The sequence below is a fragment of the Oryza sativa genome, chromosome 3 (genome assembly GCF_034140825.1).
Source record: "Oryza sativa Japonica Group chromosome 3, ASM3414082v1".
Classification (NCBI taxonomy): Eukaryota; Viridiplantae; Streptophyta; class Magnoliopsida; order Poales; family Poaceae; genus Oryza; species Oryza sativa.
In genome coordinates this window covers 3,338,159-3,460,604 of record NC_089037.1, presented here as the reverse complement: position 1 = coordinate 3,460,604, position 122,446 = coordinate 3,338,159, and the positions used below count along the sequence as shown (strand labels likewise).

Sequence of the window (122,446 nt, the reverse complement as noted above, 5' to 3'; positions counted from 1 at the left end):
TCGATTTGATCGAATGAACATATGAATTTCACAGACGATATCGATCGATCAAAGTCGCCGTCACTTTCTCGGAAAGTTATTATAAACGACCTAGGTTTCAGGTAGGTTGGCCAATGCAGCGGCCGGGCCGGCAACGGCAGTCAGAGAGCAACACCTGAAGTTTGCTAAGAGCAAGGGTAATAATATAGCCAGCTGCTTACTTATAGCCTATCTATCAGCTCACTCATATAGTGGTTAACTCTTCACTGTAAACATATGGTCCACCTGTCTGTCTCACAGATTTTCTTGGTTCCTGTGCCTAAGCCGGCTGTAAACTTATAGTCCGCTTCTCATCTCTCTCCTCTCCTCTCTCATCCACCTCAGTATTCAGCCTTCTTATAGCTCTCTATTATACTTGCTCTAACTCTAGCTCACAATTCATGCATATACAACAACTAGATCAGAGGCGGATCAAGAGCATGAGTACAATGGGGACTCGAGCATTCACTACTCACAATAACACCATGGAATTCTTCATGAAGTTTTCACTACAAATTTTGTATATACATATGAAAGAAAGCTATAGATTTATCTTAGTTTATTCAGACCTTTACTGTTTTTTTTTTGGAGCCAGTCCAGTCGGTCCGATCGATCATATCGATTGGCGGCTGACTAAGTGACTAGCTAGCTCGTTGAATACGACGCCCTCTTGCTCATCTGTCGATTGAAACCGTCTCGATCAGCCAAAACGTGTAGTTGATTACATGCAAGCCGTGAAGTACGCCGGTCGGTTGGTCCGACAACGTACATGAGCTGACGCAGAAAAGGAGGTCAAACAACGATCGAGTTGATTATCGTGAATTCGTGATGATATTTGAACTACTCCTTCATGGGAATGTAGTAGGCAAGTGAACAACGTACTGTATCTCAAAATCCCTTGAAATGGCACGAGCTACTACTACAGTTCTTGTCAATGTCAAACGTAGGAAATTGAATTAAACGAGACCGCGGCCCGCTCGCACGCTAGCTCAAAAAATTGAAACCGCGTTTTTCTTTTTGTTCCGCGAGGCGATCGAGACTGACAAATCAAAAGCTTAATAGTAGTATTATAATTAGTTGGTTGTTTTACATGGCGCCGAAGAATAGATCCGGTCACTTTTGTTGCACATACCTTTTTACTTTCAACGTACGTATGTATACACAGCCACCAAACTCTATATATATAACCAACCCAATCCTGTCTCTCTTCCAACAACCTTACTACTAGCTTCAATTCTTCAGCCATTTTAATTCACGTAGGCAGCAGCCAGCTTGAATTCTTGTCTGCCATCTCTGAAACAAATCTAGTTAGTACAGTATTGTAGTAACTGCATCTGAATTATATTCATGGCGTCGTCGTCGGCAATGGTGAGGGTGGTGTTGGTGTCCGTGCTGCTGATGCAGTGCTGCAACGCGATCATGGCGGCGAGGCTGCTGGAAGGTGATCTGGGCAGCTGGCTGCAGGGTCAGGGCGGCGTCGCCGGCGAGCTCATCTTGCAGGTGCTCAAGGGAGGGTCGCCGCCGGGAGGCAATGGTTGTCACCAAGGTCCCGGAGGCGGCTCCGGAGGCAACTGCTACCAACCGTAACTAGCCTCGCCGGCCGGCCAACGCGCATCTGTCGCATCCATGGGTGGATCGCGGCCGGTTTTGCTCGATCGCTAGCTGCAGCTGGCGTGCGAGCCGTTAACATGTAGTAGTGATGAAGATTGGAGATCTGCGTAGAGATTGATCAACTGTTCATTTGGTTGAATTCCTTTAATTCTTTTTTTTTCTTCTATGAGAGCTTCATCCATGCAAAAATGCTGGAAAGCCTCGCAAAGCTAGCTGCTGTTCATCCATGTAGAAATGAGTAGTTTAATTAGTCAATTTAGGATTGATTTGGAATAATTAAGGTGATCCTGACATCTAGGTCCTGAAAGTATGTAATTAGTCATGTTTAATGCTTGATACTTGTATAGGTCATGAAGTCACAATGAAACAAGAGATGCTATACTTTGAGAAACGTCCACGGCCGGGTTTTCCAGCTAGCTTCACAAGATGGTGGGCTAGCTAACCTGGATTTAAAGCCTCATCTCTTTTATTTATCTGATATTAGATTATTCTCTAATATTCGTGTTTTTTTAAACAAGAGATGCTACTCCTTTGTATTTTATCTTTCCTGTTGGTCTCCAACACACTACTACTCCACATGCATACACCCAGGCAGATTTACTGCCACTATCAATATAATTACCAATGTATGCATTTATGCCATATTACAGATGAACAGATTTAATTTGCAATCAAAAGTAATATTTATATCCAAAACTCATAAGCATTATCTTAAAAATTTCTTCGAACATTTCCTGATATGATGGAAATCATTGAGGATAATATCAATATCAATCTCATCTAATAATTTCTTTTTATTAAAAACATTTATCAATTTCTCGAAAGTTATAAATTAACGACCTATAGGCGCTTCATGTAGGTTGGCGGTTGGCCAAACGCACTGCAATGGGGAAGGGGGGGGGGTGCTGACAAACCCTGATAACGTGTGAACCGGGACTAAAGATGATCATCTTTAGTCCCGGTTGGTGTTACCAATCGGCACTAATAATTAAATAGTGATGTTGCTCTTATAAATTTGGATTTAAAAATTATTTTTAGTCCCGGTTTTTAATAATGGTTTCTCCAGTAGTGAGCAGACAGACCGGCAACGGCAGGCATGAACTAACCTGAAGTACAGTTCTAGCTAACTCTAGCTCACAATATAATTCAAGTATATGTAGCAGCTAGCCAGCTAACTCTATATCGATTGGATGATCAGTGATGAGATTGTGTGCGTAATTATTTAACTTCGTCGTATACAACAGCTAGCTAGATCAGTCAGTCCAGTTCGGCTGACTATAGCTCTCGTTGAATACCCCCCTCTCTTGCTCATCGATCGATTGAAATCGTCTCGATCAGCCAAAACGTGTAGTTAGTTACTCCCTCCGTTTCGAAATGTTTGACGCCGTTGACTTTTTAGCACATGTTTGACCGTTTGTCTTATTCAAAAAATTTAAGTAATTATTAATTATTTTCTTATCATTTGATTCATTGTTAAATATATTTTTATGTAGGCATATAATTTTATATATTTCACAAAAGTAAGTTTTTGAATAGGATGAACGGTCAAATATGTGCTAAAAAGTCAACGGTGTTAAATATTTTGAAACGGAGGGAGTACATGCAAGTCGGGAAGTACGGGTCGAACGTACGCCGGTCGGTTGGTCCGACAACGAACGGGAGCTGACGCAGGCAAGGAGGTTAAACAATCGAGTTCATGATGATACTATTTTAACTAACTACTCCTTCATGAGAATGTAGTTAGCAAACGAACAACGTACTGTAACCTGGCTTTGTTGGTTGATCGTATCTCAAAATCCCTTGAAATGGCCATACGTACAGTACTTGTAGTCAATGTCAAACGTAGGAAATTGAATTAAACGAGACCGCGGCCCGCTCGCACGCTAGCTCAAAAAAACCGCGTTTTTCTTTTTGTTCCGCGAGGCGAAACTGACAAATCAAAAGCTTAATAATAGTAGTATTAGTTCGTTGTTTTACATGGCGCCGAAGAAATGAAGAATAGACCCGGTCACTTTTGTTGCACACCGCCTTTTTACCACCAAACTCTATATATAACCAACCCCCGTCCTGTCTCTCTTCCAACAAACCTAGCTAGCTAAGCTTCAATATTAATTTCTTCATCCATTTTCACGTACGTAGGCAGCCAGCTTGAATTCTTGTCTGCCATCTCTGAAACAAATCTAGTTAGTAACTTAGTACAGTAGTAACTGCAGCTGAATTCGATCATGGCGTCGTCGTCGGCGATGGTGAGGGTGGTGGTGGTGGCCGTGCTGCTGATGCAATGCTGCAACGCGATCATGGCGGCGAGGCTGCTGGAAGGTGACTTGTTTGGCAGCAGCTGGCTGCAGGGCCTGCAGGGCGGCGTCGCCACCGGCGAGCTCATCTTGCAGGTCCTTGACAAGGGCACGTCGGATTCGGAAGGCAATGGTTGTCACCAAGGTCCCGGAGGCGGCTCCGGAGCCAGCTGCCACCAACCGTAACTAGCCGCGCCGGCGCGCCGCCGGCCGGCCAACGCGCATCGTCCCGTCCATGGGTGGATCGCGGCCGGTTTTGCTCGATCGCTAGCTGCAGCTGCCGTGCGAGCTGTTAACATGTAGACATGAAGATTGGAGATCTTCATAGACATTGATCAACTGTTCATTATTGGTTAAATTTATTCTTTTTCTTCTTCTTCTTTTATCTGTGAGAGAGCTTCATCCATGCAAAAATGCTGGAAAGCCTCGCAAAGCTAGCTGTTCATCCATGTAGAAATGGAGTAGTTTAGTCAGTTTAGGATTGATTTGGAATAATTAAGGTGATCCTGACAGCTACTAGCTAGCTACCTCTAGGTCCTAAAAATCTGTAATTAGTCATGTTGGATGCTTGATATATACTTGTACGTACGTATAGATCGATCATGGAGTCACAATGAAACAAGATGCTACTCCTATATATTTTACCTTTCCTGTTGATTCTTAATACAACAGCGCAATTCCCTTTTATGCATGGTTTACTCCTTGATTCTCACTCCTTCAACACACAATTTTCTCTTTTTTTAAATCAGAAGAAAAACAACGCACTATTATGTACTCCACTGCATACACGTACACCCACGCAGATTTACTGCCACTATCAATATCTTCTTATAAAAGAGTGTTTACTAAGGTCACGAATTTATTTTTTGCAAATACCCTCATCGTGCCACCTTACCTACCCATTTGTATTTTATTAATTATTCCTTAAAATTTTTAATATCAAGAAACAAACAAATCTTAATGTATAGCCGCATGTAAAATTAAATAAGACGAATATTCCCCGTAACAAAAAGATAGGCAGTACATATTTCGTAAGAAATATATTTTTATGTATTTTAGATAATATTATAATATATTTTCTTTTAGTATGCAGTAAAGTATGGATATTCAACTAGTTTATATGAAAAGTATACTCACGCATGTTTATATCAAAACTAATGTATTATCAATACCGATCGTAACACCAACCGAGATTAAAGATCATAAAGTCCCGTTGAAGTTTTTAACTGGGACTACAAATGATCTTTAGTCCCGGTTCTTATTTGAAACGGAACTAACGTGATTTTTGCATGACCCGGTAAAGATCACTTCTCCAGTAGGGCTAGCTAACTCTCTAATATCGATTGGATGATCAGTGATGAGATTGCGTGCGTAATTAATTAACTTCGTCGTATACAAAGCTAGCTAGATCAGTCAGTCCAGTCGGTCCGATCGATCATAACAATCGGCGGCTGACTATAGCTCGTTGAATACGACCCTCTCTTGCTCATCGATCCATTGAAATCGTCTCGATCAGCCAAAACGTGTAGTTAGTTAATTAAGTACATATTTACATGCAAGCCGGGAAGTACGGGTCGAACGTACGGGAGCTGACGCAGGCAAGGAGGTCAAACAATCGAGTTCATGATGATACTATTTTAAACTACTTGATGAGAATGTAGTTAGCTAACGAACAGCGTACTGTACGTACGAATTGAACCTGGCTTTAATTAATTTGTTGGTTGATCGTATCTCAAAATCCCTTGAAATGGCACTACTACAGTAGTATACTTGTCAATGTCAAACGTAGGAAATTGAATTAAACGAGACCGCGGCCCGCTCGCACGCTATCGCTAAAAAAAAAACCGCGTTTTTCTTTTTGTTCCGCGCGCGAGGCGAGACTGACAAATCAAAAGCTTAATAATAGTAGTATTAGTTGGTTGTTTTACATGGCACCGAAGAATAGACCCGGTCACTTTTGTTGCACACCCTTTTTACTTTCAAACGTATGTACACAGTCACCAAACTCTCCATATATAACCAGCCCATCCTGTCTCTCTTCCAACAATCCTAGCTTAGCTTCAATTCTTCAGCCACTTCAATTCAAGGAGGCAGCCAGCTCTTGAATAATTCTTGTCTGCCATCTCTGAAACAAATCTAGTTAGTACAGTATTATAGTAACTGCAGCTGAATTCGATCATGGCTTCGTCGTCGGCGGCGATGGTGAGGGTGGTGCTGGTGGCCGTGCTGCTGATGCAGTGCTGCAATGCGATCATGGCGGCGAGGCTGCTGGAAGGCGACTTGGGCAGCTGGTTGCAGGGCCAGGGCGGCGTCGCCGGCGAGCTCATCTTGCAGGTGCTCAAGGGAGGGTCGCCACCGGTAGGCAATGATTGCCACCAAGGTCCCGGAGGCGGCTCCGGAGCCACCTGCTACCCGCCGTAACTAGCCTCGCCGGCCACCGGCGCACCGGCGCGCCGCCGGCCGGCCGGCCAACGCGCATCCATGGGTGGATCGCGGCCGGTTTTGCTTGTTCGCGTGCGAGCCGTTAACATGTAGACATGGAGATTTGGAGAGCCGAGTAGAGATCCACTGTTCATTTTGGTTCAATTCCTTTATTCTTTTTTTTTTCTTCCCTGATGTGTGAGTGCTTCGTCTGTCCATGCAAAAATGCTGGAGCCTCTCAAAGGTAGCTGTTCATCCATGTAGAAATGGAGTAGTTTAGTCGATTTAGGCGCATTGATTTGGAATAATTAAGGGTGATCCTGACATCTACTAGGAGTCTAGGTGAAAGTCTGTGTAATTAGTCATGTTGAATGCTTGATAATTGTATATAAGAATCATGGAGTCACAATGAAACAAGAGATACACTCCTATATATTTTACCTTTCCTGTTGGTTTCCTTTAATACAACAGCAGATTTCGCTTTTATGCATGGTTTACTCCGTTGATTCTCACTTAAACACACAATTTTCTCTTTTTATAATCACAAGAAAAACACACACACTACTACTCCACATGCACACACCCCTACACAAATTTACTGCCACCATCAATATCTTCTTCTAGCAGAGTGTTTACTAAGATCACGAATTTATTTTTTGCAAAAACCCACATTGTGCCACCTTACCTGAAAAACTTTTTTACAAACATTAATTGGTGGTGTATTAGCAAACGATATATATATCGGTTTACGATGCATTGCCACTCGAAATTTACTCCTTAAACCTTTTAATATTAAAAAAACAAATCTTAATGTACAGCCACATATAAGGTGAATATTGGCCTATAACTAAAAGATAGATAACATATTTCATAAGAAATATATATTTTTTATTTTAAATAATATTATAATATATTTTCTTTTTTATATGTAGTAAATTACAAGTATTCAACTAGTTTATATGAAAAGTACACTTGCGTGCGCGTGAACGTAGGCATAAAAAATTAGAAACTTGGTGAATGGAGCCATACACTCGCATCACAAGTCCATCACGTACGACATCCGAGATGCTTTACAAAACTACAAATAGTATGACTAAACTATTGAAAAGCTACAGATAAATTTATTGAGCTTATCACGAAACTATAGATTTAAGACATACTATCCCAAAATTACATATTTAGCACTAAATCTATCATAAAACTATAGTTTTGCGATACTCTATTCTAAATCTATGTAATTTCGTCATAAATTTTGTATTAATAAATTTATAATTCAGTTATTAAGAATGTATCTTTACTGTTGATCAAAATATATTGTTTTGTGAAATTTACTCATTTTTTATCATAAAATGTTGGATGAACTTAAATAATTTCAATATAATATAATCGTTTTGATATTATCATTCTATTGCTATTGTGCCATTCTATAATTCTCACCCCAAAAATTTATATATATGTGGATTATTAATTGTACGGTGTGATATATTAATCAAAACTAGTTGACGTGGTAGGCGACATACCCGTCGACAGCGAGGCGCCTATGATAACTTCGTCAATCTCCAGGATTTGCCGTCCCAATCTTTGAAGATGCTCATAGGGGTAGAATTTGCATGCGTGCGTTTATAGGGGTGAGTGTGCATGTGTTGTAAGTGTCTGCGTTGTACTGTGTAATTATAATAGAAAATATTAATCAAAACTAGTTAACCTATTAGTTTATCCGTGTGCATCTAACATGCAAATATCACGCAGCCAGCAAGCTGGCCGTCTAGTCTTTATGTTAACGTAATGGCTTGACGTTGGACTTGATCAACAATATCAAAAAGGTCAGCATATACGAGCCGTGGCCACAGAATGCATTATATAATTTGAATTGTTTCAGTACGGTACATTATATAAATGAATTAATTAATTATTAGAAATTTGATGAATTAATTTGAAAAAAAATAAGAAATTCCAACGAAGAATTTTTTTGATAAAATTGTATTATTTCAGGAGTTTCGGAACCATACTTTCAACAATCCATAATCCATAAGCTATAAACAACGCACCCTTAATTCACAGCAGATTATCCCGCACATAAGTACTCGATCCTACTGTAAAACCATACCGTAAAACTTCTTCACATTAAAAGAATTGGGTAACGATACAGTACCGTTGCCCAATCATCGTTAGCCAATTATCTCTCAATCATCGTTAGCCAATTCTTTTATTTCACTTTTAGATGACGTAGTAACAACCAATGTCGTGCTTAAATGTATGTGATTTTGGATTTTTTTTTTCAGTTGAAACTTTTCTAGAGGGAGTTAAGGGGTTTCTCCCATCACTTATGTCTCTATTTTTTTATCAGAACTCAATAGTTGTGTGTCTAATGGCTGTGGCCGGAGATGTAAACAATTTTTATTATCTAAAATAATGAATAAACATAATGAGAAAAAGATCAATGTATAAAATTAAAGATTGTACATCGATCTTTTTGCGAGTCATATGTCTATTTCACCCGTTGCCCCGTAGGCTTGTTAATTAATTTGGCTGGTCAGGCATTTTGACTCTCCAGCCGAGCCAAAATGTTCAGACCAGGAAAGAATTGACTTCAGACGTACATGCTTTGAATAAAATAAAATAAACTTTGATTTGAAAGATTCAATATGCAGTCTTTGGAATTAGACCGACTATTCACATACTCCTACTACGTACTCTGTACTTACGTTGAGGAATCTAAATTCAGACAAAAACAGTGACCGGCCAGTATGTAAGTACTACTACACTATTTGTTCATTTTTCATCTAGTGATGATTGAGAGATGTGTCAAACAAATGACCGTGATCAAGAGAAGTACTTGCAGTCAGGTGAAAATTTAATGGACCTAATCCAAGTCATTACAAATCCTAGCTAGCTAGGCACACAAAGCAACCTTATGCTTGGAAATTGAAGCAGTACATGATAGTTGATGGTGGCAGAGTCTTGGCATGCCTACTAATCCTTTCGGTAAAATTTGACGGCTGCAGGCAGCAGACCATTGAAGCACAACTGGGATGAAAACGGTACGGAAACGAAGTGAAACCATCTTTATCGTTTTCGTTTTCATATTTTTTTCGGAATCAGAATCGAAAACCCCGGATACGAAAACGGAATCAAATATTATCGAAACCGAAAACGAAGCAAAAATGAATCGGCGCGAATACGGTGACTAAAATTTATCGAAATAAAAAACCCCTCAAACTGATAAATCCAATTCTCAAGTCTCAACGGTCAACAATTCATCATAAAACATAATCATATAAGTTTAATTGTTAAGTCTCAAACAGTACATCACAAAACACAATCTATGAAATAAATTATCTATATTTAAGAGAGTAATGTTGTTGATAAATCCTAATGCAGAAAAAAAATTCTTATGCAACTTCATATTTGCATAACAAATATTTTTTTAAAAAAAATAAAAGCCAAACACCATGGTATTCACTATTCAGTACTTAAAAAAAGAATCCAGGGTATTTCAGTCACAAAATTTTCGGAAATTCCGAGGAAATTTCTGGAAAGTTTCCGACCGATTCCGAGTTCCGACAGAAACTGCCCTTATCATTTTCGATTCATTTTCCGAGAAAATATTTCCAAATTAATTTCCGTTTCTGAAAAAAAAACCAACCGTCAGATTCCGTTTTCGAAAATAGGTCTGGAATCCGGAAAGTTTCCGTACTATTTTCACCCCTGCAACTGAGTGAACTGACTACTGTACTAAGGTTTGTAAATTGTGATACTGCATCCGTTCCAAAATTGTGTATACAGTAGTACCTTTTGGATATTTATGCTATACACTATACAGTTTCTAATACACGCACCTGATCATTAATCCCTACATTTTGATTATTTACTATGTACTAGTATATCGCTTGGTTAAAAAAAAATAGAGAAATAATTTTCAAGTGTTCTGATCAAGTCAAAGTAAAATTAGCTTGGTTCGTTCGCATGAAATTGTAAAGTATGGCTGCAGTCGAGACTCGCGAGAGTACGAATGCATGACTACCGTGTAGAAGCAGTAGCACAGGCTTGAGTAGTCACAGGTTTTTGGTGTTTGTTGGTGATCGATGCACTCTACACGTACGACGAGTCACTGCCGCTGCGTGAATTGAAATTTTGAATCGCGGTGGCCTATCGAGCAGGGCACGACTGCTTCTACCTCTACTTGTGCTCCCTATAGTTCCTCACCGGCAAGAACGGAACGAGAGACAAAACGAAACGACTTCAAAAGTTCAAACCAAACTCTGCCAATTCTGAGGCGACATACGTGCGGAGAAGATGGGCATCAAGCACCGCAGCTTCACCGGAATTAGCCGGGATGATTGCAAAGCGACGTGTTTCGGCTACGTTCTTGGAACAAACGGGTGCTCGTGTGTTGATTAATTTGGTTCGAGGAGTAGCAGATCGCAAGTACGCACGGCACGGCACGACCACTACTCCTGCTCGCTCTGTCCCATTAAGAAAAATACTTTTTTTTTAGTTTTTACTCCCTCCTCCGTCCTAAAATAAAATAAATGCAGTTTTGCACTATTCACGTACAACGTTTGACCGTTCGTCCTATTTAATTTTTTTTTCTATGATTAGTATTTTTATTGCTATTAGATGATAAAATATGAATAGTACTTTATGTGTGACTAAATATTTTTAATTTTTTCACAAAAATTTCAAATAAGACGGGCGGTCAAACGTTGGGCACGAATATCTATGGTTGCACTTATTTTGGGACAGATGTAGTATATAATGTTTTGACACTGTCTTATTTGAAAATTTTTATGATTAGTATTTTTATTATTATTAAATGATAAAACATGAAAATGTTTGATTTATCTTCTTCAATTTTTCCATATTTTTTAAAATAAGGTGGTCAGTCAAACGGTGCAATGCATATAAACGTTTCTTTGTGGGATGGAAGAGTATAGTGCAACGAATGGCCAAGGGACCTGAAAACCGAAACGATCAAGGTCGCAGGGTTGAAACTTGAAAGGAGAGGCTGAAATTTGGAGTACACCTGGCAGATCCACCACGGCGTATTTGTTTCAGCGGTCCATTCAGACGTCCAACACCAACAGCACGTTGGCCGCTTACCAGGACTCCAGGAGATTTTGCAGATGTCAACACTTTGTTACAGCATGATTAGAATTCTATGGAATCCCATGTTCTTGATGCAGGTTAGCAGGCTTTTACGTTAAGCAGCACAGAAATACTAGTAACATGATCTTTATGTCACTTTGGAAGATGCATTTGAGACAAAAGAAAAAAAAAGAAGAAAATATCAAGTCAGGTTATCAAATTTAAAAAGATTGACGGTGGCATATAAAACCTGTTATTGACACCTGTGCTGTAGGTGTTCGACCAGAAGAAGAACACGACTGGAAAATAGCAATTCAAACTATAGTACTAATCAAGACTGAAGATTAAAAACTTGACCTATTCATATGTCTGTTTAGAAATTGAGGTGGAAGGTCTGACACTGGCAGTTTCCAAAGGACATTTTCAGCAGCGCAATGACAATTTATTTACAAAGGCAAACATTCCTAACCTTAATCAGCTAAAATCCTTCAGCCTTCTCTTCAGAACATCCATGGACCTCTTGCGAGCATCCTGCTTGTTGCGGTTTGAAAGGCTTCCAAACAACCCATCTGCAAAATCCTTGTACTTGTCACAAACGATGGCAACCTTCTTGTAGTCTAATGACCCATAGTTCCTCCCCCTTATCACTGGATTCATGAAATTCTCTGGCTGGCTGCTAAGGAGGAGATTGACTAGCTGCCTTATTTCAACCAAACAATCGGCGAATGTTGTTTCCTTACCCAAATCCACCAAACCGGTCCTATAAAATTTCTCTTCCGCGAATGCCTCCAGTAATTTCAAGTCAATGTCAAGGCCCATAACTGCATTGACAGTGAACCTTTTCACGCCTTCGTTAAGAAGTGTTGTCATGATAGAGTCCGAGATGTGGCTCATTGCACCAGAAACCATCTTGTATAGAGCTTCTAGCGGTAAAATCTCCTGCGCTGTTGATACTAGCGTTTCAAGATAGATAAGGACCTCATTCATATATTCATTTGGATTATCTGGGGCTTCCTCCACTATCCAGTTGACATCGTCCAAGAGCACCATAAATTCATCAATCTTGAAATTGGCCAAATTTATCAAAGAGTTATATGCTGCATTCTGGGAGGCTTTTAAGACAGCTTTTGCAGTCAAACCGGAATGAGATCTCTGCGCAATACGCTTTGGAATGCCACACAGTTGAGCAGAATACAAGAGGAACATATCGCAGGATTGCTCAAGAACAGAAATATTTCCTGCAAGTTGCATCATCTGTGACATGGCTAACGAGCGAGCATAAACCATGTTCAGAAGACTATCATTTAACACCTCAATCAATAGCCTGTCTAGGTAACCCTTCACAATTTCATAGATGTTTGTGCGAGCACTGTAAGAAAAATAGCTGACAGAATCCCCAATGAAGGACCGGACGATACGACAAATATCTGGAACACCAGAGGAAAATGGAGCCACATATGGAAACTCCGGGACTACATCATCAGGTTCAAAATGGAATGCCGTGACATTCATGTTATACTCATATTCCTTCTTTATAATCATCTGCTCATATGAGTCATTAGCAAGGATATCATCTATCTGCTTTCGACTCTCAATAAGAAGCAACTGGTGGTATTTGTCTTTGTATTTCGCAATGACTTGAATCAATTGTGCGATTTGATAGCCATACTTACTAACAGTTGTGCCTAACAAAGTGACATAATCTTTAACGAGGAGGAGGTGGCTGGCTATACTCATGCGAGCAAATTGATCCTCCAGTATAGATGTGATCTTAGCAATAGCAGTCTCCCATGTTGATTCAACTTGGCTTTCAGACAACAAACCATCAGCACTTCGAAGTACACGTTGTTCTACAATGAAAAATCCAGCTACCTGAGCAAGTAAGGGTTGATGGGACTCAAGGAAGGGTTGAGAGGTGGAGATTTGCATGTCCAAGTTGAGCTGCATTAGCCTATTCTTGTAGTAATAATCTCGAAACTTCTCCCCAATACCAAGGCATATGTGCATGTGATGTGCCCGGTACACTGGCGTGAGATCAAAATTTAGTGTTGATTCCTCATCTGTATTCTCCACATCCAAGGTGTACACATGCTCATCAGATCTAGCATCACTATGTGCTTCAGCCTCTCTCTTCCGGGCACGCATTTCCTCATCTTTTTGTCGAGCCATAGAGGCCTGACTTATTGAGACCTGTCCAATCTGCTTAGCCATCCTTCTGATATGAACAAGCCAATCATTAAACTCACTGCAAACTTTCTTCTCAATGTGCATCTTTATCAATGGTATATGTTTTGCAACTACCTTCTTCAGAAGTTTCAAAGGAATATTTTTCAAGTAGCCCTTCTCGATCGTGTCGAGAGTCTTAAGCGCAGGATGAAACTTAGCTTCTGCAATATAACCATTGCATGCCATGCATAAACTGATGACTTTCACACATATCTTCAACGTTGTTATGGCTTCTCCTATGTTTTTCTTAATCGAATATAACTCAAAAAGCTCATCAAGATTCAACAATGTGGCACTAGAAACCTTTTGCAGGTGTATGTTCTCACCAGTTAGCATGCCCTTTAGCTCATCAGCATCAACCAACACACCACGTAGTTCATCGACGGCCAGGATGAAATCCTCGTAATGAAGTCTACAAAGCTCTTCGATCTCAACTTCCTTTTTCTTTACAATACTCCTGAGGTTTTGCATGAGAGCTTCAGGTTTACCAGAATCAAATCCATGCCGAATGATAGGGCCCAAATCTTCACCATTTGAGATAAATAAAGCAAGGCCAAGACCAAGACCTCCATCTCCACTTTCTATTACACTCCTCTTCTTTGGCTGAGCAGTCATGATTCAACTGTAAAATGAAAGCAACATAGGTAATAAAGTTCAGTAGAGGTTGGAAATTAAAGGTCATATGATAAGTACTATCAATTATAATGTGTAGCATGTTCAGACAAAATAAAGCAACGGTCAGGCCAGCAGAAGAGCCTATTTGTTACTTCCTTCTTTTAACAACATTGTCATGCTTTTTTTTTTAAGGTTAACATTGTCATGCTCATCACGCAGACAGATCATGTTGAGTTCAGCATTACTTTGAACTAAACAAGCATGAAGATCACTATACAGTCACTAAACTAGTATGGAGGTCGTCCTACAGATGGTGATATTCTTGTCATATGAAATCCTAAATATGAGTACATAATATGTACAGTCCACATTACAGAAATAGATACGGATCAGCACTAATTTCGTGCATCCTCCCTTCCTTGGCATTTGGCAGTAAGGAGCTTGGCACCTTAACATTGCCCCAGGAAATTTTGGAAAGATCTCCATCATGGCGCTGCAACTAATTGGCAACGAAAATGGATGCAACAGGAGAATTTCATAGAGAAACGCAAGAATTGAATTTAAAAAATCACTTCCCAAAAGTATGGAAGAGAGGACATTGTACAAACAGAATATACAGGGAGATGAATAGAGAATCTGGAGAGGGGTGGGACTAAAACTAAACTCAATGTGATTATGCATGGCTAATTTAAACCATTATTGCTATTACTGTAACATGACAGCATGTAAATCATTGTCACTATCATCAATGGTCAATCCCCATACCAATTAAGAAAATACCATACACTCAACACCACCAATCAATTGAAATGACACCGCATATCAAAGTAACCATGAAGTATCATCTTCGAAATTGAACGTAACTTGATTTATTCAGATTATATAGGTTCGAATTAACAAGAGAAGACAGGAGGGATTACAAATTACCTGCTTGTGACACGGGAATCGTGCAGAGGTTCTCAACGAGCAAGCGATCAAACCCAAACAGAAAAGAACAGAGAGAAAAGAGTGGTGTGGGGAATATCAAACGACGATGAAAGAAAGAATCACAGGGCAATAGAAAGAGATCCTTGTTATCACCCAAGGCGCAGAGGGAAGCAAAACCAATGCAAGAACAGAGAGCTATCCTATGAAATTGGCTGTGGCTCTCTCTCTCTCTCTCTCTCGCTCTGCATGCATGAAATGGAATACAAAAATAGTGAGTTAGCCGTGCCTCTCTCCGCGGCAGATCTTGACTCCTTAATAGCAGGAACTAAGGGTGAGTTTGAGAGATAGGGGATTGAGAAGATTGGGAAGATACGCAAAATGAGATAAGCCATTAGCGCATATATTTTACTATAGAAAATTTTTAAAAAAACGCATCGTTTAGTAGTTTGGGGAGTGTGCGCGGAAAACGTGTTTTCTCACCCTATCTCACACAAACGAACACAGCCTAAATAACGTTGTCAGATGCAGTTTTTTTTTTTTTTTTGACTAACCTGTGATGTCGCCACCTATCTAGCTGATGACGCGGATCTCAAAAAACCGCCATCCCCATCCGTTCCACCATCCATGGGTGAGGGTGAGGTCGCCGCTGCTCACCGGACTACCCTGGGGCTCGCGCCCACTCGCCGGGGCGCCGCTCCTCTGCGGTCGCAGGCGTGAGGACCCAAACCATGGCGCCGCTGCTCCTCGCTCGCCCGCGGCACATCGCGCTCGCTGGACCAAAACACGCCACCTGCCGCCGCCGCCGCCCGCGGCCGGCGCTTCCTCAGATCTCCGAGCGCACCGGATGCCGCCGCCGCTCCCCCGAGCGCTCCGGCTCGTCGTCTGCTGGTAAACTCGGCGTCGGCGTGCCTCTCTAGGATTTACCGCAGTTGAGCGTTAGATTAAATCTCAGCCACAAATCCAAGTTGGGACGGCTGTGATTCTCCGGATATTTCTTTGCATAAGGCGTGGCGTAGGAAGGGTAATTTTATCATCCTACTCCGATTCCTAGTAGTCTCCTAGTGCAAGTTAAATCGAGAAACTGTAAGAACCCAACGGCCCATATTAATGCCCACCGATCCCTCTGTCTCGATCCCACCTCCTTCGTCTCCGCCGCCTTTTACTTGCTCGTCGCGTCTCTCTCAACGTTCATCTGCTCGAGGTGCATACATGTGATTTGCTTTGCTCCTTTTTCTTTTATTGCCCCTGATTCTGATTCTCATATGAAGACTTGTCGATCTAAGCTCATATTTTTTAGATAATAAAAATAATTTACATCTCCGATCTCTGCTATAAGACACACAACCAATAAATTTTAGTACTTGAAAATAAAGCCGTAAAGTGATGGGATAAAACCCCCAGCTCCCTTTAAACAAGTTTAACTAAAAACATCCCAAAATCATAGACTACTAGTAGATTCTAGCACGTCATACAGTAGGTACTACCTCATCCAAAATAGAATAAAAACCCCTTGGCTACCGATTCTAAAAATATAGCACCACTACACAATACTAGGATGATTTAAGTTCATGTAGGTGCATACATGCTATTGGGAATGGATTTGGCTATAAGTTGTAGGCGTGGGATTGTGGTGGATTGGTTCTTTTTCCGCAATTAGTTTTGTCGGGTATTATGCTTTTCCGATTTAAGGTAGAGGTAGGATTGGAGATGGATTAATCCTTATTTTACCGCTCATCGTATGCTTTTTCCGGTTTAAGTTGGACCATGAAAGAGGAATTGAATCTTTTTGTGACTTGGTTTCGAATTTCAGGGTGGTTGGAGCATTATGTTGGGGTGGAAGGGAAACTACTTCCCCAACGAAAAGCGGCGACACCTTTATCTTGTACTTGATGACTGGTCACGGGGATACAGCATTCGCAAGATCGATTTGTCGGTTGGCAATGACGGTGATGGGGAGCACAGCATGCCACCGGCCATATTCAGTTTCGAGGCACCCCGTGCTGGTCCCAAGTACTTTGCTGGTGCCTTTGACTCCAAGATTTTGGCAATGCAGCCCGTGGATCCCCAGTTCAGCTTCAATCCCATGGCTGGTATCCCTATCTATGACGTTCGCATGCGGAGCCTGGTGGTTGGCCCTCGGCAAAGGCCGGATCCAGTTGACCCCATCTACATCCCTGTTGGTGGAAGGCTCTTTGCTCTCTCTGTCGGTTCATTTCAGCTGCTCTACCCGCCGCCAGATGACGAGTCTGATGATCAAGAGGAGGAGGAGGACTTTGTATGGGGGTGGCACGCTCTTCCTAATCCTCCATTCCAGCATGAGCATGTCACCTCCTACGCTGTGCACAGGGATGGGCGAACTATCTTTGTCAGCATTGGCGGTGAGTCCTCTGCCACCTTTAGCTTTGACACAGCGGAGTCTGTGAGGAATGGTTGTATGTGGAAGAACCATGGCCAGTGGCAGCTGCCGTTCTCCGGTCGTGCTTACTTCATCGCTGAGTTGGACGCCTGGGTTGGGCTCAGCAGAAAACCTGGCACCACCACCAGTTGGCGCATATGCTCAATGGATGTGATATCTGACGATTGCGAGAATGGCCAGGCGGTGAAATACACCAGGGAGGAACTAGCTACTACTGTGTCTGATCATGAGTTGGTCACGGGTGTCACCCTCGTTAGCATGGGTGGTGGAAGCAAATTCTGCGTCGTGGAGTGCTGCCTGGATCACTCAGTCTCGGTGCCGTTTATTCAATTGGTGACATTTTCTATGATGTATGGTAAGAATGGAGAACTTACGACTGGCAATAGCCGCCAATTTCGAGAGTACAAAAACATTCCTCAAGGAGTTAGTAGTGAAATGCTTGAGAATCCTGTGGCATTCTGGATGTAGAGACCTTGATAATGTTTTATACTGGTACCCTAGCGTGTCTGGAACTCTGAATCCATGCTACTTTATAAGAGCAAGTTTAATAGTGTAGCCAAATACTAGCTCCAAATCATTTATAGTCAATTTAATAGCCAATAGTTACGTATAAACATATACTACACTATTGATATCTGGTCTCACCTGTCATACACACATTGCGTCTTGCAGTTCGTGCTGCAGATGGCTATAAATATGTAGCCCGTTGCTCTTCTCTCTATTCTTTTATCTTCTCGATATATGTTTATAGCTAAGTTATAATCAGCTATTGTACTTGCTCTAAATCTGAGGAAATTTAACTATTTGCCACTCTTGTGACATGGCAATTAACGATTTGCCACACCGTGTTTATGACATGTGGGCCCTCATGTGTCTATGACATGTAGGTCTAGTGGCAAATCGTTAAGCACCACTCGTAAGAGTGGCAAATAGTTAAAAGCCCCCTAAATCTGCATCTCTATCTCTACTTTATTTAGTTAAAAAATGAAACATGTTTGCATCATCCGCCACCGTATGCTTGAGTCATTTGATTTTGCTTCGTGTTCACCTTGCGCGTCCACAACCTCCATCCGATTCTTATCAATCAAAAAGAAAACAGGCATAATCGCACCCCTAATCGCACCATCGAGTAGAGAGGGGACGGCACAAGCTGGTGGACTCGCACCCCTAATCGCCAGTAACTTCCAGCAAACGGGCATATCATCATACAGACAGAAAATAACTCAAAAAGAAATATGCATCTTTTGCTGCAAAATTTCAACATATTAGGAAATGCTAGCACAGATATGATGTAAAATTCAGATTAGGCTGAGTTGTACTACCAAAATAATATTTCTTTTTTTTCTTACAAAATTTCCAGGCTGTGGTACTCACATGGTGCAGCACTTATTTCAACCAAGAGAAGGAAAACAGCAGCTAATAGTGTATCACCGTGTTCAAGCTACAATAGATGCAAAAAGGGGATCAGAGAATGCCAGTCAGCGCTATGATACAAGTTTGCTGGCTTCCTGTCATGGGTTTCCTTTCCGTGGATACCGCTACAAAAAAAAATTGTCCGCCCAGTGTAAATCAGCTGCTCGGAAGTAGAGAAGTCCCTCTGAGAATGCCTGCAACATAAGCTAGATAAGAGATTATGATGACGCTGAACCAATGCACATTCCGTGGATGCTTACAATGAAAGATATCTGAATACAGATTTGAACTTATGTGATTCTGCCTAACAAAGCAAATAAATATAGGTCCGAAATATCCTCCCACATTAACAACAAAATATTCAGTATTCAAACAAGTAGATAGAATTCCAGCAAAAAGAGGGGGAGAGAGGGGATAGAAGCCATTCAATTAGTCAAAGATGTCACTTGACTGAATTTTGCTACATCTTGGCATGTGAAACAACCATAAATCAACACTACATTTGAACTATACTGGGCAGTGGGAACAAGATATTATTGTGAAGTAAACAAGTTATGGACAATACTATCATTGCTCCACGATCAAATGTGCATTGCAAAGACCAAGAGCAAGTGCCAGTGTAAATGGACTGTACTTACCTCCTATCTGTACTAGTTCTGAGTAACAACCTTATCTTTAGATTCTACCTGGAATGCAGAAGGGATAACATGTAAGCACAATATAAACAAATAGCTACAGGCAATTCTAGTTGAAAATGGATAGTTTTAAGAAAATACTATCATTGTTTAAAGGGTATTATCCTGCACCTCATCTGTTGTGCTTCTCCGAACTTTTCTAGTTGCATTTCTCATTGTGACAAATTCCTCTGCAGATGTTGGGTGAATGCCAATAGTGGCATCAAAATCTTGCTTTGTCAGCCCAGCTTTAACAGCAATTGCAACTCCCTGTCAAAATGTAGTAAATTCATCAGCAGTATGTCAGGAATAAAGCTGAAATGGAGAGTAAGAATATAAAACAATGCAGACCTGAATTATCTCAGGTGCGTCTTCACCACACATGTGTACTCCTACAACTTTGTTTGTTGTAGCACACACAATGAGTTTCATGAAAATGCGATCAGGTAATCCAGAGAGAGTTGCCCTAAGTGGCCTGAAGTTTGCTGTATAGATATCAACATCTCCATACTCCTCAATAGCCTGCACAAAATACAAATTTAATTGACTTTCTTTTGTGCATCACTTTATATAGATGCGCGTCGTATGCTATACCTGCTCTTCAGTAAGACCAACTTGTCCGATGGGTGGTTGGGAGAAAACGGCAGATGGTACAGCTCTGTCAAATTTGTGCAATTCACAATCAAGGAGCATCCAATGGAACAACAATAACCAAAACCAAATAAAATTTAACTGATAAACAGTGAAATACTGAAATGAATCAATAATTTCAGTACAAAGTCAGTCATGGCCTCCTAGGAGCTTCAAGGACTACTAGAACACATCACAAAAACAAGAACATCACGACAAATGATCAATAACAAGATAATTCTAGATAAGCAAGAAATCATCCAAACTAATCTGTATTAGCATATCAAACATGGAAGTGGAAGAATGGGGTATTTACTCCTCAAAATGTTCCACTAGAGATTACTGCAAGCATAAAAATACACAGGAATACTAGCATGTTTAAACAAGGAAATAGAGGTTATATCTGCAATCAAGCTATTCAAGCCCATCTCCTGCAAATTATACATTAGGATGTGACCAAGTAACAAAGTTCTCTAATGAAATGCAACAGAGATACCCGTTCACTGTCAAAAATATGCAGCTCAAGTGTACACTGTACAGCAACAACAAACATTCCCTCAAACATGCGATGTAACTGAGGTATTCTTGATAGGGATATCCTACATACCTGTAATCTGGTTTGGTAGGTTCATCACCAAACACTGTTTTTGCAAATGCACCACCTTCCATAAGTGCAACTGGTGTCAGGTTGACCCTATCAGTAACATCTCCCACTGCCCAAATTGAATCAACTGAGGTTCGAGAATACTCATCAACCTAGCAAACATAAATACAGTGCAGAAGCTCAACATGTTAAAGAGTCGCAAAGCTGAGAAACTCGAAGTCAAGTATCACTTGATTGATTGCTTAACCTACCATTATTGCTCCGTTCTTGTCCAATTTCACCCCAACCTCCTCTAGTCCAAGGTTCTACAAGTTAAAGAACAACATCAGCAACAAAGGATGGATGCATCAACAAATGGAGATGCAAGATCTAACAAAGTGAAAACAAAAGGCGCATATGGTGCAGACCTTTGTGTTTGGTTTACGACCTGTTGCGAACATAACATGTGAGAACCCACCAATAGTTTCTTTGTTTGTCTTCAGAGATAGCAAACCATCATTTGATTTGGTTATAGCTTGAGGACTCTGTTCAGTATGAAATGTGATGCCCCTTAGAGACATCTGTTCAGCGATGAAATCTCTGACCTGCAAATCCACAACCGACAAAAATAACTCCAGTGAACAGATCACTTCATCTACTGTGAATATGATTTTGTTGTTCCCAATATTTGCTCACCTCTTCATCAAACCCTCTTAAAACTTTCTTCTGCCGAATAAACACATGTACCTCACTTTTTAAGCCATTGAAAATTCCAGCAAACTCCAGAGCAATATATCCACCTCCCACTATTGCAATTTTCTCAGGTTTTGAAGGTAGATCCAGTGCAGCATCAGAATCTATAACATGCTCTATTCCTGGGATATTTGGCATCGATGGTCGCCCACCAACAGCTATAAGTATGTTCCTAGCAGTGTAGAGCTTTCCATCTACACTTACAGTATGTGGATCAACTATCTGTACTAAGTAAACAAAGTTACATCAACAGCTGCACCTTACCATAGTATTTGTTTAGGGAAACAGTCTATTCAAAGTTTAACTTGATTTACGAACATCACCCAACCTTTCCACGGCCTTCAATTAGAGTAACTCCTGAGTTGTTTAAAATATTCTTGTAAATGCCAACAAGGCGCTGCAGCTCTGTATTTTTGTTGGCAATCAGAGTGTTCCAGTCATGCTTTGGATCAGTTTCATACACCCACCCAAAGCCATGAGACTCTTCAAACTCATGAGAGTACTTGGATCCATACACTAATAATTTCTTTGGAACACACCCACGAAGCACACATCTGTGACAAAAACAAATAACAGTTCTTATGCATATGCATATCCTTCTAGGCACTGGTATTACAGCAAGGTGGTAGCTATTAAAAGCATGCCCATCTTTTAGGCTTCATATGCTGGTATGTTATGCCAAACTGCTTACATATTATTGGAAATCTATTGTCTAATATTGTACAGGGTCATTAAAACGCATGGGTTTAGCTCTGGTATTCATAATGATTCAAATTGTAAATCCCAGTAAATACTGAAATAAGCCACATTATGCCGGTATAGCAGCGCAAATCGTGCATTGGAGTCATTGCGTTGTATACATTCAAACAATTTCTTCAATAATACTGAATAAGAAACCATATAAAACCTTGAAACTTGGTGAGAGCGGTAAAGGCAACAAATGGTGCAAATGTAAATTACTTAAAAGTACTAATAATAACAAACAAGTGCATATCACTGGAAACACACATTCCCCACCAGATTTGTGCCTCTAACCCCTAAAATGAGCAAACACCACTGAGATAACAGCCCGTGAGGATGTTCTCACTCAAAAGTACCCCGTTCAAATGCAGTATATGATAGTGAGTAACAATGTACCCAACCACAAAAATTCTCTAGAATGTAGTAACAAAAATGAGTTAGCGAAGCCATTCCTATCACAAAAACATCACAGAACAAAACATCAGCAAAGATGGAACCCGCGACAAAATTGGAAATGATTCCTGGCTAGTCATTCACAAATCACAAGGAAGCGCTCCAATTACGGTGCATGCAAAAAAGTAAAGCCAAAAGCCAACGATGCTAAGTTGCTAACCTTCCTACGAATCAAGGGGAAAATGTGATGAACTAATAGACTAGTCTATATAGTAGCAAGAGAAGCGTCCACTTACGTGCCGCCGACTCCACCGAGGTCGTCCGAGGCGACGGTGGCGAAGGGCATCTCGCAGACGGCGGCGCGGGCGCCGTAGAGCGTGGAGGCGAAGCGCGAGGCCCGGACCCCGCCGCTCCCGGCGCCGATGGTGAAGAGGTCGTAGTCGTACTCCCCCTCGGAGGACGCGCCGTTGGGCGCCGCGGACGCCGAGACGTGGCGGCGCGCGTGGGGGAGGAGGGGAGGTCGCGGGAGCGGGAGCCTCGGGAGGGCAGCGAGGGAGGGGAGGTGGTGGAGGAAGCGGCGGCGGTGGAGGCGGAGGCGGAGGGGGATGGTGCGGGTTAGGGTTTGGAGGGTGGAGGAGCAGGAGAAGGGGAGGGTCGCGGTCGTCGCCATGCCTCTCTCGCGCGGTGCCGCCGCTTTGCTTCCGACTTCCGACAGTGTGGGGCGGAGAGAGGAGAAGCGAAGGCGATGATGTGTGGAGAGTGGAGACGATGAGCTTGTTTGATTCCTTTTTCCGATCGAAGGCGTATTTGCCACTTTACGTATTCGAAGAGTGGAGCTGTAAAGCCTGTATGACTGAAGGCGTCATTCCGGACGATGGTGAATAGTTTGAGGCTTTGGGCCTGTTTGCGGAGGTTCTGCTGCTGGAAATTCTCCTATTAGCTGCTACTGCTAGAAGCTTCCTAAACAGTAAAGATTTTCACTTATAAGCTGTTACTGCTAGAAGCTTCCCAAACAGTAAGGATTTTCACTCAGATTCTGAGAAGCTGTAGATGTAGAATCTAGAAAATAAACTAGAAGCTTCTCACAAACTGTTTCTCAGAATCTTAACCTCCTCTAAATAGGGTCTTTGAGCACTTGTTTGAATATGGAGATTTTAGGAACACTGTTGGTTTGCCTTAATTATTTGATTGGAAGCAAGCCGCCATGTTTCAGTCATCTCTCCTTTTAAAATCCTGCAAATTCCTATGGAGTATCTAAACAGCTCATTTTCTCAATTACTGATCCCAAATAACCATTTTTTTACCCGCAAGAAAAAACTTTTTTTCCATTACACAGCAGACGCACACCTTAAACTTGCTATTTTTTTTTTATTGAAAGCATGTTTACATGTATGTAATATCTATAGAAACCAAGGTTAAATATTTTAATGGTTGGAGTCATACACCATCCATCATACACCACTGGTGCTTTCCCCAAAGGACCTTACTGATCCCAAATGACCCATTGTGGAGTCAGATTGGCAAAGGCTACACCATACTGAAATCTCTGAAACATCCTCTTTCTGTTTACAAAGATAACACAGCGAAACTGTGCAGATTCTCTGTCCCTCCACCTCCAATCAAGTCCTCTTCAACAGATGCGTGACAATCCACAATTTCGCACAACATTGGTACTATCTTGTTTCGTGAAGGAGCAAAGGACCCGCTTAACAGCCAACAGAACGTAACAACAGCAAAAGTTAGAAAACCACCATCCACTTTCATAGTATCATCAAGAAACGATGTACCAACAGAAGGCCAGCAAAACATACGCCGTCACAGCCAGCACCGCGAAGAACGCGGTGTCCGATATCGGCGTCTGCGTCTTCTTCCTGCTGGCCCTCGCCTCCTTGTACAGGACTACGTCCACCATCATCCGGCTGAGGTAGTTCTCCGACGACGGATCGACGTCCTGCTTGCACCGCCTTCTCAGGGAGAGCTCAGGCTGGGCAGGGGTGAACTGGACGTCGAAGATACTCCTCTTACGCAGCAATTCCGTGTCATGGTGATCCGAATTCAGAGCGTCCATGAAGGCAGCGTAGTTGGCCACATGGGACGTGGTGCCCTGGTAGCATTTCTCGAACGCGATCAGGTTCTGCAGCAGCTGGATGCTGGCATCGCTGACCTCCAGCTGAGGGATCCGCACCTTGCCATGGCTGAAGACGATGTCAAGGAAGGTGAAGGGCTCCTGGAAATGGCTCAACGGCCACCAATACCATTGCTGCCTCCTGGTGATGCGAACCCCATCGGTGTCAAGCTTCTTGGCAGGATCAATGCCGGTTCTTGGTGGCTTTGGTGGTGTCTTCATCAGATCACTGTGTAGCTTTGGATTTGGAAGGAGTGACCGGTAGAGCAGCTGCAGAAGGCAGCGCACGTCCTGGCAGCGGATTGGGCGTGTTGATGTGCACATTCCAGCTGGCAGGTACTTGTTGAACATGTTCCTCGCGCATGCCGTCAGGTCAACAGCTTTGTCATGCTCCGTCTTCAGAATGTCAAACAGGATCCTGACAGCGACGAAAGGTATTTGGTTCTCTAGCAGGAGCATGTCGATGGCGACCAGGCTCCATTCCCAGGGTCTCTCCCACTGGAGTGTCTCGTACTCATGATCGAGAAGCCCAGCATCCAGCTTTGTCCAGTATTCATGCTCCGCACCTTTGTTCGGGTCATGCCTCAGCAAGAAATGCAGAATGAAGCAGCCGTCAAACAGCAGCATCATGCCGATTCCCTCCTCTGTCATATCAACTGGTTTTGCGTATAGCTGCTGGAAAGACTTTGTTTTGATTGTCTTTGACAGTCTAAGCAGGAAGGCCTGAACCAAAGGTTCAAGGCTGTGGTTGCTACGCTCCAGCAATCTGTTGACACACCAGTGCTTATGTTGTTCCATTCGCCTGAAGCTTGGTGAATTTCTCCCTGAATGGAAGTAGGGACCGATGCAGACAGCCTTAGGATGGTAAGCCTCTGGGTCGCGCAACCGAGTTTCTTCAGGGATACGGGTGATACCATTTTCATATGAAGAACACAGCGGTACTTCACAGCTCCGGGGAGTTGTTAAGCCTGAAGTTTCATCGGTATCCCCATTTGCACTCGCTGTCATCTTCCTCATCCTTGTGTTCTGCCCTGCATGCATGAATGTACAGATGCAAGTAATTACAGGTGAGAAATAAGGAAAAACCGAAGACAACAAAGAACTCACCTCTTGGTTGCTCTGGAGAAGACATCTCATGAAGCCAAATCAGAAGATTTCCCGTAGTTGATGGTGCACGAAGAAACAATCTGAAGAAAACTTTTAGTAGTGATGGAGAAGAATGTCTCCTACAAACAACAAGAAGGTTGCCTCCCACTTGATCAAATCAAACTCAAAAGAATAGTTATATATGGTTTTATTCAATAGTCAAAAGGCAACATCAAAGAACTTTCCTTTCCATTTCTTTATGCAAGATTGCTACATCAGACAAGTTGACTATGTGAATCAACTATGTTTACAATAAACAGAAAAGATTCTGCAGTTTAGCTGCAGATAAATAAAAGAAAAGCTCAAAAGGTTCTACAGCTATTAAGGCATATATGATATTTTACTAAATGGCCTTTATGACTTTTTTTTTATTTCCCTTTGAACCCAGGGGAAAGAATGATTAACATCTAACGTGATACAAGACCTCATCATAATAGATGAAGCTACTGAAATTTCAGCAGAACATCAAGCTGGAAATTTTATGTGGAAGTGTCTCCACCCCTTACAACTGGCTGTTCACCTTCAAACTCAGATATCACAATGAGTTGATCTGTCATTTCAAAAGAAAGTAGCTCCAACTTGTTCGTAGGATTTATATACTGCATGGCATACAAAATATAAATTAGTTGGTGGTTATTAACAACACTTGATTCATGGACTGCTATTCACAACGCCAAAAGAACCTCATGTCAATACAAATCAGGTCCATAAAGCTAGATGGCAAAGTTAAGAAGGACCTGATCTTAACAAGGTCTTATGTACTTCGAAAATATCACACCCTTATAAGGCTACAGAATAACATAGAGAATCTTAACCTGCTTCTTGCCCTTGACATAGCCAACCGCAACTTCACGACGCAAAATCGCCCTTTCAGTGAGCTCTGAAAATGATATCTTCTCCCCTTCTTTCATGTAGAATCCTATTTCCTAGAAAATGTGCAGCAAAAAAGTTCCTTGAACTATCACAAAAATACAAGAATTGGTCAGAAACACCGATTGTGCTCATATTACCTTGATGTAGATCTCATCTCCTTCAGCGTTCAGAATATCCTTCCATACTTCATTCAACTCACTACTTCCCGCAACTACATCACATTTTCTTTTATCATGCGATAGATTTCAGAGAAAATAAAATAACCAAGATTGATTAAAAAAAAAACTAACCCTGTGCTGTTACAAGGCTCATAACTTCCTCTGCTCCAATAAATGAGAGGGATGGTTTTATTCTAGACATCTGCAAAAAATGAAAGGCTAAAAGATTTGCTTCCAAATTAAAGTAATTTGATGAATTTAGTAATAGCCAACAAGCGAATTCTCACTTGCTTTCCCAGTCCCGTGTCTACAATTTCTGATACAAGATGCTCAACCTGTAGGAACACATTCAGATAAAATACAAAATTCAATTATATTTTATTATTTATAAGAAAACTATTGAACGAGATGACTAGTTGAACCACATCATATTCAAGAAGAAAACAAAATAGCATTGAACCATTCATATTTTATTGAACCATTAGTAATGCAAAACAACAGGATAATGATTTTATGGATTTTAGACAAAGTGTATCACAGTATTCCAAAAGGAAATGTGTTGCATGCTGATGAGAGAATGGAGGTTCACTTAGTGTGTTTCAAGCACTATAAATAATGGGAACTTGAGAAGAACTGACCTTAATGTCATGTTTCTGGCAAATGTTTTCAGCAAGGAGAAGAGTATACGCTAACTGTTTATCAACCTGTGCAGTATCTGCAGAATCCATTAGCAGGTGAACTTCAATTTTATATATAACAGGGAAATAGCATGGTTCTGTTACTGGCATGTAACCCATACCTCCACCTAGCCAGTCTTTGTCAGATATTACGACAACTGAAAACGGAACATTTTGGTCATGCTTCCTGGATTTCTTAAATTTAATTATTGCTTCCTTTAGAGTATCATAGTTCATAGGACATCCCACCTGCATTAATGCTATCGCATAAAAATTAGCGAATAACAATAGTAGAGTTATTTTTCTGCCTGTGCAAGCATATTATCAGTGGACATCAGAGGTTACTATTCACATAGAGGGTTTAAGAGACCTGATGGTTAACTTTAATATTTTTCAGTTGTTTCTGCATGAGGGGGTTGACAATACTGCTCCGCTCTTTAATAGGGGTTTCTGACAATATTTCCTGCACATCAAAGTTAACTTATTAGACATGAACATACGTATGGATGTGGCAATGTAGTCATAAACTCCTCATTTTCTACTGCAGCTAATATTTTTATCGTTCCTATTATCCCTACACATACCAATACACTGCCAGGTCCAAGGTAATTATCATATTCCCGAATCATATCAGTAACTTTTGGCCGCCAACCAACAATAAGCACGTGCTCTCTTGGTCCTAGCGTGTAATCATTGCTCTGCATACAGTCAACCACTTATGAACCCAGTAATCTGACGGAGAGGGGATGGATTTCCATTGGTACATCATTACACTAGCATTTACCTTGGAGAGCGTTTTTGAGGGGCGCTTTCTGATGCTATTTAGCCGTGTTTCATTCACCTCAAGAGCCATACTAGACGATCTTTGTCCCTCTGTTGACTCTGAGTAATGACTTGAATTTTGTGCTCCATTTGGAGAATTTGAGAATGTAGACTGTGCTCTTCTCCTCCAGGAAACAGGAGCAATAAGTAGTAGCTGTGAATTAAAGGAATCAAGAATGTATGACATCATCAGCTACAAAACTCAATTGTCAAGTACTATGTTCTCCTGATTGATGATATAACTGGAAATCACAACCGCATTATCTCTTGTAGGGAATGCAGGTAATTCCAGTGGACCTTTTAGAAGAAAAATGCCTACTAGTAAAATATTCAGAAACTAACAGATACTTAAACTTATGCTAACTTTAGTAATTAACAAGATAAGAACCTAATCAGTATCTATTTAACAGAACAATGGAATAAGCTCACTTTGGTAATGGCTTAGGACGGTGGTTAGAAGGGCTTTAAGACTTCAATGAAAAGATAATTCTTCTGGAATAATATGTTGAGAAATGTTTTCTACTAGTTGTCCTAACATGAAAAGGAAAACAACAACAAAAGAAAGAAAAACTTACTTTGTCTTTCTCTGTCAGCACTTCATCCTCACATGGGTGAAAGTGCATCATTCCAGATCGGAAAATACCACAAACAACTGCCTGGTCATGAACACAAAGCAGAGAAATCACGAAAATGAAGTCATACAGATCTGCAGAGTTTAGACATCCACTTATTTGAAGTAATATTACATCTGGGATCCTACGCCTCACATCCACATACTTCATGCCTACTACTTCCCGAAAGCTGAAAAGGTTGAAGACGTTTTCTGCATGATAAGAACAACATAAGTCACAACCAGATAATGGATCCTATCATTGAGAGCACAAAATAATTCAGGTACTCACGAACCAATTCAATAAAAGGCAAAAGCATGTAAAAAGCAGAAAACAATAATGACAAAATCATAAAACCATTTCAATATGAGACATTTTTTCTGATAGATTAGATGTAAGTGCAACCATTGACATCAGAATTGCAGAATCACACACTAAACTATGGTAAACTATAAGATGGATGCTAGTTCCTGAAGTTCAGAAGAAAGAGAAACAATATGTTTATGTGTGGCTAGAGATGACCCAAGCTAGCCACAAAAGTGATTTTAGAAAAAGGAAAAAATGGCCAGAAATATTGCAAATGGTACAGTACCTAGGAGGCTCAAAACAATTATTTAGTTCATAACCAAAAGTTGGATTGATATATATGATTGGTTCTGAATCAGTCCACAGTTGTACTAATTATGTGCTGAAGTGTAGAACTACAGTTCAATGAACAAAGGAGGCACACCAGGGAGGCACAACTGGTTTTGTGAAACAAACCAGAACGGCAAACGGGTTTATTTGTGTATTCCAAAATTTGACCATGTGAAAACAAAGTTGGTAGTCCTTAAAGATAACTGCAAATCTGCAACCTTCTACATAAAATGTATCAACAAAAATATATCAGTAAGATTAGAACAATACTGTGATAATTAAGCAAGTGCCTGTAGATTTTAATAAGACCCTTTTGCCTAGAACACTGCACAAACAGCTTAGAAGCAGCCATCTCCACCGGCTGCACATTTAAGCCTGTGATTGATTTCAGAAGATCGCATGTGGTTGAGTTAGAAGCCTACAATGATATAAAATGAATACATAAAGGCACAATTTTTTATATTTATATTGATTGCATGAATTTAGGAGGTTGTATATACCTCAACAATGGTAGGAATAGATGCAATTTGTGGAAGAGATTGCAGAGCCAGCAGGGAAAGAAATGCATCTGTATCCACTTCATATCTGGTCAGGTTCAAAAAGATGAGTTCTCAAAAAGGTGGTTTTAAGTACTCAAATTTCAACAGGACTTGTTTTGCAAAAGATCTGCTTGTGTGGAAAAAAAGAAGTCTTTACATATGGCATTTATATTCAACAAATGGCAGACAAGAGATATGTTCAGAGCATCCACTGCTTTCCCTTAGAAAGTTTGTCTTGGTAATCAATTCTGATAAAGTGACTGCCCATTTCAAGTTATCATTCCAAACCTCCAATAAAAAAGGTTGAAGTATCCCATAAGGCCATGATCCCATCCAGTACTAGCACAAATGGAATGTAAGTAACATTGATGAATTGGATAACCTGCTGATTTTAGCTATCTCTACAATCTTAATGCGACATCACAGAGGTTTGTTATGAAACAGAACATGCCCTTCTCTGAAATGATTTCCAGTAAAGAAAATGCAATTTACTCTGTGCTAACCAGAGCAAATTGAAAAGTTTGTGCTGTATGCATACCGTTCATTCTTTGCAGGCAGGATGATTATAGATTTTGCCTTATTTGCTGCTGCTCTCTCAAATGATTTTGTCAAGCTAAGGCTACAGCTGAAATGTAAAAAATTGGAGCTCAATGAGTTTTGATATGTCAAAGAAAGTGTGTCAAGCGTAAATGGATGGAAGCAAATGATCGTGACCCTTTACCTCTTGGTGAAGACGTCAATATGGTTTAAATCTTTGGCAAAGCTATCTCCAAGTTTCTCGATTTGCTTTCTGGGAAGATCAGATAGAAGAAGAATTCTCTGCTTCCTTGACATTGTTCAAAAGAAAGTAATCAGCTGCATTAGAGAATAATATAGATAGGCAAAACCAGAATATTAATTATGTTATCCTTCAATTACCTTGCAGTAGCAGTTCCTAACCTAATTGATGATTCATGGAACTTGTTCAATTGATTCAATATGGATGGCAGATGACTATTGACTCCACAGATGATGATATGATCATCCTCAATGACTTGCTGCTGTGCTCCTTCTCTTACCTTATGCATCTGGATCTGTACACGATAAGGTGGTTATTTACCAGAGGCATGCACTGAATTTAATGTTCTTCACCTCGATTTTGTATATTTTCAAAAAGGTAACTTACTCTAAACTGCTCTGTCGTTGCGCTTAACAAACGAGAATAAAACAATATGCCCCAGATAGCAAGAAAGAACCCAAGCACACGCTCAATGCGCGTCTTTTGCTGTTAAAAGAAAGATCATATTAACATAGATTACATAAAAGGAAAAACATTTATATAAATGGTTATGCTAATTTAATAAGGTTACGCAAACCTAATTTGAGCATATATCTTCAATTGGCAACAGTCACTAGTCTCTACTTACTCTTAGGTGAGTAGATGATGAAATTAGACATGCCCAAGCTTCCCAAAAACATTCCTCTAAACTTTGTTGGTTCTTCCTGAAAAATAAACCAAGATATTTCATCATACTTTTATGCTTGTCCAATTATTACAGAGAGGTTTTTTTAAAACAAGCATACAAATAAAAGGAGCAATGCTAGAGAACGGAGAAGATTAAATTAGAAAAATGCAAACTCTTTAAATAAAAATAACAGACCTGAACTTATGAAACAAGAATCCCCCAACAACAACTAGTGAAAAGCACGTAATCATCAAAGTAATGATAGACCTGCCAAGATAAGTCAGTATAAATTATGAAATTGATTTACCATGAGCTAAAAATATATTATGTGTAAATTAGGAATAGACAAACTTTTCAGGATGTGCAAAAAGTGAAAGTCCAGTAATGCAGTAATCTGCCAAAAGAAGCATGAAAAATACCAAACATATATGTCTAACTGCTCAACTTACAAGGCAATGTTCCGTTCAAGCTGTGAATTGAATAGGTAGTACAAGCGTGAAATGCTCCATCGGATATCAGGCAATTGTGGAAAACTAACATCTAGCTTCAGAGGAACAGGTTTTTTCATAGGATCTGATATGCATGCCAATGGTAAACTTGTAATGTTGTGTGACATCCAAGGGAGAAATTTTGTCATCAACTGCATCTGGCCAATAACAATTTTGTGTAGAACACAGAATGTGATGCTTACAACAGTAACCACGTTGAAGTTTCCCTGAAAAATTATGATTATGAAACATTAAGCAAGACAAAGGTGTTTTTGTATATCATCCGTTGTGAACTGCAGCTGAAGGGAATACTGAATACATATGGAATATATTTCAATTGAAATCGTTGCTTCAAAAGGCACAAATCAACTGCATTATTTCTAATTATCGATTATTCTCATAACGAGGAGTTAGATGAACACGTCATTTAGCAGTCTCTAATCCATATTCCAACAAAGGAAGCATGGACCAATCTAAACCTGGTTGGTCCAGAAAGCAGTAGCTCACAACTGTTATTCGTCAATCATAAGGGCGGGATTTGGTTATTGGGGTCTGATTATGCATTTATGTGTATAATAAAATCATTCTTGTGGCACTGCCAGTGCAGAACCACTTAATTAGATGCTCTGTCAAACAACCCGACTTCACCACCATTGACCTATAAAGCATGTATTCTAAAAAACACATGCCACCTTAATCTACCAATCAAATTTTTGCATTGCCATCATAAAATTCACATGCTGGCCCTGGTGTCTATCATCATCACATCACAATTCAAAAAGAAAAAGAAAATGAATGATGTACCGGAAAAAAAAAATCACCTCAGCAGGAAAGCTTGGGTTATTTCCGGATGTGGAAGTGGTTGGTTGTTCTAGATTACCATTAGTCACCTTCTCATTCATCCCCATTGCTGAGTCGAACACTCTTACTAGTCCTGGCCAACGCAAGCATAGAAATAAAGGCATGCGTAAAAATTAAATTGATAAAATCAGAACATGGTTCGGTCACCAATTTCGTTTAAATAAAGAGAGAAAACGTTAGAAATCCAAATAGCAGACAGGAAACGCGTGCTGCATTTGCCGCCCACGAACCTCGCTTGCTTGGGAGATGGCCCGCGGAGCGGACTCCGACTCCGATTCCACCACCGCGATAAACGCGAACCTGCCCGGGGAACGCATGAAACCTAGGAGGAAAAAGAAAAAAAATCAGAGACGCGGATTCAGATCAGCAGAAGATCAAAAAAACCCTTGTACACATGTAGTAACAGTGTGTACCTGAGGGCCAGTGGCAGCGCGGGGCGGAGGCACCGCCGGGCGGCGGGCGCCCGCGGCGGCGACGAGACGGCGGCGGCGTCGAGCTGCGATCTCATCCCTCCCTCCTCCACCTCTCTCGCTGCTCCACCGGCGGCGAGGTGCTCGCGCGGCGCGGGCGGAAGGACCGAAGCAGTTGAGCGAGAGTGGCAAGCGAAGCGAAGGCGTTTTGACTTGACGAAAAAAGCAGTGGAGTCTCGAAGCAGTGTGGGGGAGGGATGAGGGGGCCAGCGCTGAACACACAAATATTTTTTGTGTGTGATCAGTGGATCAAGCGGATTGGGTTCTCTTTTTTTTTTCTGTGCAAATATTTTTTTTCGTCTTCAGAGTTCATACTGTACAGAAATTCAGCGAAAATGAAAATGAAAAGGATAAGAAGGACGACGACATGTGTAGCCTTGCCTGCATTGCTAAAAAAAAAAAAAAACAAGTACAGTACCAACAAGTTCTAAAATGACAAAAACACATGCCAGCACGTGCCCTTTCCTTCTATTTCTCTATAGACCTGTTTTGTTGGCTGCTACGGTTCGTCAAATTTTAAAGATACTTTTTCTAATCATAAATATTTAATTCAAGAACAAGATTTATCAAACTTCTGCAGTTTGCCCTTGCTAAAAAAAAGATTTAACAAACTTCTAAAAGTTTGACTAAACTACTACTATCTCCATCTTAAAATATAATAAATTTAACTATGTGTTTATTATATTTTGAGATAAAGTAAGTGCTGGAGTATACTCCAACTCAGAGGAGGTGACTGCTAGAAAGGTCAAAAAGGATATATACAAAGACACCTCACATCTGTAGTTCGACACACATAATTTTGTCTGACAATTACTAGAACTGCAGACAAAATCCAATTGTATGAACAGCCTTGTGGAATCTAACAGTGGTAGTAAGATCGCACCAAGCATTCGATCCAACCAATATTGGCACCGAGACCGTACAGAAGGCATCAAAAGCTGGCAGCATAACCAAGTACTAATACATGAACTCGATACAGTAACGAACCATGGAAGGAAACACATCAAAATATAAGCAGTGTGTAAGAAGAGATTAGTAGACGGCTATGCAGTACTTCTACTTGGATTTTCAACGGAGCTTCATCCATAGGTTAATGGAGAAGCAGGTCACCCGGATGAGTTCATCGGTGTCAGTGGAGAAAACGGTTGCAGGAGTTGTTGTTGGGCACGTGCAGACGAAGAACCCCTCTTACAAGGGGCTGTTTCTTTGGGGCTTGGACTTCATGTTATGCTGGCCAAGCCCGAGAGGAGAGCAGAATGTACAAAAGATTGGGAATCTGGGATCGTTGCAGCAAGACATTCTTCCATGATCTTGAGTTGCCTTTGCCCAACATCGACAGCCTTGGTTCCGTTCTCCATTGATTTCTCCTGCAAGGTAGTAACAACCAATGTCTTAAGTCTTAACACAGTCACAGAGGTAGGAGTATTGGTTAGAAGGCTACAGTAGTGCTCACTACAGAAACATAATAACTCAGCTCCATGATTAGTATGGATAAATAAGGGAGCATGATTCACATGCAAGGATAAAAAAATAACATCTGCTGAGGTTTGGAGGACTCATGCTGATAGTCAAAGGTACCATGTTGAGTTGGACTAATGGATCATCTAGTGCAAGGACAACATTTAGGCATAAGGAGATCTCCATTTTTTACTTGAACATAAGGAGATTTCTTGCAGATAGTACAAACAAGCTCTCCTTACCCCCCAAAAAAGGATCATAAATACCCAAAAGAAAAACTAATAAGCTGAATGGACTAACTACATGAGCAGAGAGAAGCATACTACATGCAAAGCTTTTATGCAACTCTTGCAGATTCACATTCATAATTTCATCATTGAACCTGTAATGGTGTCATAGTATACTTCAGAAGAGGGGTTTTGTTGCGGGGATATAATTCAGAGGCTTAACATTCATAAATGAAGTAGGGCCTATCATATGCATTTGTCATGATCAGTTGACCACCATCAGCAGAGTTCTTAATGGTTCCGCACCCATCATCAAATAATCCCTAAATAAACTTTGCCACTGAATGGATGTTGACATAATGATGCAGTATGTCAATTGGGTAATGTTATTTACATTCACATCATTATAAATTATGTTAGTAATCAGATTCTTACAAGCTTAAAATGCCGACCCTAAAACAAAGAAAGATCACTACAGGAAAATGTGGCCCCTTCATACACTATGTTCAGGCTAGTTAATTAGGTCCATCTCACAGAGAACCTCAATCCCTATTGACTCAACTTACAAAACCCTGAATTTGCCTACAATCTTTATCTCTATGACAAATTAAGTTGTTGAAGACATTAAATTATATAAAAGTTTTCAATGCTAAGTTCTTACGAGGCTTGCAACATTTATTCCTGAATGATTCCTACTGCATTTTAGATTTTTAGTTCACTAATCAACTAATACTCCACAGCCAGGAAAATCCAACTGCTCTTCCATGAAGTTCCAATATCAGGTAAATCTGTGGATGATCGAACCCACCTATAAAATCATCTCAAACCTTATCAACTAATAAAGCAGCAATCAATTCGTCTTCCAGATTGGACCATCCTAAACACTCCCAATGCCAACAACACAACCTGCTCATATCATAAGAGGATGGCACAAACAGATACTAAAATGCTGGATAACATCTTCGTATGAGAACAGTAGCCACCATACCAAACCAAACTGCACAAATCGCATTCCGCATCGCAAGCAAACGGAACCCCCCCCCCCAAACTACAACAACAACAACGCGTGCCTCCCCTCCCAGAACTCCTCTCAATCAATCGGCGGCCAAACCAAAACCATCGCAAAGGAGAGCAACATACCTCGGAGCCGGAGAGGCGGGCGTCACGCGCTCAGATCTCGAAAGTGAGGGGGCGCAGCAGCGGCAGCATTCGATCGGGGACAGCGACGCCGCCTCCGCATCCGCCCCGACGCGAGCCAAGGGCAAGGCGAGATGAACACGAAACCCCAGCAGCAGAAGCGAAGCGACGGTATTAATAAAAACGAGCACAGTAGTACAAATCCCCCTCCCGGATTTCCCGCGCGAACGCGGCGCGGGTGCTTTTACCCTTCTACCCCTCCCCACGGAGAGGATAGCGACGGGCCGGGATGGGGCGGGGTAGATGGGTAAATTCAACCGCCGTCTCGCCGGCGAGGCGACCTCCCCCGCGCTTTTTACCGATGTGCCCCTCGTCGTCGCCATGGAGTATCCGGGGCAGAAGGGTAAATTCCGATTCATCGGCGGCCGCCGCGGAGCGGAGAGGAGAGGTCTTGTCGTCAGGCAGCGGCAGCGGCAGCGGCGGGAGGGGACGGGGTGATTTGAGGTGAGCGAGACGGTGAGCTGGGGTGGCGGTGAGGAGAAGCAAACGGGCTCAGGCTGCGTTCTTTCTTCTTGTCAACAGTGATTACGGAAAACGGAGCGATCCATTAGCACATGATTAATTAAGTATCTGCTATTCTTTTTAAAAAAAATGGACTAATATGATTTTTTTAAGTAACTTTCGTATAGAAACTTTTTACAGAAAAATGCACCGTTTAGTAGTTTGAAAAGCGTGCTAACGGAAAACGATGACGACTAGCCTGAAAAGAACGCAGCCTCAGCTTGACGTGGGAGATGGCAGAGCTAGCTGCAGAGCTTTCAGTAGCCAGCTGAGGTGAACCAGACCAGCAATGATGCGTATCATCCATTGATCACAGGTATCACACCCATCTCATCTTTGAGCACACCATATGTCAGCAGCATCTCCTAGCCCGGAGTATAATCCTGCGGTAGTAGTAGCATTTTCAAGTCAATAATCAGTTACTCCTCTGTCAAAGAAAAAAAAGCAATTTAAGTCAATAATAATCAGTTCCTAATTATGGGATGTATCTAAACAAGGTGGATGTCCAAATACATCTTTTTTTAGACGGAGAAAGTGAAGTGGTACGATCAAAAATAAATGGCAAGTATTGTACAATCTGTTTCAAAGTTGTACTACAAAATGTCAAACAAGATGTTTCACTGTAACGAAAAACTGAGATGCGGCAATGTCAAACAGGTGTTCCATGGTTGCCTGGTTTGGATGTTCAAAATATTTACTCCAAAGACAACAGAAGCAACTTTAGCATTTCTTTTGTTTTTCTTCTACGTATTTCCCTTTTGCCTTAGTAATAAAAAAGAGATAGAGCGTGTACAGAGATTCACACATCGTATCGTATTTAGAACAGGTATAATAGCAGGCTATAAGCCAGCTGCAAACATATTTTAAGTAGATAAATAAGGAGAGAGAATAGCAGCGGGCTACAGATTTATAGCCAGCTGTAGCACGAACTCCAAGACGCAATGTGTGTGTGTGACAGGTGGAACCATGTATTAATAGTGTAGTATGTAACTATTGTATGGATGAGCTATTAGATTGGTTATAGATGAATTGGAGCTACTAGTTGGCTATACTATTAAGGGCCCCTTTGATTCGCAGGATAGGAAAAACACAGGAATAGGAAAAACGCAAGAATTGAAGTAGTAGATTTCTCAAATCCTACAGGAATCAGCAAACACAGGAAAGACAATAGGAGTCCTTTGATAGTGCTATGGGAAAAACAAAGGAAAGTTAACAAAGAGGTCACACCTCTTGCTATTTTTCCTATAAAATGTGAAGCATAGGAATACAATCCTATGGAAAGTTTCATTCCTTTCCAATGAATCAAACAGACATGTAGGAAAGAATCCATAGGGATTTAAATCCTACGAAAATCCTTTGCCAATCCTATGAATCAAGGGGCCCTAAACTTGCTCTTATCCTTCAAATACGTAGCAAGTTGGCAACAGGCGGCAACATCATGAATTGCAGACGTCCACTCAAAGCAGCACCAGGACCCTCAATCCATTTTATCCAATGTCACACTGAGGGCCCCTTTGAATCATAGGAATGAAAAAACGGAGGAATAGAAAAAACATAAGATTCTGACAGGAATGTAAGTGTAAAACAGAGGATTACAAAACACAGGAAAAACATAGAAATGACCGTTTGATTGGATCACAGGAAAAACATAGGAATTTGAGGAGAGATAAAGACTCAAAGGATTTCTTCCATGAGGTTCTACCTCTTGTTAAAATTCCTCCAAAACTTGTATGGGAAGAGGCATTCCATAGGAATTTCATAGGATTCCATAAGGTTCATTCATTTGATTCAAAGGGCTTTGTAGGAAAAATTCCTATAGGAATGAAATCCTCTAAAATTCATATGAATTTCCTTTGAATCAAATGGGGCCTGAAAATGTAACTCCCCATCAATGGCACAGCGTCCCAGTGCACTATGCAGTGATGATATGTGATGACCTCAAAATGGCTTGCTATCTGTTTGCTGAAACTGATTCTACTTCGGAGCGATGTATTATTGCTGAAATATACTGTACATCATACATGTGCAATATATACTACCCTCTATGACTTGGTAAATAGTACTGGCATGCCCAACATAAAATGTTGCTGGTAAGTACTTCGTAGTGTACTATATTACTCCCTCCGTCCCACGATATAAGGGATTTTGAGTTTTTGATTGTAACGTTTAACCACTCGTCTTATTCAAATTTTTTTTGCAAATATAAAAAACGTAAAGTTGTGCTTAAAGTACTGTAGATAATAAAGTAAGTCACAAATAAAATAAATAATAATTTCAAAAAATTTTGAATAAGACGAGTGGTCAATCGTTACAAGCAAAAACTCAAAATCCCTTATATTATGGGACGGAGGGAGTAGGATGTAAATAATCCAAGTTTACTGGAAACCACATATGCCAAAGAATTTAAAATTGTTTGTTGTGTGGTAAGAGTAAGACAAGTGGAGATGAAAATGAACAGAGTCCGTCCTGCTAGCTTGCTTCAAAATTGCACACCTGAGAACTCAAAGCACGCCTAAGTTAGAATGTCTTCTCTAATAAAACCATTGAAACACATGTTTGTCCAAAAACTAGAATGCAGATGCACTTTGCAATCGAATTGATCAGTTTTCATGTTCTTTCGGTTGCAAATCTAACATATACTGACAGCATTCAGTTAAAGCATGGCAGAACTAAAGAATAATACTATCTTGTTTAGGACTAAACCACAGTACTCAATCTCTGTGGATATCTATGTGGCAGAGTTAATGAACTATTGAGTACTGTGGATATCTATTAGTACTAGGTTGAACACCTCAAGAAGCTAAATAGAATAATAACATTTACAAGCAATATGAAGTATGAATAGAAAAACTATTATGGGCATCATATTAACAAAACGCAAAAGAGACCTGCCATTACAGGAAAAAAAATATTTCCAGGTTAGTAATACAGTTAGAAATGAAATACGCTGTGTTGGAGATTGTCAAAATTACTGAATCTTTGCTGTATTTAGATAATCTATAGATGTTCCAGTTAATAACATTAAACCCTGATGTTGGAAAAGTGTGAACCCATGTATTGTGGTACATACAGATTGGGGAATATACAACAAAACTGACCTGCATCCCTGCGGTAATCTAGCCTGATCCATTGGAAATTTCACCACATTCTTAGAGCACCAGTCAAACAGTGGTCATGGGGTTTTCTTTTGAAGATAACACGGTGCTTTCCATCAACTGTTTAGTAGATGGATCATCACCGTGTTGTGTCAACATCGAAGATGTTAAACCAGTTAGACTCGAAATATTTATGAAGTTACATGCTTTCTTGTATTTCTTTTGCCACTCTTGGAATTGCCAATGTCAAAAATATGCGTCCTCAGAGCTGAATTATCACTAATACGTCGAGAAGAACTACCACCTGATCTTACCGCCATGCATAGCATCCTGTACCAGTGGCGCAAGCAATCATGAATTCTATTTTTTCTGAGCAATTCTAACCTTCTAATATCATTATTTGAAACTCCTCGTTTCACTAAAATAATCTTTAGTGCCTTGAATGTTGCATCATTTGGTGGTGTGTTCGATGCCAACATCTTCTGAAATATTTTAAGGGCATCTTCCATTCTTCCACCAGACACATACATTTGTATCACAGAGTTGTAGCTTAATGCCTGAGTTAGAAATCCTGAAGCTTGCATTTTCTTAGAAATCCTGTGGGCTTCATCAAAGCGAGCAATTTTCTTGTACAAGCACACCATCATTGCATGTGAAAATTCATTTGCCTTTCCTGTAACCTTCAAATTCTCAAAAATCTCACGTGCTTCCTTCACCATACAATGGTCACTATAGAGGTCAATCATGCAGTTTGACGCATAAAGGTTGGTGTCTGCATTTAATGATTTGAGAAGCTTGTACGTTTTCTGTGCCTCTGCAAGATACACTACCTTTGTGTAGAGCTTTATCAAAGAATTATATATTGTAGCACTCTCACATAAACCAGCCTTTTTCAACAAACCAAAATATGCTTCAGCTTTCTGGACATCTCCAACTTCAGCATATGCATCAATTAAGATAGAGTAAACATAAGTATCAGCTTGGATCCCTGAAGTGATCATTTCTCTAAACAGGCAGTCGACCATGTGTAAATTGCCATTCTTAGCAAAGCAACTGATTACCACAGAATAAGGAACACAATCAATCAGCAATTTTGCTGCCTGCATCTTTCTCAAATAGTAAAGAGCTTTCTCTGGCAATTTAGCGGTTGACATTAGATGAATCAGAGAACTGTAAGTCAAGTAATCAGGCAAAATGCCATACCTCTCCATGCCATCAGCAATCTCACAAGCCTCGTCAAGCTTCTCTACTAAACCATATGCTTTGATCATAACATTACAAACACAAGTGCTTAGCATCTTCCTTTTTATGCAGCACATAAAAGCCTTCTCTGCAAGGAGTATATGCCCTCTCTCCCCAAATGCATCAATATTTGCAGAAAAGCACTCAGAGTTTAACTGATAATTGAACTTCTCAAACCAACACCACGCTTGCTCAAGCATCCCAGCATCGACATACATCCTCGTCACAGCTGATTGTGTGTATTCATCAATCACCATGTTCCTCTCATACATTTCTTTAAGAAGAGCTTGTGCTTCAGTGACCATGCCCTTGATAGAGTATCCATACAAGAGAGTGCGGCAGCTCACAACATCTGGAAGCAGATTTTCAGCTTTCATCTTCCTGAAATAGTACTCCGCAACATCAATATCATTGATTTCTCTGTATAGCGAGATCAGAATATTATACGTCCTAGTGTCCGGAAGGCACTGAAACTCCTCCATCGTTCTCATCAGAGAAGCTACTTGCTCCATTCTACGGTGTTTACCCCAAACATGAATCATTGTGTTAAATGTAACAACATTTGGTGAAACACCTTCTCTTAACATCTGATTGAATGTATCTGATACTTTCTCAAGTTGCCCAGCCTTTCCATAAGTATCGATCAAGGTGTTGTAAGTATACAAACTATAGCAAGGATGCCCTTTCATCTTTACATCTGACTCCAAGGACCATCTCTTGAAGAAAAGCTCGGCTTTCTCATACTCCCCAGCCTTCTTGTGTACCTGAAGCACAATACTCATAGTAATCTCATCAGGCAGCAACCCACGCTTGATCATGTCGCCAAGCCAAAGCAATGCCATCCTCTCTCTGCCCCCTTTGCAGTGCACATCAATAAGCGTGCCATACGTCGAATTATCCGGCGCAACACCACCGGAATGCATCTCATGCCATAGCCTAGCAACAAGGTCCCATCTCCTCGCCCTCCCAACCGCGCAGAGAACAACATTGTAGTGTATCACATTGACCTCATGGCGCCTCCTCCTGCGAAACCAGTTGAAAATTTCAACCGCTCTCCTCCAATCCTTCTGCTCCTTGAGAATGATTGTCCTCTCCCGGTTGCTCATCGTGTCCCTCCATGGCCGGAGCGCCTCCCCGATATCCTCATTACGCTCAAGCGCCTCCAGCATCGCCGGAATCGACCCGCCATACTTCACCCACCTCCCACTCTTCTTCCTTTCAGCAGCCTGCGTATGAACCGTACATGGAACCACCAAATTGGGGGAAGTCTCGACGTTTCTCGCCGGCGCAGACACTGCGCTGCTCTGGAACGAGAGGTTGCTATCCCTCCAGCGAGCTCCCGGCGCCGCAGCCGCGAGACTCGACGGCGGATTCAGCGGCGGCGCGGTGGCATGGAGGAAGCAATCGCACGGGCTCATCATCTCCCCACCCCCAGCCTTTATCCGCGCCAAGAAAACCACAAATGCACCTCGGCCTCAGCTTCCACGGCTACTCTGGATTACGAGAACCAAATAAGCAAACCAATTCGAGCCAGACCAACCATGGAGAGAATGGAAGAGGAGGCGGAGATGGCACGGCAATTTGGGAGGGAAAAGGCGAAGTACTAGTCGCTTACCCCGGCTCAATCCGGAGAACGACACAGCTCGGAGGCGGAGGAGGAGGCCGACGCTGCTCCTGGTTTGCTACAGGTTGATAGCAGAAAGTGAGGTCGTCGCGGCGGAGGCGGCGGCCGGCGCTCCGGAACCACCGCAGCGGCAGTGGCTGCGTGGGAGCAATGGAGATGGGAGGATAGGACAGGACAGCGTTGGTGGAATCCGTTGCACCGGCTAAAGGGGCTAGTACTCCATTTAGGCCCATTTAGGACAGGTGTCACGGACTCGTGGGCCTTGTCCAGTAGGGAATCTGGGCTAGTAAAGCCCAGTTATATTTTGGGCCCATTTAAGGTCTACGAATATATGCCACTCGTGGTTTCTCTAAAAAGAAGAGAAGTATAGGACCAAGAGTGTTAAGAATTACGTATTCTACCGATCAACGCATAATCAAAGAAACACAAAGTTGTGGAACACTGAAAAAATATACTTTATTTTTTTCTGGATTAGAGTACAAAAAGAGTCGGTGGTGTCTGGGAGGGTTCCGCCTCGTCTTGGAACTTCATGGTCCTATTAACAGGCGGATGAGATTAATAGCTTACACTATAAACTTGCTTACGCCATAAGGTTGATTCTCCTGCAAGCTTGCTTATGTTGCAAGCGTCCTTCTACGATAAGCTATTTTTTTTAAGATATAAGCTTTCTTCCGGCGTAAACTTTCTTCTATAATAGGTATTGCACTCGTGTAGGGGTGATTTTTCGTTTTCGAAGTAGAAAACCCCTGGTCACTAGTTTACGCGGAAAACCGACAAAAACCAATAACTTTTGATCAATACCGTATGGAAACCGGCTAATACAAGTCGGCTTCCACAAACTGAGTATCATCGGTTTTACGAAACCGATCATTTTTCGCAAAAACCAAACAATTTTATGAACCCTGCTCATCTCTTAATTCGTACAACAACAAAAAAGATTCATAACAAAGAGAAAATACTCAAGTTATTGTCGTATATACTCAACCTTTCACACATTTAACACACACGATTGATTAATCAGTATACCTAGACAAAATGCCGCACAAGGAATTATCAGTCCTTCCCTGACACGATACGATGTCCTCATGTCCATGAAACAACACGCGACAGTATTTTTCAGTCCATCCATGACTCGTGACGATTTACACGCAAGTACACATAATTAAGTATGTAGCTTATTCCGGTCGTACGTGCGACGCCGCGTCGTGTCGGTCGCCGTCGCCGCCATTGGCGCCGTCGTCGTCGTCGACGATGGGCACCACCTTGGGCACGTGCACCGGCAGCGCGTCGATGTCCTGCGCCCACGCGCCGGCGTCCCGGCCGGCGCCGCCGTCGACCGTCCTGAGCGCCTTCCAGACGGCGCTGTTGCACTTGAATCCGGAGCCGAACGCGATCTGCCACACCCGGTCGCCGCGCCTGATCCTCCCTTTCGCCTCGCAGTAGGACAGCTCGTACCACAGCGAGCTGCTCGACGTGTTCCCGAACCTGTAGAGCGTCATCCGCGACGGCTCCATGTGCCACGCGCTCAGCTTCAGGCTCCGCTCCAGCTCGTCCAGCACGCCGCGGCCCCCCGCGTGGATGCAGAAGTGGTCGAGCGCCGCGGTGAAGTCCGGGAGGTAGGGCTTGACGCCGGCGGCGTGGCCGAACACGCGGCGGAGCACCACCGTGGCGAGGAACCGGAGCTGCTCCGACAGCGGGAGCACGAGGGGGCCCAGCGTCGTGATGTTGGTGCGCAGCGCGTCGCCGGCGACGGACATGAGCTCCTTGGACAGCGACACGCCGACGTTGCCGGCGCCGTCCTCCTCCTGCGTCACGCACGCGTAGCTCCGGTCGCTGGCGCCGCCGCGGTGGGTGCGCACCGTGTGCATCAGCTGGTACTTGGCGCGCCGCCGCTCGGCGCGCCGGTTGGACAGGAGCACCGCCGCGCCGCCCATCCGGAACAGCGTGTTGGTCACCAGCATCGGCCGGTAGTTGCCCATGTACGCGTTCAGCGTGATGTTCTCCGTGCTCACCACCAACGCGTACGTCTCAGCGTGCACCTGCATGTACACAAACACAAGTCCTGGTTTAGTTCCAAAAAAAATTTTTCTTAAAAACATTATATCGAATTTTTGGAAACATCATGAAGCATTAAATATATATTAAAAAATTAATTACGCAGTTAGGAGGAAATCGCGAGATGAAACTTTTGAGCCTAATTAATCCGCCATTAGCTAGCATATGTGGGTTACATTCGTCTCACGATTTAAATTAGTTTTTTTTCATTCGTGTTCGAAAACCACTTCTAACACCCGGTTAAACATCCTATGTGACATCTAAAAATTTTCATTTTACGTAACTAAACAGATCTAAGTGAAAAACCAGTTGCATGCAGTGATCAGGAAGTGCTGATTTTTTTCTGAAATGGAGTTAAACCATGAAGTGACTAGTGCATGGTAGGTGCAGGTGTTCATTGTTGCCATGTCCTGCGACGGCCTGAGATTTTTCACGTTTCGGTGCTAGCTGTATGTACAGTGCTACCGATCTCGGAGTACTTGGTGGCAGCAGGTAAGGTTGGCAGTAACTGCCACCCAACCACAGTAATTAACTCTCTGGGCTATAGCTGGCCAGTGTTCTGAATCTGAACACAGGAGCGTTCAGATCAGGATCTGTCTTTGGGTGTTGGAAACAGGACAGTGTTACAGTGGTCACATGGAGCAGCCTGAATAATGGGTGGTATGGGAGTATGGGACACAGCCTGAATCGATCTGGGCGTTCTTTCGAATTTCTTCGTAGCACACAGTTTTGATCAAAATATTGGAGATGTGTGTCTACTGCCGCAGAAGCTGTAGTTACGACGATTCTTTATTGTGTTTAGATCCAAAGTTTACATATAAACTTTTAACTTTTTTCATCACATCAACCTGTCATTCACACACAAACTTTTAATCACATCGTTCCAATTTTCAACCAAACTTTCAACTTTACCGTAAACTGAACACAGCTTATATAGTCCATCCGTCTTTAAAAAAAACCCCTCAACTAAGTACCGAGAGGCGTGACATATCACATCCCAATACTCGGTTGAGTTTTTTTACGTAGAAGCTATAGTTACGACGATTCTTTACTATATATTTTCTCTGTCTAAGAAAACTCAATCTAGTACTGGAAAATACTAGGGTGAGTTTTTTTTACGGAGAAAGTAGTGTTAATACTTAAATTGGTAAGTGCCTCCCTATAGATCATTATCATGTTTATAAGGTATCGTATAGTAGTATTAGCTTATAGATATGTAGTACAGGAGTACTGTGGTAGGAATAGTATGGTGGTACGTCTCGGGTGGTCAAATTAATTAAATTCTCATTACGCCCTTCAATTACAAATGGCACCGTCTTGTCAATCTAGCAGTAGTTTGTCTCAGATCCAGCAGCCCATATTCCCGCGCATGCATGGGACCGACCAATTGTATTATGGAATTTAGTCACTATCTATTTCTATCAGCTCTACTGTTTCAGATTAATTGGACTATTCATGTTTCATGGCTTATTGTCCTTTTGAGGAGTAGTACTATCTAAAATGGACTTAACAATGTCCAACTGGACAGTCATGAACTGACCATGTCCTGCTATGTTTACTATAGGTTATTAATGCACACAACAGCCTTAGCAGCCAAAGAAAAACTTATAATCTTGTTAATTAATCAGTATATGGTTATATATATATATATATATGTGGGATACCCATATGGGACTCCATGGTGCCCGGGCTCCAAGGTATAAAACACACAAATTCTCTCAAATTTTTAAAAAATTTTAAATTGTGAGTATATACCTAGGTATATGAATTTGATTCATACATATACCTAACAACAAAACAACTCAAACTTAACTTTATTTCACAATTCATTATTACATACCTAACGAATTATATGTTTGAATGTTATATACCTAGAACCAAAATCTAACAAAAAAAAGTTCAAACTCAGTTCAAACTTGTTTGAACTTGTTAGTAAAGAAGTTAATGTTCATATCTAAACATTTAAAAAAAAATTCATACTCATTCAAATTGGGTATATACTTAATTTGAATCTTGGAGCCCATACTCCATGTAGCACCAATTAATTTACATATATATATATATATGTGTGTGTGTATATATATATATATATGTGTGTGTGTGTGTGTAAGTATACTCTTTTAGCTGTTCTTAATGTAAATAAAAAATGATTTGGTAGAAAACCATACTACTACTACTACTACTATCAATAGATTCATTAATTGTAAAGATTAATAAAGCTATATGCCTTAAAAATTAAATCTAGCCAACAGGGTTGACTCCAGATATACTTAAATATGTTGACCAGAAAAACAAAACAAGGAATCTTTATTACGCACAGACTGGGACGTGTAATATAATCCTATATCCTTGCCTACTCATTGACACAGTTCATATACTGTCAGGATTGCATTACTGGTGTATAATTGCACCCTGCTAGTTATAATTCGTCTATTAGTTCCTGCATGCATGTCCAACGTTGATATGTCATTTCTTTGTTACTATTACGTTCGTGTTTAATTAGCTCATGCACGAACGTTGTACATTTTGCATGGGAGAAGATGTTACAACGGTTGGTTGCGTGCTGATCTGCATGCATGCATGGTGAGTAGTATTAATTTGTACCTGAAGGAGGTGCTTGGCGAGATCAATGGCGATGATGCCGGCGCTGCAGCCCATGCCGCTGAGGTTGTGGGTGACGACGTCGTGGCGGAGGCGGTAGCGGTTCACGACGAGCGAGGTGAAGGACGGCGTGGGGCTGAAGAGGCTGGAGTTGACGATGACGACGCCGACGTCGGCCGGCGGCACGCCGGTCTTGGCGAGCAGCTCGTCGACGGCGCCGAAGACGACGGCCTCCGACTCCTCCCTCGCCGTGCGGAGGCACATGTCGACGGGGAGCGCGAACAGCGACGCCGGGAAGTGGGTCGCCTCGCCGAGCCCCGACCGCTCCATCATCCGCCGCTGGAACGCCATGCTCTCGCCGGTGAAGTCCCCCGCGAGCCCGAACCGGCGGATGGACTCGGCGCGCGTCGCCTCGTGCGACGCCGCCGGCTTGTACCCGGCGAGGTCCACCAGGTACACCGGCCGCGGCCGCGACATGGCGTACGCGTACGCCGCCGCCGCGCAGCACCACGCCACCGCCACCAGCGCCCGCGCGTTCTCCCGCGCCAGCGCGTCCAGCGTCGTCGTGGCGGCGCCGCCGGCGCGCGCCGCGGCGAGCAGCAGCGTGACGGCGAGGATGCGCGGCAGGTGGCGGCCGACGAGGCGGTGGTACAGCGTCCGAGCGTGGTTCCGCGCCGCCTGCGTCACCGTCCTCAACAACTCCCTGCTGTCCATTGTCTCACTCTACCGAGTTCGATCGGGATCGAACAGATTGCGATTAATTTGCGAGACTAGTACGTGTGTGCGCGGTCGAGCTAGCTGCGGTGGCAATGGCGGTGTGTGAGGTTCGAGGGTTGAAGCGCATGGCGGGGATTTATACGAGAGGGGAAGGAGGGGGGGGGGGGGGGGGGGAGTAATAATGGCGGGAAGCTGTGGTTGAGGAGGTAGCGGTTAATTAAGTTGCGGCGCCATGTGGCATGTGCTTTGCCCGTGTACAAGTACATATGCGTCCAAGTAGGAAGAAAAACGAGGCGCCGGTATATGATCTCCCGACCGTGTCACGTAGTCATGTGTAGGCGCAGCCGGGTCATGGACACATGGGTATCGTACTACGTGAATATGGGTCATGGAGTTAACCACGATGTAGCCTCGCGTACGTACTACGCGGGAGATCATGGGACACACTATTACATGTGTGAATAATATAGTTGCTAGTTTGCTACACCTTGCCTAAGGCGAGGTGATTAAATTCTTAGCCATAATTTATCAAGCCTAAGGAAATTTTGCAATAATTTTTTTAGTCATTGACACGTAGGACCCAATTAGTTGGAAAAGATAATATTGCGATAATTGTGGCTACAACCAAACACCTATTAAATTTGTCAGGATGTGGTAAACTGTGTTAAAGTGTGGCTTGCAATCAAACGCATCCTAACAGTACTGACCGGCCGAAGGAAAGCATCTAGCAATACATAGTATCATGATGTTGCTACTTACTCACATGTACTCCCACCGTTTCAAAAAGAAAACTAATCTAGCATTGGAGGTGATATTTTTTTATTAAAATGAATCTGGACAGCTGTTAACAGTGAAATTTGGTAAGCCCGAAGTAGTCATCGGCTTAGAGTCAGCATCGGCTTCGAAGTCCTAAGATTAGCCGATGAGAGTTGTCAAGTCGTCAGTTGTCGGATTCTTGCTATATTCGGTTAAGGAAATTGATCTACTAAAGGGAGCTTATCCAGATGAGACCGAGTTCAAAGAGGATGCGGCATGGCAAGTTATCTATTAATTAGGAATAGTTTGTTAGTTTCCTTTTATCTTTAGGAAAGTGTGTTTAGTGTCCTATAAGAACTTTATCTTTTCCTTTTATCTTTAGGAAAGTTTCTTTCTTATCCGATAAGGACTTGTATCAACCCGTGGGTATAAATATGTACACCCGGGGTCTATGTAATCTATCTTCACGATCAATACAATTCGGCGCATCGCCACCTTTTACCTTTTCTACTTTATTTTATCGTCCGGCGGGACTTGGCACCTGACGCGGGGCTGCATCAGTGTTCGATCTCCGGCTAAGGGGTAAGTCCAATGTTCCGCCGGCCCAGGCAATTGTATCGTTTACGTCGGCGTCGTTCAAGGCTGCATCAGTACATTCGACCTCTTGAATTGCTCTGGTTTGGATGATATATTTGCCTACCTATTTATCATATGTCTATGTTAATCTAGTCTTAGCATATCAATTTAGCTCTATCGACTATCTCTCGCTTTAGGGTTTCTGCCGGTATCAGCTAAATCGCCTTTCTAGATTAGATTAGCCTAGGCATCTACCACCCTGAAAATCAGTCATCGGCTTGATTGTCTAGATATTATGTTTCTTTTCATACTTAGTGCTGCATCAGTTAAGTTTGATCTACTAAGTCGTGCTTAGAACCATAATCTCTAGCCTGCTTATTGATTGCCAATAAGGGTTTCATCGGGGTTTCAGCCGGTGAGTTATCTGGACGTTGCATCGGCTCATGAGGATTGCATATACATATAAGTTGGATTTAGCCAATGACAACAAAGGTTTCATTGTTTAATCTAATCTTGTGGATTTCATGACACCGGACCTCCAGCCGATGTGTGCTTTAACCTTCGGATCGATGCTTATTTATCATATCATTGCTAGCTAATTGGTTTATATTGGATTATATTGTTATTTTATTACATCATCATCAGCCAATTGCCTTTATATCATTATCTACATTGGACATATAGCCGATTGCTTAAACCCTATCGCTATCGGTTGGTATCGGCATCGGCTATTATCGGCTATCGGCTGAAACTACTCCATCGGCTTGTCATCCGATCGGCTATTTTGATCTACTATTTGCATATCTTGTCAGTTGCAGGATCAAACTGACTGGCACGCCCGAATCTCATCAAGATTTGGACCTGCACAGGAGCTAAGCAGATCTCCCAGGCCGGTGTGTTCGATTTTTTCGTCAACAACAGCTCTAACACTAGGTTGTTTTTTATGGAAATGTGGAAGTACATGCCTTTGTATATAGATATTTGTACATGTCTAAAAAAAAATCACCAACGATTTGAGGGGTTTATTTTTTAGTGTTTTGTGTTGATAGGATTATTGTTCACCAGTTTTAATTGAACTGTTGCGCACCTGTCAAGATTTGCAGGATTTAATATGGTAGCTGTAAGTGAAAACGTATACTACGTCACACTCGTAGAACAGCTAGCAGATTATTGTAGCTTCACCGGAAAACCGGTCATATGCTCAACAGTTTTTGGCGTCCAAACACAAGACCGCTATGCATGGCCCCCCCGGTTTCACAATGTTCATATGGATGTTCGATTCTTTAGGCACATGCCAGCCATACGCATGCAGATGAATAGGTGATCAACAGTTGTGAAACTTGCAGTGGTGGTGCTCGGCAAAGTTCACCATTAAAGTTCACCATTAGCAGGGGTCGTCGACGCCGAAACCGCGGCGACCATCAGCGAAGCTAGGGCCCCCATTGCCGAAGCTTGGACCGCACACAGTATCTTGCTCAGGCTGATGGGACGATAATGGAATCAAATTTCTCCGGTGCAGGGTCACATGAATCCTCTTCCCCAGGCCTTCAATGCGCTACTTGCGATCTCCGCGTTTTTTTCCATCCAGGCCCCGCCCCGCCGTCACGCTCCTACTCCCTCCGTACTACCAAAATTTCATTTCATTTGGATACAACGTTTAGGGCCGGGTTTAGTTTCAAACTTATAACTTTTCCATCGCATCAAAATTTTCCTACAACACAAATTTTCAACTTTTCCGTCACATCGTTCTAATTTCAACCAAACTTTTAATTTTGATGTGAATTAAACACAAACGTTTCAAATTTTTTCTTCAAACTTTCAACTTTTTCATCACATAAAAACTTTCCTACACACAAACTTTCCAACTTTTCCATCACATCATTCCAATTTCAACCAAACTTTCAATTTTGATATGAACTAAACACACCCTAACTCTTTGTTTTATCAAAAAATTTTCTACGATTAGTATCTTTTATTAGATCATAAAATACAAATAATACTTTATACGTGACTAATTTTCTCATAAATTTTTTAAATAGGGAGTATATATATCATCGGATAATACCAACAGCTAGGTACGGTACAACATCTTGAATGGCCACTACTACAGAGATTGCTATTGCGCATGTACGCGCTGGCGAGCCAACTCGCGCGCGTTTTGGACGCGCAGGCCCACTGCCCATGCACACGCCCGTCATCCTTCACGTAATTAGCCTCATAATTAGCGTGTGATTAACGACGTGATTAGTGCATGTTTGAGTACATCTATAATTTAAAACTTTCTAACTCAATTTTTAAACATTCGCCTTTAAATTTGAAACTCCCAATTCATATTTAAAAACTTTCAACTCAAATTTTTAAACCTTTTAAGTCAACTTTTGAAAACTTTCAACCCAGATTTGAAAACTTTCGACTCAAGATTTGTTCAAGTTTGAATTTTGAGTTAAAACTTTTAATTCAGATTGTAAAACTTTTAAGTTAAGATTTGAAAGCTTTCAAATCAAAATTGAAAACACGTGAGATAGATTTAAAAAAATCGAAAAGAAAAACGCGCTAAGCCGCTGAGGGGAGGGAGACGTACGCCAAATTTGAAAAAAGGAAAAAAGGAAAACGCGCGCACGGCTCTATTACTAGCGCGTATGCGCGAATTAACAACCCCTACTACTACTCGGTTAGGCCCTGGACGAAGGGCTAAAAACTGATATGGTCTGTAGTTTATTCAGGGTGATTAGCTCGACAAGTCGATCGATCTCTTCTGTGTTTTGGTGTCCTTCTCTGTTCTCTTAATTGGTTACGTCGACTACTCGTCGAGACTGAACAGAAATGTTTCAAGCTGTTCTTGTAGATATAGCCATTGGTATACAGGAACTGACATGATCGTTTCAGCAGATAACTAGATCGACAATGTATCTGAGAGTGACAATTAAACAACGTTCGATGCAATGGATATATAAGAAGTTTAGCAAATCAAAATCCCACAACTATAGCTAGATACGTACAGGTGCCCATATGCTGAACTTAATTTTCTGGGCCATCACGTACATGCAGACTTCCATAATTCCAAAGTGATAATACAACTCTCATCACACACACACGTACGATAGAAAACCTACACAAAACTGCATGCCATCCTTTTCAGAACCCATTCGGCCGGCGCGCCTACACAGAATTCTACAACCAATTCAAAATGGCAAGAATGCATCTTCCCGTACGTAACGTCGCTACTCACTACGCGAAACCGGCCATCCCATGCTCGATCGAGCGCGCGACGCGGGACGCGGGACGGCAAATGCACGCACGAAAACATAAATGCAACCGGCATCCGCGCGCGCGCCATCCACCACCGCCAATCAGGGCGGAATTTCGCGTCGTCGCGCGCGCATCGATCCGCCATGGTCAGCTAGCTCGTTCTCGATCCCCATGTTCCCCTCTTCGATCGATCTTCGCGGCCCGAGACACAGTAAATGCGGCCGCCGGCGGTCGGCGCCACCGCAAGAGAGATAAGAGCCTCGCACGTACGTTGCATGGTCGAACGATATCGATCGATCAGATCCATGGATAGATGATATAGGTCTCAATTTTCATCCGGGCTAGCTCTACAGTAGCCTAGCACTTTGTAGCTAGAGAGGCGTACAGTGTCCTAGTGCTAGTGTGCTACAGTATGTACCAGCGTTGTGCGTTGTGCCATTGATATGCTCCACGTTGAGTGTTTCGTGCGTCAAAGCGCATGCATATGCAGGTAGATTTGCAGCGCGTGCACGGGTCCGTGACGACTTCGTGTTCGTGGCAATGGAGAACGCAGCATGTGGCGCGCGCGCTCACTGCTCACACTGTCACACACCGACCGTGTGGCGGTGCCATGGGCAACGACCCGGCGGCCGGTACGTGTTGCCATGCATTCTCGTGAGTCCTGAGTCGTCGTGACACCAGATAAACGCGCTGCACATTAATTTATCGATCTCGCGCCGTCGCGCGCCGCTGCTACTAGAGGCTGCCATACAATAACGCAGGCACTGACTTGGATCCCGAAGATTACGACGATAAATTAAACCGATGTGTTTGGACCTTTTCTTGAGAGATTCAGTAGGTCCAAATTTTAGCTAATGCAGTACTATATAGTACTTCAACTTGTTCGAAAATACTGTGTATTGATAAGTCTTACTTCATCCGAAACCTAATCCCCGAAACTTGAATTATGGTTGTTCCTCCCTAACTCACATAGCGCCTACTAGCCGCTATGAGTTCTTAGCCTCATCGTCATCCTCTCTCTATGTGCATGTCTACGTTATATTATAGTAGTCGTCATGGTTACACTGTAACACACCCTCTCTATTTAAAGGGTTATCCGGTTATGGTGTCTGACTTTAACTTTACTCTCCATCACCAATTATAACCTCAAGTTCAACAGTATCAAATAAGACTATATTCAACAGTACAGGCATATACATACACATGCCACTGATTTCTTATTTGCAAGTGTTGCATTTATTGACCGGTTGCCATTGCATATGCGTGTGTCGACTATATATTGGACACCGATAGTTCGCCCTGCTAGAAAATAGTGGGAAAAAATCATTTAGCCTTTTACAGTCAGGCGTTTAGTACTGACCACACATGCATGTATAGAGAAAGTGAAGGTAACCAATTAATGCATGGTTTAGTTCCCAACTTTTTCTTCAAACTTTCAACTTTTTCATCACATCAAAACTTTCCCATACACAAACTTCCAACTTTTTCGTCACATCATTCAACTTCAATCAAATTTCCAATTTTGACGTGAACTTAAGGCTGTGTTTAGTTCACACTGAAATTTGGAAGTTTGGTTGAAATTGGTACGATGTGATAGAAAAGTTATGTGTGTATAAAATATTTGATGTGATGGAAAGTTGGAAGTTTGAAAAAAAAACTTTGGAAATAAATAGGGCCTAAACACACCCTTAGATGCTAGAATTTTCAGCAAATCGATCTGGTCTCTTGAGAGTGAGAGTTCCGTGTGGTACGGTGCAATCAGATTACTGCTTGTCTTGGTACGGAGCGATAGTATTTAATTTGGCTGCATCGGTGCTGCAATTAATCAAACCGATGATTGATCAGTTTGGATGTTCTACATAAACAAGTAGAGATCTCAATAAGATTCAGATGTTCTACATGAATAAGGTAATGTCAATTCAGATGAATTAATATATGGTAGACAGGCAAATCGGCGCCTGCAGGATCTTCAGATATCAGTACTTGGCAGCGCTGACAGTTTTTTGACGGTGTTTTTGGAGTTAGGCTTTAATAATTTTTTAGATAATGAATCACAGTGTCCTATATACGAGATCAGCAGATAGCCGACCAGAATACACGCATGATGCAAAGTTAGTTAGTAATTGTAAGGATTGCTGGAAATGTCTGTCGAGACATAATAATGTTTAAGTTTGAGTTCTGTTATTACTAGGGGCACGTGTACACTATCACCTTAACTTTGAAAAGGTAGTGCTAGCTATGTGGTTTGTAATTTGAACATTATGCAGATTTATGCCAATAGTTTAAATCTGATTTTTTTCTTAATTTTACATGTTAGTTTTGTTCCAAGGAAATCGCATTTGTCCCTCAACAGGCTGCAGTAGAGTGACTGCAGAATTAATGATATAGATGATACTGCTACTATTGGTTCAGGAATCACCGTACAACATAAGAATATCGCATATTCCCATATTACAGAAAATTAATTTAATATTCTGATTTTGACATATGCCTGACACTCGCTACTAAAGATTCGGCGGCCAAAATTATTATTTTTGCATGAGGACGGGTTGCCCGCTTGCACCCAAAGCTTTGCAAAAATCCGATTTTAACATACGGGTGCTTAAGCTAACCGCATGAAAAAAATAACCACGAAAAAAAATCCCAACAAGAAAAAACCCAAGCACCGAAACCCCCCCACCTACCCGCTCCTTCGGCGGCGGCGGTCCCACACCCGTCGGCCGTTTGAGGCTGAGCCTGTCGCCGCCGCTGTTCCGGCTCCTTCGTCGACGGCAGTCCCACGCCCAGCCAACCGTCTGAGACTGAGCCACCGCTGCTGAGGTCATCGCAACCATCGTCGCCACTCCCGTCATCACCCGCCCGCCGCTGAGGTTGCCGCAGCCACCTCCATACCTCCCGCCATCACCCGCTCTAGATCTGCCTTGTCATAGCAAGATCCGCGCACATGGGGGCGGACTGTAGCGCCCGTTCCGTCGTGGCGCCTAGCGGGAAAACTATCTCTTAAAAATCCTAATTGCGAAATCTGTTTCTTTGCTTGTTGTCTAGTGTCCGTGCCATCTCAGATCTCAAATCCCCGATCTATCGTCGAGTTCATCCCGAATCCAAATCCTTCCCAAATCAAATCCCTCCGCAAAAGTCTATTTCGCCTCCCTCGGGTTCGATGGGCCGAATCCCTCTCGGCCCATCTCCCCCTCCCTCCCCGGCTCTCTCTCTCTCTCTCTCTCTCTCTCTCTCTCTCTCTCCCTCTCCCCCGCTCTGCCCGTGTGCTGCGCACGCGTGCACGTGAGCCGCGCCGAGCCGAGCGCCCTCCGCCCTCGCTGCCGTTTCCCTCCGACGCCGCCCAAATCGCCGCGCCGCCCGTTGCTTCCCGCGCGCGCGCGCCATGGTGGCCGACCGGCCAGTCGCCGCCGCCGTCAGCGCCTGCCCGCGCCTGCCGCCCGTGTCGTCGCTCCGCTCCAAACCGCCCGGCCGTCATCGCCGTCGTCATGACCCGGCCCCCGCCACTCCACGCGCTAGCCTCCAAGGGACGGAGGCAGAGCTCCTCCTCCCTCTGCCGCGTCGCCCCCGCTCCCTCCTCCTTTTCCCCAAAGAGGCAAGGGGCAAGCTCCCTTTCTCCCTTCCTTTTTCCTTTTCCCCTCCCCGCCGGCGTCATCCGTCTCTGTCGCCGTTTTGGCCGCGAGCGCCGAGCGCCAGCTCGCGCCTTGACCGCCCAAGGTCGGTTTCCAAATCGACATCGTCGTCCTATAAACCAAGGCGCCCTCCCATCAATTCCTCCTCCCGTTTCGCTCGCCGCCACCGCGCCTTTGCCGCCCCTCTGTCTCGCCTCCGCCGTCCATCGCCAAGCACCGGGAGAGCCGGTGCGTTCGTGGACGCGGAAGGGGACTCCGGGAGCTCGTCTTCCTCCTCTTCCCCGGCCCGAAGCCGGAGTGATCACTCCCGTGCCGTCGGCCCATCGTCACTGCGCCCCGTCCGCACGGTAGCGCATCTCCCCGTTCTCCCTCCTCAATCCATCTCCTCCCCTTAGTTTTCGGTAGTAGCATGTGTAGCCTCCCCGTAGCTAGCCGGCGCCGCCCCGACCATTGCCGCCGCTCGTTGTGTGCTCGCCGCCGTCGCCGCCCGTGCTCCATAGCACCCGCTCGTAGCCGGCCTCGCTCGGCGTAGCTCCGCCCAATCCGACGCTAGCAACGGATTCCCGTAGCCACGTAGATGCTCTCACCGTCGGGAATCGGCCCCTCGTGACCTCATCGCCGTTTCCCCCTTTTCTCTCCGCCGGTTGCCGCCGCCGCAATCCGCCGCCGTCGAGCTCCCTCCGGCGAATCCGAGCCGTTGGCTCGTCTCCCCTCGTCCCGTGCAACCCCCCGGCGTGCTCGCTTTCGCCTGTATCGCCGTGGTTCGCTCCGCCAATCGCCACCGCCGTCCGCCGTCCGTTCCGGCCGACATCGTCGTCTACCTCCCGCCGGCCCGCGTGGCTGCCACGTAGGCGCCACGTTGGCGCCACCTCGGCCGCGACCGGATCGGCTGACCCGGCCAGCCGCTCCCTCCGTTTCCCCCCCGTGTGCATGGTCCGCGGTGAGCCGTGAGGCTGCGCGTGGGCCCGCCGCACCGCGTCCTCCGCGAACCGCGCGCATGCGCCACGCCTCCCTCCCCAAACCCTAGCATGCCCGCGTGCACCTCGCTCACGGTGAGCCGAGTCGCCGACAAGCGGGTCCCACCCGGGACCACGCGGGATGGACCCGGCCCACCGGCTCTCTCTCTCCCCTCCCCGCCCGCGCGCGCGCCTTGGGCCGCCTTCTTGGGCCGGCCGGCCCATTAAGCTCGGCCGAGCCGCCCCATCCTCTCGGGCCGCGCCCTAGCCGCCCGAGGGAAGTCTAATTTCCCTCCCTCCTTCTTTTCTTTTCTTTTCTTTTTCAAAAAGGATTTAAATAAATCCTTTTCCTTTAGACCAAAAATCCAATAATCTTAGAAATTCAATATCTTCCCAACCGTAAGTCCGTTTGACTCCATTCAACTTCCAAAATTCCTCAGATCTCGAGATCTACCTAATGGCACACTTAGAGGTCAGTAATAGGGCTTTATTTTCGCCGTTTGCTGAGTTGTCCTGTTTCGCGTGTAGTTTCGGAGCTCGAAGACCCGCAGTGCGAGGATTTCGAGGATCAAGCTCAAGATCTCGAGCGAGGCAAGCCACCTTTGAACATCTTGAGCCTATATTTGAACTTAATTATGTTGCTTAAAAAATATTATGCATTGATAGGATCGCACTTAATCTGCTTGTCCCGTCTGCAAGGCAGATTGGCAGACCTACCTAATTTGTTGCATTTGACCCTTCCATTGTAATTGTTATACCATGTTCCCTTGTACCCACCTAGTTGCGCCTCGGTAATCGTGCTCTCTGCACGGGTATCGACGGTCGCCTTCAGACTTAAAATCTGAGAAACATCTTGGGTAAAACTTGGGTTTTACAAAAGACTTGGAAAACCCGACACCTGGGTCGGTGCTTGCGAACTAAATGAATTTCCAAAACCACGGACCGGGGAACGTACCGGGTGTACGGTTTCCCGCTCTTGCACTTAAGGACCGTTTCCTTGGAATTTCATCCGAACATAAGACAAGTATGACCACATGGGTGGAATGGGACACCCCTGGCTGAGTAACTAGCTTATCGGGGGAGCCATGATGCTAAGAGACATGTGGATTCGCCGGGGTGGTGTCGGGGAGGACCCCTGGGCTTCCTGGCACAGTATGGTCTGGGACCTAATCTGGTGTTGGTCTGGGACCCCTCTCGTTGGCATATGGTGAACCTGTGTCGGCTTTCGAAATGCCTTGACATAAAAGCCTTAAGGTCTCTAGACGTGGCCGTTCTGCACGGGCTGGATGATCCAGGTTAGTAATGTCGTGTGGGTAAAGTGTATCCCCTCTGCAGAGGTTATTAAAACTGTTCGAACAGCCGTGCCCACGGTCATGGGCGGATGTGAGGTGATTCCTAGCGTAGTTTTGTTTGACTACTGCCTTGTGAAATTTGCTGTTGTGGAATGGGTTTGATGTTTGGAAAATCTGCGGCTGATGGGATCAGCCAGGTCCGGGTGGCCGTTTGAAAGCTGTTGGCCGGGTGCCAATCTTTATCAATTCAAAAGACTGAAACATTGCACATACTCCGACCGGACGAGACGCACTGTCTCATCCGTGTCGTTTGAGAAGCACTCACTTAGTTGTTTCAGAAAAGAGTTCAAATAAAATCAATTGCAAAAACAACAGCCTTTCTTTGAAGCCTGCATTAAACACTTATTTCCCATGGCTTGCTGAGTACTCCTGTACTCACCCTTGCTCTATATAAATAACCCCCCCCAATTGCTGAAGAAGATGAAGCGGATCCCGCTGACGAGGAGTTCTTCCAGGAGCAAGCCGGCTACGATGAGTTTTAGGGTTTCGGCCTAGTCCCCAAGTCGCGCCTGTGATGTTTGGTCCAAGTCTTGGCTTCCGCTTCCCTTTTGTAATGCAGTTGTGAGCTCGGGATCTGTCCGCAGCCCAACATGACTGTACTCCTACTCTATAATAAAGAGACCTCTGTTGCTGTGATATTCTGTCTTCCTGGGATACCAGCACTGATTCCTGGGACTGGTATCGATTAACAAGTTAATTTGGAGCGTCACGGGCTAGTCCCGGTCGGGACTAGTTCGAGGCGTGACACGGACCAACGGCCGGATCCACACGGGAGGGAAAGAGGACGCCAGATTCGACGGCGCCGCGCCTCTCGCTTGGCGGTGGTGGTGGAGGAGGAGCCTCGCGCTCGCCGCGACCACACCTCCCACCCGATTGTGGAGGAGGAGAAGTGAGGCCAAGCCCGTTTGAGGCCAAGCCCCCAACCGCTCGCTAGGGCGGCGGATCCGGCCCTCTCGGGACGGCGTCGCCGAATCCGCCGTCACTACAGCCGCTCCCTAGGGCGACGGATCCGACCCTCTCGAGGGTGTTGTCACCAGATCCGCCGCCCTCACCATCCACCGTTGCCGCAACCGCTCCCTAGGGTGGCGGATCCTACCCTCTCAAGGCCGGATCCGCCTCCCAACCACTCAGAGGAGAGGAAGAAAGAGAGAGAAAAGGAGAGGATATGAAGAAAGAGAAGAAAAACATTCTATTGAGGAGATGGAATATTTTTATATGTGGCCCCTTAAGAAGCTCGTTTGCGAAAATAGATTTTTATATGCGGAGCCATTCGCGAAAATAGAGATTGATTTTTACAGACGTGACCAATCACGGTATGTCTACAACCTATAGGGGATGGATTTACTGCAGAAAAATCATTTATATAGTAGTGACTGTTGGCATACTCTAATGATGGCATCCTGGCTTTGAACTAATTAAATTAGGCAGATCTTGATGTAACACAGGTTTCCTGCAAAGGACATAAAATGTTTTTCTTTTCAGACATATAAGGTTTTAACTGGCTCGATCTTGTACAAGTTGAGGGTGACCATGCCATACTACATGCCCAATCCAGAATGCAAATCATATTGGACGATCTACTATAAAATTAATCCACAGGGATTTCACGTGGAATTACACAACATAATTATGAAATTCCAAAGTCCAAAACGGCTGCTATGATAGTACATATGCTATGCATGCGCCTGAAAGTCTGAAACTGATTTAACAAAAGCTCCTTACTTTGGGGAAAATAACAGGAGTTGTCGGTGCAATGAATTCATCGTTTAACCGAGACCCCAAGGATTAATTAGTTCCCACTTATGGCAGATTATATTAGATCTGCACTAGTTCTCCATTCATTCAGTTAGACGTGCATTTTAAGTCAGAATTAGGTTACAACATAAATAGCCATTGTTCAAGGAACATGGACCTTTTTTTCGCATCATCGTACAGTGAACAGTGGTCCAGGATTAAATGGGAAACAAGGATAGAAAAATTCAGAGATAACCGCAGCGGCCTAACATAAGTAAAACTAGTTAATGAGTGGATTAATTTTCGAGCTCAATTTTGAACAAGCGAGACTATTCCCTGCAATTGCAAACCTCGTTGTCCCTTCCGATCTCGTCTCATTCATGCATGGAGATCAGGTAGTGCACTGTTCGAGCTCATGGTCCAGTGGCCATATCCTGAAATGTGTCGATGCTCTGCGGTCCACTCGACCATGCATTCCATTATATTTCTTCATTATCTGCTCATCAGCTTGTAGCCCTTGCAACCCTCACGATACCTCTACCTAGCTACTGATGGCACGATCGAGAGATATGTGAACCATTCAGATCTAGTACTAGCTAGCTTAATTTGATGCATGTAGTTACTCAATTTTCTGAAACTTAATCCTGCAAGTTCGGATGAGTACTTTAATTTGTGTACGTATGCTGATCCGATCCTGTCAACAACCTTTGACGTAATTATATATATGGGGCTCCATCTCTGACGAAACTTTGCACCAATGAAAAATCATACGAAATGGCTACATATCAACCGACCGATCGACGTGGTTGGCGACATTCGCCCGGGGTCCGGCCCGTCCGACCAAGTGTGCAGACATGCGGTTTTACGCGCGCTGTTCATCTGCATAAGGACTGGAACGCCACCGCAATCGTCCGGTGTCCGGGCGTCGACCCAGCGCTGCAGCCAGCCACTGTAGCGGCATGCAGCATCCACATCCACATGCACAATAATCGCGCTTGCCACCGTTTTTCTTCGGTGTAGATGACGACTGATCTGATCAGCATTTGCAGATTTGCCGGGGTGTGGCATTATATCGCGAGCTAGCATATGAGTTGTCCATTGCGTTAGCTCATTACAACATTACGTACGTACCCTCCCTCTCTAATTCGATCCTCAGAAGACGATGGGAGAAATCGATCGAGCAACTCTGCGAGAAATGACGATCGAGTAGCACTTAGTTAATGCATCAACAGTTTTGGATTGGTTTGCACACAGCACACAGTACGCGGCAGGATCTTGCTTAATTTTGTTATTGCAAGTTGCCCTATGTATCGGGACTGTCTAATAGGATAGGCAGCCGACTGAAATTATTCGCTGTTTCAACCAATTTCTTGACTATATATGATCCTGCAGCACAGCAAGTTGCACGGGCATGCAAAGCTAGCACATCATCTCCCATGCATACGATTTCTTTGACTATAAAAAGACGCGAATATTGTCTAGCCCATCATCTTATAGAGCTAGCCGAAAGACCCTTGGGGTTTCTCGATTTCTTGACTATTCATCGATTATTTTGCATTTTCTTCCTTCACCTGACATAAACGGTCTGCTAATTATAACTCTTTTTTTCTAAATATTGACGTGTAATTCTTTTGTGTGTTGGTGAAAATTTGACTATTGGTCGATTTACGTTCCGGCGATCGATGGATCGAGAGCCGGTGACCAGCTAGGTCGTTGCACATGCGTTTCACCCTTCGACACGCATCGATCGATCGATCGACAGCAGAATCAGCAAGTGCATGCTTCGATCGGTGCATTTATGCGGGTCCTCAACTCGTCGCCAGCGTTGTCGATCGTCGAGCCAAGTTGCACCGGTGTGCTTTGGTCACTCCATCGCCCGTGCAGTACGTAGTCGCTATCTGCTACTGCATTACGTACGTTGGACGGCGACTACGACGTACGGTAGTGCTCTTCGACGCTGCAAGGACGAAACAACTGCTGAAACAAACTCCACGGCGCCGGCCGGATAAGTCTATGCACGGGAACAAAACAACTAATCGCTGAATCAAACTCAATCCGGCCACCGCTGTTTCTAGGGTGGCACGGCACGGCTTTGGCCGAAACGAACAACACAAAACGTGTGCGATGACCCGATCATCGATGAGAGAGTCCAAGATGGAATCGTCGCTGATAAACGACGTCGAAAGCAGCAGCGGACTAGAACTAGAAGTAGGCCCAAACTCTGCAGCCGCTTGTTGCCTTCCAGCCCAGGAGAAACCGCGCCGCCCTCCTACTAGCCCAAGTTCCCGACGCGAGCACCTCGCGTTGCCGTCTCCGCATCCCACGCTGCGGGCCGCGTGACGCGTGAGCGCGCGTGCGCACGGCCCGCACCGCACGTACGCAGGCCGGCCGAATCGGTTAAGGCTTTTGAGGAAACGTGGGCTAGGCTAATGTGTTGCGTTAATAATAAGTCTATTTTATCTCCCTTATCTCTTTCTTTTAATCAAAAATCTCCTCCCTCAACCGAAAAACCGTATATAATGCCTCCTTAAATTCGAAAAGCTATGCACACTAAGGCTGTATTTAGTTCACGTCAAAATTAGAAGTTTGGTTAAAATTGGAATGATGTGATGGAAAAGTTTGAAGTTTATGTGTGTAGAAAAATTTTGATGAAATGGAAAAGTTGAAAGTTTGAAAAAAAAAACTTTAGATCTAAACACGGTGTAACTCATTCGGTGGTTTGGAAAGTAGTTTCACTGAGCACGTCAACTTAGTGAGTCAACCCATGTAGAGGAAACCGCAGTCAACTTGCTACATTAACAAAAGCTGCTTTTAAAACCACAGAAGTAGTCGGTTTGCACTGCTTTTCAAAATGGACAAGGCGTTATACTCTGTTTCGTGGTTAAGGGAGGCGATTCGATCATTAGCAGTAGTGGAGGAAGAAGAAATAGACTTACTGAGCTGCATTATAGCCAGCTTCGGTCCAAGGAATCAACCGCGCGGGGTTTTGCATAGACCGAATATGGGCTGTCTGGCCCATCACAACGACGGCCTTCAGCTAGATTGGCGTTTCTACTTTCCAGAGACGTAGATCGAGGCTGAGGTATTTAGACAAGTTGTTTACGACGCAACCGAACAAAACAAAACACATGAAGTGACACCCTGGTGAACGTAGATCCAAATGTGTGTTACGGAGAATGAAGATAGTAGATCCAAAATTAAGCGGGAATTAAGGGAAAGCGACCCAGGCAGACTTTTTGTTTGTTCCTCTGCAGACATCATCCTGTGCAGGACCACCTGAGATTAGATGATATGAGATTCGCCCTACCATCTGGTTACTTTCAGTCTACTTAACCTCGCTCGGCTCGACGCGGCTCGATTATTACACATTTAGACCTATTCTGATCTACTTGTACTAGTATTAGTCATTAACGCATGCAATGCGTCCTAATTAACCCCTAGATCTGTTGTCCTTTCTGCCCTGTCATCTGCTCTAATTACATTCCAACCACAAACATACTAGAGCCTCTGATGTTTAATAGAGTGATTAACTAGCTAGGATTAGCCCGTCAATGTCAGTTACTGCTGGTAAATTTAGCTCGTCGGAGGACATCAGGGTAATAAACTACTCCCTCCGTCCCAAATAAGTGCAGTTTTACACTATTCACGTTTAACGTTTGACCGTTCGTCTTATTTGAATTTTTTTTATGATTAGTATTTTTATTGCTATTAGATGATAAAACATGAATAATACTTTATGTGTGACTACATATTTTCAAATTTTTCATATTTTTTTTTAAATAAGACGAACGGTCAAACGTTGGGCACGGATATCCACGGTGCACTTATTTTGGGACTGAGGTAGCAACGAGCTAGAGTGCTAGCTAATCCATGCATGTGTGCTGATGATGTAACAAGTTCAAGTCTCGAGGCAAATCGATCGTCGAGCGTTTTCTGGTGTGTGTATGTCCTACGCAAGCTGAATACTGTATTGCATTCTGTTTTGATCGTCCATGGATTTTAAAAACCGATCAACTTGGTTGATTCTTGGTTGGAGAACAATTAATTAAAGTACACCACTAGTCCTAAACAATCAACGAGCTCACGACCGAGTGATTCCTGCTTATCTACTAATCACCAAAGCGCACACAACATTTTTGGCGTTGTTTACTGCCAATAGGCACACATGGTTTTCTTAATTCATTTGCCTATTTTGTGGAGCTTACAACCATGTGTACATACATGTACTACTTCGGTTTATTGAACTAGGAATCAAGCATTCATTATAGCTGGTATTATGTGCAAAACTCACTCCACTGTTTTCTGTCCCATGTGAGTCGCTGGATCCGAGAAGTTATTCTCTCTGTTCCGATCCCAAATCCATTCCCGTTTATATGCTTCCAAATCCAAAAAAGTCTCAGAGCCCAATGTCAATTTTCATGCACACTGCAATACAAAATGGGGAGCACGTTAAATTTCTCATCCCAATGTACTGTATGCTAGATCTGAACATGTAAGTATTTACTGAATGTTGAGAGATGCTGGGGTGTTTGTGATACTGACACATACATCTTAATTTGATCATTGCGAGCTAATCTTCGACTTAACTGAGATGCTGTTTGCGAGACAATGTCGACACCATAGTACTGTTATACTGCATTTTCAGCTGAAAATTTGCAGGACCCACAACGAAAGGTACTGCCAGATTGATACACGGCCCGGTGCACCAATAAATTGCTACTGACTTTGCCCATGTAGACAGGATACTTGTAGGGGTATACTTCTCCATTAGACAAAAGTGGTCCTGTATGCACCAACAGTCTCATTTAGTATTGATCTTGGACTGATTCAGACACTGTCTGTATGTATTTGTATATGCGGTGGTCATCACAATGATATACAGAACTCCAGAGTGTAGCTTTGAAATCCTAGCAAATTTTCTGCTCCTGAAAGCTAAAAACGCATTTTTTTTACTACTCCATAATGCAAGTTTGCTGAAATATTACTATACTTCGCCAACCAGTTCCAAGTTCGCAGAAATGTGGCAACTGAAGAAATCATCCACACTATGCAAGAACACTGGAACATGCATGTACAGGTAACAGGCCTGTTCTTTTTTAAGGCACTGTTATCATCTCGAGAGCTGAGATGAATAGTGAGGCGTAAATAGTTGGATTAAGCACCATCACGGGTTGTCTCCGTTTCATACACAGGATACAACATCACTTGATCAAAAGTTGGCAGGTCCCTATCCAGAGAGAGCAGGACAAGTGAAGAATACAAAAATCTGCAAAATGGATCCAACAATGACATTAGATGTATTATTTTATACTACTAGGAGAGCAAAGTAAAAGTAGGGGTATAGTCCTTTTAAAAATTTCAGCAATTACAGAATTTAGTATACCTGGTTCAGAGAATAGGCTCTTCTTTTCTGTTCAACTGTCAGGAATAATGGAAGCATCTGATCTTCTACGGCAGCTACACTAGTAGTATTACGTACTGTTGGTCTGTAGTTGTATTCTCTCTTAGCAGTATTGGTGTAGTATGCCTGAACTATGAAGGGTATCTGTTGATCAGGACTGATCTTCATGCAGGAGATAATTGAATTGCATATCTGAAACAGGATTTTTATTGCTCCACATCTTGTTTTCTTTTCTTTTTCCAATTGCATGTATTGGCATTGAAACGCGCGTTTCACCATTGTGGGCACTGTATAACAGGGAGATGAAACTACATGACTGACTGAATCTGCAGTAATCTAACGCAAGCAGCTTCATGGCGGTAGTACTTCAATTTCCCCGCGAAAGCATGCAAGAGCAAAGAACGCCCCAGTACGAAACAATTGATGGCAATCACTCCCCTGCCCGCGCCTTGGAGGCATTGCCTCGGAGCAGCCCCGGATACGACTCACGATTTCACGAACAGCACGTACAACTTCATGAGTGAATTATTGTTGCTGAGCATTTCATCATTTTGAAACGGCCTCGCTCACCTCATCAGTCGCAGTCGCAGGCGCCATCTACACGTACGTACGGAGACTTGGCTTTTGCTACGGCGTACTCGGTAGAGTACGAAGTACTAGTAGTATTCAACTCCTGCAAGGTGTAGCAGTACAAGACTACCAGTATTATTTTAGTAATAAATCGCGTCATCACTGCCACGTTACGGCGTTATACGTACGAAGGAGTAGTAGAGTACTCCCTCCGTCCTATAATAATAGGTTTTAGATGGATATAATATAATATTATAGTACAATAAATCGTCTGTCCAGTTTCATTATGTCATATCCATCCAAAATCTCTTATATTATAAAACGGAGGGAGTAGTAAGTACTGGTGCTAGTGTAAAGTCGGAGTAGCGCGATGACGAGGTGACTCTTGATTAAGGGTGTGTTTAGTTCACGTCAAAATTAAAAGTTTGATTGAAATTGGAATGATGCGATAAAAAAGTTGAAAATTTGTGTGTATGAAAGTTTTAATACGATGGAAAAGTTGAAAGTTTAAAGAAAAAATTGGTAACTAAAGCAGGCGTAAATCGCATGAGAAGTGCAAGCAGCCGTACTACGTACTAGTACACTCCTACTACCACCCGGAGTTGTGTGCAACAGTGCAGCTATAGGCTGCCGTGTATTTATGCGTAGCTGACGCAGCCGGGTGGTGTGGTGTGAGAGAAGACGGGAGAGCTGCGAAAGGGGGAGCACGCATTTACGCGCCGCGGTTGCGTTTGCGCCCCTTGCAAGGGCCGCAAGCGTCACGCAGTCATTGCAGCCAAGCATGCATGTACCATTGTCCACTGCGCCCCCCAATCGATCGATGAATTATGTGGTGTGATGCACGGAAGAAGAAGGGGGGGGGGGGGGGAGAAAGAGTGGTGATGATCGGTTTGGTGCCATGTAGGTTTTCTGCCATAGGGTGGTAAATAAGCGTCAGAGACCTAACGAGGTTTCTCGGTGAAGTGAGACCGGCCATTTTCTGCGAGATAAGATCAAGAAGAGTTCGTACTGGTACCGATACAAAGGAGGGTCCCCTTCATGACTCATCAAGTGTGACACCAAACAGATCATTTTTACACAGAGGGGAGAGCGAAATGGCTGTCTCTTTTTTCCCGGTCAGAAACAAAAGAGGGAGGTGTGAGAGAGAAGAAAGGAAAGGAAAGGTGCGTGTCTGTGTGCGAGTGTGAGAGAGAAAGGCACGGGGAGGCAGTTCGTTCCCCTTCCCCCTGCCTGCTTTTGCATGCAGCGGAGTACAATCATTGTGTGATGCGCAGCGGGGGCACAGCCGGAGCACGCAATAAAGCTACGCTTTCTTACCCGGGTCAGTTTCAGTTCCAAAAGCTTTTTCTCTCCCCCACCCCGGGGAGTGAGCCAACTCGCCAGTACTACTGCTCTCCCTTTTCCAACGGAAACCCCCGAAAAAAGACGAGGAGTGCGATGATAAATTGATAAACGACCGGAACAGCCGTGCCGTTTCGAACTGAAAAAACTACGGGGAGGCATGCCGATGCGAGGCCATTCCGGCCGTAAATGCGCGCCGCGCCACCGAGCGGTGCGTGGTCACGCATACACGGTACACCCCCACCCGCGTTTACTCCTACTGGAGTACGGAGTACGTGCGCGCACGGTGCATCCCCGTCTCGGCCATTTGCGAGTCGATCCCAACAATCGCCTCGCCTTGCAGTTTGCAGAGGACGACGCGTGTGCGCCGTGCGCCGCTCGCTCGCTCGCGCTCGCGTACGAGCCACAGGTGCGGTGGGGAGGTGACAGGTCGCGAGCGGCGCGTACGGCGGCGGAGTACGCGAAAACAACCGTGCGTTCCCCGCGAGAGGGGAGAGAGGCCGCGGCCCGCGTCCCCGCCTCGTCAAGTGCATTTCGCGCTCGCGATTTGTTTTTCTACCACCACCACTATCTCTCTCTGGCGTGATCCGGGCGTCCAGGCATCACCAGAGCATGTTCGTTCCGTGTGGCTGGACAAAGGAGTACAGAATGACAGATCGACCGATAACAACACTTCAGTGGACAAGTTTTGGCCTTTCGGGATGAGGTTATTGTGCTATTACTCATCGATCGAGTACAATTAAGCCGTGTGGATTCCTTCTTTCACCAATCATCGACCGAGCATTACATGGGAAGCAAGCAAAGAGAGAGGCCGCAGAGGATCGACAAAGCAGTTAAGTTAGATCTACAGAGTATTGTGACCTGCTCAGATTATCTTATGATCCAGATTCGGATTACGCCGTTTCTCATCGAGCTAGCAGGAATAAACAACCCATAAGAAGCGCGTATACCGATGCAGATTTATATACTCTTCCTATATCCACTTGCTCTTTTCTCTGCCTTGCTTGCTTCTTTCCCCCCACCTGAGCTTTAGCTTGCACAAGACAGCAACCTCAGCTTAAACAATTCCATTAAGAATTTTTATAACCATTTCTTCAGCTCCGCTTCACAAGCTAAACCCATCAGCATGACGATGCCGGAGACGTTGAAGCTGCAAAATATCAAAGCCGCTCCATGTCAACACACTTCAGAGTTCAGATCAAGCTACTGTCACTGCGGTTCCCGGTATCTTGTTCTGCAAAACTGGAAAGGCCCAGCAAATTGCACACCCGCTCCACGTGAAATTACAGGAACCGGATAGGAAATCAACAAGAAATAACTTGATGAAATGCAAATATACGTTCCATTGTTCCAATTAAAAACTGGTCGCTGAGCAATGTACTGCTTTCTTTTGTTTTTTTCTGAACTGTTTTTCCTTTATGTTATTGTACTCCATTAAGTTAAATTTATCTTCTGTTATCAGACCAACACTGAAACTGAAAGAAGTAGATATTGCCGTAATCCATTATCTCTCTTTTTTTTCTGTTCAACTAACACTACATTTTTTTTGTTCCCGTTCGTCTTATCCGTGCTTACTACTACAGTTACTACTACTCCATGGCCAAAATGAAACCCATTAAAGGGTAAAAATGAAGGGGGAAAAAGGAAAGGAAAAGAAAGAATAAAACATTTGCATCCAGCCCAAGATGACGCTGCAAATGCAAATTCCCGAAGAAAAAAGAATCAACAAAAGACGAGTCCTTGATCATCAATCATTGAGTCCACGCTCCACCTCCCTCGCCGTCGACGGCGAGCTCACCGGCGGAGGCATCTGGCTGCTGCGGTGAAGGAACGTCGCGCTCGTAGGGTGAAAGCCACTTGGCGCGCATGTACTCGGGCTTGCGCCATGGCGGGAGGTGGAGGCCGCGCTTCTTGAGGCTGGCGCGCGCGGCGTCGGCGGCCGCGGCCACGAGGAGGCGGAGGCGGTCCTCCTTCCCGACGAACACCGACGGCAGGCGCTGGAGCACGGCGCGGTACGCCTTGGTGGGCCGCGCGACCTCGAACTCCGACCGGAAGTCGACGTCGACGAGGATGCGCTCGCGCTCGGCGCGGTCGGAGGCGGGAGGGAGGAGGACGTCGAGGTAGGCGTGCTCGCCTTTTGGGTGGGAGGAGGACTTGTCCCAGCGGGAGATGCAGACCGCGGCGTCGTGCCCCGCCGCGCGGAGCGAGTCGGCGAGGAGGCGGAGGAGGTCGCGCTTGCGCGCCCCCGCGGCGCGGTGGCGCTCGACGAGCGTGGAGACGTCGGCGAGGAGGTTGCGTTCCCGGAGGCTGGCGCAGTGGACGAGGCCCTGAGGAGAAATGCGAGAAACGGTCAGCACCGGCGTTCGTCGCCTTCTCGCCGCCGGCAACGCGGCGAACATGGGAGGATAATAACTAGCGGTGGCGGAGACACCACACTACCTTGATGGTCTCTGCGGCGTCGGAGGTGGCCGCCGCCTCGGCAGCAGCGGGGCCGTCGTCGTCGTCGTCAGACGCCTCCCCGCCGTGGAAGCAATTGCAGCAGCGCGCGGCGCCCGCCGGCCGCTCGACGCCGACGCCGTCCTCCAAGAAGCTCCGCACCATGCCGTCCAGGCACACGGAGCTCGGCTCCGACGACTCATCCTTCTCCCCGACACCCGCGACCGACGGGAGCCTCTCCGCCGGCGACACCCGCAGCAGCTGCCTCTCGAACAGCCTCTTCAGCCGCGACTTCGCCGGCGCCCCAGGGGACGGATCGATCTGCCCCGCCGCCGCCGCCGCCGCCCTCATCTCCTCACAACCGAACGAGACGACAGTGCAGGGTTTCACTGGATGCGGGTGCGGCGGCGGCGGCGATCGTGGTCACCGACGATCGCCTCACGCATAGCCGTCGGCGGCGTCTCACTGGCTTCGATCGGTGCGGCTAGGGTTTGTTTTTCTTTTCTTTTTTTCCTTTTCTTTTCTTCTCCTTTTTTTGCTTCGAATTTTCGGTGTCGATCTGTTGGAAGAAGACGAAGAGGAGAGCCTGGTTTTAAAGGGATCCGGAGGGGTGACGTGGCGCGAGGAGATCGGCGTGGCATGCTGCGTGGTCGTGCCTATCTAAACGTTGTCCTACGTGGCGACTGACACATCGGTCCCACCGGAAATGACCCTGTTACCCCTGCTTGGCCTTTAGCGTGTGAGGGCATTGAGTGCAGTGTCGAAGCTGTAAATGTTGCTGTATTTTGTGGGTAGTTTTGGTATTTAGCGGGTGACAGGAGAAGTTAAGGCTGCAGACCTGCAGTTTTTACTACTCTCGTGTCAGTCCTGCCGCTCGTTTCGTGATGCTCCCACTTCCATCGATCAGGTGATCGTTGGATGGCAAAAACCGAGTGGAAAGCCTTTTTTTTTCAAGCGATTTAGAAGGAAACAAAGGATGTGTTTAGTTCACCTTAAAATTGAAAATTTGGTTGAAATTGAAACGATGTGACGGAAAAGTTGAAAGTTTGTGTGTGTAGAAAAATTTTAATGTGATGGAAAAGTTGGAAGTTTGAAAAATTATTTTGCAAGATGATACAAAACTTCTTCACGGCATGTAAAAAACTGATGGCAAAAATTTGCTACAGGATACTTAAAAAAATGTGTAATTAGCTGTGGGACACTGTAAAAACGTGAATTTGCCCAAAGACACTTCAAAAATATGGTAATTTGCTGTAGGACACTGAACACATTAAAATATAATATCCATCCAATTGATGAGAGAGAAATCATACAAAATGACAGTTTTGCCCTTCTTCTTTTCCCCGATCCTCCATCAATTCCCCAATACATCCCCGACCGGCCGACCCCAATCCCCATCACCCCATCTATTTCTTGTCGGCGCTCGCCGCAGAGCCGAAGCTAGAGGACTTCCTCGGCATCATCTCCTTCTCGGAGCAACAGCAGCATCATGGCAAGGGCAGCACCGGTGCCACTTGCTACGCAAGCTCCGGCAGCAGCGTCGGCTACATGTACCCTCCTAGCTCCTCCTCGCTCCACTTCGCTGACTCCGTCATGGTAGCCACCTCCTCACAGCTCGTCATCCACGATGGCGTCAGCAGTGATATGGTGAGTGCCACTACAGCCAACGGCAACGGCGGCATTGTGCTGGCCATGATCAAGAACTGACTCCGGAGCTTGCTGACCACATCGCCGCAACATCAGAGTGCAGTGGAGGTGGTGGCGGTGCATGGCGTGTATGCTCCGGCGGAGGCGCTCTCTCTCCTTGAACATGGCGGGGCACGCGCAGAGCGGCACTGGTGGCATGGCGCTGAAAGTCTGTCCACGTCAGCGCATGGAGCGATGGCGGCTGGTTGAAAGGAGAACAAGCAAGGTAGTGAGGCAGTGACAGTGTCGGCGCCGTGGTCGCCGTCGGCTCGGAGTCAGGCAGTAGCGGCGCGGTGGTGGATGCCGGTATGGCTGCAGCGGCGAGGAAATCCGTCACCTTTAAATTATCTAAACGGTCGTGAGGAACTTCCTGCTACGCTCATTCTCGGCATACCGTGCGACCGCACCGTCAACTACGCTGAGCGCCTGTCCACCATGGGCAAGCCAATGGAGCTCACTGCAAGAGTGAGCGTTGGAAGAAGACTGAAAGAGGGGAGAAGAAGATACGGGCAAAAATGTCATTTTGTGTGGTTTCTCTCTTATCAATTGGGTGGATATTATATTTTAATGTGTTCAGTGTCTTACAGCAAATTACCACATTTTTTAAGTGTCCTCAGACAAATTCACGTCTTTGCGGTGTCCCACAGCTAATTACATATTTTTAAGTGTCCTGTAGCAAATTTTGCCAAAACTGGTCACCATACTTTGACACGAAATGTCACCTAGCTTCAGAACTTTTGTCCTTTTTTTTTTTGTAGCTGTAGTTCAGGTCTGATCAGGTTCTCGCCATTGGTGTTGTACGCGTGAAACGGGCCTGCACTACACAGCAATTTCCACATGGAAATGTCCCGGGAATCCATGATTAGGCCAACCCTGTTTGTAACAACAGTATCAAGAAAGAAGACCGGGGTCCCATGGACTATCAATCAATCCAGCATGGTGCCACCATTGGCAATCTGAATATCTGACAGTAGCATCCATCCATCCACTGGATCACATTCTCAGGATCATAACTTGACGTCTAAGCCTTTTGGCCATGGCCGTCCAATAAACCAACCCAGCCACCATACGCAGCAGCATCAGACGCCATGTTGTGTATAATGTGTTCCACAGTTGCATGCAACAACCACACACACACACACACACAAAAGTGGGCTAAGCAAAAACTGATCAGATCAGAGATCAGTCACCCAATCGGTGAAGGAAACTTGCGCCCAAGGGTTCTTGCGTTGCTTGCCACGGATCGTGCAGTGAAACCAGCGATCGATCCATCGGGGTCATATCTCACGTAGCGCCAAGACGCATCATGGCTGATAAACAGGGCAGGTTCAACTACTGTGTGATCAGGCCAATGAAGCTGGACGCGTCGGGCTAAAATGGCGTTTTGTCGTGGTCGCGGGACGGGACGTGAGCTAGCACACGCCATAGGGGTTACACATGTCTTGAAGCGTTTGATTCCCCGGATTCTCACTCAAACTCGGGCACTTGTTCTTTTTTTTTTTTTTTTTTTTTTTTTTTTTGCGGGGAAAACTCGGGCACTTGTTTGGCTAGAGCTTTAGCGTTAGATTAGGGGACCCCGTCTCTTCTTGTTCCGATCCGCTTTCGCCGGTTCGCAAGCTATGCCCCAATCTTGCTGTCATCGCAACCGCACCTCAGGTATCAAAATATCAGTCTCATTTGTTGGCCAATATTGCTCTCTGCTAGTAGTGTTAAAAACGTTTTTGATAAAGGAATTAAATATCCTAGCCTCTGCATCAAATGGTACACACAGCTGTACTGATGAAAAAAATAACTATGGCTCTGTTTAGATTCCAACTTTTTTAAAAAAAATTTTTAACTTTTCTGTCACATCGAACTTTCGTACACACAAACTTTTAACTTTTCCATCAGATCATTTCAATTTCTTCAAACTTTAAAATTTAGCGTGGAACTAAACACAGTATATGCCGTTGTTGTTACCGTGGGACTGTGGGAGGTTTGTCCAGACCCAGGACGTGTTGGTATGAAAATTCCTGTGGTTTTCTTCCACTGTAGGCGTGCCCGGGTCTACTACTTTGGTTCCATTCATCAGACAACATCATGAGCGATGCTCCCTCGTACACTGTTCCCGTGCTACTGCTATACAGTCCATCTGTGCTTCCCTGCAACGTCGGTATCAGCTGGGTCCGGACATGCCTGCCTAGCTACTCTCATCTTGTAAACTCTCAACATTCCCAGCAACCGGTGAGCAAATTGGAAAAGCATTGCAATTGGTGCATACGGCGTTACGGCTGATGAACACACGGCGTGGTCTTCTGATAACTTCTCGCCCATTGCGAATTGGGTATTGGGACATGAACAATGAACACATCCCAGGCCGGCACGCCGTGGCAGATTGACAGGCTTGTAAGGTTGTATGCAGGTATAGCTGTGAGTCCGTGGCTGAGCGATAGCCACCCGAAGAACATGTGTGAGGGTGTTGCAGAGAGGATAATGTACCATTCCTGATCAGAGAGATTGTCCCGTTGCAAAGGCTTCAGATGCAGTAAAATATTGCTCTGCTCCACATGCCATAAGAGAATCGGGCAATCATTTGAGCCGTTTTCTTGTACTGGTAAGTATTTCAAGTTGCTTCCAATCATAAATAAGGTGGGTGAGAAAATGTCAACTGTTTCAATTATTCAGAACGATTCTTTAGTTATCCTATCCATTGTGCTGATTTTCTCATCAAAATACACAAGCCGTCACTGTGTTTGGTGCCATTCGTATCGGTTGAATACAACTATACAGGGGGGGCGATACCACAATCCTGTTGGAAAAGGACCGCCCTCTCCTTTTCGTTGAGAAAAAGAAAAACAAAAAAGGATAACAGGTCATATCCAACTTCATACACCAATCAATACATGAAAGCTGTGATCAGGTTATGTGGCCACATCACGCATTCAATGTTATCTTCAGAACTTCCCCTGTTGTTATGCTGTTCTCTCCCCCCCCCCCCCCCCCCCACACACACACACAGAAGAAGAAGCGTGCACAGGACTGAAATTTATATCTCACGAACTGGGAACGGACACATGACAGCAGTAGTACACTAGTACTGCCCCCCCTTGATCAGCTTGATTCTCTAATCCAGTGAAATCTCCCTGTTCATCGAGGTTAATTTCCCTCAAGTTGCATAGTCGATTAGCTAGAGATGGTAAGAGCAGGCGGGGAGCAGGGAAAGGCAGGGGGAGCTTTTGCAAATTGCAGCGATATGATCGATCTGCTCGCGCTTCATTCACAAGGTGCGCGTGGCCTGGGCTCACGTAGTACGCACCGGCAGAGAAAGGGAAGGAAAGGAAAGGCAACTGACTCCCTTTTCCTCCATGACCTCAAGTCCACACAACCCAAGGGGATCTCACCCCCATCGTCAGGCCATGATTCCCATGCCCCTCCTCCTCCTCGCATGCACTGCACGCTGCTACGTACACAGTCATCCGCGTCGTACACTTGCTTTCCACCGATGCCCCGATCGCGCGATGGTTTTGTGTTGCACGTCGCCATCGGTGGATCGCTAGCTGCCGATCGAGGCAGGGCAGTGTGCGAGACGATCGAGCTAGCTGGTGTGTACTGCGTCGCGGTCACACGGTCACGGCCTCACAGTCACTCAGGCTTGCTCGTGACGATGCATCATTGATCAAAGGAGAACGAACGAACGAACGAATCATTTCGCCGATACGAGGCGATGCCCAGCATGTATGGGAGGTGGCTGATACGTCGGCATCGATCGATCGTAGCCGGAGTGATCAACCGAAACCGTCGCGGTGTGTTGCCGCGGGCCGGCATGCGTGCGTGCAGGGAAAAGATCAGCGGATCATTGCGGTGGATGCGAGGATCGGAGGAAGGCGTCGATCGTCCGAGCAGCGCGGCATGTAGGTGCATGCCTGGTTGCCTGCTTGCTGCGTTCCTGCGTGTATGTGCAAATTGTGAATATTGTGCATGGTCCCTCCGGTTGATGGGGGTCATGGATCATGAGTGGTGGTTAGGTGTAACCTCCCCTTCGTCGTTCGCTATTAGAGCACGGATAGATAAGGCGCTGAATGATCACCTGGCTTGTGAGGTGAAAACGATGGCTTTAATTGATCTCGATCGACATACTGTGTTTTCTTTTTTCTTCTTGCCACGAGTGCCTTGGCAAATGTTAAGCTGTTGACAACTTCAATAATGCTGATACATATGCTAGCTACTGTTGATATGGACTCAATCAAGAAATCCTGCACTGATCAGATATGAAGATTATTACCCTGTTCACAACTAATGAAGATAAAGATTAAGCGAAGACAATAAATGAATTTATTTAAGTTTTAATTACTATAAACTAGAAAAATGAATTTATTTGATATTTTAAAGCAACTTTTACATAGAAAGTTTCACACGAAACACACCGTTTAACAGTTTTAAAAACGTTCTAACAAAAAAAAAAGATACAATATGTATCTCGATTAGAAAAAGAATGGACCCGGTACCAAGTTAGTAGTAGCAACAAAAGGTTTTCTAAACTTCATGAGCACAAAATTCTATTTTCTACGCTTTGTATTCCTTGGGGGTAAATTGGAGTTGCCTCAAAATAGCTGAAGAATACAACCCAGTGGAAGAAAGGAAAGAATAATAGAGAAGATATTTTTGAGAAGTATCGTGAGGCGCTTGGACAGGGGAAGGTGAAGTGACCCATCCAGAGTTGATGTGGTGGTGGGGGACGCGCTACCATTGTTGCGAAATTCGCCCTGCTCGCTTCCAACCCGCAAGAGCACAAAAGGCCTCGTCGAAGAAACCACCGGCCAGGAATTGAATTCGTTTTGCTCCTGACGTCCAGTGAACCCGCACGCAGCCGGCCCACTGGTTTGATGATCAAGAGCAATGCTGTTCTTGTCGAGGATGGGAAGACGAAGCGAGAATCGTGGACAAGGCTAGGGCCATTCTATCCGTGAACGGTAGCTTCATCGATCATGGCCTCACGAAGACGATGACACCGGATAGATAGATAGTACATGATGCAGTAAAGGATAGAAGCGAGAAACTTCAGAGTTCAGTGCAGCCATGCCAGCCAGGTACATGATGGCATGATGCAGTAAGGATCAAATCTACCAGTGCTGCAATTTCATGCATCAATGGATCATGCATGCCATGCATAGTTGGTTGCGTACATGTATCGACTACAGTCACGGAAGCTTGTGAATCGTAGTCACGTTGCATACCTGTGATTGTGAGTTACCGGGGGCAAATGGACACTTTTAGGGAAGGTAGAAATTAGAGGCCCAGGTACCTTCCAAAGGCATTTCCTTTTTTCGGCCCAGATGACGCTGGCCCACGCGCGCGCGACTTTTTCAGTTTTCGGCCCAGGTAAATGTTTTGGTCGGTCCATCTACTTCCCTTTCTTTTCCCTCAACTTTACACCGAGTTTACTTGATATCGCTTCCCTCCAATACTAAAATCTTAACCCTTAAATTATACAAAACCATACAATTTCGGTCCTATAACAGTATCAGCAACTCGCTTCGCTGACATTGAATCCTAGTCAGCAAAAATAAAAATAAAAATAAAAAACATACAGGCCCACATGTAAGTGAGAAGAAAGAGTATGCGGGGCCACATGTCAGCGCCCACCTCTTCCTCTTTTTTTTTTTCACAACCACGCAAGCGAGGAGGCGCGCCGGTGGAGAGGATGCAGTAGCGACTGTGCCGCCTCGCTCCAGAGCATGACGATTGGTCGTCATCCTCCACCGTGGCTAGCCTCGCCGCCTGAGGTCCGCCGCAGAGGGGGCACAACCGTCATCACCGCCTCCAGATGATGACTTGGACCACCTCGACGAGGCGCCTCCCGATGCCCTTGCCTTGTGGGCTGTTAGACTTTTTACCTCCTCTAGATATATTGCAATCCCAGCAAAACTTGTTGTATATAAATGGAGATATTTAAATATTTGTTACTCTTACGAGTGATAATTAAGATTTGCCACTGGATCCACATATCATAGACACGAGGGTTCACATATCATAAACTGTGGGTGGCAAATAATTAATTGTCACATCTTAAATGCCCCCTAAATTTGCAATAGCTGGGCACCATCCTTTTATCTTTTTTTAAAAAAGAGAACTTTGTGTCTAGTTAGGAATGATTGGATTTTTGAAAATAAACTTTGAATTCTAGGGTGTGTTTAGTTCCACGCCAAAAATAGAAGTTTGAAGAAAAAAGTTGGAAGTTTATATGTGTAGAAAAGTTTTGATGTAATGAAAAAGTTGGAAGTTTGAAGAAAAAGTTAGGAACTAAACAAACACCTACTCTTAATGTGATATACAATATGATCTCGCTTGTGCAGCGATGGAACAAGATTGAAAAAGAGGATGACAAAAGGTGCTTAGAGGAATGGATAAAGAAGCTGTTGGACAAAACACAGGAGCTAAAGTCTAAAACTCTGTTGCTTAAGGATATAATCATATACAGCTACTTAGCTGTTCTGGCACTGTAAACTGTCTTGGTAGTTCTTTTGTGACTTGCTGGCACTGTAAACTGTCTTGGTAGTTCTTTTGTGACTTGCTGGCACTGTAAGATGTTGCACTGGTTTCCATAACTTGTGGTTTCCATACAGGTATTGGTACAATTCAAAAACGCAAACGCATCAAATCATGACAGATACGTTTCCAAATTTCAAAAACGTAAACAGACCAAATTACCAGCAGTACAACATCTTGACAAACACATGGGCACATGCCAATCAATCGAACTGATCTTAAACATTAACAAGATAATCTGAACTGAAGCATCGAGATGGATGGTTCAGAACAGCATACGGAGTGAAGAATTCACAAGAATTCAGCTGCAACCAACATTGTCACGATAATTTCAAAAGACTAAAAGGCACCTAAACCCACTAAGGATTGAACACTGTAGCACAAATACATCAAATCAAATGAGAAAACATAACAAATTAACAGTAAAACACCCACCAAACTTCGAGTCAAGCAAAGCACATGAGGGAGTTTTTTTTTTTTCGCATCACTCTTTGGAGGTCTTGTTGATGAGCGACTTGTGGATATGGGGGATGACGCCACCGCCGGCGATGGTGCCCTTGATGAGCGTGTCGAGCTCCTCATCCCCGCGGATGGCTAGCTGGAGATGGCGCGGGGTGATACGCTTCACCTTGAGATCCTTGCTCGCGTTGCCGGCCAGCTCCAGGACCTCGGCGGTTAGGTACTCGAGAATCGCCGCGGAGTACACGGCGGCGGTGGCGCCGACGCGGCCATGAGCCGACGCCCTCGACTTGAGCTGCCTGTGGATACGCCCCACCGGGAACTGAGGAAGACAAATTCAGATCGTGAATTCAAACGGAGGATTTGGGAAAAATCCGCGCACCAAAACCGAAATCCAAGATATTCGCAGCTCGAGGAGAGAACAAGCAAGACTCACATCTACAAATCCGAAAGGGAAGATGGGCAAAAGGGGGAAGTACCTGGAGGCCGGCGCGGGAGGAGCGGGAGACGGGGGCCTTCTTCTTGTCCTTGTCCTTGTCGGCGCTCTTTGCCGCCGTGGTCTTGGCCGCGAGGAGCCCCTTGCCTCCCTTGCCCGCCATCGCCGCCGACGAGAAGCCCTAGATCTGGATCGAGTCCGCGGGGTCGTGCGCTGCAAGGGTCGTCGCGTTGTTCTGTTCAAACTCACTGTTGCTTGCGAGGAGCGCGTGATTTGCGCAGATTTAAGCATGAGAGGAAGACGCGCGGGGGAAGTTTTCGCGTTCAAAATTTGAATTTGGTGGGCGGCGCACTGTCGCACGGAGTTTTCGCGGGTGGAAATTTTTGGAGATGCGAAATTTCTTCTGGACTGGGCCATGCCACCGCCTCTGTTTGAGATCGGCCCGACTTATCTGGTGCTCGGCCCAAACCAGCCTTTTTCTTTAGAACCCTATAAACGGCAGCCTCATCGGATGGCTATATGCGGAATATACGCTATTTGGCGTAGTAGCGAAAAAATATAACTTGTGATTAAAACTTTTACAATTATGTTCTTAGCGACTTAAATGACCATATTGTATAAGAAACTATGATTGAAAAAACTCAAAAACTACTTCAAAATTAAGTTCAAAAATTTAAATTTTGGCTTTGGCATACGTTGATTGGGCCAAAAGATTAGAGCCTCTAGTAGGAATAAGTTCATTAAGGTTTCTAATCTAGACGTCGAGTTTGAATTACATCCTGGAATCGTAATACTATAAATGTTGAACCTCCATCTTTTAAAACCCAGGAAAATAAGGTTCTAAGACAATATAGATGGATGTTTTTTTTTTTTGACGTGGCTTCCTAGTAAAAAAAATGTGGAGCCCATATATGGGAAGAGGTTGAAGTTAAATTACATGTGGCCCCCATGTATTTTTTCTGACTATATTGCCACGTCAGCTAAAATAAACATACATACTATGTTAAGATATTATTTAACCTGTTTTGGAAAATGCGAGCTCAACATCAGTATTACAGTTTAAGGATATAATTCGAACTCGACATCAATATAAGACACCTATAAAGTTGCTAAAATATATAGGGAAGCCGGTGTTGTCGGCCTGCCAAACTGACTACTCCCTCCATCCCATAATATAAGGGATTTTGAGTTTTTTGCTTGCACTGTTTGATCACTCGTCTTATTAAAAAATTGTACAAATATAAAAAACGAAAATTTGTGCTTAAAGTACTTTGGATAATAAAGTAAGTCAAAAATAAATAAATAATAATTCTAAAATTTTTTGAATAATATGAGTGGCCAAATAGTGCAAAACAAAAACTCAAAATCCTGAGACGAAGGGAATAGTTGGCAGCGATCCTAATCGGGCCACACAAATTTGGATGTAACGTGAAAAAATATTGTGGGCCTCTAGCCCGTCCCATTTAGGACCACTGCATAATCTGTGATCCAAATTGACCCATATACTGGATACGTCGACGGCCACGCAGATGGGCCGCGTCAATTACTGTGCAGCGGGCATGGGGTTAGAATGTACTCCTAAAAGCCTGTAGGGCACACATACAAGAACAACCTGGGGGTATCATGGCGATGGATTTTAATCACTCATTTAGTGCATGTCGATTAAATGGTTATAAAAAATTAACAAGATATATTGATATATAATATATCAATATACAAACATATATATTAAAATTTAACTTTTATAAGTTGTAACAAAAATAACAAATCAAACTTGATTTGATATTTTTGCTAGAGCTTGTAGAAGTTAAATTTAAACTTGTATGTTTGTGATGTGACATTTACATATGAAGGTATCTTGTTAAATTTTCTAAATTTTTTTCATACCTATTTGGTTGACATGTAATAAATGGATGGACTCCACCTAGGTAGTTAAAAGTGTTTCCCCGTATCATGGGCGTACACGTACTTGTCCACCAGAGAAATCCAGGATGGTTGTGTACGCCTGTACGGTAAACAACGCAGTACGTCTTCCAAAAAAACAAACAAACAAATTACACTTCTACGCACGTACTATAGTGCCGTCATGTGAAGAAGGAAAGAAACGGCAAAATTTACACAGTGAGGATGACGAGATACATACAAGTACATGCAACAGATACAAGTATTCAGCGGCCGTACGTCACGCTCCCACATGTATCTATCGAATCGAACCAAATATCGATCTGCATGGGTCCTAAGTCTGACCGATTGATTTGTGACGCAACATACTAATTGTACGTACGTCGTATAATATAGGAGTAGTACTTGTCGATCATATCGTTGCTACTAGCTAGTCCCGTGTGCATGCATTGATGCATGTTGTGCTTTCATCTCTCATGGGAGTAGTGCCTTAAGTAGCACCCATTCAGGCAGCCGGGGAAGTACCACCCATGCCGATGATCATACTCTGTTTATACTAGCATCGATCTCTATATATCATGATAGAGAAGTACCCGATGCTATTGTACGTCGTATAATATACACAAGGATATCTCCGATTTATTGATCGGTGCATCTATCCATGAACCATGTGTGTGTATGCATCCATGATGTTTGTGTTGGATATATCGAGGATGGGCGTTCGTACGTACGACGTCCCGGGTTCCCGGCCGGCCAGCCAGCTTACGGACGGCGGCATATACATCCATGCATGCGTATGTAGCGCCGCAGCGCTCGTCGTACGTGCGTCGTCGCTTGGGCTAAATTTGCATGTGTGCGCGCGCGCTGATCGATCGCACGCAGCGCCACACACACACACACGGCGTACTTGCGTACGGGCCCCGGCCGGCGCGACGTACGCACGCACGCACACCCGTTCTGCCGCGCGCGGCGCGTATACGCATGCGTTTGCGTACGTTGCGTGGAGAGACGGGAGATCGACCGATCCACCGACGACTCCTATATTGACCCTGCATGTGCACATACACGTACTACACATGTTGGTGTCCGTGTGTGATGAGAGAGCGAGCGGTGGCGTGGGGTGCGATGCGATCGAGGCTTGACGACGAGACTTGGGTAGATGTAGCCGATGGATGGATGGATGGATGTATCATGTACACCGATCGACCGGCGCGCAATTTGGTGGAATCTGGCGAGGGAGCTGCTACTACTACTACTACGCATGCATGCATCGATCTGCAGCGGTATCGATCGAATTCAATCGGGGAGTTTGGCGCCATGCACATAAATTAAGAAGATGTGTGCGTTCCCCACCACTGGCCTTTGTGGCAGCACACGCAGGGCCGACGACGACGCAGACGCCTCATTGCCCAGAACTACATCTAGAATATCATCTCTCATTCTCTCTCTCTCCCTCCCTCTCGCTAGCTATCTCCGCCCTATAAAAAATACTAATCCTATCAACGAAACATTCATAATTAGGGTTAGCTTATTTTTGAACATAGTAGTATGTGAGCATGAGTCGAGAGCTGGCACACCGTTTCTGCGAGAGCCAGGCAAAAGGGATTGTTCATGTATTCCGAGAAAGATCGACGTGGACACGGTTGCATTCCGTCTCTGAGATCATCAACCGTCACCCTCTCTCCTCTCATACCACTACTACTAGTACTCGATAGATACATCTCGTCAATGGCGTGCACCCATGCATTCTTTCTCTCTGCCTTGCCTCCGATCAATCAATCACGTGAACTCTCTCTGCCTGACTGCCTGCTGGATCATAGTGATTCGTGCAATCGTAGTACCCTGAGAGCTAGAGATGCGTCCGAAACTTGATTCTGGGTTTCAAATTCCCTTTCTGAAACCAACACCGATAGAGTATGGCCAGTCTGGATTCGGAGGGCTATTAAATAACCCTCCAAAATCTTGCTATTTAAGAGTATTAAACGTAGATTACTGACAAAATACATTCCATAACCTCTAGTCTATTTTGTGAGACGAATCTAACAAGGTATATTAATCCATGATTTGCTACAGTGATGCTACAGTAATTAGCCGTTAATTATGGATTAATATCCATCGTTAGATTCGTCTCGCAAAATAGCTCAGGGGTTATGGAATCGGTTTTAATTGTCAGTAATCTACGTTTAATAATCCTAAATAGCAAGATTCTGGAAGGCTATTTAATAGTCCGGAGGATCCAAACAAGACCTATATCTAGGCCTGGTTTAGATTCCAAAATTTTTTAGCAAAAACGTCACATCAAATATTTGGATACATGTATGAGGTATTAAATGTGAAAAAAAAACTAATTACACAGTTTGCATGTAAATTGCGAGACAAATCTTTTCAGCCTACCGCCGGGATTTGATAATGTGATGCTACCGTAAACATTTGCTAATGACGGATTAATTAGGTTTAATCAATTTGTCTCGCAGTTTGCTGGCGGAATCTGTAATTTGTTTTGTTATTAGTCTACGTTTAATACTTTAAATATGTGTCCGTATACTTTTAAAACTTTACACCCAAAGAACTAAACACACCTCTAGTATATGAGTAAGTGTAGTATTTGGTACAGTATACCTGTATGTGTAAGTGAAAAGCAGGAAATTTTCGGCTTACCAGATGAGCTTCTATGGCCAGTACTCCTTTACTTATGCTGATCTTCTCTGGCACGCTAAGGGTCCTGCTAAATGCAAGTTCTTCCTCTAGTTTGTTTTTCAGCGACGCCGCTGGACGGCAGATCTCCTCCAGAAGCGTGGCATTGATAGTCACTCGGTCGGCCCCTTATGCACTCAAGAGCTTGAGACGGCGAACCACATCCTCCTCGATTGCGTGTTCGCTCGGCATGTCTGGCTCCGTGTGTTGTCGTCTGCTGGTTGGGCTGCCCTCTCTCCCTCCCGTGGTAGCTATCTCCAGGTTTGGTGGCCTTCGTCCAGGGCATGCTTACCTGAGCATCTTCGTCACGGCTTCGATTCTCTGATCCTCTTGGTCTCCTGGCAATTGTGGAAGGAACGGAACTCCAGGGTTTTTGACTCTGCGTTATCGCCGATCTCGGAGGTCCTTCAGTCCATCCGCTCAGAGGGCCATCTTTGGTCGTTAGCTGGCATTGCTAATTTTAGGGTTTTATTGGGAGAGTAGTGGGCTCTGCCCCCTTCCAGCTGGTTGGAGTCGTACTTTCCGAGTCTTTTTCCTTTGGTCTTTTGTTTTCTTCCTCTCTTGACATAAGTCGGTCTGGCTTAATGCGTTGTGTAACGAATATTCTTATCTTCTAATATATTCATGTGCATTCTTTTGCGCCTTCGAGAAAAAAAAAAGCAGAAAATTAAATCGATCTCTGCCACAAAAGAAAGCCACATGCACATACTGGTGTGTGTGTACTGCACTATGTACCCGGATTTTCACGTACTCAGAATACTGCATTGTCAGGATTCGATGTACGTACCATCTCGATCGATGGCTCCATGGTCCAGGGTCCAGACTCCAGAGTGTAACTTTTACTCTCCATTTCTTTCATCTCGATGATCTCGTCCCCGCCATGCTCCATACAAAGCAAGGTGCGATAAATAATAATCTGAGTGAATTGCGGTTTAGGCCATATTTATATTCGTATCAAAATTTCACTTGGAGCATCTTGGAAGTACCTTTTTCACTTTTAAACTAGATATTTTTTAAATCAAAAATTATATTTTGGACCATGTGGTCACATATCAATGAGACTGACCCCTATGTCTACTGCTCACTCACACATAGGCCACCTGACCCAAAGTATAATATTTGCAAACAATACCTAATCTAAAGTGAAAAAAAAAACCACTTCAGAGGTGGTTTAAATGAAAACTTTGGGAATAATTTTTTTTAATAATGGATTATAATAAACCCGACCTCTATACCTTGTGAGGGTGTACACAGCCTAAAAGTCACAAACACGAGTACATAAGACTCTCCCGTTACATGGGTAAATCATAAATAAGTTTTAAAGATGGACAACAAGCAAGAGGAACTAAAAGCTATGCTTCAATCCTTCTTCTAAAGTTTCACCCAAAAGTAGAGAAGAGCTCCATCATACGCTTCTCTAAAAGCTTGCACTTCGCGATTACTTCAATGCCTTCGTCTTCCTTAAGAAGCAAAGAGCAAAGCCTTGACAACTGAGTTGCTTTGAAAATTACCTGCAAGAAAGATACGTGATTGTAGCCATTAAAGACTAAGTCATTTCTACTGAGTCACAAAGCCCAATAAATCGCCGCTATGCCCACCCAAGTTTGTCTTTTAAGTTTAAGTTCAAACCTCTTAACCAATTTCCAAACAAGTGTGAACTATTACGTGGTTGCTTGATTTCAAAAGTAAGATAGATTGTATTCCAAATGTATCTAGCCATTATGCAATCAAAGAAGAGATGTTGAATTGACTCATTAGAGTTACACAAGCTAAAAGGCAAGTTACCCTTCCATCTTCTTTTAGCAAGATTATCTTTTGTTAGAATCATCCCCTTTTCAATATACCAAAGGAAAACTTTGGGAAGAATATATAGCCCAAACTGTAATTTACTCGTAATTTTATGTGTTCATCAATCAACTAATCTATAACTCCACTTCTCCTCCTCACTTCCTCCGCCTGATCACACTACTTTCGTTGCCCACCACCTTACTCCCGCCTAACCTAGTGTACTGTGACATCCTAGTCCAAATAGGATTTGACATACATGGTCCATTAGAGCAATGTGTGCATGTTTAGTATCACCATACTAGTTTAATAAGGGTGGAACCATTTTATAAGGGCTTATCCCTCCAATCATATCACCCATGGGTTAATTCTTTTACATGAAACGATGATGTGTGTAAGTGCAGTGATATGTGTAAATGGATCCGCCGGTCATATAGGATAGGCCACGCGGTTCTAAAGGGCAAATTGTTACATATACTGATGCTCTTGCCCTCCACCATGCTGGTTCCGATGAGGCTAGCCACTCAACTCACTCCCTCCTTGTCGCCTCTCTAGCTCTCATCCTCGTTCTTCTCTCCCATATCTTCCGCCAACACGTAGTTGCCTCCACTGTCTCCAAGTTGAGCTAGTGCATTTAAGTTTCCTCCACTCCGTATCTCATCCATTTTTTCTGGTAGCTCACCAAAAGTGAAAAATGTTTCTCTTGCCGCTCCCCCCGGGCGACATTATTAACCCCACCCACAACCATGCATCATCATCCGATCCATCCATCCCCACGGTTTTAGCGTTGGTGCCTCACCGCCGACCTATCTTTGCCGCCTATTGCAGGTCTTTTACCAACTCAACTATCCTTTAATGTTTCTCTAAACCCGTAAACCTAATCCGATGAAACTTACCGAAGCTTGAAGAGTAGTGTAGCATAATTCTTTTTATTTACAGTTAAAATTTAAACCCAAAATGTCTTATATTTATTGATGAACGAGTAGCGAAGTAGCAATTAACGAGAAAATGTTAAGTGTGGAGAAACTTTTCCCCCTACTGTTTCCTTGATGAGGACATAGACGAAATCAGTAGCTGGGGAACAGCAATGACATTAGTAGTTGGGACGAAAACAAATATGGGTCCAGCCCTTGGCAGCTACAGAATGTAGCATGTAGGGCAGTAGTATTAGCTACGAATAGTAGTGACGAGAGCAGCGTCAGGTAGCATGCATCCTGTGCTTCTTGCTTCACTGGACCCCCTGTTCTCGCAATCGTTAAGCCGACCTCTTTTTGTCTCTTCTCTCCTGCTACGCTGATACATACTGCCTGCATAGTGCCACAAACTGTAGCACTTTTTTTTTATGATACTTAATTTTGACCTTCAACGACGTAACCTGCTCTTATAGCCATTGGGCGATTTAACTAACTGCAACAGGGCTAGTGTTGTATTGTACTAGTATAATCCATCAAACACGAGAGAACTATGAGTCTATGTGCTTGTCATTGGAGGTACTAACTGATCAGCACACCACAGTTCAAATATTATATGCTCTCTTATGCATCAAACACTAGTATACTTCTACTCACTCCATTTTAAAATAAATAAATCTAACGCGGGACATAACGCATAAGTATCATAGTATTAAAATGTATTATAATCTCGTATTAGTTAGATTTGTTTATTTTGAAACAAATAATGTACGTTTTTGCTTGCACGCATGCATTGCAAGCTTGCAGCTTCAACCAGGCAAGCACAGCCATCCTGGTCCTAGCCCTCCTGACTCTGATGTAACTGAAGCTAGCTAGCACACACATCGTGATGGACTTCTCCTTGGAGTATAGGTGATGCATGCATGCATGCATAGCCTGACATGTACGTATAGCTGGCTGGCTTGGCTAGCGACCGATGCAATGCTGTGCGCGCGCAGTAGTACGTCGGGCTGTACCTGTACGTGGTCAGTGCTAGTATGCACGCAATGATCATGCATGTGTATAGACACATGCATTGTGTAGTAGTCCATGCATAGGGAGCAGTGCACCGTTTGCTGCAGTGAAGTGAAAGCGCGAGATATATATCTAAACAATCTCAGCCAATATTTTGCTACTACCCTGATCAAATCATAGGTATATATATATAAACGTACGATATGTTCATCATCTATTCTGAACAAAAAATGGTTTATTGTTCATGGAGCAGAGCAGTACGTACAGGTACAGGCGCGGCTGCATGCTTCAGCACTGTACCACTCCCAAATCAAGGCCTTGAACAGTTCACTGGTGGTATAGTACTACTGGTTTACAGTACGTAGCACGTATATACACGGTGGTTATCTCTGCGTGACAGAAATCCAGAATTATTAATAGCCGCTGGTCTATATCGATCTCGATGCGGATCATGCATCGATCGATCAATCTCTCCCTCTCTTGTGAGTGGGTTTCCCAAACCGCCGGGGCCGGGGTTACCATGCCCCGGTGGTAAGCGGTAACCGTGAAAAATCATGTAAAATTTATCAAAAGTTCAAATTATTTTTTAAATTTATTTAAATTTAAGGAGGTTACCGCGGTAATTATATTACCGTACCTCACGGTAAGACTGGTAACCATGGTAACCGCGCGGTTACTGGCGGTAACGTAACCCGACACAGCAGATGGATCGAGCTTGTGGCCGGCTTGTACATGTGTGGCACAGTTCTTCGCTAGGCAGCTGCTGCGGTGGTGTGGCCCAGCTGGTACGGCAGGAGGAGGCCGGCCATGACCGGCCGGGGACGACGACGACGATGCAGCCGAAGGAGACGAAATTAGGCCGGAGGAGGGCCGGGGTCTCTCGTCAGTCGCGCGCGGTGGCGGCCAAAATAAACTCCGAGGAGGTAGCGCAAGGCGCCAAGCTAGCCCACCCGCGCGCGGCTCGACGAGGAGGGGGTAGACGGAGACGGAGACCGAGACCACGCACGCATCCGTCCACGCACCGCACGCATCTCGCTTTCGTCCGTATACGCATACGCGACGCCTCCGCCGATCGATCGGAATTGGCGCGTTGTCCCCTTCTCCAGCTTCTCTCTGTACACACCTCTAGCTCTCTCAGTGATTCTCTCTCTCGATTTCTGAATCTCTCACTGATTCAATTCTCTCACTAGTTCGATCTCTGTGTTAGGATCGACTTGCTAGGTGAGAAGACGACGAGATAGCCGGCCAAATTGATGTATGATGGTTTTTGGTGTATGGTATGAACAAAAAAAAGAGTACAGGGTTCAGATATAAAAGCAGGGACTGTATCAGGTGAGCGTGCCCCAATGGAAAATGTTTGCACGTACGAAGGTCGTCGTAGAGGAGAGCAGTAGAGAAGACCGGATCGAGAAGACTCATGGAGAGAGTGGAGTGACGTACAGTAGCTAGCTGGTGATGTGTGTGTCCATGCATGACAAGTGACGCATCAGGAGATATAGAGCCCATCCCTGTACATGTCATACTTATGCCTACGTACGTATACGGTAAGGCCGGCTACAGAGATCGAGTGGAGCAGTGTGACTACTATACAGTACGTGTAGCAGAACCAGGATTCTTCCAAGTCTAAGGCTCAACTAATGTAATTGACATAGTTTTGCCTTTAATTCTCTACTTTTTGAAGTTTTTACAGTTCTAATGTATATTTAGATTCAAGAGTAGGGGTGCAACCCTAGCTACCTTACTCCTAAACCCCACCCCTGCAATGCAGTGTACATAATTATATATACTTCAGGAATGGATTTTCATTCCTTGAGGGGATATTTCTTCGTCATTCATATCAGTTAAATAGTTATAAAAAAATTGACAACATAGATTAATATGAATCCACAAACATACAAGACCAAATTCGACATCTATAAGTTACAACAAAAAGAACAAATTAAACCGAAAATAATTATCGTACTTTCGCATCTATATTTGTTATCTTTGTTACAACTGGCAGAAGTTGAATTTTAACTTGCGTGTTTGTGTACTGATATATTTCATATTAATTTATCTTACCAAAAACAGGAGGATATCCCCTTGAGGGATGAAATCACTTTCCATATACTCCACCTTGGTAGGGAAGATGACTTTTCATCTCTCCAGAAGACAATCCTAGCTAGTTCTTACATATGAACTTAATAATTATCATTTTTTTAAAAGAAAAGGTAAGATAATAATATGGGTTATATCATATCACACTAAAACATGCAGGTTTAAATTCAACCTCTATAAATTGATCCGTTACAAACTTTGTAAATGTTAAATTTAAACTTTAATGTTTGTAGAGTGATTTGTCTCACCCTACTAATCTATCTTATAAATTATTTTTTGTAAAATAAAATAGATGACTATTTAAGTGATTCGTAAGAAAGGAGAAGATGATAACACTTTCCCCTTAGCAGGCAGAGATAGGTGAGGGAGTTGAACACTGTGGCTAGCTGTGTGTATAATCTCTGTATATCGATCTGACGAAGCGATCCATGCACTGTGGGTATACGTACGTGTGTCTTGTCGATCAGCTCGGCATGCAAGAAATGAGGTACGTGGTATACTATGCACAACGCATCCATGCAGTTAGAACCAATCGATCGATCGATGCAGACTGGAAGACCACACATATGTAGCACAATTGATGAGAGACTGCTAGAAATGTGGTTGTGTGCACTTGGGGAATTTTTTGGTTCGCGCTAGCTCTTCTCTGTTCGCATGTGTATCGATCGATCGGAAAAGACAGTACACTGGGCGCGGAGGCATGCAAGAGCAAGAGAGAGAGAGAGAGAGAGAGGTGGGCGAATAAAATCAAAAGGGGTTCAGTGTTGGAATTGGGTAGTACGTAATGCAGACATCATCACGGCCTGCAGCCCTGGACCAAAATTATAAAAACAAAAAAAACGACTGCACTCTTTCAGCCGTATCTGCATTGCATGGGGCGCATCAGACAAGCAACATCCTATGCAAAACTTTGTCACAACCCACCTGCACTGCACATACACGTACACACACACCCCTCCTCCTCCTCCTCCTCCTCTCCCATGCATCGACTACATATGATCTCTGTGCATCTGCTCGCTGCTGCTGGTCACCAGCGCCATCGCTGGTCACCAGCCGGCCGCTGCTGCTCGCTAGCTAGCAACAGATGTGAGCTCGCGAGCTGTGGAATATTTGCAATGCATGCGACTCCGGCCATGGCTACCTATGCCATGTTGCCATGCATGCGAGCGAGAGGCCATCAGCAGCAGCAGCAGCAGCAGCTGAGGTAGCTGAGCCTGTGTGCACAGCGCAGCATGCACCGTCCGTCCCGTCCGTCCTCGATCCGGCCTGTGGACGACTACACCGAGGAGATGTTGGCTGCTGCCTGCTGCGTCTCCTGCCACCTCCCGGCGATGTCGGCGGCAGCTCGCAGCGCGTCTGCTCCAGCGCCGAGCAGGCCCCGCCCGGAGAATCCCACGCAGTAGAGCCCGTTTGGACCCCTCCACCTCCACTCACTGCTGCTGCCGCTGCTCCTCAGCTTGCCCTCCTCCGTGAACAACTCACCGTCCTCCTGATGATACATATCACAAGCACAGTACTGGTATCGATCAGCAACATTGCCTTAACTGCATTCATTCTACAGTCTAGCTATACAGAGAGATATATATATGTATGTGTAAACCTGGAGCCAGGAGGGGACATTGCTTCTGTAGCCGGTGGCGAAGATGACGGCATCGAACGCCATCTCGTTGCCGTCCACGAACCTCGCCCCGTTGCCGCTGAATGACTCCACCTCCGGTACTATCTGCATGCATATGCGTTTGTTACAGCACAAGAGGCATCAGAGGTGCACATGCACAACATACACATTATACGGACATATGTGAGAGATAGCCCGGCCGGGCCGGCCTCAAGTCAAACGGAATGTACACCACTCTGCAGTAGTACTACTACTACCTCGACCCATTTCAAAAAGAACGATCGTTGTCCAGATGCATAGCCAGAATTATCGTACATTCTTTCTTTCTGAGACGGACACAATTAATACTACTCAACTTGTTGCTACTACTTGCAATAGAGTTCAGTGCAAAGCTATAAGTCTAGCTATTATTTCATTTCATTATGTAAAATAAAGAAGATGATCCTATAATACAATGCTTCCTCTTTGTTTTTCTCCGGTGTCTATTTTGTTTCCATGCTTAATAATGCCTCCCTTCGATCGTCAACTACATGAAAGCTACGTATATGGTATCTCCCTAAAGTACAAATGCAAGTCCTGCTCCTGCATCAGGATTCCAGGAAGAGGGTAAAATCCAAGGAACCATCAGGCCAAGGAGCAGATAAAACTGTAATTTTTCCCAGTTACTACTCGCAAACAAGCTAGGGAGAATGTTGTGGAAACCTCAAAAGTGAAAGTAGGATTTGGCATGGTATGCGAAAGAAGCCTTTTAACTCCATTGACGCTTACTTCCATCCAACTTTCCGGAGAGAGAGATAGATAAGAGAGAGAGACAGGTGACCACATATTCATATACCTTGATGTTTCCCGATTTGATCAAGGACCATGCTCCCACGTCGAGAACAGGGCTCTTGCCGGTGATGTTCTTGATCTCCAATGGGCCCAGTTTGGGCCTCTTGAGACCATACTTCTCGGTGTCTCCCAGCACCATCCTTGCAACGAGGAGTAGAAACCTATCCACCATCTTGATGGGCAGCCATCTCAACAGCTTCATTGCTATACCAAATGTCGAGGCCCCAAACATCTCTCTCGGTAGAACATGCACCTGTTCCATTGTTGCAGCAAACATATATGAATAATATGTCAATGAATAGAATATTGATACTTTTTTTTTTAAAAAAAGTAATATTTGTACTAGAGAACTGGGGAAAAAAATGCTTGTTTTACTTGACCAAAGTATTTACATTGTTACATAAAAGAGAAAAATGCGAAGCGGGCGGATACATCATATATGCATCTCGGATGTAGAAGCTAGATTAACTGATATATCCATTATCGAAAAAAGGAGCAATTTAAAATGCCAAGTGGAAAATGCACGCTGTTAGTTGGATCATTTATAAGATCAATAATATATATATCAGCTAGTTTGGAGAAGAGAGAGATATATATGATGCAAGTGAGCATGAAGAGTGGTAGAGTAGCAAGTAGTCGTTAGTACTTACACCACTCCTGACCGACATGAACGGCATGGCGCCATGCTCGCAGAGGTCCAGGCACATCTCCATCCCAGAGTTGCCGCAGCCGACGACCAGCACCCTCATGCCCCTGAACCTCTCCCCGCTCCGGTACTCGCTCGAGTGCAGCGCCTCGCCGGCGAACCTCTCCCTCCCCTTCACCTTGGGCACCACCACCTCCGCGTTCTCCCCGCTCGCCACCACCAGCCACGGCGACGCGTACTCGGTGATCACAGACGTCGCCGACGACGACGTTGTCGTCGTCGTCACGCGCCACAGGGAGGCCGGGTGGTCGTACCAGGCGCGGGTGACGGTGCGGCGGAGGAGCGGGGCGATGGCGAAGCGGGCGGCGTAGGAGTGGAGGTAGCGGAGGAAGTCGTGCTTGGTGGGGTAGGTGGGGAAGTCCGGCGGGAAGGCGACGTGGGGGAGCTCGCAGAACACCTTGGGGAGGTGGAGGCGGAGGCGGTCGTACGTGCGGTTCGTCCACAGGTCGGCCACGCCACCGGACCGCTCCACCACGGTGAACGGCGCTCCGTGCTGCCGGAGCGTCGCCGCCACGGCCAGCCCCGACGGCCCGGCGCCGACGATGATGGGCCCATCCAGCACAATGCAAGGGCTCGCATTGTCACCACCACCACCACCTGCATTCTGCTTCTGCTGCCCCTGCATGATCGGTCGATCGATCGATGGCCCAAGAACCGATGAGCTAAGCTCGATCGATCACTCTGGCCTCTTGGAAACAAACACTACTCTTGGAAACGAAGAGCTAGCAGCTAGCTAGCGAGCTCGTGGCACTGCAATGGAATGGACACATCTCCTATGGAGCTAGCACCAGCTAGAGCTAGGAATTATATGCATATGTGTGTGTATGTATCTTCCTACTCTGCTATATAGCTCTGCCTCTCTATGTGGATTCTGGGAAGAAGCTAGTTGAAGAGCTAGGTAGCCACAACCTAAGCTGCTAAGGACATCATCATCTTTTTGCCTCTCCTCTTGCATGCACTACAGTGCCAGTGTAGTAAGCATGGAGGAGGAGAAAGGTGTGATCAGAACCTATTTGGCCACCTCAATGAGCTCAGGGTGAGGGTCCCTCTCTAGTCTCTCCCCTATATATAAGGGGAAGTGAATGACTGAATGTACAAGGGGGACACCTTACATTGTACAGGGCTATTTTTATGAGTTCTGTCACTACTGTTGGAATGATTGCCACCAATCTTTTCAGGACAATGAAGAAAAAAAGGGAAATAGTGTATATACTTCTAATATTATCTTTTTTTTATTTGGGTTTTTCTAGAAGTAAACTTTGCATGCATCTTAGGCATTCCTAGAACCCAGAGATCAAATCGTATGAGATCTTGTCATGCAATGCACTTTGACAAAACCAACCATGTATGTGCCATTGCCAGCCAATGCATGAACATAGTTTCCAGTGTTAGATATGCATATCTTAAGGTGAAGCCTCCATAGTGGTCCTTGGTTTGCGACTTTCATGAGTACATTCAACCAATCACTTCTCTGTTTTCTGGAAGGAGGGGCGAATCAGCTAGCTAGTCTATCAATGGTATATACTGATAATGCTTCCATACCCATTAATTCTACAGAACATGTTACGATGTTAATCATAATTTTTTTTTTCTATTTGGGCAACAATAGCATGGATCTAAGTATGCATCTCTACGAACACTGTTTTGTAATGACTAATGAAGAGAGCAAGAGACATACCATGTAAGCATATAATTTGCAAGCAGGCAGTGCTGATGTTAAGGACATTCTGCTCTTTGACAGAGCAGTCCTGGTCAACCCCTTCTGCTACAAAATAAGATCCAGAAGATTTTTAGAGCCTAGTTTATTAGTCTACTCAGCTAGTTACCTAGGACCTAATTGCTAAATAATTTCACTTAGACTAATGAACTGTTACAGTGGAAGCAGGGAGGAAGGATACATACCTAAAGCCAGCCTCATTGTTTTGCGTACTGAGCTGAATAATTGAAATGGTTTACTTCGAACCATTTTTTAGAGGAGTTTACTGAGTCCTCCCTCTTATAATATCTCACCAGATAAGCAGGCAGTAAAAGATGAGATACTGAAATTTTGATGCGCGTGAGTAGAAGTTACATACTCTTCAGATTCCTTGCCTGGATATCCCCATTGTCTCCACTAACTATGACAGCAACCAAATAAAAAGAATCTGAAACACCTCAAAGTTGATATGGTGAAGAACTCTACGATGTTGACAGATAGGGTGATGGACACAAAGCAGCTACTTAAAGATCCCATCAGCACATGGATGATCAGTTGATCACATTAACCACATTCCATGACGTGCAAGCATTCAATGTCAGAAGGTGCTCCTGATCCATTTGATTGAAATTTTAGCTGCCCTGTTTGTAGGTTGTGCACCGTGTTGGCATAACTGATTATTGATTAAAAGAAAAATAAATATAACAAAAGAATTTCTTTAGGATGCTAAAGCAAACATTTCATTCGAATCGAAGAATTTGCCGTGTCAGGAACATGGAGATCCCGTCGATTTTAACTTTGACTGTAGGCGGCAGTGGCACATCAATGCCCACAAAGCAGACATAATGCTACCAATTTCAGAAAAATTGTGGAGAACAGCGGACAGCATTACTGGATTTACCTTTTCACAGCATAGAGCGCCTATGGTTCAGTAATCTGTAGTAGCACCACTGGCAATGTGCATCTCCCTAAAAGTTAGATCGAGTTGCTGAGAAAAGTTAACTTCTTGCTTAAAACATCGTGTTAAAAAATCAGAATCAGTGACCTCTACCTCAAAATGTTACGAGAACAGAGCTTCCTCGGGAAATGACACCTGTGCGTCCCAGAGGCATTTCACCGAACACATCGCGTGCAAGCAGGGGCGGCTTTGCACTTCGAGGCTTCCCCTTCGCCCACACCTGCAAAATCAAGCATGCAAGGGCAAATGGATCCAATCATAACAAACAAGATGGTAAGATTCAACGAATTTAACTCTCAGGAATTTCCCCTCGATCGCTGCGCGGGCACCGCCGAGGCGCCGAGAAACTGGAAGAACCGCACGTTGCGAATAAAATACGCTTTCCAACAGAGAAGACGGGTACGTTAGTAACCGCTGTGACGCTGTCAGTTAGCGGCATGTGGATGGAACACGCTTTCGATCTCGGAAGGCGGAAAGTTGGAACCAGATTCGCACCAAGGCTGCTTACGCCAATATATGTATATAAAATAATAACCAATGAATCGATTCTCAATAGTGCAGAATCTGCAGATTGCAGAATAATCTTGTCCGGTGAGTAGAAATATGCACTATGTAATCACCTAGGATTACATCTTCTTTTCGGGGAGATCTAAGGATTAATTAGTATGCTTGATATATAAGTTGCTTATACTCCCTCAGGTTCTCAAATATAAATATTTCTAAGATTTATTACAATATAAGCATTTCTGGAACATTGATTCCAGTGCACAACAATCTAAACATCTTTTCAGTCAATCAAGTACATAAGACCGAAATCTAAACAATTTAAAATTTGAGATTTAACCAATGAGATGACCGAGAGATATTGCTTCTTTATACTTTTATGTTTTACTAAGCTATAAAAAAAACCCGTGCATTGCAACGGGTAAAGACTATTTTAATCCTATTATTGTTATACGGTTTAGTTAAGATGAAATTCACTATGAGAATTTGTTTGGATATATATTTGTCTAGAAAATCATGAGCTACAATTAGAAGTCCAATCATCTTAAGTTAGTATGTGAGTTTTTTTAAATAAATTTCTTATGCAACTCCTTCTGTATTTCTAAAAACGAACGAACTTATAACCCGACTCAAATACGAATATGTATTTTTAAAAGTGAACAAACTTAAAAACCAATTTATACACGAATGACGTACCAAACTACAGGCAAAAATATCTTCAATTTTAAAATTGTAGAAATAAGTTATAGATACTTATATTAGGAATGGAGGTGTACGTACTATGATACTAATCGATCGTGACTAGACGGTGCAACTGTATATGGTCTCTTGCATGATTAATCATTGGTGATGCTGATAGATAATTAGATATCTATATCTTCTTCATGCAACTCGTTGGCCTCTTGTAGTGTAGTGCTTTTTGTGCGCTTTATCCATCCATGGATAACTTGGATGATGATGAGTATAGAAAGTTCAACCGAGTAGAGTGCTCTAATCATTTGTCACCACTGTATATAACCTACATGTGTCGCCGTGTGCTCAGAAGTGGCTCAATGGTTCCCAGGAATTTCGCATGAATTTTGCTTAAAAAAACACTTTAGGGTTTGCATATATCCAGATTTAAGCCTTGAAGTGAGTTTTTCTTTTGGGACGGAGGTAGCTAGTACATGAAAAAAATGTACTTAAAATTTTACATTAAAAATTTTGGTATATCTCCATATACCTAATGCCAGGAGGTACTAAATTTTATATTAGAAAATATTTTACTTCCTGGTACCTGTAACGCTCCGCTTTTCGTGAGTCGTTAAAAACTAACTCGGCAAAATCCTAATTGCGAAAATTTTCGTTCTTTGTGTGAGAGTCTAAGTTATGCCATGGATCTCAATTCGATCCCGTTGTTCCCTCTCATCGAAATCAAAAATCCTCCACCTCAAGATTTCCTATCCAAAATTCAAGTCTCCGAAATCAAATTCCGAAAGTCAATCCCTTCCTTTGAATCCTTGCCGAATATTCGCTCCGACTACAAAAAAAATATCCAAGTTTCCGTTTTGAATCTCTTCCTTGACTTCTCCTCGAGTCTCCCTTGATTCCTCCCTAAACCATCGAGTTCGAATGTCAAATTTGAATTCGAATCCAAAACCCCAATTCGAATCCACTCCAAATCAGTCTTCTCTACAAAAGTCTATTTTACCTCCCTCGGGTGTTGTGGGCCGTTTCCCCCCTTAGCCACCTCCCTCCCTCAGCCGTTTCTCCTCCCTCAGCCTCGCACGTGAGTTGCACGTGCCGAGCCGAGCCGAGAGAGAGCTCTCTCGCTCTCGCTGTTTCTCCCTCTCTCTCTCGTTTTCTCTCTCTCGCGCCGACGCCGCTTCCCGCCGTCGCCGCCCAAAACCCGCCACCGCCTTCGCTCTTTCCCGCGCTCGCGCGTGGCCGACCGGCCGGTCGTGCCGCCGTCAGCCCTGCCGCGCCTGCGCCGCGCAGCCGCCCGGTTGCCGCCGCGTCAAGCCCTGGCGTCGCCTGCGTCGTGCGCTGCCGCTCTGCCGCTCCACGCCGCTAGCTTCCAAAGCCGAGAGAGGCAGCCCCTCTCTCACTCCCTCTCCCTCCTTCAACTTTTCCCGAAACAGCAAGGAGCAGAGCTCCCTTTCTCCCCCTCCTTTTTCCTTTTGCCCTACCACCATCGGCGTCACCGCCTGCCACCGCCTGGACCACGGGCGCGACCGCCAGCTCCTCCCCTTGACCGCGCGTAGACGCCGCCCCAAGGACCGCCGCCACCCGGCATGGCCCCGCCGCCATTGCCGCCCACCCCCGGAGGCCGCCTCTCATCGCCGGACCTTCACGGCGCCGCTCAGACCCATCCGACCCCGGAAATGAGCTCCTTGAACACCGAAGATGCTCCCGCCGCCTTTAATTGAGTCTTCGTCGCCCCTCGGTGATTTCCCCTTTCTCTCGCCGCCGGACGCCGCTGTCGAATTCCACCGCCGTCGAACTCCCTCCGGCGAATCCGAGCCGTTGGCTCGCTCCTTCTCGACGCCCTCGTTACTCCGGTGTGCCCCCCCGAAGACCAAATCCGTCGCGCTTGCTCCGGTGAACACGGCCGCCGTCCGCCATCCATCTCAGCCTCCCCTTCTTCCTCCTCCCGCCGGCCTGCGTGGCTGCCACGTAGGCGCCACGTCGGCGCCACCTCGGCTTTGACCGAGCAGAGCCGGTCAGCCGCCTCCTCCCCCCCCCCCGCGCGCGGTCCACGGTGCGCCAACCGGCTGCGCGTGGGCCCGCCGCATCCCTGGTCCATCCGGTGCACGCGCGTGAACCGCGCTCACCCGAAACCCTAGCGCCGCCCTCATGCGCCGCTCCCACAGTGAGCCGCGCCACCGACAAGCGGGCCCCACTCGGGACCCCGCAAGGTAGACTTGGCCCACCGGCCCTCTCTCTCTCCCTCACTCTCCCCGCGCCCCCTTGGGCCGCCTCTCCGGGCCGGCCGGCCCATTAGTTCGGCCGAGCCGTGCCTTCCCTCTTGGGCCGCACCCAAGCCACCCGAGGAAGTCTAAATCATATCCCTCCTTCAATTTCTTTGCAGAAAGGGTTTAATAAATTATTAAATCCTTTTTCTTTAGACAGAAATTCCTTAATCCTTAGAAAATCCATATCTTCTCAACCGCTCATCCGATTGACTCCGTTCAACTTCCAATAATTCCGTAAAATTGAGATCTATCTAATGGTACTATTATCTAGTCTAAATAGGATCTTTATTTTGGGTCTTGTGTAGGTTTTTAATTGTTTGCGTATAGTTGTGGTTATCGGATTTTCGTCGATCGCGGGTTTTCTCGAAGATTCGTGAAGCTTCGTGAAGACCTTGAGCAAGGCAAGTCACCCTTTGATCAATTGCTCCTATAATTGAAAAGTCATTATTATTTTGTTTGCAACTTGCATTATTAGAATCACACACTTAACTTGCTTGGCCTCGGTTTGCGTGCCAAACCGACGGACCTACCCAGTAGTCGCACTAATTTCCGTAGGTCGTACTACCCTGATTCCTTGTCGCTCCACCCTTGTGGTACCTCGGTATTCGTGCTCTCTGAGCGCGTATACCAAATATCCCACATACACCGTTGTTTGTCGAAAACTTGGGAAATGGGTTTGTGAAGCCTTCAAAACCCGACATGTGGTGTAGGTGTGTTTGAAAATAAAATGAATTATGAAAACTCGCGATGCGGGGGTTGTGCCTATGTGGCACTGTCCCGTATTCGCATATAAGGACCGATTCCTGTGGAAAACTCATCGAACATAATCAAAATGCAACCACAAGGTGGAATGAGACACCCTGGCTAAGTAACTAGTCGGTTCAGGGAAACCTCGCATGCCAATAGTTGGGAACGCCGGGGCGGGGTCGGTTGGAGCCAAACCGGGTTCCTGGTAATGCAAGAATGAGAAGCTTGCTGAATTACCGATCGAGGTGGTTGGAGTTTGATTTGTGAACGCCTAAAATGGCCTATGTTTATGTGAGGATTTGATCCTTCTATGTGGCATGAGGTATCCCTGGGTCGGCTTGGGAAAGGCTTTGTCGCGAACCTCTGACACCGGCCAGTGTCTGGAGTAAGTTCGTGTCTTGTGGGTAAAGTGTACCCCTCTGCAGAGGTTAACTAACTGTTCGAACAGCCGTGCCCACGGTCATGGGCGGATGTGAGGTGGTTCCCGTTGCGTAGATTTGTTTGCCTGTGCTTTGTGAAAAGTTGTTGTGGTATGGGAATCGTAACCAGAATCAGCCTATGTGGCAGATGGATGACCTGAGTGGTCAGAAACGAATCTGTGTGATTCGGGATGTCTGTGGGCATCATAGACTAGGCTTCCCGAGTGGAAGCGGATTGTTGTGCTGCTGGGCAGCTGGACTCTGGGAGTCCGAGAAAATGAAAAAGGCTCTGGGAGCCGATTAATCAAGTGGAATGGCTCTAGGAGCCGAGAAGTAATGATCTGACCCGGGATGTCGGTACATTTCCAATTGAGCTGTTGAAAAGCATCTCTTAAGTCGATTTGAGACGCAAGTTTCTCTTTTCGACCCAAACTTAAAAAGAAATAAATCACTTAGTGATTTCAAAATGATTTCAAACAAAAGATTTGCAAAACAACCTTGCCTCTCTTCCAAGCTTGCATTAAACACCTAAATTCCCGTGACTTGCTGAGTACGAAAGTACTCACCCTTGCTCTATATAAATATATATATATAGTTCCTCCGCCCTGAAGAGAAGATAAAGTGAAGTGAAGATTAGGGTTTCGTCCTGGTTCCCAGCCGTCGCCTGTGGTGTTGGGTGTTAGACCGTTGGTTCCGCTGCTGCTGCTGCTGCTGTTGGTGTTTCCTCATCCGCGTCGTCGGTTGTATTCTCGGGCTGTCTGAGCTGCAACCTAAGTTAAGGTAAATAAGTCCTCTATTTATTTTAAGGATTGCTATGATTCATATTTGTCACCGTGGGTACCAGCACTATGTCCTGGGACTGGTACCGAGATCGCGGTTTCGTAGGAAGCGGTTCGCGCCATTTTCCCTACGACACGCTCCTGTCAGGTGCCGTTGTACGGCGGTATCAGATTGGGGTGTGACAGTACCTGATTAAGAATGATAAAATTACCCTTTAACATAAGTAAATCGCAAGAAGAAATCTGAGAAGAAAACCAAAATAATTAAAAGTAGTATATGTGTATTACACAGACCATATACAGAGGAACATATCACGGATAAAAAAAAACATTTCGTTAATCTGGATATCAACACTGCACGGACCTAAAATTAAGTTGCTACTCCCTCTTTTTCACGAATGTAAGACTTTCTATCAATGCCCAGACACATAACATTTATATAAATGTGGGTAATGCTAGAAAGTCTTATATCGTGAAACGGAGAAAATACTAACTTCTATTGTGAAATATTTGTGACCATTCAGGGGTTGTGATTCTTTTCATCCTCTTGTTGCCTGCCAGAATTGACAGGCAATTTCTTGCAAGCCAGAGGATGCGCGCATGCATCTATTCAGTGGTCGTCGGCGCCATGCTATAGACATCAGTCCCCTTCATTTCCTGGTTATAGTATAGTTACATGCACTGTATCGTTTCTTGCAACTGAAAGTTTGTTTATATAGTTTAAAAGGTTTATCAGTGGCATGCGTCAGTGCTCAAAATTAGAGGAGCTAATCTTGCTTTTGGATGACAATGAGCGTCCACATATATCTGCAGTGCAGAAAAGTTGCATCTGGTGAGTACAGTAGAAAAGAGAGGAAATGAGCCTCATATAATTAGCTTTGAGTAAGCAACAGTGACAGGAGATAATCAGACGATTAGTACGCACCAAAGAGAGGTTATATATATCCCTAGCAATAAGAGGTCGAGTAAATATGGGAATCTAATTCATCGCATTTAATTTGCTCAGATGTGAGATCATCCTTCAGGCATGGATGGCACGCGTAAGATGCCTCTAAGGACGAAAATTCTTCAGATCACGCAGCATCTGAAATAACTGTTGTACTGTCAAATTAGTATATATGCCGAAGCAACTAATTAAGCCACCACAGTTAATGAATATCAAGGATGGCGATATGTTGATTCATAGTAGTGGTCCATGCATATTGCAAGATTTTAAAACGTTTTCAACGGGATCAGAGCAAGACTCAGATGAAATTATGCTTTTCCCTGATCTTGAACTGTAACTTAATACTTCTTCCTGATCACGAATTATTAGAACGTATGCAATCAAGCTTTAACAACTTCATCGTTAAGATAAAGAGAAAAAAAATATACAAGAGATACTATAAGATTTGCCATATGAAAATAGCATCAGAAGATTAATTTGGATTGGACAAATAGTAACTGCAAAATACTAGTATTAATCATTTTTTTTCATATATGTACATCTTCATGCATGTATGATGTAAGGGAAAGTAGGAAAGACAAGGGATAGAGGATATATATATGATATAGATTTTTTTTTTTTTTGAAAAAGAGGATGCATGGGGGAACTTCAATTCACCACTCCATGCATGTCAGATATATTCCGATGAGTGAATGGATATCATAGAACATCTAAATGTATGTCGCAAGCGTGTATGGCACACATGCATATACATATAAAACATTAGGTTGTGTAGTTGTGTTTAAGAGGGACACGGGGCAATATGAGATGATAGTCTGATGCGTTACCTGATAATATAATAGCTTATATATAAATATATGTTCATTCGTCAGATGGATCCTACTGCTTAATTATTCAGACTTCAATTTCTGCATACTAATAAGTGATATAAAACATGTAAGATGCATGAATAATGTCATATCCAGTGCATATACAGATCAAATTGCACATTCAAAGTTACAAATCCAATATCAATATATGCAGATCTAAAAGACATATATTTGCACTCGATCTGCAGAAACAAAAACAAACTACCAAGATCGCAATCTAAGAACATGTACACGACTTCATCTCCTCCAGAAAGCCCTAGATCTTGATTTGCTATCTCAAGGAGCAAATTAAAAAAAGCTGAAGCTGAACTTACATGGACTGTTGAACTCCTGATTTGGCCTAATCGATCGTCCTTGTATAAGATCAGGCTAAGATCGAGAAGCCAAGCTACCTGCTCCTAGGGTTTCATCATCAATCAATCAAGCTGGTGTGCTGCCATGAGAAGATGAAGCTGCCGGATGATCTGATCGCTGGTTTGAGATGCTTTCAGATCATGCTGGCAGCTTCACCTGCTTATGGCGCACAAACAAAGCGAATTAACAGCCCATCTCATCTACCTCCATAATCGCCATGCCTAGTAGCTAGCTAGAGAGATATGGGAGAAGAAACCTTATCAAAGAGAGAGATTAGGGGGATGGGCAAAATAAGGCGTGCGTTGGTGGAGTGGGAGAAGGTGATTAGGGCTTTTTATGGAGAGACCTTTTTGGTGGAGAGGCTAATGTTTTTTTTTTTTTGTGTATAGTACTCCCTCCGTTTTATATTATGAGTGGTTTTATTTAAAAATTTAGCAACATCTAAAATACCAAAGTAGTTTTATAAAATCTAATATTGAATATATTTGATAATATGCTTGTTTTATGTTGAAAGTACTAATATTATTTTTTCTAAATTTTAGTCAAATTTATCATGAAAAAGGTTAAACGACTTATAATATAAAATGGATGTAATAGTAGAAAAGGTAGATGATCGATATATGCGCAAGAATAATTCAAAGGAGTGTGGGAGGTGGTCCATATATGGAGAATGGAAGGAAAGTAGAATATATGGCATGCTCGCCCACTATGTGATGCATGCCAAGGTTTTGTGATTAGCTTATGGTGGGGCTTTCTAAAAGCTGCACACCCAATGGTCCTTTCATGCATCTCCACGCCTAATTTGTGTCGTTTGTGTTACGTGTCGCTCTTCTGGCCTATGCAAATGATGTAAGATAAGTATAAGATACTCTTTTCATTCTAAGATATAAAGATTTGTAACATTTAATAAAACTTGTAAAATATAAGATTTTCTAGAGCACTATTTTCCCCCACCAACTAACCTTTATTTAATTTGTAAATAATCGTAACCCCCTCGGGCCCTTCTAACCCCATTTAATATTATTTAAGAAACACAATATAAACACATGCGCTCATAACGCACGCGTACTCAACCCTATGTGTTGTGAAATAAATCTGTAGGAGATAAGTTTCTCATGGGTCAATCTAAACCGGAGTAGAGATAAGATTTATTTCATCTTAAGACTCATATATACAAGAGCAGGTGAGACATCTCAAGTTGGTTTATACTCCATATCATATCTATAATAAAGAAAAAGCCCCACATCTCTGTTCATTGTCTACTTCTGCAATGTTCTTGAGGGCAAAGAGAAAAGTGCAGTGTTCTACATCTTCTCATGCTTCAATGCCTTGGGATGGACATGGAGCAGGTTTGGTGCTCCGCTAATAGTTGAGCTGGTTTACTACACTATGAACACACATGCACACCCCTACCCGTATGAGCACCTATAGAAGACTGGGGCGGCATATCTTGAAAATGACGAAGTCACCACGGACGTCTCGTTGTCAACGGGTACATCACCTACCACTAAAAGAATAATTAGCCGTAAATACGAACACTTATGTCAAATTTAGGATTTGAAACAGGGTGGATAGGTTCCACCACAAGGAACCTAATTACGGGTATCAGTCTTTTCACCTCATCTTTTATTCTCTAGCAGACAAAACTACAAGTCAGTATTTTAGGAGATGTTAAAGGCCTCATTTTTTATTTACGATTATGTTTATCGGTCAAAATTTGAATACCTTAAATTAAGAGTTGATTTTAGAGTTTTTTCATCAAAGTTTATTTTTCAGCCTTTGCTTTTAGATCGTTAAGAACACGTATATAAAAGTTTTATTCATAAATTTTTTTTTGTTTGCAAATATGCCGTAGGGTCCGTTAAATGTATTGAGTTGCATATGTAAAAAAAAACTTTTTAAGTTATTGAGGAGAAGTCGGCTATTTGCTTGTACTCTTTGTGTTCCGAGTTGTGAAATGTAATATCCTAGTTAATTTATTGATGAGAAATTAAGGTCGTGACAATTTAGTAGCCTCAGGAGGAAGCAGCAGAAGTGGAGTCAAAGAGCCGACGCGCAGCGATCGATCTGCTGGGCCTGGGGGTCGCGTGGGTTCGAGTGCGATCCTGTGGTGAAGAGCCCAGCAACTCGGCCCAATTCCAAATTCCATCAGCTAGTCTCATCGAGGTTGGCCCATACACGCGTTGACGTGGGATTCCCAGAGCTTGGCCCACCGCGCGTGCTCCTCGCCGAGCCGTGTGCGGTGCGGGCAGCTAAACGGCCCATGCGTGCGCGGTTTGCTATTCCCCGCGTGCATCTGCGCAAAATTCTCCTGGTTCATGCCGTGGTTGCCAGTCGCCACCGATGATCATCGACCATAAAAGTACACAACAACTGAAGTTCTCCCTCCATCCCATAAATACCAAATATAACACATCTTAGTACTATGAATCTGGATATACATATATTAGAATATATTCATAGTAATATAATATGTCATATCCGGTCATAGATTCGTTTTTTATAGGACGGAGGGAGTACTAGGCTTAGTTTAGTTCACCCCAAACTACCCTAAACTTTCAACTTTCTATCACATCACATCACATCCAAAACTTTCCTACACACATAAACTTTTAACTTTTTTTCTAAACTTTCAACTTTTCCCAAACTTCCAACTTTTTTCAGAAACTAAACACACCCCTAGACGGCTAGACTACTAGTAGTAGTCAAGTCGCCACAAGGCCCACAACCAGGTGCACACCACATTCTTGTGAAGCTAATCATCGTATACAACTTTCATCAATCAGGTACTAGCATCCAGGAATCACCCTCCTGTACACTCTACAGTAGTGTACTGCACGCTTCTGCTTCCATCGTCTAGCTAATGTTCCAGATCCCAAGCGGCAATTCTTCTCCAACAAATCTATCCAGAGCGACTTGCTCAGTTGATCCTGCCTACTGCAAACTCATCGGGGTGAAGTCTGAACTCACTTTATCCAACTACAAAATCCACATGTATGCTCTGCAGACTTCACTCAGTTTATCCTACTGCAAAATCCACATGTATGATCTTCAGACTTCACTCGTTTTATCCTACTACAAAATTCACATGTATGGTCTTCAGACTTCACCCGTAATTTTCACTCACTTTATCCTACTACAAAATTCACATGTATGGTCTTCAGACTTCACCCAGATATGTCTGCACAGCGGCCGCGTACAGCCGGCATCAGCTAAAATTCAGGTTTTTCAGCAGGCATCACCATAAACCAAGCAGTTGAGCATAGACGAGTGCATGACAAAAAGAAGGCCACAACAATGCAAAAAATTGTCAATATATACCATTAAGAATGATGGCTCAACTTTACATCACCAGACATATACTACACAGCACGCCGGATCCGCAATATAAATTGGACCTATCGCTATAAAACTATCACTATAATACAATTACACCGATATACAATAAGAGCTATCACAAAAATGGTTGGACAAATCGGAGCCACTTGATCTACTTTTGGCTACTATTGCTTAGATAACCCAGCTTCTGCGCTAATGCATCGACATATCTAGGTCTTCTTCGCTCCATCCCTGGAATCCCAGCATCATCTCTTGCTCCTTCATTCAGAAGCTCCTCCCAGAAGTCGTCGGTTAACTCGGTTTCGTTGCTAGCCTGATTTCGTGGCTGATTTCGAGTCCTGTTGACATCCTGCTTGCCCTTCCCAAGACCCTGGATGTTCAGTGCTAAATTCTCCAGTTCAGACTTTGCAGGCTCATCATTCAGTTCAGCAAATGGCCTTGGATCAAACAGCAATGTCGACTCGAGTTGATCGCCCTGGCTGACCTCCCCGGGGTTGAGAAATGGCACTATGTCTATCGACCTCGTCCTCTTCTTCGAGAATGTGTCCTCGAGCCCCTTCATTTTATCCTGCTGGTGAATCAACTGGTGAAAGAAGTCAGGGTTCTGCATTGCTCTTGCCAAGAAACCCATCATCTGGACCTGCTTCTGCTCCGCATGTTGCAGCCTCTCTTCCATGGCTCGCATATTGGCTTTCGTGCTTTGCTGCTTGTGCCTTAGTTTCACAACCTCCGCGAGTAAGATGTTCTTGTCACGCTTTAGCCTGTCGATCTCTTCATCTAATCCGAACTGACCAACCTCAAGGCAGGTGCCAAGTGCCTGCTGAGATCCAGGGAGATAAGACAATGGTCTCCTCCTCTTAATCATCTTTAGAAGATGCCTCTGGCCTCTCAGGAAACCATCATTCGCGAATTCCCATCTGTCAGGATCAATCTTTCTGAAACCCTGCAAATTGCAAACACAAAGAATATTACAGGTATAGTTAGTTCAAGTACAGAAGCCACAGACAAAACTCAATTAGGATAGCAAGTCACACAAAGTATGTAAAACGGTTGGTTTCACATAGTTTTGCGACAAAATTTATCATAGCATTATTAAGAGAACAGGTAGCAGTATACTACATCACTTTTTCTTTTTTTTGATGGTGATCAAAGGAGTCTTCTAGAACAAACAAGCAGATTCTTGTAGCTTCATCCGCTGTCTTGATCCATCTAGCTACACAGTAACAAATTGAAGAAAACAGCATGTCAGAAACTGAGTAGTTCGTCCATGGAGATTTTTTTCCTCTTTCTGAATCATTGAGAACATTTCAGGAATTGAGGGTTTATATGCATGTGTCTGAAAAGGATTGGACATAGCTGAGTTTGGGCAAATAATGTCAAGTCCACAAAACAGTCCGTTGAACAATTGTAGCCATCGTAATTTTCTACAACCAACAGGTCAGCACCAATAAGTAAATCCCAGTTTCTAGCTCCATTGCTACATAATTGTGCATTTGTGCATGCACAAAGTTCTTGCACTGAGTGGAAAAATGCACAATACAACCGATTTATTTAACCAATACCGCCGGGTTTACAATTTGCACTGAAAATTTTACAATGCTCCATCCATTTAATTCTAGTGTCAAGATTCCTATCAATACTCAACACACACGATGTGGCACAAAACATAATGGCAACCACAAAAGTGAGAACACACCCATTTTAATTATCTAACAATCCAACCTGAAATCTCAAACTGTAGAAATGTGATCGCTTGTTCAGGTAATTCGTCCGGACCAAGAACTGAACAACAACATCCAAAACAAGAAAACAGAACACACAATTTCCCAACAACTGAAGACAAGCAGGGAACAACACTAGTGGTGGCAATGGAAATTGGGGGGACTCACGTAGGTGTTGAGCTGGCGGACGAAGCTGGAGAAATTGTTGTGCTTGAAGAAGCGTGGGAGGAAGACGGCGGCGAAGACGTGGGGGTCCCAGACGACGAAGCTGCTGCCCGCGCGGCCCCACGAGACGACGCCGTCGGTGGCCGGGTCGGCCACCAGGTCGAACGTCTTGGTCAGGAACGGCGGCGGCCCGACCTCGTGCAGCCCCTCCATGGGCCTCGGCGCCTCCCCCTCCTCCGGCGAGCTCGGCGGCCACTCCTCCTTCACCATCCCCGGCATCATCTTCTCCATCGTCACCCCCCAATCTGCTCCAATCCAAGAAAAGAATCCGGCGAGCTTGGCAGCGAGCGAGTCAGCGAGAGTGGCGCAATATAAACAACCGTGTACTGGCCAGGAGAGGAATGGAAGGTTCTAGACCGCGCGGTTCGTGGCCGCGGCCGGATCGGCGGAAGCTTCCGGAAGGCGAAGCCTGGGAGTGTGGCTGAGGTTCGCCGGCACGGCCGCAAGTGGGATGCCGGAATCGATAGCTGACATCGACGGCTCGTGCCATTTTTTTTTCTTTTTTTTTCTTTTTCTTTTTTCTGATCCGAATCTCATCCGGCCTCGACGACGCTTTTGCGTGTGGGTCACAGAATTTGTTTGCCGCGCTCGGTGATTGGCACACACGATCTCGTCCGGCTAGATGATATTCATTGCAGGGGTCAGGAGAAAAAAAAAGGTTTGTTCTTTTTTTCTCTCTGGGTTTTTTCTTAGCTTATCTGAATTCCTTTTCAATCTCACGTGGGACTCACGTGCTGTTTTTGTTCTTTACCGGAGTTTATTGGGTAAACATTCAAATCAAACAGGAATATTTGAATTCAAACATTGGTGAAAAAAAAATGATTCTACCAGACACGATATAAAAAGTTTGAATTTAAATTGAGTGTAATGGTTTTCCGAAACTATAACAGGTCTTACCCAATAGTTATATGGTACTACCTCCATCCCAACGCCGTTGACTTTTTTAAAAATGTTTGACCGTTCGTCTTACTCAAAAAATTTAAGTAATTGTTAATTCTTTTTCTATCATTTGATTTATTGTTAAATATATTTTTATGTATACATATAGTTTTACACATATCACAAAAGTTTTTGAATAAAACGAACGGTCAAACATATTTAAAAAAGTCAACGGTGTCAAACATTTAGGGAATGAGGGAGTATTAAACCAAAATAAAGAATAGAAACAAGTTGTTGAAACCCCAAATTCTGCAACCAATCGAAAACTAGCTGTCCAAGATATTTTCATTTGCTACTCATTGGTTGATATACTAGTGTGAGGCTTTCGCACTACACACACAAGCAAAATTTGCTGCCTCACAAAAAAAAAGTGGAATGATGAATTGATGATCCATCGGAGCGCGTTCTGCTCTGACCTGAAAATAGTTGTTCCACCGTTGGCCGGACTCGCAACTGGGCAAGTGGCAACCAAAAGTACACATGAACGTGTTCAATCTCACTAGCATACAATACAATCTTCCTTGCAGTTCTCTGGTCCATAGAAACCCACAGTACTAGGTTATCTGCCATCAATGTGCCCCAACTTTTCGGTAATCAACAGCATTAGCACTATCATTTCAAAGATTTTGGTCAGCACCGTCAGATACTTTGAAGACGACAGGAGTAGCACAAAGGCCATCAGGTGAGCCAGCCACCGCACACAGCAACAGAGGGTTTGGTACACAATCATTGTGCTAAAAAAAACAATTCAGAGATTCAGACACTCGGTTTGATCATTGTGGTTTCATCACACACACCACAAGTACAATGATTGTCATTAGTCCCTTGCTGACTGTGGACTGAAGTGTCATTATTGTATATAAACACTCTGACATGGTGACGTGCGTATTTTCAGGGAGATTTTAAGCGGGTTTGTGCAAAATACTGCCAAATGATGTAAGATGTCGGTAGGAGCCCATTGCAACAGCTGATAGCACAGTTTATTCAGTATCTGTAGAGTGTAACAGAACACCGAACTAGGAAGCACATCTTGATATGCCTTTAACGAGCTTCGACAGCTTGAGTTCCACCCCTGTTGATAATTTTTTCGACATACTCCTTTCTGAAATTATGCAAAACCTCCACTGAGTCAACAATAACCGGAAAAATAAGCCAGAGATAAAGAGGAAAACAAGGAACAGAAAGAACAGATACCTAGCTGGCAGATGGTCATGGGGACGGTTGTACGGCGTCCAGACAGGCTCTCCCACAAAGAGCCGCATTGCCTGCAGAAGCATAGTAAGGAAAAAACCATATTGGACTGATGTTCCTTATTTGATAAGAGCATAGAAATGGAACATAGGTTTAGGAAATGAACAGATTACTTAAGTAAATGACAGAAAAATGGTGACCGCTGTTCACCAATATACTTAAAACGCATAAGTTCACGTCAAAGTCAGTTTGATGCTTATAACATAACTATTTGTGGGAACAAAGGAACAAAGCAAAAGATACCTTGATGTAGTTGTCACTGTCCAATGTGAAGCGGTGATACATTCCCGCAGGCAAAACAATCATGCCCCCTTTCTTCACTGCTACACGGATCCACTGATCATTTTGGTCCCTGACATCGAAGTATCCTAGAGGAGCATGAGAAAAAGAAGTATGTGACAACCACAAAACATGCCACCATGATTATTGCTGGAAGCAAGTTATTACTAGTTATCAAGTGCTCAACTAGTATAATAAAGATGCATACCACTTCCCTCAAGACAATAGCGTATCTCTTCATCAGTATGCAAGTGTTCTTCAAAGAAATTTTTCAGCTTAGCCTCATAGTTTGGCAGCTTTTCTGGACACACATCACAAATATCCTGCACAAGGAAAAGCATATTAACCTTGCGAACAAAAAAAATGGAAACTCACAACAAGTTCTGAAATGCAAACCATGTAAGAGTATCCCCTGGCCTCACGGATTTTCTTGAGGTTCTCATCATTCTCCCAGTCATCAGCATTCAGGCGCCAGCTTAATATTCCTAACTCTGGTGTATCAATTGTGCACCACATTAACATCTGGCAAGTTTTTTGGCAATTTGGCACTAGTTCTACTAAGAGTTAGTTACAAAAGCTAAACATATTGTTTGAGCAATAGATGCACAAACCTGAAAGTTTGCTAAGAGGAATGAATTCTTTGGGCTCACGATGATGAGGAAGCCTCTGGTCCTCTTCACTGTCATCCATGTACCAAGCTTCGATGACCTCCTCCTTGCCATCCTAAATTAGCAATGGACAACATACTTCAGAACAAGTAGAAACAGGTATAACCCACTATCTGAGGTCTAGTTTAAACATCTAACATAATTTACGTTGTATCAGGTCATCTCATTCATAAGACTAAGGAATGCAAAAACAAACAGAAGTGATGAAATCCATGCAATTCTAGTAATGCTCCAGGACTGGTTGACAGGACACAGATATCCTTAGGAAAAGAACCTCCCAACAAATGCTCCAAAGCAAGTGGATGCAAAAAAAATGGAAAAACCATTATAAATGAAGTAATTAGTTATATAATAAGACTGCATCAGGTCAACCAAGTGACAGCAAGCTTGAAGCCTTTAAGGGGCCTCAATACTTCTAGAGTTCTAGTATCAACAGAGCAACGGTATTGAAGTGGGGGTGATCTAGACATGATGGTGATAGTGGAAACATTTCTTCAATAAATAAGGACCTCTAAACTCTATGTTGTACCATTTAAAATATCAGATATCCCGTACTGTTTAACTCCAACCTTTAGATTATTCTCAAACAGGACTAGAACACCATGTTGAGGACTGGATAGCAAGTTCCATGCTACATATACCAAAGCTCCCAACTTTGGGGTGCTCTCGAGTACCAAACCCACCAGCAAATCGAATAATTGACCGCCTAATCTGATCTGAGATTTTACAAGCACAGTTTCACCCCCAAAGCCAATCATCCAAAGCAGCTAAATCAATTTTCCGGAGGAGATTCGCAATCCCATAATACCGCCTCCAATTTCGCATGTACAACTTCCGCCTATTCAACACGAACCCTAAACAAGATCAAGAAAACCTAGACGAAACATGCCCGGGAAAGAAAGGAAGCTTTTCTTGGCGCAACATGTCCTCGGCATCCCAGGTCGGTCAGGACACAAACAAGAGCAGGAGAAAAGGATTAGGGTACAGAGATCTCACCTGGAACTGGTTCTCCATCTCTGAAACCTCTCAGACGCCGCTCCTGAGTCCTGAGTTGCTTTCCTATTGGGAAACCCTCCCGATTCCGGATAGCCTGGAAGGTGTAGAAGAGTCACACGAACAGCTTCAGCTCAACGCAATCTGAGATTTTTGCTGGTACGGTCCCCCAATTTTTTGCTATTTATATTGACACCCCTGGAACAAGGCGTCGTGTTTGAGTTTGACAAAAGTTTGCTGAGATCTGGTGTACTTCGCACACGCTGCATGAATCACGCTGTCGATAAATAAAAATTAAAAAGAAATCAAGCATGATCTGATGGCAACATTGTCCGTTTCAGCGCCATCAGGATAAACATTGCTTTTCATCGATCGTTGGTTAGATGATGACAAAAGCGATGAGCGAATCGTTCGGTTCTTACATGTGCGCTGGCGCCGGCCTGAAGAAGTCCATGCCGCCTCCCCTCCCGTGGTCACGACTCACGAAGACACGAATCATGCGGAGACCACGGAGTTTCCGCTGCAGACGCGAGAAGACTCGTCGCGTCGCGCGGTCCCAGAGGTGGATGCCCCGGCCATGGCGTCGTCGTCCCGGCGCGGCATTTCGTCAAACACGCCGCGAGCAACCGCCGCTCCACGCTGCCGCGCCAGAGCGGGCGAGGTCGCTTTCATTAGAAAAGGATGCTGCCGCGGCGACCACCCATAGTTAGCTTGGTGCTCTCCTCGCGTGGCCATGGGAAGGGGCAGCGACGAGCAGCGCCGGTGGCCGCCGGCCGCCGGCCGCCACGGAGGAGCGTCGGAGATGACGGCGGCGGCAGAGCGTGCGTTTTTTCATAAAAGGCCCTTCTATTTAGTGAGTCGTTCAAAGTGATCCCATGGTACCAACGAGAACCGTCAGATCGGCAATTCGCGGTTCAGATCATGCGGTGAATTAATTTTTAACGAAAAGACCTTACTATTTACGTGTACTCCGTTAAAGGGCACCCCAAGTGGATCGCAATCTTCTTTCGGGACAACGCAGACCATCGGATCGAGAATACGCGGCTCAGATCGTATGGAATAAGTGGCTGTAAGTTTTTACGGAAAGTCCGTACATTTATCTTGTATCCGTTGAAACACATCCCTATCAGGATCGCTACAATTGGTTGCGATCCTAGATGAGAGCTCTGCCTGCCATGCATCGATTCAGTTATCTGTGAATCGGAATTTCTTCGTTGTTGATCAGGCACGATTCTGGAATGATCTAAAGAATAACAATCAAAGAACCATGCGTAATTTGAGAATTAATAGTACAGATCTTGAATTCAAGCCAACCTAGAGAGAAGGAGAGAGAACAGTAAGTGCGATCTCATCAGTCATCCAACTCCCTGGAGACAGATTTATCACATACTCCCTCCGTATTTTAATATATGACGCCGTTGACTTTTTAACAAACGTTTGACCTTTCGTCTCATTCAAAAAATTTATGTAATTATAATTTATTTTATTGTGACTTGATTTATCATCAAAATGTTCTTTAAGCATGACATAAGTATTTTTATATTTGCATAAAAATTTTAAATAAGACGAGTGGTCAAACGTTGGTTAAAAAATCAACGGCGTCATATATTAAAATACGGAGGGAGTATTAATCTACTTTATTGAACGTTTATGAAGTATTTTTTTAATCATTTGAATGACAATGCAAATAAAGAAAAGATGTTCGCTCAAGACTTTAAAATAGTTTCTCTGAACTCAAACGGTTTTCAGTCATACAAAGGGAACTCTTCTTCGATCCATTTTCACACCTCTCAGCACTTGAGCTATCCATTCACTGCCAGAGACAAAACCAACAGAGATGATCTAGGGTTGGTTTGGTTTATGGCCTAAACAGGCCTTACCAAATTTTGTCAATGCCAAATTTTAGTAAGTTTTGGCATGGCTAATTTTGGTAATGTAAAGTTGTATTTGAATTGAAGCCAAAATAGCCTAAGTTCACTATTGAAATGGTCTATTTTCTTAGGCATGCCAAAATTTGGCTTTAAACCAAATATATCCTAAACACTATTGAAATTGCCAAATATTGGTAAGCCTATTTTAGGCCTCAAACCAAACCAGGAGAATTTCCAGAATATGCCACTGAATATGCACCGTTTTCAAGATAGGCTACTCGATTCGTACTACTTTCAGAACATGCCATTTGGACGCAAATTTTCTACCGTCCGTGACACTCCCGTCCTTCCACCGTCACTTCGTGTCGGCGCAGCAATTCCGTTCACCATTCGTTCGCCCCACCAGCCATTGCCATCGAGCCCCACCGTTGACGGCCGCTCGGGCGCGGCGGCAATAGGATGACGAGGGGCGGCGGCTTGTAGCCGTGGGGATCTGGCCGCCGAGGTCTCCACGCGCCGCTCCCCGATCTAGAGCTCGCGGGCATGGGGGAGGAGGAGGTCGCCGTCGTGCGTGAAGAAGCTCACCGGTATGGGAGAGGAGGACCTCGCCGGTGTGGGGGAGGAGGACCTCGCCGGTAGGGGAACAAGAGCTCGCTGGCGGTGCCCAGATGCGCGCTTGTAAACGTCGCTAGAGAAGAGGAACTGACGCCGCGCGGCTTCAGGTGATGGAGTGTCACGGACTGAAGAAAATTCGCGTCCAAATGGCATGTTTTGAGAGTAGTACAAATTGAGTGGGCTATCCTAAAAACGGTGCGTATTCGATGGCATATTCTGAAAATTCTCACCAAACCAGCCCCTACTAACAACGTGATGCACAGGGAATTAATTTGTGTGGAAGGAGCTAGTAACATGTCATATTCAGAGAATCTCAACGAGGATTAGGTCCAGAAAAGAACGACGAGAGAATTCACCAAAAGAGCTAATTGAGGCCCAGTACTAGACAAACAAACAGAGTCCACATTGTGTTACATAAGTAATGCAGGCCTTCAAAGGCTTTGCCGGGCCTGACTTTATATGGAAGGCCTTCGCGGAAACTACAGAAAACGACCAAATTATCCATCTTGCATAAGTGAATGGGTACTCCTAATGGGGGGTGATCGCTCCCTCCCCCTCCCAAGCGATCACCCGCCCCTCCCTTACTACTTTACCTCCCCTTCTTCTCTTACTACTACACCATACAAATTTGAATTAAAATTCAAATTCAAAATAGGTATGTAAACTTTTTACTTATAAACTTTGGGTCTATAAACTAATATTTGAATTCAAATTCAAATTTAAATTTGAAACGGGTATGTAAACTTTTGACCTATGGGTCTATAAACTAATATTTGAATTTAAATTCAAATTTGAATCGGGTATGTAAACTTTTGACTTATAAACTTTGGGTCTATAAACTTTAGGTGTATAAATTTTAAATGTATAGAAATACTATATATAGAAAATATTTGAATTCAAATTCAAATTTGAACGGATATAATTCAAATTCAAATTTGAATCGGGTATGTAAACTTTTGACTTATAAACTTTGGGTCTATAAACTTCAGGTCTATAAACTTTAGATGTATAGAAATACTATATATAAAAAATATTTGAATTCAAATTCAAATTTGAATCGGATATATAAACTTTTGACTTATAAACTTTTGGTCTCTAAACTTTAGATGTGTAAACTTGACGTGTATAAACTTTAGATGTATAAACTTTAGATGTATAAACTTTATGTACATAAATTTATTAAAATAGGAAAGTAATGCGGTGCCAAAAAAGGAAAGCAGGTGGAGGGAGGGAGGGGGAAGGGGGATGGATCGCTACCCTTGTCGCTGGGCGATCGATCGCCCGTTAGCACTTCCGTAAGTGAATCCGCATATATCATTGTGTAGCCGTTCTTTACAAGTGAATTTAACCTTCAAGTGTCCTGATCGAGTCCTATACATACCATGATGTCGTCCAGGTCAAAGGCAATAAGCCCTGCAGGAACCGTGCCTGCAACTGCGAGCACACACATTGATTGGTTCCCAAGGTGCAAACCATTACTGTCGCTTGTTCATACAGTCCTGTCTTGACCGATGTCGTATCGATCAACAGATCGAACTCTTCGACAGCAAGCCATTACTGGCGAATGTTAATGCCAGCCAGCCATACAAATCGAGAGCTATGTATTGGACTATTGGTCACTGGACCAGTCCTCACGTACTCCCTCCATCTCAAAAAAGACAAACCCTGATTTCCATGCCCAACGTTTGACCGTTCGTCTTATTTGAAAAAAATATGAAAAAAAATTAAAAAGACAAGTCACGCATAAAATATTAATCATGTTTTATCATCTAACAACAATGAAAATACAAATTATAAAAAAAATTCATATAAGACGGACAGTTAAAGTTGGACACAAAAATCCAGGGGTTGACGGAGGGAGTAGTACCACACGGACAAGCTATTACTCCTCCATCACAGGATGTGGTCCTGAACCAAATTAAACTTGCAGAGAAGAGGATGAGGAAGAAGAAGAAAGGAGCAGAGGGCAGGAGACGCCGGCCGGCCGGTCACCGGCCGGTGTACGGTGGTTGCAGATGGCAATCAATCGATCGAGCAGGTAGAAGTAGACGTGCATGCATTGATTGGTCACTCGTGTACAAGTGTGGCTATGGCAAAACAGCAGCCATGCATGCAAGCACACACAGTGGTGGCAGATCGACCAGAGGAATTAGTGCTGTGGACACACATGCATCTTTATATCTTAATCTACTGTTTCCTCCCTCTTAAACAACCTTTTAAGTTTAAAATTGGTTTGATCAACTTCATAATCTCAATCTAACCATTCACATTTAAATTTTACTTCTCTCATCTCCTTAATTCCAATGAATAATTATGAAAGCGTTTATATTTCAGAGATGGAAGAGTACTTTAACTACACTGCATGTCTGCATATATGTGTAGTGGATATCTTCAATTACTGCAACAAGAACGTACACGTGCGTACTGCTAGATGGGCAAGCTAGCTGATGCCAGCCCAACATTCGAACAGTGTTTTGCAGATGGAGAGATCGATGGAGTGCCGTGTGTAAATGTAAGTCTACGTACAATGCGTGCGTTTAATTGTGCGTGTGATGCATGCAATGCATCTCGATTGGATTGTTCAACTAGTGCATTCTACTCCAGCTTGCGCTTGCTAGCCAATCGATCCAGTACGCATACACACTGTACATGCCAGCTTGATCCGGACGGCGAAGTAAACCGTCTTGTCAGCTCAATCCTCGTACACTTATCAGTTATTACCACTACTTTCTTCGTACTAAAAATACTTAATTTAAAATAGAATAAAATACAATAAATCTAAACACGTTAAATTAGACTTTTGTCTAAATTTATTATACATATCCCATCTCATTTTAGATGTAGCTAGCTGATCGATCGTCACACTTTTAATTTTATAATAACCGTGTAAGCAGGTTGTCTCACCGTGCGACTGTGATCCCTACTCGCCATCAAGTCCATGATATATCCGCAAGAACATAATAACGTGTCAACGTACCAACCGATCGGAGTAGGTGTAGTCCGATCATATCGATGCTGCTGCGTTTCTGCTTAAACAACAACGGCAAAGGCTAGCTGGGGTTTGCCTGGTTGTACGGTTGTACCGCGTCTTGTCCCTTTGCGGGTACTGTGCGTGAGTTGATGCATCCGACCGAGGACATGTAGTATACGTTGTGACAGATCCAGCCATGCATAGGAGTATGTTCAATCGCGACTCATGTATAGTAGTGGAAGTACGACGTATCACCGGCTTGTTTTTTACTATTCCCTCCATTTCGAAATGTTTAACGCCGTTAACTTTTTAGCACAGGTTTGACCGTTCGTCTTATTCAAAAAATTTAAGTAATTATTAATTCTTTTTATACCATTTGATTCATTGTTAAATATATTTTTATGTAGGCATATAATTTTACATATTTCATAAAAGTTTTTGAATAAGACGAATGATCAAACATGTGCTAAAAAATCAACTGTGTCAAACATTTCGAAACGGATGGAGTACTATATACTGGTAGTATTTCTTTTGTGCGTAGATCCAGCTAGCTAGCTACTGCGGAGGTTCGTGCTCGATCAGCCACGACCGAGGAACATACGTACTCCTACTACTTATTACCTTGTCATCTCGCACCATATACAAATGCTTCTACTCAAAAACTAGCTAGATCGATCGCACCATTTCGAAGAGAAAAAAAAAAGGAAATACAAGTACAAGTAGCAGCTAGGAGTATGGAGTTATGTACTCCGTACTTCCACCATCAAAAAAAAAAATCAATATGTGCTATCGAGAGGTCACATTCTTTTGTAGGTTGATTTTTTTAAGAGCGGAGCGAATACGGAGTTAGGAGTCTATTTGTTAAAGTTTCAACTCCTAAATTTAGCCTTAAGAGTTGGGTCTGGAGTGGTTATGTAGCTCCCTAAACACCTAGTTTCACATCTCTAGTTTATTTTATGATAGAGCTCCACCCAGCACCGCTTCTATTTTTGGTGGATCTGAAGCTCCACCGAGGAGAGATAGAGCTGTAGCGGTGCAAAATGCTACTCTGACACGATCTGGCAATACGTAGCCCGTAGTACACGATCTGGCAAGTACAGTACGTGAGTGAGGGTCAGGACTCTGACACGCAGGGACCACATGTCTGTCACCGCGCGTACGTGCGCGTGTCAGCGTGTGGGGACTGGGAGAAAAGGGACGGTGAATTTACGCGGCCATTCATTCATCATCCATTGGACGGAGCAGCAGCAGCAGGCGTGCACCCCCTCGTGCACCCCATGCCGAGGTGACGGAAACGACCACATGACGGGCCCACGTGTCGGGGATACGATTCCCTCCCCCCGGCCCCACCACGCGGGGCCGGTTGGGCCCCCATCCGCGACCGCACGCTCGGCCCGGTCAATACGGCCAGCCACGAAGCCGGTCAGCGAGAGGTTCACGACGCCGTTGGCCCAATTGTGTGTCGCCACGTGTCACTTTGCTCTCCGACCGACCGGTGGGGGCCACTCGAGAAGAGGGGAAACGTTTGACCGGTCTATACATCGCCGGTGGCCGCTGCTTAGCTCCTGCTCATGCGAGCTTCGTTCCCCTTTACGAGCTGGGCGATGGGTTGATGCGCTGCAACGCGAGCATGCAGTGGATGGTTGGCACTCAGTTTCTTCCATGCTTGTCTCACATGGCCGTTTCCGTGATGGGGAGAACCCTCATGAGAGAACTCGTAAAGCTGGTCCGTTTCTAACTTTGCAGAGCATGGGGTTAGCGTGAACAAAAGCGGCAATGGGTTGGATCAATCAGGAGTTTGAAACCCAGCACGCCGATTAATCATATTTGTACTGATACCGGTGGAGAAAAGCTTTGTAGTCCGGTTGGTAACCCTTTGTAGTCCCGGTTTAAATAACCGGGACTAAAGATCGATTTTTAGTCCCGGTTGGAGTTACCAACCAGGACTAAAGAATATGGTCCCGGTTGGAGTTACCAACCAGGACTAAAAAATATGGTCCCGGTTGTTGTTACCAACCGGGACTAAAAAGTTTTGTTTTTTTCCTTTTCCTTTCATCCGGTTGGCATTTTTCCTTTTTTATTGTTCTTTAGCTTTCGCTCGTGGATCGAATGAATAAAATCAACGACAAAGCCTAAATCATAGATAGAATGAATAAAATCAAACAACAAAACATCCATATTATTTACACTTGTTCAGATCTACAATATCTTCAGAACAATGAGGGGAGGAGGAGATGGGGTGAGAGAAGAAGGAAGAGAAGGATGGGAGGAAAGGAGGAGAGAAGGAGATAAGATGGAGAGGATGACTGGATGGGAGAGGATGAGATAAGGATGGAATTAATAGGAGACTTTCATGCGCACGTGGATAGAGGCTTTGTTTTACCGGTTGTTTAACAACTGGGACTAAAAATCATAACTTTAGTCCCGGTTGGGACTAAAGTTAAGATGTTTAGTCTCGATTGGTGTTACCAACCGGGACTAAAGATTACGGGAGGGCCTGACAGCCCCTAACAACATATGAACCGGGACTAAAAATGATCTTTAGTCCCGGTTGGTAAGATCAAATATACCCACTGTAGCCACCAACCGGGACTAAAGATGATTTTTAGTCCCTGTTTTTAGTGGAACCGGAACTATTGTGGATTTTGGTCGACTGACCAAAGATGGTTTCTCCACCAGTGTGAACACTGGAATCAATTATCAATCCCCTGCTAATACAATAATACAATACTATGCTAAGTATTTTCTCTGTTTAATAATATAAAACTTTTTATATATATGAATATGGATAATGCTAAAAAATCTTACGTTATAAAATAGATGGAGTACAATACAGTGAACGCTCGAGACAGCCAGACAGGTACTACTGCGCCAGTACTACGTAGGAGTACAAGTGTACAACTACACTACGGTGTGAATACAATCATGGTACTACAAGCGACAGTAATCAACCAATAGGAGTAGTTGGCGATGGGGTAGAAAACAATGGTTGTGTTTAGTTACCTTTAAACTTTTAACTTTTCCGTCGCATCAAATGTTTAGACATATTTATAGAGCATTAAATGTGGAAAAAAAAAACTAATTGCACAGTTTGCATGTAAATTGCGAGACGAATCTTTTGAGCCTAATTACGCCATGATTTGACAATGTGGTGCTACAATAAACATTTGCTAATGATGGATAAATTAGGTTTAATAGATTCGTCTCGCAGTTTACAGTCGGAATATGTAATTTATTTTGTTATTAGTCTACGTTTAATACTTTAAATGTGTCTTCGTATATGTAAAAAAAAAATCGCTAAAACAACTAAACACTGCCAATGTATGGAATGGTCCAAGGAGCAGTACTGTCAAGGCTGCGAGAGACAGAGCTCCCGTGTGGGTTTGCACGTGTGGCCGTCCTCCCTTTTCACGGGAGTGTGTAGCCAACCCACCCTCTCCTGCTCCCCCACCCACACGGTCACACAGCCCTTTTCCCCCTCAACCGGATACCCCATTGCGCCTTTCCCGTACTACTACTGCACTGCCGCTCGCTACGCTACGCCACTACTCCTGAGCCAGGGTCTATCACTGCGTGTTGGATTGTACGCTAGAGAGTTTGCAGGCGTTGGAGATGCATATGCCCCTATGCAAAAACCCAAAAGAGCATGACATGAGTGACACCTTGACAAATACTTTTACTTTGGCTGTGTTTAGTTCACCCCAAAGTTAAATGTTTGATTGAAATTAGAACGATGTAACGGAAAAGTTAAAAGTTTATGTGTAGGAAAGTTTTGATGTGATCGAAAAGTTAGGAAGTTTGAAGAATTATTTTGGAAGTAAACACGGCGTTTACATCGCCAAAGAAACGCACAAATTTGTGATTCCACAATCCACATTTGTGATTCAGATTGTGACGATTAATTACTGCACGGTAGAAGTAGAAGTAAGGCAGCTCGCAGCACAGTGAGTGTGCAGCATGGTGGGGTTGCACGCAAGTTCACCAGTGATTGCATGCATGCATCCTCGCGCGCGGGACGCGGGGGCCCCAGGGAGCAGTCAAATCGGGGGTCGTAGCCTACGACTCGTAGGGGCACTGTTCCACCAATCGAGCCTAGTACTAGAGCTCCCATCCCATGCTGCGCGGGGAGGCAGATAGGCTCATTCCACGCATAGCCCCCGTGCACCGGACGGACGAGACGAGAGGAGTACGTACGTGCGACGCGGTGCCTTTTTCTTTTTCCCCCCGGAACGCCAAAAGGATTACACGTTACTACTGTATATCAAAAGAAAATTGAGTTTTGATGATATATTGCAAACGGTCAAAAGGCCGTC

At 44.1% G+C, this 122,446-nt stretch overlaps 12 protein-coding genes and 1 long non-coding RNA gene across 28 annotated transcripts; 1 reads left to right on the top strand and 12 right to left on the bottom strand.

The window, feature by feature from the left end:
• Window positions 1-11,632: 11,632 nt before the first annotated feature.
• LOC4331721 (exocyst complex component SEC15A) lies at window positions 11,633-15,895 on the bottom strand. Of its 2 annotated transcripts, none has more exons than XM_015772714.3 (2): window positions 15,752-15,895; window positions 11,633-14,280 (listed from the first exon to the last, which is right to left on the bottom strand). In XM_015772714.3, the coding sequence occupies exon 2, from the start codon at window positions 14,271-14,273 to the stop codon at window positions 11,907-11,909; it is 2,367 nt and encodes a 788-aa protein (XP_015628200.1). In that variant the 5' UTR covers window positions 14,274-14,280; window positions 15,752-15,895; the 3' UTR covers window positions 11,633-11,906. The 2 variants fall into 2 exon arrangements, with proteins under 2 accessions (XP_015628200.1, XP_015628201.1); XM_015772715.3 differs by lacking the exon at window positions 15,752-15,895 and adding an exon at window positions 15,201-15,484.
• Window positions 15,778-18,381, top strand: LOC4331720 (uncharacterized). Of its 3 annotated transcripts, XR_010740225.1 has the most exons (3): window positions 15,778-16,088; window positions 17,011-17,674; window positions 17,721-18,381. XR_010740225.1 is itself a non-coding variant. In XM_015772718.3 (2 exons), exon 2 carries the CDS (start codon window positions 17,026-17,028, stop codon window positions 18,082-18,084), a length of 1,059 nt encoding a protein of 352 aa, XP_015628204.1. In that variant the 5' UTR covers window positions 15,956-16,088; window positions 17,011-17,025; the 3' UTR covers window positions 18,085-18,381. The 3 variants fall into 3 exon arrangements, 2 of the variants coding, with proteins under 2 accessions (XP_015628204.1, XP_015628202.1); XM_015772718.3 differs by having other exon boundaries at window positions 15,956-16,088; window positions 17,011-18,381; XM_015772716.3 differs by lacking the exon at window positions 15,778-16,088 and adding an exon at window positions 16,252-16,401 and having other exon boundaries at window positions 17,011-18,381.
• A 522-nt stretch (window positions 18,382-18,903) lies between these two features.
• LOC4331719 (glutathione reductase, chloroplastic) lies at window positions 18,904-23,564 on the bottom strand. Of its 2 annotated transcripts, none has more exons than XM_015772375.3 (11): window positions 23,100-23,564; window positions 21,998-22,223; window positions 21,613-21,891; window positions 21,345-21,521; window positions 21,189-21,242; window positions 20,941-21,089; window positions 20,298-20,361; window positions 20,055-20,225; window positions 19,836-19,973; window positions 19,668-19,715; window positions 18,904-19,235 (listed from the first exon to the last, which is right to left on the bottom strand). In XM_015772375.3, the coding sequence occupies exons 1-10, from the start codon at window positions 23,471-23,473 to the stop codon at window positions 19,680-19,682; spliced, it is 1,668 nt and encodes a 555-aa protein (XP_015627861.1). In that variant the 5' UTR covers window positions 23,474-23,564; the 3' UTR covers window positions 18,904-19,235; window positions 19,668-19,679. The 2 variants fall into 2 exon arrangements, with proteins under 2 accessions (XP_015627861.1, XP_015627860.1); XM_015772374.3 differs by having other exon boundaries at window positions 18,904-19,223.
• A 581-nt stretch (window positions 23,565-24,145) lies between these two features.
• Window positions 24,146-33,842, bottom strand: LOC4331717 (putative ion channel POLLUX-like 2). Of its 5 annotated transcripts, XM_066308865.1 has the most exons (25): window positions 33,598-33,842; window positions 33,415-33,506; window positions 33,145-33,257; window positions 32,285-32,550; window positions 32,031-32,102; window positions 31,797-31,872; window positions 31,556-31,654; window positions 31,309-31,463; window positions 31,112-31,216; window positions 30,929-31,015; window positions 30,352-30,436; window positions 30,122-30,269; window positions 29,351-29,427; window positions 29,180-29,260; window positions 28,567-28,758; window positions 28,367-28,480; window positions 28,153-28,245; window positions 27,905-28,031; window positions 27,744-27,820; window positions 27,393-27,440; window positions 27,238-27,307; window positions 27,085-27,158; window positions 26,890-27,000; window positions 26,036-26,154; window positions 24,146-25,959 (listed from the first exon to the last, which is right to left on the bottom strand). In XM_066308865.1, exons 1-24 carry the CDS (start codon window positions 33,690-33,692, stop codon window positions 26,062-26,064), a joined length of 2,550 nt encoding a protein of 849 aa, XP_066164962.1. In that variant the 5' UTR covers window positions 33,693-33,842; the 3' UTR covers window positions 24,146-25,959; window positions 26,036-26,061. The 5 variants fall into 5 exon arrangements, 2 of the variants coding, with proteins under 2 accessions (XP_066164962.1, XP_015632613.1); XR_010740223.1 differs by lacking the exon at window positions 24,146-25,959 and having other exon boundaries at window positions 26,038-26,154; window positions 26,890-26,993; XR_010740222.1 differs by lacking the exons at window positions 24,146-25,959; window positions 26,036-26,154 and adding an exon at window positions 26,247-26,673 and having other exon boundaries at window positions 26,890-26,993.
• Window positions 24,575-26,060, bottom strand: LOC4331718 (UPF0481 protein At3g47200). The gene is made up of 2 exons (XM_015777128.2): window positions 26,036-26,060; window positions 24,575-25,959 (listed from the first exon to the last, which is right to left on the bottom strand). The coding sequence occupies exons 1-2, from the start codon at window positions 26,058-26,060 to the stop codon at window positions 24,575-24,577; spliced, it is 1,410 nt and encodes a 469-aa protein (XP_015632614.1).
• Window positions 33,843-34,388: 546 nt separating the features above from the next.
• Window positions 34,389-43,174, bottom strand: LOC4331715 (pentatricopeptide repeat-containing protein At3g23020). 3 transcript variants are annotated; one of them, XR_003241455.2, is made up of 4 exons: window positions 42,990-43,174; window positions 40,136-42,867; window positions 36,480-37,420; window positions 34,389-35,021 (listed from the first exon to the last, which is right to left on the bottom strand). XR_003241455.2 is itself a non-coding variant. In XM_026024324.2 (2 exons), the coding sequence occupies exon 2, from the start codon at window positions 42,793-42,795 to the stop codon at window positions 40,324-40,326; it is 2,472 nt and encodes an 823-aa protein (XP_025880109.1). In that variant the 5' UTR covers window positions 42,796-42,867; window positions 42,990-43,174; the 3' UTR covers window positions 40,006-40,323. The 3 variants fall into 3 exon arrangements, 1 of the variants encoding a protein (XP_025880109.1); XR_003241456.2 differs by having other exon boundaries at window positions 40,136-42,862; XM_026024324.2 differs by lacking the exons at window positions 34,389-35,021; window positions 36,480-37,420 and having other exon boundaries at window positions 40,006-42,867.
• A 745-nt stretch (window positions 43,175-43,919) lies between these two features.
• On the bottom strand, window positions 43,920-48,482 carry LOC4331714 (probable 3-ketoacyl-CoA synthase 20). The gene is made up of 2 exons (XM_015774439.3): window positions 47,658-48,482; window positions 43,920-45,037 (listed from the first exon to the last, which is right to left on the bottom strand). Exons 1-2 carry the CDS (start codon window positions 48,366-48,368, stop codon window positions 44,174-44,176), a joined length of 1,575 nt encoding a protein of 524 aa, XP_015629925.1. The 5' UTR covers window positions 48,369-48,482; the 3' UTR covers window positions 43,920-44,173.
• A 20,944-nt stretch (window positions 48,483-69,426) lies between these two features.
• On the bottom strand, window positions 69,427-71,339 carry LOC4331713 (uncharacterized). Its single transcript, XM_015773251.3, has 2 exons — window positions 70,375-71,339; window positions 69,427-70,262 (listed from the first exon to the last, which is right to left on the bottom strand). The coding sequence occupies exons 1-2, from the start codon at window positions 70,720-70,722 to the stop codon at window positions 69,687-69,689; spliced, it is 924 nt and encodes a 307-aa protein (XP_015628737.1). The 5' UTR covers window positions 70,723-71,339; the 3' UTR covers window positions 69,427-69,686.
• Window positions 71,340-78,697: 7,358 nt separating this feature from the next.
• Window positions 78,698-79,734, bottom strand: LOC4331710 (probable histone H2A variant 1). Its single transcript, NM_001417225.1, has 2 exons — window positions 79,521-79,734; window positions 78,698-79,363 (listed from the first exon to the last, which is right to left on the bottom strand). Exons 1-2 carry the CDS (start codon window positions 79,638-79,640, stop codon window positions 79,067-79,069), a joined length of 417 nt encoding a protein of 138 aa, NP_001404154.1. The 5' UTR covers window positions 79,641-79,734; the 3' UTR covers window positions 78,698-79,066.
• A 10,968-nt stretch (window positions 79,735-90,702) lies between these two features.
• On the bottom strand, window positions 90,703-96,067 carry LOC4331709 (indole-3-pyruvate monooxygenase YUCCA8). Of its 4 annotated transcripts, none has more exons than XM_015775539.3 (8): window positions 95,783-96,067; window positions 95,633-95,699; window positions 94,938-95,404; window positions 94,714-94,797; window positions 92,980-93,654; window positions 92,334-92,582; window positions 91,481-91,603; window positions 90,703-91,369 (listed from the first exon to the last, which is right to left on the bottom strand). In XM_015775539.3, exons 4-8 carry the CDS (start codon window positions 94,759-94,761, stop codon window positions 91,157-91,159), a joined length of 1,308 nt encoding a protein of 435 aa, XP_015631025.1. In that variant the 5' UTR covers window positions 94,762-94,797; window positions 94,938-95,404; window positions 95,633-95,699; window positions 95,783-96,067; the 3' UTR covers window positions 90,703-91,156. The 4 variants fall into 4 exon arrangements, with proteins under 4 accessions (XP_015631025.1, XP_015631024.1, XP_015631023.1 ...); XM_015775538.3 differs by having other exon boundaries at window positions 94,714-94,800; window positions 94,938-95,372; XM_015775537.3 differs by having other exon boundaries at window positions 94,938-95,372.
• Window positions 96,068-100,783: 4,716 nt separating this feature from the next.
• On the bottom strand, window positions 100,784-103,587 carry LOC107280444 (uncharacterized). The gene is made up of 3 exons (XR_010740462.1): window positions 103,222-103,587; window positions 101,155-102,953; window positions 100,784-101,083 (listed from the first exon to the last, which is right to left on the bottom strand). It is a non-coding gene; the product is annotated as an uncharacterized lncRNA (long non-coding RNA).
• A 2,972-nt stretch (window positions 103,588-106,559) lies between these two features.
• Window positions 106,560-108,811, bottom strand: HSFA2D (Heat stress transcription factor A-2d). 3 transcript variants are annotated; one of them, NR_174990.1, is made up of 4 exons: window positions 108,490-108,811; window positions 108,323-108,382; window positions 107,725-107,813; window positions 106,560-107,543 (listed from the first exon to the last, which is right to left on the bottom strand). NR_174990.1 is itself a non-coding variant. In NM_001402051.1 (3 exons), exons 1-3 carry the CDS (start codon window positions 108,775-108,777, stop codon window positions 106,752-106,754), a joined length of 1,140 nt encoding a protein of 379 aa, NP_001388980.1. In that variant the 5' UTR covers window positions 108,778-108,811; the 3' UTR covers window positions 106,560-106,751. The 3 variants fall into 3 exon arrangements, 1 of the variants encoding a protein (NP_001388980.1); NR_174989.1 differs by lacking the exon at window positions 108,323-108,382; NM_001402051.1 differs by lacking the exon at window positions 107,725-107,813.
• Window positions 108,812-110,199: 1,388 nt separating this feature from the next.
• LOC124459651 (1,2-dihydroxy-3-keto-5-methylthiopentene dioxygenase 2) lies at window positions 110,200-112,823 on the bottom strand. Its single transcript, NM_001402049.1, has 7 exons — window positions 112,680-112,823; window positions 111,627-111,738; window positions 111,412-111,506; window positions 111,224-111,338; window positions 110,980-111,104; window positions 110,680-110,750; window positions 110,200-110,587 (listed from the first exon to the last, which is right to left on the bottom strand). Exons 1-7 carry the CDS (start codon window positions 112,695-112,697, stop codon window positions 110,527-110,529), a joined length of 597 nt encoding a protein of 198 aa, NP_001388978.1. The 5' UTR covers window positions 112,698-112,823; the 3' UTR covers window positions 110,200-110,526.
• Window positions 112,824-122,446: the final 9,623 nt, after the last annotated feature.

Coding starts and splice junctions, on each gene's coding strand:
- LOC4331721 (XM_015772714.3), bottom strand. CDS start 14,273: ATGACTGCTCAGCCAAAGAAGAGGAGTGTAATAGAAAGTGGAGATGGA.
- LOC4331720 (XM_015772718.3), top strand. CDS start 17,026: ATGTTGGGGTGGAAGGGAAACTACTTCCCCAACGAAAAGCGGCGACAC.
- LOC4331719 (XM_015772375.3), bottom strand. CDS start 23,473: ATGGCGACGACCGCGACCCTCCCCTTCTCCTGCTCCTCCACCCTCCAA. Junction 22,224..23,099: donor CTCGGTGGAGTCGGCGGCAC/GTAAGTGGACGC, acceptor TTTTTGTCACAG/ATGTGTGCTTCGTGGGTGTG. Junction 21,090..21,188: donor ACAAGAACGGAGCAATAATG/GTAGGTTAAGCA, acceptor TATGTTTGCTAG/GTTGATGAGTATTCTCGAAC.
- LOC4331718 (XM_015777128.2), bottom strand. CDS start 26,060: ATGTCTTCTCCAGAGCAACCAAGAG. Junction 25,960..26,035: donor TTCTCCAGAGCAACCAAGAG/GTGAGTTCTTTG, acceptor TCATGCATGCAG/GGCAGAACACAAGGATGAGG.
- LOC4331717 (XM_015777127.3), bottom strand. CDS start 33,692: ATGAGATCGCAGCTCGACGCCGCCGCCGTCTCGTCGCCGCCGCGGGCG. Junction 28,246..28,366: donor TTGGACCTGGCAGTGTATTG/GTATGTGTAGGG, acceptor TTTGATGTGCAG/GAAATATTGTCAGAAACCCC. Junction 27,159..27,237: donor GAGCCTTGTAACAGCACAGG/GTTAGTTTTTTT, acceptor AATGTGATGTAG/TTGCGGGAAGTAGTGAGTTG.
- LOC4331715 (XM_026024324.2), bottom strand. CDS start 42,795: ATGATGAGCCCGTGCGATTGCTTCCTCCATGCCACCGCGCCGCCGCTG.
- LOC4331714 (XM_015774439.3), bottom strand. CDS start 48,368: ATGGACAGCAGGGAGTTGTTGAGGACGGTGACGCAGGCGGCGCGGAAC. Junction 45,038..47,657: donor TCGCCAAGCACCTCCTTCAG/GTACAAATTAAT, acceptor GTGTACATGCAG/GTGCACGCTGAGACGTACGC.
- LOC4331713 (XM_015773251.3), bottom strand. CDS start 70,722: ATGAGGGCGGCGGCGGCGGCGGCGGGGCAGATCGATCCGTCCCCTGGG. Junction 70,263..70,374: donor ACGCCGCAGAGACCATCAAG/GTAGTGTGGTGT, acceptor ATTTCTCCTCAG/GGCCTCGTCCACTGCGCCAG.
- LOC4331710 (NM_001417225.1), bottom strand. CDS start 79,640: ATGGCGGGCAAGGGAGGCAAGGGGCTCCTCGCGGCCAAGACCACGGCG. Junction 79,364..79,520: donor CCTCCCGCGCCGGCCTCCAG/GTACTTCCCCCT, acceptor TGTCTTCCTCAG/TTCCCGGTGGGGCGTATCCA.
- LOC4331709 (XM_015775539.3), bottom strand. CDS start 94,761: ATGTCCTTAACATCAGCACTGCCTGCTTGCAAATTATATGCTTACATG. Junction 93,655..94,713: donor GCAAATTATATGCTTACATG/GTATGTCTCTTG, acceptor CCGATCATGCAG/GGGCAGCAGAAGCAGAATGC. Junction 91,604..92,333: donor TCAAATCGGGAAACATCAAG/GTATATGAATAT, acceptor ATATGCATGCAG/ATAGTACCGGAGGTGGAGTC.
- HSFA2D (NM_001402051.1), bottom strand. CDS start 108,777: ATGGAGAAGATGATGCCGGGGATGGTGAAGGAGGAGTGGCCGCCGAGC. Junction 108,383..108,489: donor TCCGCCAGCTCAACACCTAC/GTGAGTCCCCCC, acceptor GTTGTTGTTCAG/TTCTTGGTCCGGACGAATTA. Junction 107,544..108,322: donor TCTACAGTTTGAGATTTCAG/GTTGGATTGTTA, acceptor TGCAATTTGCAG/GGTTTCAGAAAGATTGATCC.
- LOC124459651 (NM_001402049.1), bottom strand. Junction 111,339..111,411: donor CCAGGGGATACTCTTACATG/GTTTGCATTTCA, acceptor TTCCTTGTGCAG/GATATTTGTGATGTGTGTCC. Junction 110,588..110,679: donor CATGACCATCTGCCAGCTAG/GTATCTGTTCTT, acceptor GCATAATTTCAG/AAAGGAGTATGTCGAAAAAA.